General features: G+C 38.7%; 4 protein-coding genes across 6 annotated transcripts; 2 read left to right on the forward strand and 2 right to left on the reverse strand.

Annotated features, from left to right (window-relative positions):
* Positions 1–255: 255 nt before the first annotated feature.
* FUNDC2 (FUN14 domain containing 2) lies at positions 256–13,978 on the forward strand. The gene is made up of 5 exons (XM_054572239.1): positions 256–458; positions 6,316–6,454; positions 7,548–7,623; positions 9,401–9,532; positions 12,877–13,978. Exons 1-5 carry the CDS (start codon positions 326–328, stop codon positions 12,952–12,954), a joined length of 558 nt encoding a protein of 185 aa, XP_054428214.1. The 5' UTR covers positions 256–325; the 3' UTR covers positions 12,955–13,978.
* A 6,675-nt stretch (positions 13,979–20,653) lies between these two features.
* CMC4 (C-X9-C motif containing 4) lies at positions 20,654–40,160 on the reverse strand. Of its 3 annotated transcripts, none has more exons than XM_054572241.1 (3): positions 40,023–40,160; positions 32,580–32,647; positions 20,654–20,984 (listed from the first exon to the last, which is right to left on the reverse strand). In XM_054572241.1, the coding sequence occupies exons 2-3, from the start codon at positions 32,635–32,637 to the stop codon at positions 20,836–20,838; spliced, it is 207 nt and encodes a 68-aa protein (XP_054428216.1). In that variant the 5' UTR covers positions 32,638–32,647; positions 40,023–40,160; the 3' UTR covers positions 20,654–20,835. The 3 variants fall into 3 exon arrangements, with proteins under 3 accessions (XP_054428216.1, XP_054428217.1, XP_054428218.1); XM_054572242.1 differs by lacking the exon at positions 40,023–40,160 and adding an exon at positions 35,278–35,385; XM_054572243.1 differs by lacking the exon at positions 40,023–40,160 and adding an exon at positions 33,669–34,024.
* Positions 33,932–35,314, reverse strand: MTCP1 (mature T cell proliferation 1). The gene is made up of 5 exons (XM_054572240.1): positions 35,278–35,314; positions 34,537–34,688; positions 34,248–34,418; positions 34,115–34,166; positions 33,932–34,031 (listed from the first exon to the last, which is right to left on the reverse strand). The coding sequence occupies exons 2-4, from the start codon at positions 34,639–34,641 to the stop codon at positions 34,119–34,121; spliced, it is 324 nt and encodes a 107-aa protein (XP_054428215.1). The 5' UTR covers positions 34,642–34,688; positions 35,278–35,314; the 3' UTR covers positions 33,932–34,031; positions 34,115–34,118.
* Positions 40,161–40,684: 524 nt separating the features above from the next.
* On the forward strand, positions 40,685–110,641 carry BRCC3 (BRCA1/BRCA2-containing complex subunit 3). The gene is made up of 11 exons (XM_054572244.1): positions 40,685–40,892; positions 41,538–41,554; positions 42,371–42,425; positions 61,182–61,301; positions 64,869–64,956; positions 78,472–78,560; positions 80,175–80,230; positions 102,476–102,607; positions 103,169–103,212; positions 107,709–107,878; positions 109,011–110,641. Exons 1-10 carry the CDS (start codon positions 40,770–40,772, stop codon positions 107,858–107,860), a joined length of 876 nt encoding a protein of 291 aa, XP_054428219.1. The 5' UTR covers positions 40,685–40,769; the 3' UTR covers positions 107,861–107,878; positions 109,011–110,641.
* Positions 110,642–122,861: the final 12,220 nt, after the last annotated feature.

Raw genomic sequence — 122,861 nt, forward strand, 5'->3', positions numbered from 1 at the left:
TTGCTCAATGTTCACATGAACAAACATGACATGCCTGTTTCCTTTATTTTTAGTAAAGTAATAGGTAAAATAATCTTTACTAGCGGAGGGCTGAGTCAGGACTATGCCCATGAAACTTCTGACAGGTGCACATCAACCTCAGCATTGTACTAAAGCGAAACGCTGCTGGGAAACTCTTTCTGCGCACGCGCGTCCCGAGGCATCTGCTGGGCGTGGCGTCGGGGCCCGTGACTCAGCCTCTGGAGCCTTGTGACGCATATGTGAGCCAGGGGTAGGGAGTGACCGCGGCGAGCACAGCCCGCCCTCTTCCGCTGCGGCCAGGGGAATGGAAACATCTGTCCCACGTGCCGGAAGCCAGGTTGCGGCGAAAACGGCACGCCACTCCGTGTCCTACAGCGCTGAGCCTCCGCGGGTGTCATCGCGAGACGAGATCGCTGAAATGGCCGCGTCCAGTCAAGGTAGGGACGGGTGCGCGCGTCGTCGGCGCCGCGGGGGGCCGCTTTTCGGGTTTGCGGACGTGAAGGGCTTCACACGCTGGCATAATTTCCCAGGGAACCCAAGCAGCTCAGGGGCGGGGAGGGCATCCCGGGTTTGCCCCCGGCCCGCCCGATCCCAGGGTCCGGTCAAGGTCAGGCGCTAGGCTGGGGCCGAACTGCCCCGAGGTGTTGTCTCCTATTGGGTTCATTTAGACTTCTGGCGCCGTCCCCAAAAATCTAAGCCCTGAGACATTCCGTCACTGTTCTCGGAAGGCACTGGCACTTTGAGGTTAAGGCGGCTGCTTTATCCCTTTGGACGTTCATCGCAAACACTTGGCAAGTGTTTTTCTGTGTGCAAGGCGCCTCCCTTGGCGCTATTGATGGTTTTCAGAGAGGAGTATACTTGGGATGGTACTTTGAAATAGTCTTTTTAATTAGTCTGCGTAGCCAAAAGAAGATTCCCAATAAAATAATACGCAGTGGAGCACGTGTTTAAATTGTTCTTCTTACCCTACTTCTTTGAATGCTTCATGGTTATATTCACTTTAGTACTTGCTTACAAGATCTGATAACTAAACAGAGCCATCATTGAAAACGTAATTATATAAAATTAAAATTGCATAAATTATGTTTAAAACAGAGCCAGTGGCCCTGGCCGGTGTGGCTCAGTTGGTTGGAGCGCCGTCCGGGAAACCAAAAGCTGGGTTTGATTCCTGGTCAGGGTACATGCCTGGGTTACGGGTTTGGTCCTGGTTGGGGCGCGTTCGAGAGGCAACCCATCTTTGTTTCTCACATCTCTGTTTCTCTACCTCTCTCTCTCCCTTCTTTCCCTTCTCTCTCTAAAATCAATAAGCATGTTTGTCCCTGGCTGGTGCGGCTCAGTGGATTGAGTGCCGGCCTGCAAACCAAAGGGTCGCTAGTTTGATTCCCAGTCAGGGCACAGGCCTGGTTTGCGGGCCAGGTCCCCAGTAGGGGTCGCTCAAGAGGCAGCCACACGTTGATGTTTCTCTCCCTCTCTTTTTCCTTCTCTTCCCCTCTCTAAAAATAAATAAAATCTAAAAGATAAAAATAAATAAGAAAATAAAATCAATAAGCATGTTTAGATATATGAAGCAGACTGACATCTGTGCCGGGGCAGGGTGGGGGGTGAGGGACTGGATGGAAGATAGTGAAGGGATTATCCAAAGAGCATTTTTGTACAGCCCGTGGACACGGACAACAATATGGGGATTGACTTAGAGGCGGGAGAGAGTGGGGCTGGGTAGAGGTGGGGAAAGGGAGAAAAAGGGGGAACAACTGTAATAGCATAAACAGTAAAAATAAATAATCAGCATGTTCTTGGGTGAGGATTTTAAAAAAGCAATGAAAATACTCAAAACTCATCACTTTATTGTTTGCTGTGTTATACTGTTATCTATGCTTTTAAGGCTATTTACATTTATTTTGTCTGTGTGGTGGAAATAATAGCATAGAACGCTACTGAGCATCTTTTCCCAAACTCTGTGTTCAGTGATGTCACAATTCAGTGATGTTACACTCACACTGAGTGAACCCACCATGGAAATTAAAACTGGTTGTTAAACATTTACCAGCACACCACTGAATATATGTGGCTAAGGGATTGAAGTACACAATATAATTATTTTCCTGCAGAGCAGACTGCTTTTATTACTTAAAATGTGTAGGTTGACCAAGTATTTGCCCCTAGGAAATTGTTTGGAGGAATTTCAATCTTTATCATTGTGATGATCATAAAACACTGATCATTGATATCCCATGAGCAAGGCTAGTGACTTATTTTTGTCTATATAGTGCTCTGTAGTGTTTGTTGAATGACTGAATGAAATTGTGTCAACTAAGTGTCTGTAATTTGATCCCCCTTTGGAGCTCTTTTTGAGCTAAGGGGCTTGGTAAAATTACGATAAAGCAAAACTCAAAACTCATTCTTGTTTTCAGTGATATTTAACCCAGGGAGAGAGTTCCTTCAACATAGCAATAATGTTTTGTTATTGCATTAGAATTTTTTTTCCTATTTAATTACCTGTGAGGCCATAGAAGGCCCAGGGCCTCACATTCATATTTTGGTTCTGCTGAATTGAGATCTATAATCCATCTTGAATTAATTCTTGAATTATATTTTCTATATGATATGTAAGGTGCATATTTAGGTTTTTGTTTTTACAAATACTTAATAGTTCCAGCACAATTTGTTGAAAAGACTTTTTTTCCGCACTGAATTACCTTGGTGTCATGTTTTGAAAATCAAATGACTGTATGTATAGATCTGCTTCTGGACTCTATATTCTCTTCCATTTATATGTTTGTGTATCCTTAGGTGATGTCTCCATTGTGTCAAATATGGTAGCTTTGTAAGTCTGCAAAGTCCTTGACGTTTGTCCCTTTTTTTTCCCCCAAAAATCGCTTTGGCTACTTATGGCACATTGTCTTTTCCTAAATAACTGCAGCAACAGCTTCCATTCCACATCCTTTTTTATTTTCTTTCACTGTGAATTTGATATTTCTTACACTGAGTGATGTGGTCTGTAGTTCCTCTTGATCTGAATGGGAGTTTGTGACTGCTCCAACATGATCTGCCATGGAAGTAATATTGCTTGGCTTCAGAAGCTAGGTGTCAATTGGTAATATAGCTTCTGCCCAGCACTCGGACTCCCTCTCTCTCTCACTTCCTCCTTTGGGACAACAGGCATGCTTGAACCTAGACACTATGCTTTAAGAAAGCCTAAACTACTCTACATACAGAGGCAGACTGTGTATGACTGTAGTAGGTGATTCCAGACCCCTACCTGTAAGTCTTCCAGTTGAAGCCTCAGACATCATGAAACACATGTGCTGTGATACTGTATCCTGTCTGAATTCCTGATCCACCAAGTCTGAGAGCATAATAAATGATTGTTTTGCTCCATGAAGCTTTGGGGGTAATTTGTTGTATAGCCACAGTAACGGGAACAGTACTCTAGGCCCTTTGCATCTCCCTATAAATTTTAGAAGCAGTCAATTTCTAGATAAAAACCTGGTTTTTGATTGGGATTACATTGAGTCTATAGACCAATATGGGGAGAATGAACATCTTAAAAATATTGGGTCTTGCAAAACATAGATATATATCCATTAATTAAGGTCATTCTTCAATTTCTCTGTGTGGTGTTTTGTTATTTACAGTGTAGTGCATTTTTCATTAAATATTCCCTAATTATCTTCCCCCAGAGAAAGGGATTAGACATTTTTTTAATTTTTATTTTTTGTTCAAATACATTTGTCTCCACCTTCCTGCCATCACTTTCCTCTGGCCCCTCCTCCACCTCCCTCCCTCCATTCTTCCCCACCTTGGCTTCCTCCATGGGACCTTTATACATGTTCCTTGACTTGATCCTTCCCATCCCTTCCCCCACCCCCCCTTCCCTCTTGACTCTGTTGGTTTCTTTTTTCTTTTGATGTTGCTGGTTATATTTTCCTTGCTTGTTTGTTTTGTTGGTTAGGTTCCACTTATAGGTGAGATCATATGGTATTTTTCTTTCACTGCCTGGCTTATTCACTTAGCATAATGCTCTCCAGTTCCATCCATGCTGTTGTGAAGGGTAGTAGCTCTTTCTTTCTGCTGCGTAGTATTCCATTGTGTAAATGTACCATTGTTTTTTGATACATTTATCTACTGATGGGCATTTAGGTTGCTTTCGGCACTTGGCTATTGTAAATTGTGCTGCTATGAACATTGGGGTGCATAGCTTCTTTTGAATTGGCGTTTTGGGATTCTTAGGCTGTAATCCCAGCAGCGGAATCACTGGATCAAAAGGCAGTTCCATTTTTAGGTTTTGAGGAAATTCCACAGTTTTCCACAGTGGCTGCACCAGTCTGCATTCCCACCAGCAGTGTAGTAGGGTTCCCTTTTCTCTACAGCCTTGCCAGCCCCCGTAGTTTGTTGATCTGCTTATGATGGCCATTCTGACTCGTGTGAGGTGGTATCTCATGGTGGTTTTAATTTGCATTTCTCTGATGGCTACTGATGCTGAGCATCCTTTCATATGTCTCTGGGCCCTCTGTATCTCTTCCTTTGAGAAGTGTTTGTTCAGGTCCTTTGCCCATTTTTTAATTGGGTTGTTTGTCTGCTTGGAGTGGAGTCGTGTGAGTTCTTTATATATTTTGGAGATCAAACCTCTATCTGATATATCATTAGCAAGTATATTTTCCCATACGGTTGGTTCCCTTTTCATTTTGCTTATGTTTTCTTTAGCAATGCAGAAGCTTCTTCTTTTGATGAGGTCCCACTTGTTTATTCTTTCCTAGAGGATATATTGGTGAAAATATTGCTGTGTGGGATATCTGAGAGTTTCCTGCCTATGTTCTTCTCTAGGAATTTTATGGTGTCACAACTTACATTTAAGTCCTTTATCCATCTTGAGTTTATTTTTGTGAATGGTGTCAGTTGGTGATCCAATTTCAATTTTTTGCATGTGGCTGTCCAGGTCTCCCAACAACATTTGTTGAAGAGGCTATTATTGCTCCATTTTATGCTTCTGCCCCCTTTGTCAAATATTAATTGACCATAGAGACATGGGTTTATTTCTGGGCTTTCTATTCTGTTCCACTGTTCTATGTGTCTGTTCTTGTGCCAGCACTAGACTGTTTTGATTACAGTGGCCTTGTAATATAGTTTGATGTCTGGTATTGTGATTCCTCCTACTTTGTTTTTCTTTCTCAAAATTGCTTCAGCTATTTGGGGTCATTTATGGTTCCATATAAATTTTTGAAATGTCTGTTCTATATCTGCGAAATACATCATTGGTATTTTAATAGGGATTGCGTTGAATCTGTAAATTGCTTTGGGGAGTCTGGACATTTTGATGATGTTAATTCTTCCAATCCATGAACATGGTATATGATTCCATTTATTTGTGTCTTCCTTAATTTCTTTCTTCAGTGTTGTTATAGTTTTCTGTGTACAGGTCTTTTACCTCCTTGGTTAAATTGATTCCTAGGTACTTTATTTATTTATTTTTTTGTTGCTATAGAAAATCGTATTTTTTTCTGATTTCTTCTTCTGCTATTTCATTGTTGGTGTACAAAAATGCCTTCGATTTCTGAATATTAACTTTGTATTCTGCTGTTTTGCCAAATTCACTTATTATGTTGAGTAGTGTTTTGGTGGAGTCTATAGGATTTTCTATGTATGCTATCATGTCATCTGCAAAAAATGATAGTTTTAGGGATTAGACATTTTATTAAGTCTTCTTCCCTTCTTGGCAAAATAACTTCTGAGCTTCCATTTTTTAGTTGTACAGTGGGGTTAATAAATAACACCTTGTTCTGTGGATTTAATTAGATATACATGTTTATTGCTTAGCATATTTTCTGGTAACTAGTAAGAGCTCAATGCAACATTACCTCTTATATTTATTATCACTATAGATCCACATAATAACTGAGAATTTGTGAATTTGTGGGCTCCTGAATAGTATTGAGTTACTCCTGAAGAACAGGAGGAAATGAAGAAAATCCATTTCATTTAGGATGCATTATTAAAGATTACTAGCAGTTTTTCCTAGGTCCTTTTGGTTGTTTTTAAATTTGAGAGGAAAAACTAGAGTACTGGTTCTGTATTGTCTAGGTTTTTTTTCCTCTAAGAGATATTACCTGTTGATTTTATTCTGATTTTTAAAAATTGCCAGTCAGAATTTCAGAGTTAATTTACTATTTAAAATAGAATAATATGTGGAGGTTCTTACTACAACTACCTCTTTAAAAATCTCTTAATCTAGTAGGGCATGTTAGTGATTCATTGTAAAAGTAACTATTTTCTCATTCAACATCTTAATTCTTGTAGGAAATTTTGACTCACTGGACCTTGCAGAACTTGCTAAGAAGCAGCCATGGTGGCGCAAGCTGTTTGGCCAGGAATCTGGACCCTCAGCTGAAAAGTATAGTGTGGCAACCCAGCTGTTAATTGGAGGTGTCACTGGATGGTAAGTAATGTGAAAGATGTCAAGTGTCTTTTTTTTTAACATGGTTTAATGTTGCAGTTATAGGAACCATTTTCTTTAACCAATAAAAGGCACATTGACATTGAGTGAAATAGATCACTTGATGTGTAGCATTTATCCGAACAACATGTTTAAGTGCCATTTGATGGTTACACATAGTATTTACTACATACCAGGGGCTGTTTAAAAAACATATAATATATAATATATATTAATATTTATATATATTATATAGTATTATATACTGTGTATTTTCCTTCTCACAACACCTCTGAAATTGGTAGTTATTATCTATTTTCATTTTACTCCAGTATTATTGAGAAATAATTGGCACACATCACTGTATAACTTTAAGGTGTACAGTATGATGATTTGATTTACATATATTGTAAAATGGTTTCAATAGGTTTGGTTAACATCCATCCTTTCATATAGACACAATAAAAAGGAAAGAAAAAATTTCTTTTTGTGATGAGAACTCTTAGGATTTGCTCTTGTAATAACTTTCCTATATATACGACTTGAATATACTTTCAAATTGTATATTTGAAAACCCTATAGACTCCACCAAAACACTACTCGACCTAATACATGAATTTGTCAAAACAGCAGGATACAAAGTCAATATTCAGAAATCGAAGGCATTTTTGTACACCCACAATGAAATAGCAGAAGAAGAAAGTTATGATATAACTTTCCTATATATCATGTATATTATGTCCCTGTTATTTGTCTTATAACTGCAGGCTTGTACCTTTTGACTCCCTCCCTTCAGTTCTCCCTCCCCTTGCCCTCTAACCCTTTTCTAGGATTCCACATGTAAATGAGATCGTACAGCCTTTCTCTGTGTAACTTATTTCACTTAACATAATGCCCTCAAGCTCCATCCATGTTGTTGCAAATGATAAGGTTTTTTTCTATTTTTTATGGCTGGATAATAGTTGATATATATAAAATATTTATATATTTAATGCGTGCGTGTGTGTGTGTGTGTGTGTGTGTGTGTGTATCTCACAACTGTTTCCGTGTACCTGACAGCCTGTCAACTTGTCTGTTGTTGGTTTGATTTTTGTAGGTGCACGGGTTTCATATTCCAGAAAGTTGGAAAGTTGGCTGCAACAGCTGTGGGAGGAGGATTTTTTCTCCTTCAGGTCTGTATGTGAAATATTCTTAGATGTTTGGAAATTCCACTTGACCATTAGGGACGTGGTGTGAGCAGCTGTAATATAGTCCTGGTTCTATTACACTAGAATAGCCTTTGCACTTGTTTACATGTACTATTTGAAATGCTAGTGACTTTTGAGTCAAACTTCATCAATTACTAATTGCATTTTGTTTTGTTATTTATAAAATGGGGACATAAGTACATATTTCTTATCATAGCTCCCTTACAGGGCCTCTTTAATGTCTTTGCATAAACTTATTGTTTCTTTCCATATAGTTCTTATATATCTATGGTTTGATTTTATTCCTAGATACATGATAGCTTTAGTTGCTCTCATGGCTTCCCTTGCACATTTGTTCTCACTCGTAAGGCTATCTTCCAATTTATAACACTCTCAGTAAGAGTGGATAAAAGTGTCTGTTTTCGCACATCCTTATGAATGATGGATATTTCCAATCTTTTAATTGTCTCCAATCTGATAAAAAATTATAGTTGCTCATTAATTTTAATTTCCTTGATTGCTTGTGAAGTTGAACTTTTCCTTTTTTTGGCCACTTTCTTCTGTCAGTTGCCTTTACCCACTTTTCTAGTGGGTTTTTTTCTTACCGAGCTCTAGGAAAATTTCACTTTTTATGAATATTGTTTTGTTTATTATATATATTGCAAATAATTTCTCCAGCCTGGTTTGGGCAACTTAGTTGGTGGTACCACTAACTAAAATACAGACTAGAGGAAGAGCAACAGTGCAGGAGGAAACTATAGAGGGGAGAAGAGCTTGAGATATTTAGAGATAGTCAGATATTTAGATATTTAGATATTTAGAGGTAGATATGACTTAACATAAATTTGGTGGAGAGAAGTGATATTGATGGAGGATTGATTGCTAGGCTGTTATCAGTTTCTTGGTTTCATGGATAGTGCTAATCCACCAGAAAATTGTATATTTGAATATTTTATCCAGTTTTATCCATTCTCAATGAAATTGTTTTCACTGAATTTTAGTGTTTGTACCTGCTGTGTTTGCCAAGGGTCGTAGACATATTCTATAGTTATGTTTGGGTGTACTTCTCTCAGTACCCTTTATATGAAGTCACTTGTGAGAAATCTCCATGGGGCCATGTGCTAGATTTTTCTAAGGCAGCAATAATTACTACCTGACAGCCTTGCTTTATTAAAAAAAAACAAAACAAAACTCAGACTTACGTTGGCTGTAAAGTTTGTTTCTTAACCTTCCATCTGTTTTTTAAAGATTTTATTTATTGATTTTTAGAGAGAGGGGAAGGGAGGGAGAAAGAGAAACATGAATGTGTGGTTGCCTCTTGAGCACCCCATACTGGGGACCTGGCCCACAACCCAGACATATGCCCTGACTGGGAATCAAACCATCAGGCTTTCGGTTCGCAGGCCGGTGCTCAGTCCACTGAGCCACACTAGCCAGGGCAACCTTACATCTTTACTTCCAATTCTGATTTTACCATTTTATTTTTTAAAGCTAATTTAAAACTTTTTAGCGAGGCGTAAGAGTATAAATAAAGTAATTGTCAGCAGTCATTATAGGGCAATCTATTGATATCTGGTGCCAGATGTTGGGCCTTGCACAATGTGGAGTGAATGTCATTGTCGTACAGAGAACTGGATGGCAAATGTCTCCAAAAATGGAAAGTCAGAAAGGTTTTTGATAATGTACTTCAGTGATCTATCCTGACAAAAAGAAACAACAAGCCCGTGTTCCTTATTACTTGCTCTTGTTGTTGAAACTGTAGCTTGCAAACCATACTGGATACATCAAAGTTGACTGGCAACGAGTAGAGAAGGACATGAAAAAAGCCAAGGAACAGCTGAAGATCCGTAAGAGCAACCACTTACCTACGGAGGTGAAAAGCAAAGCTGAGGAGGTGAGACTGGTTTTGTTTCTGTGAAATGTGTGAAGGGTGCAGACAATTTTGTATGTGCAAAAATGGGGCTAGACACACCTATTTGCCAGCTTTGGATGGAACAGCTTCACCTCAGAGACTTTTTTTTTTTAAAGTTGGTTAATTGAAGTGTTTGGTGACATGTCAGTGAGTGAGAATGAGAAGCAATATGTGCATGTATGTGAGTCAGTCACCTTTAACTAGTTCTTGTAGGGATGGGGACAGTGCAACAAGTGGGAGGATAAGGATGCAGCTTGTATAGCCGATATGATCATTTTATATCCATGCACACACATCTCTGAAATGTCCATACTTGTCCTACATATAACTAGTGGAATGTCTAGCCCAGCGGTTGGCAACCTTTTTTTGTAAATGGCCAAATGGTAAATAATTTCAGCTCTGTAAGCATGTGCTCTCTGTTACAACTACTGAACTCCACTGTGTAGTAAAAAAAATGACCATAGGTGATATATAGACAACTGAGTGCAGTTGTGTTGTGATGGACTTTTATTTAAAAACATGCATCCAGCTGGATTTGGCCTATGGGGTATAGTTTGCTGACCCCTGATCTAATGCATAAAGGCAAGTTAGGTTATATAGGCTGGCACTGAAGGAACAGGGAAATTTTTTCCTTTTTAAAAGGATGCATTTTACTACTGCTTTATTACCTTTAAAAATATGTCAGATGTCCCAAAGACGTAAGTGCCCCGTCCTGACTGGTGTGGCTCAGTGGGTTGAGTGCCAGCCTGTGAACCAAAGGGTCGGGTCTCTGGTTCGATTCCCAGTCAGGGCACATGCTTGGGTTGCGGGCCAGGTCCCTGGCAGGGGGCTCGAGCGGCAACTGCACATTGATGTTTCTCTCTCTCTCTTCCCCTCCCTCCCCCTCTCTCTAAAAATAAATGAATAAATTCTTTAAAAAAAGACATAAATACCCTGAACTTGAGGGAAATAAACCAGGATCAAGGTTCCTGGCACATTTCATATCCTGGAGCAATGGAGTTCTGATTTCACAGAGAAAAGAGGAGGGATTTATGATTTAAGAGTAGATTGAAGTAGGCCTTGTTCTTGAGGCACTTACACTCTAGTAGCAGTGATAGGAGGAAGTCGTGCAATCAAATAGAATATGTGGTAGCAGAGGAACTTAGGTTAAACATGGTAGATTAAACACAAGCATTTATGTCTGCTTCCTTATGAAATTTATCTAAATGGCAGTAACAAAACAAAAATAATTAAACCCACAAGGACCAATAGAACAGGAGAAGAATACCAGTAGACAACAAATGTCAGCAAATATTTGGGAGTTGGAAAGCAGATAGATGAGTGGTAAATGACTTAGCAGACTAGAAAAATACTGAACAGAACTCTGCATTACCAAGTACATGATGACAGCTTTTGTATGGTGGCAAATAGTTGGCCAAAGCTGGTCCCAGAGTGGAAAGTGGCATTTGTGGGGGCCCAGGATAGTTCCTCCTCTTCCTTCCCTCCTTCCATTCCTCTTCTTCAAACTCAGGTTATGAAAGTTAGACATTTGTCATTGTGCCAAAACTTTATTATTCAAACAGTTATAAAAGTAATACATGATTGTTGAAAACTTCTTTAATGATGAGGTTTATGTTTGATTAGAACCAACTGTTGACTCACAGAGGAAACTTATTATAAACTAACCAAAAGGTTTGGAATTGGTTTATTCCACAAATTTCTGTATTTCTTCGCTTTTTAAAGCATATTTCTTTATTTTTTTAGAGAGAGGGGAAGGAAAGAGAGAGGGAGAGAAACATTGATCCATTGTCTTCCACATGCACCCTGATGGGCGACTGAACCCCCCAACCTAGGCTTGTGCCCTGACCAGGAACTGAACTGGCAACCTTGTGCTTTGTGGAACGTTGCCCAGCCAACTGAGCCATGCCTGCCAGGGCAAATTTCTGTAGTCCTGTCCATGGCCTGGCACTGTCACATGCCTCAGGGATAGTGGCTGGTTCCCCCCTCAGAGCCCATTATCTCACTTGGGAAGTAGGGAATGAAAACTACAAATTCAGTATTTAGCCACAACAGTGGCTTCACTGAGAACAGTTTTAGTGAGGTGGTGGAGTTGAAAGTGAAACTATAGCAACTTGAAGAATGAGTAGGAAGTAAGAAAGATAATGAATGAAAACAATTATTTTAGGAAGTTGTATGATTTTTTTTCCATTCCCCTTGATGGCAGATGGAAAAGACAGCGCCTCAAGTAGGGAAATGTGAGGTCCAGTTGAGTCGGGGAGTGAAAGTGACACAAGAGACTTAGGCCCAGTGGGAGTGAGGGGGCTAGAGGGTCTCCGAAGAGTGGAGTAGAGAGTGGAAAAGGTCAGGGGAAGGTCAGGATGTGAGTGGCTTTAAATAGTTTGGTGATGAAGTCATTGTACTTCGATTGAAGAAATGATTAGGCCAGAATACCAGGTGTGTTGTCCCTAGTAACACTTTCCGAGGTGGTGGTTGTACTTGGAAGAAAGTTCTCTCTGAAATGATTATAGAGTATAGACATAGAAGCAAAGGGGTGCTAAGCATATGCTCTGAGTTTCAGATAACTGGGAACTTTTACAGGAGTTTGGAGACTTGGGAATTTAACAAAATAAGGACCTCTCCTGTTAATCTTCTTCTTAATGTGAAGTGTGAGGAGAAGAATTCAGAACATCTACTTAAGATGAGGTCTCGGGGTGGGGGGCAGGATAGGTGGATAGATGGACAGATGGATGGATAGGATGGATATATGGAGAAATTTGGAGGAGAAATTTCAGAGTGAGCAGCCTCTACTGGAGAGTAGGTGTTGAAAATGGAAGGAATGAAATTGGAAATCATGAATTGCCTCTGTAACCAGTTTATCGAATGCAGCTTTACTCTTTCCCCGTAACTGCCCCCATGAACTTTGTTTCTTTCCCTGTGCCTGCATGAATGTTTGGGCCTATTTCTTAGCTGTATTACTAAAGAGAGAATCCATTTAATTGCCCTTGACGTCTCCTCCTCATCTCCCATATGGCCAGTTATCTGGTTACACAGAGTCCTGTCACTTGAATTTGATCACTGTGCACTAGCAGCTCTGCTACCACTCTGATCCAAAGACCTATCGTCTCACCTCCTGATCTGTCCTGCTTCCCATCGGGCTTCCCGTAGCAGCCAGGGGTCACTTTTACATGTTAGTCTGTTCATGGCTTCTATTGCTCTGTGGCTAAAGTACAAACCACTCAACAGATGAGGGGATTGACATTGTCAAGATTACATAGATAATAGAGATGATTTCTAATAATAATAATGTCCTTAGCAAAATAGCCCATTGTGCTATCTTCTGTTTATAGATGGTGTCGTTCGTGAAGAAGAACGTTCTAGTGACTGGTGGATTTTTTGGAGGCTTTCTCCTTGGCATGGCATCCTAAGGAGGACGGCTCATTGTTCCTGCTTTTTCTTACTAGCAGCCTCTTCACTCCATCATCGGACATCGAGTCTCCTCTTCCTCCTCCTCTTCTCCTGTGCCTTCCTCCCTGCTGCAGCATATCTGAATGGCTTCTATAGGCATCTGTTGGTACAAACTGATATGGCCCTACTGTGAGCCTCATGACAACAACGGAAGAGACAATAGACATTAACTCTCCTCCCAGAACACTCCCCATTTGACTAATCTGTAGGTCAGCAACAATGTTCCTTTCCCCCTACATAAGATACTTACTAGAACATACTGCAAGATGGCTCACCTTGGAGGATGAGTGGATCCTCAAAGGTTGTCCCAAACGATTTGGAAAAGGCATAACAAGCACATAAGTACCATGTTATGTGCTGCATGGAAAGGGACTGAATACATTTGCCTTTAAGCATGAAAGATTTTGGTATCTTGGTGTCTGCTTTCTTTTTTAGTTGGTTTTAGATTACAGAAAAAGAGGTATTTATACCTGATAAATTATCCTGACAAAATAGTGGCATAAGCACTATAATTGAAAAATTATGAATATAGAATGAACTTGTGCTAAAAGTATACTGTGTTTGGTGGGAAAATTTTCAGGGAAATCAACCAATAGATACATTGTTGGATAGTCAGACTTAATGAATCATTTAGGGGCATTAAGATATTATCCAAGAGGTGGGGGCTTCCACCATACAGGATAATGGAGCTCGTGGCTATTTCCAAGGGGTTTATTTATGGTAAAATAAGTGACTTTAGGTGGGAGGAGGGAAGAAACTCTTTGATTTTTATTTCATAAAAAAGGTTTTAAGCTTCGAAATGTGAAGTATTCTTGTCAAAACATTAGGGGTAGTCAAAGCTCCTCTGCCAATTCTATTTCTTTATCCAGTTAGTATAAAATATGTAACATTTGAACCAGAGTTTTAAAGAGATAGCATTTTAGGTATTCAGAATTGAGAATGGTGGCAATAGCACATATAAAATAAATTATTTATATCATGAAATGTAATCTGTCTCATGATGACTCTGACTCTTAGACTTATTCTTTAAAATAAAAGTTTATAGAAACATACGCTTACATTGTTAGCACATTTTGCTGTAATGGCCACATTTGCAACCTTATCTAGAATATCTGCTTTTAGAGGGCAACGCTTCTGTGTTCACCATTATACCCATGGAGCCTAGCACTTAATGGGTGCTCACTATTTGTTGAATATATGAATAATGATCTCATACAAAGGTATCTGGAAAAAGGACTGAAGTGAAAAATTGAGACTAAGTTCTGAGAATGCAGAAAGTTTGGAATTCTTAAACTTGTGGGTGATCCCTTGCAAGTTCAAGACCTTCCTTTTAAAATGTTTGCCTTTTAACTTGGGAATGATGTATTGAATGTGGAAATTGTAGCTACCAGTGGATTTGTGGAATTTTTTAGAATTCATCTATTTGCATTTTTCTCTTTACGGTAGTACTTTAAGGCGGAATAAGCTGTTTTGCTTACAATGTTTGTGAATTGTCCCTAATAATACTATCGGCCTCTTTGTTACATATTTTTATACAAGAACTTAATTTTTTCACTTTTTATTATGGAAACTTTCAAACATACAAAAATAGAGAAAATAGTACAGTGATCACCACTCACCTACAATGATAATCAAATTATACCTTGTTTAATCAACTATTTTGAAATAAGTGCCAAATGTGTCTTCTTATATTTAGTGTGTATCTCTAAAAGGTAAGAACTCTTTAAAAATCATAAATATAATACCTAATTACCGTATCCAAACTCAATAATTCTTTAATATCATCAAATATCTAGTCAGTGTTCAAGATTTTCTTTCTCTTAAGTTTTACATCTGATTTGTTTGAATCAAAACCCATATAAGGTCCATATTGTATGTGGTTATGTCACAAATTTCATTCTTACATGCTCTTTTTATTTTGACTTCCATTATATTTATTGAAGACACTGATTTGTTTGTTCTTAGTCCCCCACATTCTGCTTCTGATGCCTGGGTGCCTGGGTTATGTCATTCATGGCAATCAGGACTGAAGCCATTTGATGACTACTCACATGGCTCACCTAGACCAATGGAATGATGACTAAAACCTAACTACAGTGCCCTGTGCACCTTTGGGTTGCATGTGGGGGAGAGTGGCCACTGAATGCCTCTCCAGTAAGGTGTGGGTTGGCTTTTGTCCATCTATTTTTTTTTCTGTGATTATTGGTGATGACAACAAAGACTAGCAGGTTGGTCTAAGCTGCTTTGAGTGAGTTGTAAGAGTAGATAATAGCCTGAAATAAGATCAATAGGTCCTTCCTAAAGTTTAATTCCAGCTCTCTGCTTCTCGGACCCTGAGGGACATAGTTGAGGTTCATATTCCATGTTGGCCTCATCCTGCTGCAATGAGAATGGCCTTGAGTTCTGCCCACCATGGCTGTGCAGAGCTGGTGCTGAGGTTGAACAATGGCAGTGCTGTGGCACACTGGATTTCAGCTAAGCTGAACCTCCAGTGAAATAGGCTCAGGCATTTAGAGGAGCCTCTAAATTGAGGCACTATGGCCAGCAGCTTCGCTTCAGGTGGTGAAGTGGGGAATGAGATTTCTCTCAAAGGAAGAGCTGCCACTCCATGCAAAAACCAAGACACCAGGGCCAGGCTACTGTAGCTGTGAATTTATTGCTTTCATTTGATTAGCGAGGCACGTATTTTTCTCCAGTACCCAATTTTTCTCCAGAGTCCAATAACGTGCTAGGCCTACTTTTAAGTGGCGAGGGCGGGGGTGGGGCAAAGAAACAGCAGTTTTTCTTTGAGGGATTCAGCGTGCTCTATAAGGATCCGCGCCAGCGACTTGACTTTGAACATGTTCATGGTTCCCATGACCACTGCTGACAGGGATGTGGTAACGCCGGGCTCAGGGCTTCTCTAGCTTGACCCCAGTTGGGAGAATCTCCTCTGGCACAAAACACAGCCATCCATCCACACCTGGTGGCTGGAACCCCTTCAAGGCTTTTCTCCCCTTTGGCTCCTCACACCGCGGCATCCTCACCGCTCTGGGCCACCCTGAGCTACCCTTTGACCCAGCGTCCCTTCTGCAATGGAACCGAATGGGGTGGGGACTTGGGGCCGGTGCACTAGAGCTCTATAAAGCTTGACTCTCTTCTCGAAGTTCTTCCTGTTGTCAGAGAAGAGGGGAGAGTTAACCAGGCTTGTTTTCCTTTTACATGGCTGCATTCAGGCTCAACAAATACTCCAATGTTTTCAGTCTTCTTAAGGAGAAGCTCCTCATTGCTGACACAGTGAGCTCATGGGATTCCTGCCTAGGCATCCCTGTTGTAATGAGTGTCACTGTCATTGTCATAACATACTAATAACATTTTGCTGCTGCTGCCCTCTTTGCTTCAACCTCTCACCACTGCCTAGGACATTTAGCAACAGGACTTAGGCAGAGGGGCTTGACTTCCCCCCTGGCCTACAAAAGTTGGGTGAAAACCCTCCCTACTGGACTGGGCAGTTACCCATCTCATGAATGCTGGCAGAAGACAGAAGGTGATTAAAGTCCAAGGATATCATTATTATTATTAGGTTTCAAATGTTTTATTGCATAATAAAATTGGTTAACAGTATCCTCACATGGGGATTTGTTCCTGTCATGTAACAGACAGGAGAAAGGATTGGATTATTCATATTCATGCTCTCGTCCTCTCCCGCTCTCCCACCCCTACATTTATCCCCACTCTTTCTCCTTCCTTCCCTCCCTCTCCCCCTTATTTATTTATTTTTTTTGCAGGAATGAATCTTACATAATTGTCGGTAACAAACTCTTTAGGAGGATGTTTGTGGTTTTGAAATGCAATTACTTGTAGTTAACTATTGTAAGGATGTTTTCACCATCATTTTGTTTGGCATTTGCCAGAAAGATGGACATGACTAATGGCTGGGCTCTTACTTGAAATCTCTACTTTTGTATAGTTTGGGAAAATACGGTAAATCTCTGGTTGGAAAAAGTGGTATAGGGGTGGATTTGAAATTTCTGAATATCATTAATTTTCATGATGATCTCAGTTTCTTCTCTGAAGGAAACTCACTAAAGGCCAGTTTTAGACCTTGTAGAGAAAATTAGACTGCTGCCCTCTCTGCTTCCTCCACCAACTTACCAGTTTTGTTTCTTTGTCACAAAGTCCAGATTTGGGACCTTCTTAATCACTTATAAAATGTTAGGTCCCTTGGAGAATTGGGCAGAAAATATATCTTAATCTGGACCTGATTTCCCAGAAATCATATGGTGTGGCTTATATCTGTGGTGTTTGATTCTTAAGGAATCCTGAATTTTAAGATCACTATTTTTCTAAAGAAAACTGAGTGTTGCACTTTCCCCACTTTTTTATAAAACATAAGTCAGCTTATGACTCAAACTACCTTTCTGAATTTGAAATGGTAAGAAATGTCATTAAGATTATTGAGAGCAGTGGTTCTTGTCCTTGTTTGCATATGGGAATCAACCTGTGGAATTTTGCGAACTACTGACACCTGGCTGTCATCCTTGAGACTCTTGATTCATTGGTTTGGGGTACCATTGAAACCGCCTGAGCTTTTAACATGCCTCAGATGTTTCTAATGAGTAGCCAAGGTTGAGAACCATGAAATACAGAGTTGGGAGCTGGTGCTAATAAAATTATATAGTTCTGCTGTTAAAAGTGACTGCTTAACTGGCCCTTTAAAGCCTTTTAAATGCCATACAACTTCAGATGCTGAACATAAGTGTAATATTACAGTTTATTAAATGTTACAGGAACAGTGTGGAGTGGATGCTGGGAAGAGTGTTGTCACACTGTAGCATAATGGCAGAGCAGGGGCTTTTGTCATCAGTGGATGCCAAAGCTATTAGGCAAAAGGTTGTGGGATGTTCATAAGGCACCAACATATCATCTCGCATATTACCCATTACAAACAGAAAATTACCTTTCCAGCCAAGAGGTCCATCAGTCTCTACTTAACCAAGTAATTGGACTTATTGTCACTAACCTACTTACAAGCATTTTAGTCTCTAAAATGCAGATGAGATCATACTTCTTACCTTCCCAGTTCTTCCATGAAGACTAAGATTCAGTACTAATTATGGTCCCTAACACATAATAACAATCGGTAAACGTTAAGCTTCTCTGATGGCTACTTTTCTGTATGTCATAATAGCTAAGAAGAATAAGATTTAAATCAATGTTTGCCAATAGATATTGACTTAAACTGAGACAGGACTGAATTTAAGGATAGGAAGGAATCTGATTTGAAGTTTTAAAAGCCCTAAAGTAATATACCTTAGGAAAAAAATTTAAAAGTCTGAAACTTGAGTAGGTAACTCAATAAAAATAATTTTGTAATAAAACACAGGAAAGCAATCTATTTGATCATGTGATTCCTAATGTAAATCCTAGCACCATTATCAATTGATAATTTTATTTTTCTTTTTTTTTCTCTCCTGAGGACATACTTATTGCTTTTAGAGAGAGCAAGAGAAACACTGATGTGCCAGGGAAACATCAATGGTTGCCTTTTGCATGCACCCCTACCAGGCACTGAACCTGCAGCCTAGTCATGTGCCCTGACCAAAAATCAAACCCACAACCTTTCAGTTTACTGGATGACACACAAACCAACTGAGCCACACTGGCCAGGGCATCAATTGATAATTTTATTTTTTATTTTGAAATTTTGAAATTTTATTTATTTTTAGAGAGAGGAGGGAGAAAGAGAGGGAGGAAAACAGCAATGTGTGGTTACCTCCCACGCACCCCAAGCTGGGGACCTGGCCCACAACCCAGGCATGTGCCCCGACTGGGAATTGAATCGGCGACCCCTGGGTTCACAGGCCGGCACTCAATTCACTGGGCCACGCCAGCCAGCGCCAATGGATAATTTAAATGTAATTTAGATTCTTTTATGATGTAAACATAGTTTTAAAATATTTTATTAAATTGTTTCACTACTAATACAAGAGTTCATTTAAATGATTTCATGAGCTTGTAGCACTGTTAATCTGGTATGTGGACCAAACATCTTTAAGGCACCATTTCTCCAAGTCTCCCTGGAAAACATTCACCCTGAGAGATGCTGTCTGCAAAGTGAGTTTGCTGGGTACACTTTGGAAAGTACTGCATACAATAATCCTTTCCAAAGAATCATCACTCACATTAGCATATGAAAAGCTCTGAAATCTTACAGAAAAGAAACCTGTTTTCTTCTAGCATTCTCCAGACTTATCTAAACGCAGAAGACTTTTTTTCCTTGTCATGGTAATTTCTAGAAACACTTTAGGGAATGCTGTTTTAAAGAACAGTTGGTCTCAAATCATAATGGTATTTGAACATTAGGGACTATCTCAGTCCATTCATAGCAAGATAGGCTTTTTCTAGTGTGCTGGAAGAGGCAAGGAAGGATCTTCCGTGCCAGGGCTTGAATGTTTGTGTACTCCAAAATTCCTATGTTGAAATACTAACGCCCAATGTGATAGTATTTGGCTGTGGGGCCTTTGGCAGGTGATTAGTTAACAGGGGTGGAGCCCTCATGAAGGGTTAGTACTCATAAAATAGAGCCCACAGAGCTCCTTCACCCCTTCCACCATGTCAGGACACAGCGAGAAAGGCAGCCATTTACGAACCAGGAAGCAGGCTTTTACCAGACAACTGCATCCGTGGTGCCTCGGCCTTGGACTTTCAGCTGCCAGAACTGTGAGAAATAAACATCTTGTCTGTGGTATTTTGTTACAGAAGCTCGAATGGACTAAGACGAGAACCTATCAGAATTTATTTCTGCTCTTTCCTAGGAAGTTATTGTTTTCTTTTTTTGGTGGGGGGCAAAGAGGAAAGCAAATGGTCTGTTTGATACTGTCACTCCCTACCTCACCCTTCATCCACTACATGAAGTCACTGACAACTGCCAACAGGTTTCCTTTGACAGCCTTGTATTAACATCAGGATCTGCTGTAATAGGTTTTGATTTTAATATAAAGATAGATAAACCACCTAAGAATTCTAATACTATTGCTGCCTGCCTGACTTCCAGTAAAGTTCTCTTGACAAATTAGGGGTCATTAAACATTAGAAGAATCATTTCTATGCCTTTCCTATCACTGAATAAGTATAACATGATGGTGATGCAAAAGCAGGAAATCTTTTTGCTTGCATTTGGGAAGACACTTTGCTCTAAATTATTGGAAATACAACAGGTATTGAGTTGGTTAGAGAAACCTTTGAATTTAGCACCTAGTCTATAAAAGGTGTCATGATTATGACACTGGAGGGCTGAGTGCTTTCACCTAACACCTTACCTGATTAAATTACTGGCCACTGGTGATTGAGCTCAATCTCCTCCAGCCCCTCTCCCCTCCACAGAAGTTGAGGGTACGTGTTGGGGTGGGGACTAAAAGCTCCAACCTTCTAATCATGTGGTTGGTTCCCCTGGCAACCAGCCCCCATCCATTGATTACCTAGTGGCTTTCCTCATTAAAAGTCACCTCATCAACGTAACAAAAGACACCTTTATCACTTTTATCACTTAGGAAATTCCAAAGGTTTTAGGAGCTCTGCCTGGAACAGACAAAAACCAAATATATATTTCTTGTAAGTGACAATATCACAAGTACCAAACCAAAAAAACTTCACTTAACAGGCTTATTTCAGCAGCTCAGTTTTATTACATTCTACATATTTAATATATTTCTATCTGTTCTGCATAGATGGCATATTTATTAACTTTTATAGTTGACTTTTTCATTTGATATTTGCTGCTACCTGGCCTGAAGAATAGGAGGATAAATAAAACTCGCTTGGTGGAAACGTGGTGCAGCATTTAACTTCTCCGCAGAACTTTACTTTGATGTAGACTTCAGTGTCAGCTTTTCTACCTCTTCTTTTTCAAATCCTGAACAGACGAGAGATCTTCCCTTGGGACAGCGAGCACAACACTTACGAAGTTCCTGGATGACAGCCTGACACTTAGATTCCCTGTAGTTGTTGGCTGAAAAACAGACAGGCAGACCCTAGTCATGATCTCATAGGACTAAGGCACAGAGAGTTTTAGATCAATGCTTCCCACTCTTTTTCACTTTATTGTATCTATGGATCTGGAAGAAAGAGGATGTATCAAAGTCCACTGAATTCATTCTGATTTAGGAACCAGTCAACAGGTTAATTAGGAATAAAAATGTCATTTACAAAGTGGTCAAAAGGCATTTTTCTATCAATTTTATTTTCTTTAGGTTGAGTTAATAGCTTATGTACCTTTTTCTAGGGCAGTGTTTTTTTAACCTCCCCCTTTTTTGGGGGGGGTGAGTCACTAACTCCTTTATAATTTGGTCAATTAGAAAAATGCCCATACCATGCATGTTATTTTGCATAGTTTTAAGGTAGCTGGTAGACCTTCCCTACTAAGTCTATGCATCTGGGGTTCAAAAACTGCAGCCTCAGGGTCAACTCTTTTTTATAGCTGTGAGCTAATAATGTGTTTTGTTTTGTTTTTTACATTTAAAGGGTTGTAATCTCTTTCTCTGTCTGCCTCTCTTTCTGGTTCTCTCTAACAAAGACCTCCTGGCCTCCAAAGCCTAAAATATTTTCTGTTTAGCCCTTTACAGAAAACATCTGCAGACCCACTACTAAACATAGATCCTAAGTCAAGGAGGAATTGACCTGAGTCCCCTGATACTAAAATGGGGTGCATAGGGGCTAGCCTGTGTTAGGAAAGACAATTTTGATTACAAAGAGAATATAGCAGAGTGGCTGAGTGCAGGCTTGGGGCCAGACCAATGGGATTCAAATCCTCACTGTAACCCTTGCTAGTTGTATGACCCTGGGCAAGTTGTATAACTTCTGTGTTGATTTACCCATCTGTAAAATGGGGAGTCATAGTAACATATACCTCATGGATGAAATGATTAAATGACTTAATATGTTTAAAGCCCTTTTGGCTCCGCTTGTCATCCAGGGAATGCTTAATGCTGATTCTTAATCCTTCAAGCCCTCAATCCTCCCACAGTGTAACAAGGGGTATAACTACTCTAACTTGATTCTTGTTCTCTGTTAGCCAAGGGTTGCTAATTCAAATCAATTAGGAATTTACCTGGGAGAAGAAATTAATTGAAAAAGATTTTTTTGTTTTTCTTAAATATGGAGAAAAGGAAGAAAGGGATGAATAAAATGGCATTATTGTACATTAACACTTCAGAGTAAAAGATTTAAAAAATAAAAGATTTTAAATAAAATATTGCTTACTTCATAAAATGAAAATTTCAAGAATTGAAGTTAAAAGTCAAAGGAAATATACAAACAAGGGTTCCTTTGGTGCTGAGTCTTTGGGGGAACTCAACACTTTTCCTTCCACCTTTATATATTTTTATGGGTATCCATGTCTACTATTCTACTCTAATAATGGGAAAATTACTTAAAAAGTCAGTTTTCAAATTCAGATTGTCTGGAAGTTTTTTTGTATTTGTTCCCCCAATAATCATTCATTGATTTAAAAAAAAATGAAGTCCTCTAGCATTTAGTCAAACACATTGGCTGATTTAAAACCAAATAGACAAATCACATCAAATATACCTTAGCTGAAATTCACTTTTGCCTTTAAGACAGTTGCTGGCTTCTGGTCAAGATGCAGGCATAGGAAAACATGCCTTGCCTACTTGCACAACTACAGGAAAAACTACAACTACACTACAAAACAAATATTACCCAGAAATGTCAGAAAACTGAGCTGTATGGAAGTCCAACAACCAAAGATTTAAAGAAGTCACAATCATCCAGATGGGTTGAAGGGGCAGAGACATGGAGACACACAGAGAGAGACAGAGAGGCACGAGACATGGAACAGGTGGTCCCACGTCCATATGTGGTGAACACCTCAGGAGCAACAGATCCCAGCCCCAGACCGGACCACCCAGCCCAGGGTTCCAGTGCCAGGAAGTTAAATCTCCATAACTTCTGTGTGAAAAACCCACTGAGGGTTGGGACAGCAGAAGAAACTGCAAGACTCACAGGAGACTCCTCTTAAAGGGCTGACAACAGTCTTAGGACTTATGCAGCCTCACTCTCTCTGGGCTTCAGTTCTGGGGCAACAGCTGGAGAGGCACCAGTGGCATATGGGGTAAAAGTGAAGTGACTGGCATCAGGGCAAGGTCTGAGAGAAAGCATCATCTCAGGCAAAATTGCACAGGCTAGTCAGCAGCACTGTCCCCTCTCTGAGCCCTCCCACACACAGAGCCACAGAGCAGTGATACTGGTTACCCTGCCCTAGTGATTACCTGAGGCTCCACCCCATCCAGCTTAAAAGTGCACTTTTCTACAATAGGCCACACTACTAAGACATGGAGTCAAAGCACCTCTTCCTAATACACAGAAAAAACCCAGGGAGGCTGACACTTGAGGAGACAAAAATTATGGCCCAAATGAAAGAACAGAACAAAACTCCAGACAACTAAACAAAATGGAGATAAGCCGTTTATCAGATGCAGAGTTCAAAACACTGGTTATCAGGATGCTCCAGGAACTCATGGGATACTTCAACAGCATAAAAAAGACCCAGGAAGAAATGAAGGTTACATTAAGTGAAATAAAGAAAAGTCTACAGGGAACCAACAATGGAGGGGATGAAGCTGAGAATCAAATCAATGATTTGGACCATAAGGAAGACAAAAAAATATTCAATTCCAATAGCAAGAAGAAAAAATAATTAAAAAAAAAAAAACAAAAACAAGGATAGGCTAAGGAGCTTCTGGGTCACCTTCAAATGTACCAATATCCAAATCATAGGGGTGCCAGAAGGAGAGGAGGAAGAGCAAGAAATCAAAAAGTTACTTGAAAAAATTAAGAAAACTTCCCTAATTTGGTGAAGGAAATAGACACACAAGTCCAGGAAGCACAGAGAGTCCCAAACAAAATGGACCCAAAGAAGACCACACCAAGAAACATCATAAAGTCCCAAAATATAAATATAATGGGAGAATCTTAAAAGCAGGAAGAGAAAACATGATAGTTACCAGGAGGGACTCTATCCAGGCCCAGTGGTGCTTAAGCCTGAATGCTGAGTACAGACTGGCAGCCACAGATAGTAGATCGCTGGCTAAAGGGGGCACAAAGTGGTCTAGAGACACTTGAGGAGAAACTGCAGATGGAAGCTTTGGGAAGAGAACAGAGAGAGTAACTGGCAAGATCCTGGTGCTGACTCCTCCCCATAGAGCAGCAGCCATCTGGCTCAGGCAGACCACTTACCTGAGTGGCAGCAGTGTGAGAAGACACAATAGCCTGACCCCAGGAGGGACTCTGCCTCTCCCTGTGGTGCCTAAGCCTGACCACTGAGTGCAGAGTGATTAGATTAACAACTGAAGGAGACAGCCACAGGCAGGAGATTCCTGGAAGTCACCAACAGACTGCCTAAGGTCAGACGGGGTCAACACCTGACATCATCAGAGGCAGATGTAGAAAGTAAAAACAGTGGTCTCCTACCATAAAAGTTCACACCACAAAGTTAGGAAGTCAAGACAAATCAATATACGGAGAAGCCAAAAAGAAGAGTCTCACAAATAATGGGAAGACAAAGAAACATCCCCCAATCGAAGGAAAATGAGGAATCCCCACAAAGAGAGCATATTGAATAGCGGCAAGTAAACTATCAGATATTGAGTTCCAAACATTGGTTCTAAGGAAGCTCAATGAGCTCAGTGAGCTTAGACAGAATTACCAAAAACTACAAGGAAACTATGAGGAACTTACTGCAAACTATATCAGCATGAAAAAGGACATAAAAACTATCAACAAGAGGCAAGAGGAAATGAATACAATTTCTGAATTGAAGGACACATGCTAGATGAAGCAGGGGACTGAATCAGTGAGCTTGAGGACAAGGTAGAAAAACCTCCCAGAAAGAGCAAGAAAATGAAAAAACACTCAAAAAGAATGAAGAGGAGTTTAGAGAAATGCAGGACAACCTGAAACGTAATAATATCCGTAAAATAGGGATACCAGAAGAACAAGAAGAGGAGCAAGGGATAGAGAATGTGTTTGAAAATTATTGATGGAAAACTACCCTAATTTGAGGAGAGAAGAAGTCACAAAAATCCAGGAAGCACAGAGGGTCCCATTCAAGAGGAACCCAATGAGGCCCACTCCAAGACACATCATCATTAAAATGGCAAATATCAAAGACAAAAAGAACATCCTAAAGGCAGCAAGGGAGAAACGCAGTAACATACAAGGGAGCCCCGATACGGCTAGCAGCTGACTTCTCAACAGAAACCCTACAAGCCAGAAGGGAATGGCAAGAAATATTCCAAGTAGTGAAAAGCAAAGGCCTGCAACCAAGACTGCTCTACCCAGCAAGACTCTCAATTAAAATGGAAGGCAAAATAAGGAGTTTCCCAGACAAAGGAAGGCTGAAAGAATACACCTCCACCAAACCAGCATTGCAAGATATGCTAAAGGGACTGCTTTAAGATGAGGAAACAGAATGAGAAAGAGAGGAACACAGGTACAAAGGGAAAATATGAATAAGTACCTATCAATAATAGCTTTAAATGTAAATGGATTAAATGCTCCAATCTAAAGACATAGGATAGCTGAATATATAAGAAAACATAACCTGTACATATACTGTTTATAAGAGACCCACCTCAGAACAAAGCACCTGCACAGACTGAAAGTAAAGGGATAAAAAAAAATATTCCAGGATGGACAGGAAAAAAAGCTGGGGTAGCAATGCTTGTATTAGGCAAAATAGATTTCAAAATAAAGGCCATAAAAAGAGACCCAGAAGGGCACTTCAAAATACCCAAAGGAAGAATCCATCAAGAAGACATAAACATTGTAAACGTATATGCACCCAACATAGGATCACCCAAATATATGAAGAAAATCTTGGAGGACTTCAAGAAAGACATAGACAGCAATACACTGATAGGGGATTTTAACACCCCACCGTCAACAATGGATAGATCTTCCAAACAAAATATCAACAAGGATACTGTGGAACTGAATGGCGCATTACATCAAATGGACTTAAATGACATATAGAACCTTTCATGCCAAAGAAGCAAAATACACATTGTTTTCAAATGCACATCGAACATCTTCATTGGTAGACCACATGCTAGGACACAAAACAAGCCTCAATAAATTCAAGAAAATTGAAATCATAACAAGCATTTTCTTGGACCACAAGGGCTTGAAACTAGAAACCAACCTCAAGGGAAAAAACTCAAAAAACATTCAAACTCATGGAGATAGACTAGCATACTATTAAATAATGAATGGGTCAATAATGAGATCAAAGAAGGAATCAAAAAGTTTCTGGAAACAAATTAAAATGAACACACAACAGTCCAAAACCTATGGGACACAGCAAAGGCGGTCCTGAGAGGGAAGTTCATAGTGATATAGGCCTACCTAAAAAAGATAAAAAATATTTCAAATAAACAACCTAACCCTACATTTTCAAGAATGGAGAAACAACAGAAAACAAAACCAGAATGCGTAGAAGGAAGGAAAAAATCAAGATCAGAGCAGAACTGAATGACATAGAGACTAAAAGAACAATTCAAAGGATCAACCAATCCAGGAGCTGATTCTCTGAAAAGATAAACAAAATCAACAAGCTTTTAAGCAGACTCATTAAGAAAAAAAGGGAGAGAACCCCAATAAATAGTATCAGAAATGAAAGAGGAGAAATAAGAACTGATATCACAGCAACACAAAGGATTGTAAGAAATTACTATGAACAATTATATGCCATGAAATTTGAAAACCTCAATGAAATGGACAAATTTCTAGAAGAATATAACCTTCCAACACTGAATGAAGAAGCAGAAGAGCGTGAACAGACTGATAACAGCTAGTGAAATTGGAGCAGTAATCAAAAAACTCCTGGCACACAAAAGCCCTGGACTGGATGGCTTCACAGGAGAACCGTTTACAAAAGAGTTAAGGAAGAGCTACCCCTGTCTTTCTCAGAATAGTCCAAAAAATCCACGAAGACAGAAGACTCCCAAACTCTTTCTATGAGGCCAGCATCATCCTAATCCCAAAACCAGACAAAGACACAACAAAGAAGGAAAACTATAGGCCAATATCGCTGACAAACATAGACGCTAAAATCCTCAACAAAATACTGGCAAACCTCATCCAGCAATACATTTTAGACATCATCCACTATGATCAAGTCAGACTCATCACAGGGATGGAAGTATGGTTCAATATTCGCAAAGCAATAAACATAAAATATCCCATAAACACATGAAAACACAAAAATCATACGACTATATCAGTAAATGCTGAAAAAGCATTTCTTAAGATACAGCACCCCTTTATGATAAAAACATTCAGCAAAGTGGTAGTAAAGGGGGCATACCTCAACATAATAAAGGCCATATATGAAAAAGCTACAGCCAACATTATACTCAACAGTCAAAAACTAAAAGCTTTCCCACTAAAATTGGGAACAAGACAAGGTTGTCCGTTTTCACCACTTCTGTTCAACATCGTATTGGAAGTCTTAGCCACAGTGATCAGGCAAGAAAAAGAAATAAAAGGCATCCAAATTGGAAAAGAGGAAGTAAAACTGTCATTGTTTACAGATGACATGATAGGGTACATAGAAAACCCCATAGACTCCACCAAAAAACTACTCGACCTAATAAGTGAATTTGGCAAAACAGCGGGTACAAAGTCAATATTCAGAAATCACATGCATTTTTGTACACCAACAATGAAATATCAGAATCAGAAATCAGGAAAAAAAATCCATTTGCTATGGCAACAAGAAAAATAAAGTACCTAGGAATTAACTTAATCAAGGAAGTAAAAGACCTGTACTCAGAAAACTACACAGCACTGAAGACAGAAATTAAGGGAGACACATATAAATGGAAGAATATACCATGTTCATGGATTAGAAGAATCAACATCATCAAAATATCCATATTACCCAAAGCAATTTATAGATTCAATGCAATCCCTGTTAAAATACCAATGGTGTATTTCACAGATGTAGAAAAACATTTCAAAAATTTATATGGAACCATAAATGACCCCAATTAGCCTCAGGAATTTTGAGAAAGAAGAACAAAGTAGGAGGGATCACAATACCTGACCTCAAATATATATGAGACCACTGTAATCAAAACAATCTGGTACTGGCATAAGAACAGACACATAGATCACTGGAACAGAATACAGAGCCCAGAAATAAACCCATATGTCTATGGTCAATTAATATTCAACAAAGGGAATGGAGTAAAAATAGCCTCTTTAACAAATGGTGTTGGGAGAGCCTGACAGCTACATGCAAAAAACTGAAATTTGACCAATAACTTACACCATATACAAAAAGAAACTCAAGTTGGATAAAAGACTTAAATATAAGTCGCAACACCTTAAAGTTCTTGAGGAGAGCATAGGCAGGAAACTCTCAGATATCCCACGCAGCAATATTTTCACTGATATGACCCCTAGAGCAAGGGACATAAAAGAAAAAATAAACAAATGGGACTTCTTCAAAATAAGAAGCTTCTGCACGGCTAAGGAAAACATCAGGAAAATGAAAAGGGAATCAACCGTATGGGAAAATATATTGGACAATGATACCTCAGACAAGGCTTTGATCTCTAAAATATATAAAGAATTGACATGACTCCACTTCAGGAAGAAAACAAGCCAATTAAAAAATGGGCAAAGGACTTGGACAGACACTTCTCCAAGGAGGACATACACAGGGCCCAGAGACATACGATAGGATGCTCATCATTACTAGCCATCAGAGAAATGCAAATTAAAACCACCATGAGATACCACTTCATACCAGTCAGATTGTCCAGAATAAACAAATCAACAAGCAACAAGTGCCGGTGACATTGTGGAGAAAAGGGAACTCTAGTACACTGTTGGTGGGAATGAAGACTGGTGCAGCCATTGTGGAACACAGTTTGGAATTTTCTCAAAAAGCTAAAAATGGAACTGCCTTTTAACACAGCATTTCCACTGCTGGAATTATACCCTAAGAATCCTAAAACACCAATTGAAAGGTATATATGCACCCCAATGTCCATAGCAGCACAGTTTGCAACAGCCAAGTGGTGGAAACAACCTAATTCTCCATCAATAAATGAGTGGATCAAAAACAATTGTACATTTACACAATAGAATATTACTGAGCCGAAAGAAAGAGCCACTACTCTTTGTGACAGCATGGATGGAACTGGAGAGCATCACACTAAACTAAATAAGCCAGGGGGTGAAAAACAAATACCATATGATCTCACCTGTAAGTAGAACCTAATCAAAACAACCAACAAGCAAGAAAAATATAACAAACAACACTGAAAGAAAAAACAAACCACAGTAATGAGAGGGGAGGAGGAAAGGGTGTAATGGGGAAAAGAAGGGGAAGGGTCCAGTCAAGGAACATGTATAGAGGACCCATGGACAAAGACAAAGCGAGGAAGGATGAGGGTGGGAGGTGGGGGTGGATCAGGTAGGGGGATGTGGTGGTGGGAAAATGGGGACAAGTGTATTTGAATAATAAAATAAAAAATTAAAATTAAAATAAAAAAAAAGAAAAGCCGATAGTTACCTACAAAGGAGTTCCCATGATACTGTCAGCTGATTTCTCAAAAGAAACTTTGCAGGCTAGAAGGGACTGACAAGAAGTATGAAAAGCAAGGACCTACAACCTACATCACTCTATTCAGTAAGCCTATCATTTAGAATGTGAGGGCAGATAAAGTGCTTCCTGGACAAGATAAAACTAAAGGAATTCATCATCGCCAAGTCATTAGTATATGAAATGTTAAAGGGTTATATAATAAAAAGAAGATCAAAACTATGGACATTAAAATGGCAATAAATTCACAACTATCAACAACTGAATTAAAAAAACCAGCTAAGTGAACAAGCAGAATAGAAACAATCATAGACATGGAGATAATTTGGAGGGTTGTTAGTTGGGAATGGGAAGGGGAAAGACTGGGGGAAAGGTGTAGGGATTAAGAAGTACAACTTGGTTTGTACAAAATAGAGAGGGGAATGTTAACAATATAGGGAATGGAGTAGCCACAGAACTTATATGCATGACTCATGGCCATGAACTAAGGGGGAGACTGCTGGAGGGAATGGGGGTATTGGGTGGAGGGGGGCAAAGGGGTAAAATTGGGACAACTGTTATAGCACAATCAATAAAATATATTTTTAAAAAAGACTTAATTGCTGACTTAGGCAGCTTGAATTGCAATTGTATTTTCAACACCCTCCTTCTAATCTGACTGCTTTTAAAAAGTGAGATGTCAGTCACAGGTAAGTATAACCACCCTATTTTAAAACTAGTCTTTTTTTAAAAAAAAACTGAAGAAGATACAAATAAGTGGAAGCATAAACTGTGTTCATGGACAGGAAGAATTAACATCATCAAAATGTCCACACTACCTAAAGCAATCTATAGATTCAATGCAATTCCTATTAAAATACCAATGGCATATTTCACAGAACTAGAACAAATATTCTAGAAATTCATATGGAAGCACAAAAGACTGTGAATAGTCACAGCAATCTTGAGAAAAAAGAACAAAGTTGGAGGAATGCTACTTGATATCAAAGTAGACTACAAACGCCTAGTAATCAAAACAGCATGGCACTGGCATAAAAAGACATATAGATCAATGGATCAGAATAGAGAGCTCAGAAATAAACCCACACATTTATATTCAATTAATATTTGACAAAGAAAGCAATAATATACAATGGGGTAAAGATAGTCTATTCAATAAATGGTGTTGGGAAAATTAGACCGATATGTGCAAAAAATTGAAACCAGACCATCTTCTTATACCATACACAAGAATAAACTCAAAATGGATTAAAGACTTAAACGTTAGACTTGAAACCATAAAAATCCTTGAAGAAAACACAGGCAGTAAAATCTTGGACGTTTCTTGTAGCAATATTTTTTTTCTGATATAGTGCCATGGGCAAGGGAAACAAAAGTAAAATAAACAAATGGGACTATATGAAACTAAAAAGTTTTTGTACAGCAAAGGAAACCATCAACAAAATGAAAAGACAACCTACTGAATGGGAGAACATATTCACCAATGATACATCTGATAAGGGGTTAAAATCCAAATTTTATAAAGAGCTTACAAAAGTCAACACCAAAAAAAAAAAAACCAACAAAAAAAATAACCCTAGGTGGTGTGGTTCAGTGGATTGAGCACTGGCCTGTGAACCAAAGGGTCGCTGGTTCAATCCCCAGTGTAGGGCACATGCCTGGGTTGCAGGTCAGGTCCCCGGCAGGGGGCACATGAGGTGCAACCACACACTGATGTTTCTCTCCCTCTCTTTCTCCCTCCCTTCTCATCTCTAAAAATAAATAAATAAAATCTTTAAAAAAAGACAGTCCAATTAAATAATGGGCAGAGGGACTGAATAGACACTTCTCCAAAGTGGACATAGAGATGGACCATAGACATAGGAAAAGATGCTCAACATCACTATTCATCAGAGAAATGCAAATTAAAACCACACTGAAATATCACCTCACACCTGCCAGACTGGTTATCACCAATAAATCAACAAACAACGAGTGTTGGTGAGGATGTGCAGGAAAGAGAACCCTTGTGCACACTGTTGGTGGGAATGCAGACTGGTGCAGCCACTGTGGAAAGCAGTATGAAGTTACCTCAAAAAATTAAAAATGGAACTGCCTTATGACCCAGTTATTCCACTTCTGGGAATATATCTAAAGAAACCTGAAACACTAATTTGAAAGAATATATGCACCCCTATGTTCACTGCAGCGTTATTTACAATAGCAAGACTTGGAAGTAGCCCAAATGTCGATCAGTAGATGAGTGGATAAAAAAGCTGTGGTACATTTACACAATGGAATACTACTGAGCCACAAAAAAGAAGGAAATCTTACCCTTTGCAACAGCATGGATGGACCTGGAGAGCATTATGTTAAGTGAAATAAGCCAGTCAGAGAAAGACAAATATCATATGATTTCACTTATCTGTAGAATCTAATGAAGAAAATGAACTATCAAGCAAAACAAAGATAGATCCATAAACAGAGATCAGGCTGACAGCTATAAGGGGGGAGTGGAGAGATTGAGCAAAAAGGAAGAAAAGAAAAAAATCATGGACATATAACAGTGTGGGGATTCCTGGGGCAGGGGTGGGTGAGGCGTGGTAGAGGAGGGTATAGGACAGCTAACTGGTGATGGAAAAAGACCCAGCGTAGGATGGTAAACACACAATATAGTGTACAGATGGTCTGTTGTGGAATTGGGCCCCTGAAACCTGTATAATTTTGTTAACCAGTGTCACTCCAATAAATTCAATAAAAAGGAAAAAAACTAGTCTCTTTAAAAGTACTTTCCTCAGCTTAGTAATTCTCCACTTTTTATTTTCTGCATCTTTGATTATACATTGAGGAAGATCTTCAGGCTAAATTAATTACAGAAATATTATATTCTGAGAGGAGTTAATATATTTTGCTGATAAAAAGAATAATTGGTCATTTTAGTCAGTTCACAGATAAAGTGGAAAAATATTTGAAAAGCATTGAACATAGTACCTTGTAAACATTTCTGTATTTCACAGGCTTGTTTCTGGCACGGATCCTTCTGCAGCATTTCCAGAAAACTAAAATAAGAAAAATGATTTTTATTTTGCCTTTTATTCATAAAAACTTTAAAGCCTCTCTAGAAGGAATTTTCTTCAGAGACAAGCAGTATGCACTTCCAATTGCTGGAAGACAATTACACTAAAAAATACTCTTCCCATTCATATGATGAATCAACTGTATTTTTATAATATGCATTTCATTTGATTCGGAAGATATAAGTAGCTTTACATGTAAATAAAGACCTTTGAATTCAGTTAACTCATTTTGAATATTGTAAACCAATGTTGGGCTAGAGAAGCTACACTGCAGCCTGAAGGGCCTGCCCACTACCTGACTCTTGTCATTCACAAAACCACCCTTGGTAAATGATCAAGCTCCTTGAGCCTTTTTTCTTATCATTCGTGTGTAAACTGGGGATCATACCTACCTCAAAGCATTGATGGAAGAATTAAATGTGATAAAGTATACAAAGTGCATAGAATAGTGTATGGAAGGCAGTAAGGACTTGCTACATGGTAGCTATTGTTCCCAAGATTTTTAAAAAGTAAAACTAAGGTTTTTACATATAAACTGTTATAGCTATTTTAACTCAGGAAATTCTTTATCAGGCAGTAAATGCTTTCCTAGGAAGCAGCAATATTTGGCCCTGAGAAAGGTGCTAGTTAAGCAGCTAAAATGTCTTTTGGAGCTCTTACAGAAGACTATTTAAAATATCTGTAACCAGAGAATGAACTTAAGTGCCCACAATTTTGATCAGCAACTTCTAATAATTTGAAGACACAATTTCAGAAAGAAAAAAGGCCCAGGAGCCTTTGTAGCTGATTTCATTAATGCAAATGACCTCTTCCCCCTCCCCGGAGCCCCCTAAGTTTTCAGTAGATCCAAGTTAGGTCAGTACTGGGATGGGAAACACTGGAGCAAAACCTAGAATATTTACAGGGTGGGAGAAGGAAAGGCAGGTGAATTGCTACAGGGCAAATAAGCGACCAATAGATGTTGATGCTGCTAGGAGCTGCTCTCTTCTCTCTAAATCAGTACCAAGTCCTTGGTGATCAGAGCATCTGTTCTGTAGCAGGTGCTGACTTTTGTGGGATTCATCAGATCCCAGTTCCAGCTGATGATGTCCATTAAAGGTTCTATGGCAACTTCCAATGGAGTCAATTTCAAGTTACATATCCTGACTAAGTGCTTTTGTTGACTCGCTTTCTGCCTGCGTAACCCTCTCTCTGCAGTTCCACTTGCGGTGTTCTTCATGACCCTTCCTAAACTTCTGTGTTCTTGAGCAGTTTTTCAACCCACTCCCTCCCCCAGGCCCACAGGTGGGTGCACTGCAGTGGTGGATGAAGTGATTGCCATATACTGAACAGAACAGAGGAGCATATCTTCCTAGAATTCCAGCACCTGGAAAAAAAATAGATCATTAATATCACCACAACCAAACAGACTGAAAAAAGGAGAGACGCTGGAGAAACAAAAATACGTACCAGGTTAATCATCAGGCAAAAGCTTAAGCAACAGCTCCTCTACTCCCCTGACCTGTCAGAAAAAGAAAAGTTTATAGAGTACTCTGTTACAAGAGTCCCAATACAATGGAAAATGATTAAGCAACATGTGTACCATTAAATGATGCTGGATCTGCCACAAGCGAGAGTTGTTATCCATGTAGCGCTCCCCAGGGTAGAGTTGCCACATGAGAGGTAGCTGGGAGGTAAGAAGGTGACTTGGCCTAGCTGCGTCACCTAAGGGAACCTGAACTTGCTGGACCCGTGCCCTTAGGAAACTCGTCCCCTAATGGAAAAAAATGATCAAAAATAAAACCAAAGACTTTAGGATATTGAGACTAGTTAGAAACCAAGTTTCTTGAAAGCAAAATCAATAAATAAATAAGCAAAATGTAAACATTTACCTCTTCCACGACGGCCACCCACGTGCGCTGGTATTCGTCGCGGTAGATACCCTCTTGGTGAACCCAGAGGTGATCGGGTGGAGCCCCCACATCCTCTCCTGCCATTCTGGGCTTTGAGTTCCAATTCTAGCCCTGCTTTTCTCCACCTAAGCCTGCAGCACCCGCGCACAGGACACAGGTGTGACTTTTTGGGTTTGAATGAACTCACCAGTGAGCAAGGTGACCTGGTACTAGCAACCACCAACCAGTACCAAACCTTATACATGTCTACTTGAACAGCCTAAATAGAACCAAGGACACCTGAAGCTCCCCACAAGACACTCAAGTGACACTCAGGCAGAGCCTCGGGTTGACTACAAAGCAGTCAAGAATTCGGTTAGGTAAGTTCTGTGGAAATGTAGGACTATGAGGAGGGACCCCCCAAAAAAACCGGAATTATCTTCTGGAGGGTGGGCCCCTTGTAGTACAGGCTTCCCCCGGTAGGTGAGTGTTCTAGGAACACGTCTGTATCAGTGTACCAGCTGGCGTTGTTGTGAGAGGCTGTGTTCGGCTTCAGTGAATTTTTTTGAAGACTCTTTCAACGCATTTGCCCATTTCATGATGGATGATTTACAAGCGCACCCTCCCACACAGCACTGAGTGTTCAGCAGTTTTTGACCAAAAATGGTATGACCCCCATGCCCCACCCTCCCTATTCACCAGATCTTCCCCCCCGCCCCCTCCCTGCCCCGTCCCTGGCACCTTTTTTTTGTTTTCCTGGATGAAAAAGGTCCTCAATGGGAAACATTTTGCTGATGTGGAAGAGGTGAAACAAAAAACAGCAGAAGCACTAAAAGGCATCAGAATCAACGAGTTCAAAAATTGTTTTGAGCAGTGGAAAAAATGTCTTGATAGATGTATTGCGTCAAATGGAGAGTACTTTGAAGGTGACTGAAGTTTAAACATGTAAGAATAAATACACAATTTTTATAAATAAATTCCGTTTTTTTGGGGTCCCCCCCCTCGTAGCAATACAGGAAGCTGGCAGTGATCTCAAGTCTGCATTCACAAAGCAGTGTCTGACAAAATGTAGTCAGTAACAGAATATGCAGAGGAGTGTGCCTAAGGGCACACAGTTATTTGGCAGGAATGCAGTATAACAGATACATGTATGCCATATTCCCCATGTAAAAGCAGTTTTCATTTTAAAAGGTTAAGATTGTGAAGGCTGAATCATATGCATGGCTTTCTAAATTGAAATTAAAAGTTTGTTTTAAGAGCAAATAACCTATTTATCAGTTTCCTTAGAAAGGTTACTTATAGCAGATGGGCATTTCCAGAAGGGGGTTTTCATATTAGGGAAAATATTTAAGGTAGCTTAATAGAGTTTTTGAGCTGCAAGAGAGTTCAAGGATCATGGTGATTTGGAGCTGAGTGAGAGAAAATGATAGTTATCCACCTAGGTCCTTGTTTCATTTTAATAATGCTTCAGGATTTCACAGGAGCCCATTTTCCATACAAGTGTGAATTTAAATTCCGATTTTCCAAGTCAGAAGGCCAGAAAAGTCCCCCTGCCCCTTGAGAGGTATAGAGGAAACCCACCTTCTGGGCAAACTCTTTACATAAGGCAGACTAGTCTTTAAACCCATAATGACCCTCTGCCCAGCCCTGATCTCATTTCAGGGCCTTACAATAACTTAACCTGCATTTTGTATTTTGTACGGCATGGTTTTCACTGTGTTTCTACTTTTGGCAGAGCACAGATTCAGCACTACCTACCACCCCCACCAAAACGAAGGCCTCCTATTCCCATTAGGTGGTCATTAGGTGGGAAAGGAAGTGTAGCACAGCTTGGGAAGCTGTTAAACCCTCAAGTGAAACTGTCAAGAGCAAATGAGATGCCAGAGCACAGTATGATGCAGCCCAGGACAAAGTTAGCCAGAAAGAATTAACTGAGCTAAACCAAGCCCCTTTTTCAAAGACAACAATCTGATTTTTTTCTCTAAACACTGTTAGTTTATCTTCCTTTAAAAGGAAAGTAGAAAATATCTTTTATAGATTTAAGAAATGGCTTGACTTTAGTGAATAAATTAAGATCACAGTTGCTTTGCCCATTGTACTCTGACTCTGAGCCCATTGTAAGCTCCTGCCTTATAGGGTTTTCTCATTTCAAATTTCCCATATTATATGGCTCTCTCATTTCAAGTTCATCTAAAGTGAAACCCCTTCTCCTTAATTAAATTCTCATTTCTCTCAATGGCAACACCACCCCTCCTGATCCTGCGGAAATTTACCAGTTCCCTTCAAATTCTTCATCAGCTTCAGTTGCTACCTCCTATCTGTCACCAATTCCAGGAAGCACCATTACCACCGTATTTGAGATAAACTTTCTCCCAAATACCAGGTTCATTTTTAGCTCCATATCCTTGATCTTGTTTTCCACTTGCCTAAAATGTCTCCTCAGGCCTATCTACCTCAGTACTATTATGGCAGAGTGCAGATGCCTGCCTTCTCTATGAAAACTTCTTGCTTCTATAACTACTATAGCATTTATGTCTAAACTAAAGCTTATATTTTGGCATCTAATTATAAATTGTCTTGCATATTTTCTCTGCTCTTTTCAGAAGTACTGTCTCTCCCCAAATGCAGTATTATAACCTCTTCAATAGCAGTAATGATACAGTACTGGGCAACCCAAATCTCAAATACTAGTCAAATAATATTCCTGCAAGTGGGTGGATATGTATGGTGAGTAGAGAGGTGAAACAGATGAAGACCATATATACATGGGTAGAGACTGAATCTCTAGGTGTGAGTGATTATATATATATATATTTTTTCAAAGCCATTTTTTTTCCATTTAGCAGATCTTTGGGAAGGAGTGATACAAGCAAAACCCCAGTAAATGCTAATGGCAAAATAAAATATATTAAAACCTGGATGTCAAGTACAAAAGAAGTAAGTGTGACTACTTTTTTTTTTTTAAAGTAGAAACCAAGTGTTGTAGATTTCAGGACCATTTCAACTTCACAGATAGGTCCTAGCAACAATCAACATCATTAACATTTAAATTTGTTTTGAATGAAAAGCAACATTTTACTGGGTACCCTAACATTACAAGGAAATAATTCCAGTGGAATAGAGGCCAGGCAAATTAGAGATGATGGTCTGAGTTACTATGAATCACTACAAAAAGGCCTATGAATCATTACAAAATATTCTTCGAGGAAAGGCAGCATGGTGTTCTGCTGTGATCCAAAAGCCGATATTGCTGGGCATCAGCAGGATGAGCCTGGGAAGAAATCCCAGCACATGACCCTGTATGCTACCACTCAGAGATAACATGAAGTTCCCAGTAAAAGGCAACTGCAGTGGTAAAGGGACTGAGCAGCTGTCTTGTGAACGTAAACATCCTCAGCAGAGAATCGCAAAGGCTGAGTGAGAGGGATTAAGATGAAAGTCCACAAAATTACAGGTTGTATAAATATGATTCCGGAACACTTGCCCCTAACTTTTTCCTTGGTCAAATAAGTTTGGGAATCTTGTAGAGTCATAAAGCACATTAACATAGTAAAAGCTCTGGCAAGTTATGCAAAAAAGAAACTTTATTTTAACATTTCCCAAATTTATTTGACTAGAAAACATTTCCCTGCATGTGACAATTGCTCACAAAATTCAGGACCCCTTGAACTGGGATGAATCTCTTATAACCTCAAGATAAACTTAGGTACAAGGTACAACATAATATACGGAACCTAAACTTGCTCCACTCAACTCAAGGAATACTACCAGCTGCAAATTCAAATGGATTTTTAAAAGTGTTTATATAGCTTTATCATCCATGAAGGCACTGAAAGTGATTGTCCCCATAGGGGGTCACCTTGATGCCCTAGTCAGAGAGCACACTGGCCTAGAGAGACTATTTCTTGGTAAGGCATTTTGTAAATTACATTTTAAGTGGATGATATACAACATAGAAGGCTTCCTTAGGTCGTAATCTAAGTAAAACCATTATTTTTCCTCTATAGAATTAACTATTTTGTCTTTTTTTAAAAGGATAATTTAATTTCCAGGTTTTTTTTTTTAACAGTTTTTAAACATCAATCAGTTGAATACACTTATTTCACTTGAAGTCAATTACTGAACTTACCCAACTATAATGGATGAGGTTACCAAGAACGTAGGCCCTGGAGTCAGCCTGGCCTGTGTATTAATCCTGATTTTGCCACTTACTAACTTTGTGACCTGACAAGTTAACCTTTCTGCACTTCAGTTTTCTGAGGTATAAAATTAAAGAACATATTGATGATAATAGCACTTATTTAGCACTTCCTAAAGTTTTATATATAGATACTTTTAATCTTCATAATCACCTGATTAGATGGATTTCCCCACTTAAAGATGAGGGTAATAAGGCACAGAGAAGTTAGGTAACTTGCTTGAGGTCACACTGCTGTTTCAGAGCCTGATTTCAATTGGGGCACTTTACATATAAAAAGTATATAAACGCTTAGTAGATCATCTAACCCAGAATAAGCTTGCCATAAATGTTAATAATTTTTTCTACTCCAATTAAACATTTAGGATTGTACAATGCAGCCATTAGCATTATAAAAGTTAGAGAACGTCATTCTAAATTATGAGATTAACATCAACAACAAAGGTGGTTTTCTTTTTGACGGTGCCTAAAAACAAATTATAAACTCAAAATATCCCATGATTAAACATAATAACAGCCATTCTTGCCCCATCAGGGCAGAGCATATTAGCCACGAACAGTAATTGAAAATAATATATGGTGCACATTGAAACGAGAATATTTAGATGGGTCCAATGTAATTGCACACTTAAAATTTCTCCCAAGCTTCATCATTATCAAAATTTATCATGGAAAGATATGCCACGTGATCCTTAAGCATTAGGCAAAAATGGAGGTTACTAGCATGCGTACCAAATAGTTCTACTGTATGAGGGCCCTATCTGTGGGGGGACTTGTGTTGGAACTGACTTGGGAGAAAAGAGCAAAGCATCAACACCTCTTCAGGTAGCACCTTATGAATGTTCCCTTTCCAGTACTGCCATGTCTGCCTTGCTTCAAAACTACACAGGGAATAGGAAATGAGATCAAACAAACATAAACACTGATGGGCTGTGGAGGCGGCAAGGCATATATTTTTCTTTGATTTAGAATCGTTCCTAAAATCCACGTGTAACTCCTAACCTTGGGAGTTAAAAGAGCTGTACCCATAGCACGTTTGGCATACGTCAAAAGAAAATCACTTTTACCTATAATTTCACCATGTCTGAACATCAAGACAAGGAGAGCTGAGGAAACTTGTATGGTGGATAACTACAGTGATACATCGACCTTGAATCAAAACTGAAGTCCCCCATTCCCCTTCCCTGTAACAAATACTTAAAAGCTTTTGTAGAAAGTAGCAGCAGCTAAGCTTGACAGTGATACTTTTTCAGATACAGTATAGCACTTTCTGCAAGAGGTTACTCACATGAATATAATGTTTCTTGGGCTAATTAATCCGCCTCGAGATCAGCGAGGCTAAAACTTCCAGGTCCCCCACCTCGGGCCAGTCAAGCCGGTATCAGAACGTGAGCCCGAGGATTGCCGAGGGGCATCTGGGGCCGAGGTCACTCGAACCGAAGTTACGAGGCAAGGGCCGGCAACCGGAAGTGGTCCAGGGAGAGTGGTACAAAATTCAGGGGCCGTAACTTGGAAACAAAACAAAATAAAACCTTAACTATCTTAGGACTAAATTTCAAAAGAGCGTCCCACTAGATAAAGGGGCTGGCGCGCGCGACGATGCTGCCTCAGGGCTGTACCCAGAGCGTGTAGGCCGCGTGAGGCTCTCCTTAGCGGGCGGGCAAAATGGGCGCCGGCGCTGGGGAAACGCCTGCCCGGCCGCCCCGGAGCCGCTCACACTCCACGTCCGCCTGCGGCCCGAGAGCACCGCCTCCCAGCCACCCCCGCCGCCCCCGCCGCCCGGCCTAAAGCCCCGTCAGCAGCCGGCCACCACCCTCCGTTCCGACGGCCACGCCTTGCCCCAACCGGCGCGGGCGTTTCCCAGGTGCCGCCGGGCCGCCCCGCCCCCGCCCCCAAGCTCCGCCTCCACGCTCCAGCCTCGCTCCCGCCCCGCCCGCGCTCCCCAAGTCCCTCCTCCGCGGAACCCGCTTGTTGGAGCTCCGGGTTGGTCAGGCCTGAGTGGGCCCTAGGCGGACGTGTGCAGGGTCGGACCAAGATGGCGGTGCAGGTGGTGCAGGCGGTGCAGGCGGTTCATCTCGAATCGGATGCTTTCCTAGTTTGTCTCAACCACGCTCTGAGCACAGAGAAGGAGGAAGTGATGGGACTCTGTATAGGGGAGGTGAGTAGGTCAGTTAGCCTGGCCGGAACCCTGATGAGCAGTCCAGCGTGTCTTCGGAGCACCCAGAGCTGCGGAGGCCACAGTCGCTTCTGACTTAGATCCTTGGACAGATCCTTTGGATGGCCCTGTCGCAAGGGTTCGGTATCCTCTGGTTGCTTGACGCTTGCTTAGCCTCCCGTCACCTCCTAGCGTTCCGCATAAGTCTGGGGATGCGGGAGGGCTTTTTTTTTCTGGTAACCTCTGGCCTCTTTAAATCTGGAATTATCACCGCATTGACCAAAGCCGCAAGTCAGGCCAGAAAGACATTATAGTATAACAGGATATCAGTGTATTAGGAAGCTACTGATCACTATTAGGGCCCTTTACCTCGCCTCCAGTCTTCCTTCTAGGACACATTTTAATTGTATCAACCTAAGAGAGGAGAGGGTTTCAAAGACGCGTAAATTTCCGCAGCGTTAGGTGTTGGAGAAGGGCGAAAGAGGATGAGGAAATAGAATTTAGTAGTTTACAATCCGAATTAAAAATTCTCCAGTTCTTCATGCCCGTGTACAGGACCATATGACCTAATTTTCGTATAATCTGCATCCATGTACATCAAATAAGCGTAATGTGATCAATAATGTTTTCTCCTCTTTCCCACTCTAGTTGAATGATGACACAAGGTAAGACAATATTTGTTTACTCATGTCTTTTGGTCTATATGTCATTATTAACTCAGAATTATGACAAGATCAGCAATATTGTGTATGGATTGTATTTTTTTTCTATGGATTGTATTTTAAGTTACCATTGTCAGTGCGGAGCTCCCCCAATGATACACTTTGAGTAAAGTCCTAACCCTGAAGTTTGGTTTCCACCTTACTTCCTGGTAGGAGGATTTTTAGCTGAGATATGTATGACCTTATGTGAAAAATGTGGTTGAGGGAAACAAGATTGAGTGAACTTGTGAAAGCTCTTACAGGTAGAATTTTATTGACTGATATGGTGCTATTATTTTCCATTTCCTTGCTTGATATGTTTTATGTTCTCTCTTCCTAAAATGACAATGAGATACTGATAATTTTTTGTGGCAGTTAAGGTGCATAGTAAGAGACATTTTTCCCATTGATCCATTCCTCTGTCTAAATTGGCTCTTCCATCTCCATAGCTTTCTGCCTCCCATTGTAGGTGAGCCCTACCATCATCTCAGAGATCCCCAGTAACTTGGATGCTTGAGGTGGTAAAGACTTTGGGTTATTTTAATTTTAACTTCAAAGGATGGCAGGATGTGTACTCTCAAGCCCACCTCTTTAATAATGAGGAGTATAGGAGTTTAGCTTTGTCCATGAAAACTTCATGCACTCAGCTGCGTATGCGTGTGTCTCAGACTGCTACTAATAGATGTATGAACACAGCTTTAGCTTCAGTTTACTGTCCCTCCTCTTTCTTTGTCTCTGCTAAGGTTTTATTGTTCCTTTTTTCTAATTTATCTCCAAAAGGAGTGACTCTAAATTTACATATGCCGGAACTGAAATGCGCACAGTTGCTGAAAAGGTACGTGTGCTAGAATTTTGCATGATGGAAACTTGCAGTTGGGGAGGGATTTCTGTGCTCTGTTTGATGAATTCAGCCAGGGATTAATCCATTTTGTGTAGGGCCACATTGTAGCTGGGTGGGGTGTTCTCTCTAGTAAGGTCTAGTCACTAGGAATCGTACCAAATTTTCCATTCTTTGTAGCAAATTATTACTACTTGACCAAGATGAGTAATCACTGTCAGCTCTTCTCCTTGCTGACATCTACCTGTTTTCTGGCTGGTTCATGCCATTGTTATATTTTTTTATCCTGAGTCCCTTTGTCTACTGGGCAACCCCTCTCTCCTTGTAGGCAAACTATCCAAAGCTCATAGTTTTTAGTCTACCTTGACTTTCTCTTTTCTAGTATATTCTAGCCTTTATGGTCTAGTGTAATGCTTCTCAACCTAATTGTTGTATAGGAACAGTTAATTTTTTCTCCAGTATGGTGCAGACCAATGGTTTTGTAAAAGATGGTAAAAATAAGTTATGCCCTCTCCTCCTGCCAAGCAGATAATGGAAGTGATAAAAGCTATAGGGTAACAAACTCATCTACTTATTACCCCTATATACAAACTTTATCGTGTCAACTACTTTGTCTCCTTTCTTCCCATATGGAGGAAAGAAGTTCATTTCCTGTTCAGAGCTGCAGCTTCTTCAACTGCTTGTTTATAAAATAGCCTATCTTCTGATTTATTCTGAGTCTTCAACCTTTTCCTGTTATCTGGCTCTTTTTAAAAAAATTATTGATTTTAGGGAGAGGTGAAGGGGGGAGGAGGGGAGAGAGAGAAAAAAACAGAACCATTGATTTGCTGTCCCATTATTTATGTATTCATTGGTTGATTCTTGTATGTACCCTGACAGGGATCGAACCTGCAATCCTGGGGTATCAGGATGACACTCTAACCAACTGAGCTACCCAGCCAGGACCTGGCTCTTTCCCCATGTGATTCAAATGTGGTTAAATTACTTTTATTTTCAGAAAGGAAAGAAAAATAACTTCTCAATCTTGTATCTTCCTGTACTCACTACTCTTACATCCTACCTTTAATAGCTAGACCTCTTTTTTTAACTTTATTTATTAATTTTTATTTAGTAAGAGGGGAAGGGAGGGTGAAAGAGAGGGAGAGAAACATCAGTGTGAGAGAGAAACATCAATCAGTTGCCTTCTGTACTTGCCCCAACCAGAGACCGAACCTGCAACCTAGGCATGTGCCCTGACTGGGAATCAAACCAGTGACCTTTAGGTTTACAGGATGATACCCAACCAACTGAACCACACCAGCCAGGGCAATAGCCAAATCTCTTAAAAGAATAGGCTGCAATCATAACTTATTTACCTTCTCCATTCAGACCCACCAAAATCTGGTTTCTAATTCTACCTCTCCAGCCACGTCCTCATTGCTACATCAGTGAGTTATTTCTTGGTATTAATCTTAATCTTTTAACTTGGAACTCAGAACTCTCATGAGGTTTTGTTTGTTTGTTTTGTTTTTGCTGTGTCTCCCTATTCCTTCCCCTCACTCCCATCCTTTTTGAACCCTTCCTTCCCTGCCTGTGCATTAAATAGCCTCCAAGTTTCTGCCTTGGCCTCCTTCTCTTCCCAGATGTCTTCCTAGGCAACATTATCTCCCTTGTGGATCTAGCTGCAACAGACATTGATGTTAGAGAGATCTGTCTTCAGATCCTTTTTCTGATACTTCTACTGCGTGACTTTAGACATGTTACTTAACATCTGCGAGTTTTGCATTCTTTATCTGTAAAACAGGGATAATGACAGCCAGCAACCTCATAGAATTGTTGGGAGAGTTGGATTTGGGTAATGTATATAAAACGCTCATCTGTAAAATGGGTACAACAATAGTACCAAACTCACTGGGTCATTGGGAGAGTTACTTTAATACTTGAAAAGCACTTTTACAAGTGCCTGGCACATGGCAAGTAGCCAATAAATATTGGTCATTCTGACTGTTGTTGTTAATACCCAATAGAGGCTAGTTAGTATAAATTATCCCAAGCTCTAGAACATCACACTCAACTGCCTACTGGACTTCCAAGTTTAGCTAGACCTAGGCATCTTAAACTAGCATGTTCAAAACCCAGCCTTTCCTCTTCCTCAAACCCTTCAATATTACTCCTGCTACAGTAGTTCCAAAGCCTGGTTACAACTTGGAATCAACCAGTAATCTTTACAAAGTTCTGATGCTGATTCAGTTGGCTTGGAGTGAGACCTGGGTGACAGAATTTTGAAAAGCTACCCAGGTGATTAATGTGCAGCCGTTTGGAAACCACTGCCTACCATTCAGAACCATTAACCCAAATTGCTTTCATATTTCTTTCTAACACTTCATCCCAACTACTACTACCTTATTTGAGATACTCATCACTTCTTTCCTTGACAACTATGCTAGCCTCTCCACTGGTCTCCTTGGCTCGAATCTCTCTTGCCTGTAGTCCTTTCTTACATGAGTCTGATATTACCTTTGCTTAAAATCCAATGAGTTTCCCATTACCTTAAGACAAAGTCTCATTAATGAAGCATTCAGGGCCCATTGTGATCTCATTTCTGTTATCTCCTTACATTTCTTTACATGGATCCAAGTTCTAACTGTGGTAAACTATGTCAGTTTCCAGATTATGCTGTGCTGTTTCACTTCTTGTATCTGCTGGGTGTTATGCATGAACTGCTTCCCTCTTCTCTGCTTGGTTAATAATTTATTCCTGCCAGTTCAGCCCAGGTGCCACTTGTCTCCTTTAAGGAACCTGCCTGATCTCCAGGCTAAGGTTAGATAGCCTCTTCTGTGCTACACTAGATCCTTGAACATATCTATTACAGTGCTTATATACTGTCTCTCTTCCTGGATGTGACTATTGTATCCTGTTTATATACTTAGGCCATCATGTAGAGCCTGTCATATAGTATGTACTCAATAAGTACATGTTGTATGTATGAATTTCCTATAGTAGGAAATTAGTGTTACCTGACCATTACCCATGGAAAGCCATGCCAGGGAGTGCAAACTTTCTGGAGGGGACCAGATGGTAAATATTTTTAGTTTTGTGGGCCGTGCAGTCTCTGTTGCAGTTGCCCAGCTCTGCCATTGTAGCACAAAAGCAGCTGCAATACATAAATGAATGAACATTGCCAGGGAAGGTCATTCTGTGCCGACCCTTGATCTATATACAGGAGCAAGACAGAGGAGAAAAAAGAACTGGGCTTTAATATCTTAATTCCAAGACTGAAAAGGTGTAGGGGCCGATTTAGTCGAGGTGGAATATCTTACTTCTTATGTGACTATGACCAGAACAGTCTTCCTCTGGCCCTTCAGCCACCTGTGGCTTTCAGGGACATCTGTCAGTGCTTGGTGGCCTCTATTTACGCTTGTTATATTTTGTTTTTCATCTATTCCTGGGCTGACCTTGCCATCCTTTCCTGAACTTCTTTTGCTCACTCCTCTTAGGCACTGAAACCTTCTCTGAGTAAAGAGAGAATATTCACCCTTGACATCAACTCCTAGTAAAATGCATTTCCAGTCTTAATTACATAATTTTATTTTTCAAGAATCTATTCCCTTATCTTGAATTCTATGTCAATTTGTGCCATCCAGGTCGATATTAAACTTCATGACTTCAGTGACCTTATCTTTTTAGTGTTGGTATGGCATATCTTTTTCCCTTCTTTTATTTTTTGCCTTTCTGTGTACTAATATTTAAAGTGTGTCTCTTATTAGCAACATAGTTTTGATAATCTAGTCTGATAATCTTTTTAATTGGAGAATTTAGTCCAATTACATTTATTGTACTTATTGATATATGTGGGTTATTGCTGCCATCTTTTGCTTTCTGTTTGACCCACTTCTTTTTTAAAATTTATTTTTATTGTATTTTTCCATTATTGACCCACTTCTTTGTTTTATGTTTGTCTCTGCTCTTGTCTTTTGGAATTAGCAGCCATGTTTTATTATTCCACTTTAATCCTCCATTAATTAGTTATTAACATTCTTTTACTTTACTTTTGGTGGTTATCCTACATATTATAACATATATCTTTGATATGTTAGTCTCATATAATGACTATTTTTACCATCTTTCTGATAATACTAGAAGCTAAGAACACTTTCATTTACACCCTCACACCTTTGGGATTATTGTTGTCAAGCATTTTAATTCTATGGATATTTTATGCCCCACATGACGTTGTTATTACTGTTTTGTACAATCAATATTCATTTATATTTACACACATATTTTACCTTTTAAAGTGTTCTTCATTCCTTCCTTCATAGCTGGGATTTTCCTTTTGCCAGAAGAACTCCCTTTAGTATTTCTCTGCTGATAATGAATTCTCTCAATTTTTTCGCATCTGAAAATGTCTTTATGTTGCCTTCATTTCTGATGGTTGTATTCTTTGAATATAGAATTATCGGTTCACAGATCTTTTCTTTTTGTGCTCTAACATGTTACCCCCTTCTCTTTAGGCTTTGTTTCTGTTGAAAGTCAGCCTGTTTTTCTTTTTTAAAATCAAATTTATTGGGGTGATATTGGTTAATACAATTATATAGGTTTCGAGTGTATAATCCTATGCTACATCAGTTGTATATTGCATTGTGTGACCACCACCCAAAGTCAAATCTTCTTTCATCACCACATGTCTTCCTCCTATATCCTTTCCTCCCCCTCACCCACTTTCTCTATGGTAACCACCATACTGTAGTCTGTGTCTATGAGTTGTTTTTTTTTTTTTTTGTTCAAATACCCTTGTCTCCATTTTGCTGCCACCACTTTCCCCTGCCCCACCCACCACCAACTCCCACCCTCAATCCTTCCACACTTTGGCTTTGTCCATGGGTCCTTTATACATGTTTCTTGACTGGACCCTTCCCCTTCTTTTCCCTGTTATCCCCTCCCTCCTTCCCTCTGGTTACTGTTGGTTTGTTTTTTCTTTCCATGTTGCTGGTTATATTTTTCTTGCTTGTTGGTTTTGTTGATTAGGTTCTACTTATAAATGAGATCATATGGTATTTTTCTTTCACTGTCTGGCTTATTTCACTTAGCATAATGCTCTCCAGTTCCATCCATGCTGTCGCGAAGGCTAGGAGCTCTTTCTTTCTTTCTGCTGGGTAGTATTCCATTGTGTAAAGGTACCATACTTTTTTGATCCACTCATTTATCGATGGGCACTTAGGTTGCTTCCAGAACTTGACTATTGTAAATTGTGCTTCTATGAACATTGGGGTGCATAGGTTCTTTGGAATTTTTGTTTCGGGATTCTTAGGATATAACCCCCACAGTGGAATCACTGGGTCAAAAGGGAGTTCCATTTTTCACTTCTTGAGGAAATTCCACACGGTTTTTCACAGTGGCTGCACCAGTCTGCATTCCCACCAACAGGGTACTAGGGTTCCCTTTTCTCTATAACCTCACCAGCACTTGTGGTTTATTGATTTGTTTATGCTGACCATTCTGACCACTGTGAAGTAGTATCTCATGGTGGTTTTAATTTGCATTTCTCTGATGGCTACTGATGCTGAGCATCCTTTCCTATGTCTCTGGGCCCTGTGTAAGTCATCCTGGGTGAAGTGTCTATTCAGGTCCTTTGCCCATTTTTTAATTGGCTTGTTTGTTTTGCTGGAGTGGAGTCATGTCAGTTCTTTATATATTTTGGAGATCAAAGCCTTGTCTGAGGTATCATTGCCCAATATATTTTCCCATACGGTTGGTTCCCTTTTCATTTTCCTGATGTTTTCCTTAGCTGTGCAGAAGCTTCTTATTTTGAAGAAGTCCCATTTGTTTATTTTTTCTTTTATGTCCCTTGCTCTAGGGGAAATATCAGTGAAAATATTGCTGCTTGGAATATCTGAGACTTTCCTGCCTATGCTCTCTTCTAAGACTTTCATGGTGTTGTGACTTATATTTAAGTCTTTTATCCATCTTGAATTCATTTTGTATATGGTGTAAGTAGGTGGTTGAATTTCAGTTTTTTGCATGTAGCTCCCAACACCATTTGTTGAATAGGCTATTTTTAGTCCATTTTATGCTTCTGCCCACTTTGTTGAATATTAATTGACCACAGACACATGGGTTTATTTCTGGGCTCTTTATTCTGTTCCAGTGATCTATGTGTCTGTTCTTATGCCAGTACCAGATTGTTTTGATTACAGTGGCCTCATATATATTTGAGGTCAGGTATTGTGATCCCTCCTACTTTGTTCTTCTTTCTCAAAATTCCTGAAGCTATTCGGGGTTATTTATGGTTCCATATAAATTTTTTAAATGTTTGTTCTATGTCTGTGAAATACACCGTTGGAATATTAATAGGGATCACATTGTATGTATAAATTGCTTTGGGTAGTATGGACATTTTGATGATGTTAATTCTTCTAATCCATGAACATGGTATATGCTTCCATTTATTTGTGTCTTCCTTAATTTCTTCCTTCAATGTTGTGTAGTTTTCTTAGTACAGGTCTTTTACCTCCTTGGTTAAGCTTATTCCTAGGAGTTTATTTTTTTTTTTTTGTTGCTATCGCAAATGGGATTTTTGTTCCAGATTACTGATTCTGATATTTCATTGTTGGTGTACAAAAATGCCCTCGATGTCTGAATATTGACTTTGTATCCTGCTGTTTTGCCAAATTCACTTATTAGGTCAAGTAGTTTTTTGGTGGAGTCTATGGGGTTTTCTATGTACCCTGTCATGTCATCTGCAAACAATGACAGTTTTACTTCCTCCTTTCCAATTTGGATGCCTTTATTATGTTGAGGTATACCCCCTTTACTACCACTTTCTGAGCGTTTTTATCAGAAAGGGGTGCTGTATCTTATGAAATGGTTTTTCAGCATCTATTGATATGATCATGTGATTTTTGTCTTTCCTTTTCTGTATGTGATGTATTACGTTTATTGCTTTGCGAATATTGAACCATCCTTGCATCCCTGTGATGAATCCCATTTGATTATGGTCGATGACCTTTTTAATGTATTGCTGAATGTGGTTTGCCAATATTTTGTTGAGGATTTTAGCGTCTATCTTCATCGGCGACTTTGGCCTATAGTTCTCTTTCTTTGTTGTGTCTTTCTCTGGTTTTGGGATTAGGATGATGCTGGCCTCATAGAGTTTGGGCGTCTTCCATCTTCATGGATTTTTTGGAATATTATGAGGACAGGGGGAGCTCTTCCTTAACTGTTTTGTAAAATTCTCCTGTGAAACTGTCCACTCTAGGGCTTTTGTGTGCCAGGAGTTTTTGATTACTGCTCCAATTTCACTAGCTGTTCAGTCTGTTCACGCTCTGCTTCTTCCTCATTCAGTGTTGGAATGTTATATTTTTCTAGAAATTTGTCCATTTCATCGAGGTTTTCCAATTTCTTGGCATATAATTGTTCATAGTAATTTCTTACAATCCTTTGTATTGCAGTTGTTATTTCTCCTCTTTCATTTCTGATACTATTTATTGGGGTCCTCCTCATTTTTTCTTGATGAGCCTGCTTAAAGTGTTGTTGATTTTGTTTATCTTTCTAAAGAACAAGCTCCTAGATATTCATCCTCTGAATTGTTCTTTTAATCTCTGTGTCATTTAATTCTGCTCTGATCTTGATTATTTCCTTCCTTCTACTTGTTTGTTCTTGGCTTTGTTAGTTGTTGTTTGTACAGTTCTTGTAGATGTAGGATTAGGTTGTTTATTTGAAATATTTTTAATCTTTTTTAGGTAGGCCTATATCACTATGAACTTGCCTCTCAGGACCGCCTTTGCTGTGTCCCATAGGTTTAGGACTGTTGTGTGTTCATTTTCATTTGTTTCCAGAAACTTTCTGATTTCTTCTTTGATCTCACTATTGACCCATTCATTGTATTGACTCATGCATGTTCAGTTTCCGTGAGTTTGAATGTTTTTGAGTTTTTTCCTTGAGGTTGGTTTCTAGTTTCAAGTCCTTGTGGTCCAAGAAAATGCTTGTTATGAATTCAATTTTTGAGTTTGTTGAGGCTTGTTTTGTGTCCTATCATGTGGTCTATCTTTGACAATTTTCCATGTGCATTTGAAAACAATATGTATTTTGCTTCTTTGGGATGAAAGGTCCTACATATGTCTGTTAAGTCCTTTCGATCTAATGCATCTTCCTGTTCCACAATAAACTTGTTGATATTTTGTTTGGAAGATCTATCCATTGTTGACACTGGGGTGTTAAAATCTCCTACTATCAGTGTGTTGCTGTCTATATGTTTCTTGAAGTCCTCCAATATTTTCCTTATATATTTGGGTGCTCCTATTTGGGCCCATATAGGTTTATAATGTTTATGTTTTCTCTTGGATTCTTCTGTTGAGTATTATAAAGTGTCTTTCTGAGTCTCTTTTTATGGACTTTGTTTGGAAATCTATTTTGTCTGATATATGTATTGCCACCCCAACCTTTTTTTTTCCTGTCCATTTGTTTGGAATATTTTTTTCCATCCCTTTACTTTCACTTTGTGCAGGTCATTTGTTCTGAGGTGCATCTCTGTAGGGGGCATATGGGCAGGTCATGTTTTCTTATCCATTCAGCTACCCTACATCTTTTGATTGGAGCATTTAATCCATTAACATTTAAAGCTATTATTGATATGTACTTACTCATTTTTTCTCATTGTACCTGTGTTCCTCTCTTTTTCACTCCTTCATGTTATTTAAGCAATCCCTTTAGCATATCTTGCAGTGCTGGTTTGGTGTAGATGTATTCTTTTAGCCTTCTTTTGTCTGGGAAACTCCTTATTTTGCCTTCCATTTTAATTGAGAGCCTTGCTGGGTAGAGCAGTCTTGGTTGCAGGCCTTTGCTTTTTATTACTTGGCATATTTCTTGACTTTCCCTTCTGTCTTGTAGGGTTTCTGTTGAGAAGTCAGCTGCTAGCCATATCAGGCTCCCTTGTATGTTACTTCATGTTTCTCCCTTGCTGACTTTAAGATGCTCTCTTTGTCTTTGATATTTGCCATTTTAATGATGATGTGTCTTGGAGTGGGCCTCATTGGGTTCCTTTTGAATGGGACCCTCTGTGCTTCCTGGACTTGTGTGACTTTTTCTCTCCTCCAATTAGGGAAGTTTTCCATCATTACTTTTTCAAAAAGGTTATCTATCCCTTGCTCTTCTTCTTGTCTTTCTGGTATCCCTATTATACGGATATTATTATGTTTCAGGTTGTCCTGCATTTCCCTAAACACCTCTTCATGCATTTTGAGTCTTTTTTTTTTATTTTCTTGCTCTTTCTGGGAGCTTTTTTCTACCTCTACTCAAGCTCACTAATTTGATCCTCGCTTCATCTGGCCTGCTTTTGAAATCTTCTACTGTGTTCTTCAATTCAGAAATTGTATTCTTCATTTCTTCTTGCCTCTTGTTGACAGTTTCTGTGTCCTTTTTCATGCTGATATAGTTTGCAGTAAGTTCCTCAAAGTTTCACTTTAGTTTTTTGTAATTCTCTCTGAGGTCACTGAGCTTATTGAGCTTCCTTAGAACCGTTGTTTTGAACTCAATATCTGATAGTTTACCTTCCTCTATTTCATTTAGTTTTTTTCTGGAGATTCCTCCTTTCCCTTAGATTGGGGGGTGTTGCTTTGTCATCTCATTATTTGTGAGAGTCTTCTTTTTTGTTTCTGCTTTTTAAATTGATCAGTCTTGACTTCATGTCTTTGTGGTGTGAACTTCTAGGGTAGGAGACCAGTGACAGTCAGTCGTGCAATCTCCTCAATCTCCTGAAGTTGCTCCTCTTTGGATGCCTGTTATGCCTTTTCTGTTGGCTGTCTGGAAGTAACTGGGTTGTGATTGTTGTTTGGTCTTTCTTTGGTGGGTCCTGCTCTCCAGCTCGTTGACTGAGGGTCACTCTGACCACCATGTTTTGTGTGTTTTTGTGCAGGTGCTGCCAGAACAAAACCACAAAGTCCAGGAAACAAACCCACTTCTGCAAAAATAACTGCTCCCTGGAATCTCACTATCAACAGCAAACTAATCAGTATTAATAAATCTTAAAGAGATTAAGACTATCATAAGAAAGGAGAGAAATAAACTATTAGTGTAAAATCTAATGACTTAATATGCAGAAACTTGATGGACCTGAAATGATCATTAAAAAGCTATGTAGTAAAGAAAATATCTCAAATCATGGAGAAGATCACAGTGGATTTCTTCTCAGTAGCCTCTCGTATTTACTTCTGTTTTTTCTTTCTGGATCTGCCTCTGATGATGTTGTATGTTTACCCCATCTGACCTTAGGCGGTCTGTTTGAGAGTTCTAGAAATCTACTGTCTGTGGCTATCTCCTTCAATTGTTATTCTAGTCACTCTGCACTCAGCAGTGTGGGTCAGACTCCCTTCTGGGAGTGGGGCTATTATTTTCTCTCACACTGCTGCTGCTCAGGGGAGTGGTCTGCCTGGGCAAGATGTCTGCTGCTGTATCTGGGATTCCTCAGCACCAGAATTCTGCCAGCTACTCTCTGTTTTCTTCCCAAAGCCTCCTTCTCCCACCTTTCCTCAAGTGTCTCTAGACCACCCTGTGCCCCATTTAGCCAAGGATCTACCATCTGTGGGTGCCACTCTGTATTCAGCACGCAGGCTTAAGCACCACAGGGCCAGAGCAGAGCCCCTCCTGGGCATGAGGCTATTGTTTCTTTTCAAGTAGCTGCTTCTCAGGGGAGTGGTCTAACAGAGCACGATGACTGCTGCTGTATGGGGAATGAGTCAGCACCGAGATCACCCCAGCTATTCCCTCAGTTCTCTCTCGAAAACCTCCATCCCCAGTGTCTCCTCAGGCGTCTCCAGCCCACTCTGCCCCCGCCTTTGCCAGAGCCCAGGGTAAGTGGCTGCAAACAAATATTTGCGCATTGGCCCTTTAAACAGCTCTTTGCCTCTCCAGCTTTCTGTCTCTGGCAGAGAGCAACCCTGCCGGCAGAGAGCAACCCTGCTGCTTTTCACAGCTGGCTATTTTCTGTATACTTTTTGGACTCTGGTTCTGTAGGCTGCTGGTCCCTGCTTATGGTTTAGACCCCACTCTTCTCAGGGGGATCTAACTGGCCATTTAAATATCTCTCTGGTGTGGCAGCCTGTGGGCAACCCACCCGCCTTCTCGAGTCTGCACCACACTCCTTACCAGTCAGGTTGTGGTAAAGCTGATTCTTCTGTCTGCCTGAGGTTATAAGGCTTCTCTCTCGGTATTGTTCAGTTGTTGGTTCTGGGTGATTCCTCCACAATTTAGTTGTAATTCCAGATTGGTCCTTGGAGATGGTCAGTGTAACTTCCATTCATTCCTCCACCATCTTGCCCCTCCCTCTGTGTATATAAGTTTTTGTTTGATTTTCTTGTTTGTTCATTTGCTGCTTTCAGTGTTATATCCCACATACTTGTGAAATCATATGGTTATTGACTTTTTTGGTCTGACTTAATTTTGTTTGGCATGATTTTCTTTTTTTTAAAGAATTTATTTTTTTGTTTTTAGAGAGAAGGAAAGGGAGAGAAAAAGAGAGGGAGAGAAACATCGATGTGTGGTTGCTTCTCGCACGCTCCTACTGGGGACGTGGCCCGCAACCCAGGCATGTGTGCTTACTGGGAATTGAACTGGTGACTCTCCGGTTTGCAGGCTGGTACTCAATCCACTGAGTCACACCAGCCAGGGCTATTCTTTTTTTTTTTTTTTTTAAGATTTTATTTATTTTTATAGAGAGGGAAAGGGCAGGAGAAAGAAACATCAGTGTGTGGTTGCCTCTCGCACGCCCCTTACTGGGGACCTGGCCTGCAACCCAGGCATGTGTCCTTACTGGGAATCGCACCTGCAACCCTTTGGTTCGCAGGCCGGCACTTCATCCACTGAGCCACACCAGCCAGGGCTGTTTGGCATGATATTCTTAAGATCCATCCATGTTGTCACAAATTCCAGTCTTTAATATATTGCTCAGCAGTCTTTCATTGTATATATTAGCACATTTTCTTTATCCAATCATTTATTGAGGGACACTTCGGTTGTTTCCATGTCATGACCACTGTGAATAATGCTGTAATGAACATAGGGGTGCATATATCTGCAAATAAATGGTTTCAAAAATTTTGGGTAGATATCAAGAAGAGGGGTTGCCAGTTCATGTGGTAATTCTATTCTTAATTTTTTGAGGAACCACCAGACAGGTTTCCATAGTGGCTGTACATTTACATTCACACCGGCATTGAAAAAGGATTCCTTTTTCTCCACAACCTCTCCAACATTTGTTATTATTTGTCTTGTTTATAACAGCCATTCTAAAAGGTGTGGGGTGGTACAATGGAGAAGAGAAAGCCTCTTAAATAATTGATGCTGGGAAAATTGGAAAGCCACATGCAATACAATGAAACTAGACTACTGTTTGTCCCTATATACAAAAAATTAACTCAGAATGGATAAATTATAAGACCCGAAACAATAAATTACATAGAAGAAAGCATAGGTACTAAACTTATGGACATTGGTCTTAGAGAGGATTTTATAAATTTGATCCCAAAGGCAAGGGAAGTAAAAGCAAAAATAAATGAATAGGACTATATCAAACTAAAAAGCTTCTGCACAGCAAAAGAAACCACCAACAAAACATAAAAGACAACCAACCACATGGAAGAAGATATTTGCAAACAAGTGCTCTGACAAAACGTTAGTATCTAAAACACATAAAGTAGTCATACAACTTAAAACAATCTAATTAAAAAATTGGCAGAGGACCTGAACAGGTACTTCTCCCAAGATATACAAATGTACAACAAATACGTGAAAAGGTGCTCAACTACCTATTAGGGAAATGAAATGAAAACTACAATGAAGCACTGGCTGGGATAGCTCAGTGGATTGTGTCCTGGCCTGGTAAACTGAAGGATCGCCGGTTCGATACCCAGTCAGGGCACATGCCTGGGCTGTGGGCCAGGTAGCCAGTAGAGGTTGTGCAAGAGACAACCATACATTGATGTTTCTCTCTTTTCTCCCTCCCTTCTCCTCTCTAAAAAAAATAAATAAAATCTAAAAAAAAAGGAAATCTACAATGAAAATTCAGCTCTTTGTCTTATTGCTCCTTGGAAGGTCAAGTCTGTACTTTTGATTTTATTTTTGTTTAAAAATATTTATTGTATTATTAGCCATTACCATATAATCCCCTTACATCCCCTAACCCCTTCAATGTCCATTTGTTGTCCATCTCCATGAGTCCTTTTTGCTTTTTGCTTGGTCCATCCACCCTCTACCGTCCCCCAACTAGCTGTCATCAGCTCTCCATCTATGAATCTGTCTCTGTTTTCCTTGTTAGTTCAGTTTTTTAATTAGATTCCACATATGAATGAAATCATATGGCATTTGTCTTTCTCTGCCTGTCTTATTTCACTTAGCATAATGTTGGCCAGGTCCATCCATGCTGTTGCAAAGGCTAAAATTTTCTTTTTTTTTTTTCGGCTGAGAAGTATTCCATTTTCTCTCTCTCTTTTTAAAATTATTCTTCCCTGGCTGGTGTGGCTCAGTGGATTGATCACCGGCCTGCGAACTAAATGGTTAGCAGTTCGATTCCCAGTCAGGGCACATGCCTGGGTTGTGGGCCTGGTCCCCAGTTGGGGGCATGTGAGAGGCAACCACACATTGATATTTCTCTCCCTCTTCTTCCCTCCCTTCTCCTATGTCTAAAAATAAAAAAATAAAAAAAATTATTGTTATTCTATTAGAGCTGTCCCAACATTTCATCCTTTGCCTTATTCCGCCCAGCCCACCCCCGGCTCCCACAGTGAATTCCCACACTGTTGTTTATTTCCATGGGTCATTCTATATGTTCTCTGACTGATCCCTTCCCCATCTTTCACCCATTATCCCCTCCCCCAACCGCTTTGATCACTCTCAGTCTGTTCCATGTTTCCATGCCTCTGGTTCTGTATGGCTCATTAGTTTATTTTGTTCATTAGATCCCTCTTATAGATGAGATCATATGGTATTTGTCTTTAACCAACTGGCTTATTTCAGTTAGCATAACATTCTCCAATTCCAACCATGCTGTCGCACAAGGTAGGAATTCTTTCTTTCTGCTGGATAATATTCCATTGTGTAAATGTACCACAGTTTTTCTTTTTAATTCACTTATCTACTGATGGGCTCTTAGACTGTCTTCCCTGTCTTCGTGGTGTGACCTATGGTAGGAGACCTGTGGTATTCAGTGGTGCGGTCTCTTTGATCTCTTGAGTTGGATGCTCTTGGAATGCCCTTTATGCTGTTTATGGGGCTCTCATTGTAATTGGATTTTGGTTGTTGTTGGGTCATTCTTTGGTGGGTTCTTCCCTCTGGGTGGCTGACTGTGGGTCACTCTGTCCACCTTGTAGCTGTTGTATAAGTGCTGTGAGAACAAAACCACACAGCCCTGGGAACAAACCAACATTCACAAAGATATCCTGTACCCACAACCCCACTATCAACAAGAAATGAGGAAATATTAATAAATGTGGAAAGAGATTAAGACTATTGTAGGAAAGGGAAAATGAATATGAAGACTAATGAAAAAAATTATTTTGAGAGGGTAGAGGGAGGAGAAATAATAAGAGTAGGGAATAGAAACAAGGCGAAGATAGAAGAGTAGGGAATAGAAACAAGGCGAAAATAGAATGAAAATGAAATTTACATCGTAAATTAAAGAGGGGAGTTGAAGGCAAAATGGAGTAAGAAAAAGGATGAGTACAATACAAGGTTTTTTAAAAATTTTAATTAGTGAAAAAATAGTAACAAACTTGAAGAAAAACATCCACCACAGCAATATCAACAATAAATGAGCAAAGATTAATACTGTTGGAAAAGGAATAAGAAGAAAAAAAAAGAAAAAAAGGGAAGGAAAAGTGATTTTTGAGAGGATGGTTGGGGGTATAATAAGAGTGAGGAATGAAAACCAGGCTAAGAAAGGGAAAAAGTAAAATTGAAAATTGAAAAATAAAGGGCAGGAGGAAAGCAAAATTGAATAGGAGAAGGGAACAGTAAAATTTGAGATTTGAAATACAAAAATAGTGAGCATCTAGGAATAAAACTGAAGAAATGCAACAACCACCATGTTAACAACTGACGAGCATAGATTAATGAAGGTGGAGGGAAAACAAGAATATTATAAGAAAGGGGAAAACAATGTGAGATGACTAATGGCAAGAAAAATCATTTTGAGAGTCTGGAGGGAGGAGAAATAGAGTGTGGAATAGGAACAAGTCATACAAAGGGAAAAAATAAAGTTTAAAACAAAAATAAGCAGCAGCAAGAAGGCAAAATGGGGTAAGTGAAGGGAGGAGCAAAATATGAAATTTGAAATAAATATTTTTTAAAGATTATTTTTAGGAAGAGGGGAAGCGAGGGAAAAAAGAGGAGAGAAACACCAATGTGTGGTTGCCTCTCGTTCACCCCCTACTGGGGACTTGGCCCACAACCCAGGCATGTGCCCTGACTGGGAATCGAACTGGGGACACTTTGGTTTGCAGACCGGTGCTTGGTCTACTGAGCCACACTGACCAGGGCTCAAATAAACTAAAAATTTTTAAAAAGAGTAAAATAATAGGAACAAATATGAACAAAAAGGAAAAACAACAGAAAGCTATGCAGGAGGAAAAATAATGCAAATAATGAAGAAGACCCAGGTAGAGTTCATCTCAGCAGAGTCCAGTGTTTGCCACTGTCTTCTTTTTCTGGATCTGCCCCTGGTAATGTCAGATGGTGTTCTAGTGTAGCCCTGGGCAGCCTGATCATGAGTACAAGTGATCCACTTTCTGTGGCTGTCTCCTTCAGGCGTGGCTGGTTGCCGCTGTTCTGCCCTGCTGGCTTCCCATCAGCAAAGGCCCAAGAGTGGTTCATCTAATGTCCGAGAGCACTGCCGGTACCACCTCCCCCTACCTCCAGAGGGGGCCTCTGGTGCAATCGGGAGGGTAGAATCCCTGGGTCACCCCTCGGGGGTGCTGTTCAGTATTCATGGAAGGTGTTGGGAATGTTTCCCTGACCCCCTGCCACAAGCCTTGGTTAGTCCCAGATTATTTCCAGTAATGTATAGTTTCTGGTGAATTAGCTGTCCGTTTCCTGTGAGGGGCCAATATGTGTAAAAAGGGCCGCTCTGTATAAGAGCCGAGTCTGGGCGGGTTGTGCCTGTCTCTAATCGTTCTGCTCTGCTTGTTTCAGTGGATGAGGACCCGGGGAACCAGCATAGCTCGTAGTGTCTGACAGAAGTTCAGAAAGGGCCCTTCCAGAGCTGCTGCTGCTTTCCTCTGTGGGTATGGCTGAGCAGGGGGCTTCTGAGCCTGGCGTCACTGATCTGCAGAACCTGAAATCCTGCAGGTGGGGTTGGGCATGCCTGCCTGTGAGGGGACCTGCCTGGCTGAAATGAATCTCAGGGGTTCAGCTCCTGGCCATCCAGTTGCCAGCTTGCTGCTCTCGCAGGAGAGTCAGGCCTGAACTCTCCACTCTGCACAGCCCCTGCTTGCCAGCCATGCTGGGTCAGGTCCCACAGTCCCGTCAGTGTGACAGTTTTTGTTCTTCCTGTGCAGCTGGACTCAGTGGGACTGAACTGTGCTTTCACTTTTGTTTCTTTGTTGGCAGAGCCGCTGCCTGCATGCGTGTGAGCACAGGGTCCCTACCGAGTCTCATCTTAGCTCCGCTTTTAAGTCTCTATGTGGCCAACACACTGCAGCACAGCACTGGGTCAGTTCTCCACACGCTCCACCTCCCCAAAAGGGCAAAGTCTCTCTTGGTTAGGGCTGGCCACAGCCTGCCAAGTGCCTCCAACAGTTTTAGGAGATAGAGTTTCTCTTTGCAACTCTCCCAGTTGGAGCTACAGCTATGGACCTGCTGCTCGCTGTGTGTGTGTAGCCTAAGTCTCCCAGACTTTGTGTATCCTTCCAAGTCTCTTCTGGTCAGGGTTGGTAGTTTCCCTGTGTGGGACCAAGGGCCCTGCTCTGGGAGTCGGGGAGGGGATGGGGAGCCACTAAGCTGTGTTTTCTGTCTGTTCTCTCCTCTGCTGCAGGCACCTCGCACAGGGCATTTTCCCCCCAACTTATAAAATCCCTTACCAGGTGGTGCAAAGCATCCTCTGTACTCATTGGCTTCAAAAATTCCTATCAGCTGAGATTCTGTTGATTGTTCAGGTCACTTATTGGAAGATACGCCAAAAACCCATGCTGGGGGCACAAGCAAATGGGCTCAGCTTCCACCTACTCAGCCTCCATCTTCTGAATCCCCATTTTCTATATTGTGTACTCTGTGCCTGCCAGACACTGTAGAGTCACTGGGGTACAAACAATTAAAACACATTTCCTGCCCTTAGGACCTTACATTTTAATAGAGGAAGAAATTATGTCAACAAAGAGAATGCAAGGTGTAAAACCTCTAGCAAAGATATGTATTGGAATTATTTAATAATGTCATATGGTGAGGAGAATGATTCTTTGTAGTATGAGCATTTAAAGGCCTCATCAAAGGGAATTTAAATGCTATGAAAGAGTTCATCAGGTAGAAAAGGCATGAAAGGGGTCCATATTTCAGGCTCAATAGCCATATGAGTATAATGGCTGCTGTATTGCACTGTAGTAGGTCTATAGCTTACTCCAAAAGTCTCCTCTCAGATCTTACCCATGTCCCTGCAATGTCTGGCAATGCCACACCCATCTTTTCCCGTGTAACTTTTGAACCATCTCATTGTCCTGGTTTTGACTCCTCTGCCTTCCTGGCTCCTCTTGTACCCCATACAAAATGTGGGCATCCACTTGATTGAGGCCTGGACCTCTGCCCCCTCTCTCCACACACTTCCTTGTTTTTATTTACATCCTCTCATCCCAGATCAGCTCATCGGAAAACATGCTCATCTTCCTTCCTGATCCTTGCTAAACTTAGACCTGCCTTCTGTGTTTCACCATTTCAGCCTTGAAGAGTCATCCTTGACAATCTCCTGTCCTCTATCACCTGTAGTCCATAAGCTACCAAATCTTGCGGATTCTTCCTTTATAATGAATCTCAATTCTGTCTCTTTCATCTCTGCCATCCAATTAGTCCGGTACTTTATCCGGTACTATATTACTTCATATGCAGGCTATCTGAAATAATTTTACCCCATCCAGTTCATCCTGGAGATCATGGCTTGGCATTTGACGTCCTGCACATTTTTATCAATGCTTTAGCCTTCTTTCTTTGCCTTACTGTCTGCCATTCCATCTAAAGTTTTATATTAATATTTAAGTCAGTTGGCCAACTTGTCTCTCAAACATATTGCTAGTATCCATTTAGCATCTACAGAAATTCTATCTGCACACACTTACAACAGCAGTCAGGAAATAGATACATTCGTCTGCCTTTTCTATGAAGACTTTTTTTTCTAATTTAAGTGATTCCTTTCCCCTGAGCTTCTGTAGCATTAATTTACTACATTATTTTAGTGTCGTTTCATGTGTGATACTTGCTGCTCAACCAGACTGTTAGCATTTTGATTTGTATTCTTTTGTGTGACAGTGTCTTGCACATATTTATGAATCAAATGATTATTAGTTGATCATTTGAGAAGTCCTTCCTTGATCTAAATATTAGCTTTGGTATTTTTCTGTTTTGAAATGTATATGTTGAGTTTGAATGTCTTTTATTTGAAGCATTCCATTATCCATGAGAAAAATGTCGGTTTTCTGAAATGGAATCTTTAACCTGATAATGTAATACAATACAATTCTATAATTGCAGGGAGAGATATTACTGCAGAGACAGAAGTAAACATTTCTGTGGATTTTCCTTTAGGTCGACACCGTCAGAATTGTTCACATTCATTCTGTCATCATCTTGCGACGCTCTGATAAGAGGAAGGATCGAGTGGAAATTTCTCCAGAGCAGCTCTCTGCGGCCTCAACAGAGGCAGAGATATCCTTATTGGTTGATAAGAAGCTTATATGTGCTCTGGGGTTTCTAGGCCAGGTTCCTCTGTTTGTTACCTTAGCCTGCTTTAGCAGACTTCACAGGTTCTCTTCCTGGTGGCTCGGTCTCAGTTTACATATTTATCCCTTAGGTCCAATTGCTTGGTTACTCAGAATTTTTGCCCATTCCTTTTGATTCGATGAATTAGAAATTTCTAACATTCCAGCTCTTAAATATCAAAAGATCCCAAGGTCAAATCCTGTGACGATGAGCTCTGTGGGGAATCCCTTCCTCCTTCTTCCCACCACCTCTCAGTGCCCTCTACCCACCCCTGCCCCAAGTTGTCCTAGTACCATTTAATTTCTAGGCTTTTTACTATCTTGGTCTCTATCATTTGGAAAGATTACCTTTTGAGGCTGTGTCTAAAAAGGTGCAATGCTGAAAAGTGAATGCAACATTCCATGTTAAATACAACAAAAGAATGATCAAATGGGACATTTGCTTCCTATGATCTGGACTCCCTACGTCAGCTATAGCAAGTTAAATTTGCATCAGTAGTTTTAGTAATTTATCAGTCTTTTGTATTAAGTTAATCTTGTAGTCAATTTAAAAGTAACTTTTAAAAATAGGCAGTACATATGCATAGTATAAACTTTAAAAGGAACAAAAAGGTACACAAAATAAGTATTTATCTCCAACCTCTGTGCCCCAGTTTTCCCCATGGTCCTCCCTGGACATAACCAGGGTTATCAGGTTTTCATGTATCCTTATAGATAAACTCTGTGACTGTAGAAACATATGAGTATTTTATTTTTTTAGAAGTATTTAACATATTCTGCATTTCACAAATGTGTGCATGTGCCTGTAGGACCAGTTCCTAGAGGTGAAATTGCTGTTTCCCTGCACACTTATAAACTGTGCGTCCTCAAAGTTTTGTTTTTGTGCTACTAGGCCCTGGTAGATCAAAGTTTTTGATTGTTGCCAATCTGTAATTGTATCTTGTTTCTTGCAACTTTAAGTAGCATTTTAAAAATTGTGAGTAAATTTAATCAGCTTTTAATTTTTAAGGGCTATTTGTATTTTTCTCTGAAATATCTGCTTAATATCTTTACCCATTTTTCTGTTTATTTGGAAATCTTTTTCTTAATTTATGGGCACTCTGTATGTTAAGAAAATTAAACCTTTGTGATAAGGATAATGATTTTTCTCATCTTACTCGGGGTGTATGCGTTTTTTGTCCATATTGTTTTTGTATATTTATATAATCAGAGGTAGCAATTTGTTTTTGTAGCATGTACCTTTTTTAAAGCTCTTTATTTTGAAATAATTATAGATTCATTGGAAGTTACAGAGATAGTATAGAAAAGTCCCTGTACCCTTCCCCTGAGGGTTACATTTTATATAATATAGAAACCAGGAATTGACATTGATATAATGTGTTGTTCTAGGCCATTTTGTAACATGTATAGATATATGTAACCACCATAGCAGTCAAGATGTAGAACTATTCCATCACCATAAATACCTGCCTCATGCTCCTCCTGTATAGTCACACCTACCTCAACTCCTGGAAGTCACTAATCTGTTCTGTATCAGTATAATGTTGTAATTTCAAGAATGTTTGATAAATGGAATCATATAGTATATGACCTTTTAAGATTGGCTTTTTTCACTCTGCCTCTCCCCGAATTCTTACCCTTACCATACCAATCTGTTTTCCATCTCTTCATTAAGGACTGGATTTTCTTGTTTCTCTACATGTCTGGTAATTATAGGTCACATGCCACATATTATGGTTTTCTCTTGGGTGCTAGATATCTTTGTAGTTATTACTAGACATAATTTTTCAGCTTAGTTGTCAATGCTATTAAGTTATGCAGAATAGTTGGATCCTTTAGAGTCTGGCTCTCAAGATTTGCTGTGTGGGCCCTTTCAGAATGGGAGTCATTTTTGCCACACCCTACTGAGGCAAAACCCGTGGGCGCACCTTGCCTGATGCCTCCCAAATTGTGAGGTTTACCATCCTGGCCGGCGGGGACAGCCACTAGTCCCTGTCCTGCTTGAGCCCTGGGCGTGGTTACCTTTCATCCCTTCAGGTAGTTCTCACCCCCCACCCCCACCCCGCCTCTCCCCGGGCCTCATGCAGTTTCCTCACACGCTTGTGCTGCTCAGTGGCCTGTGGAATACTCCGAGGGGACCCTCTGGGATATGCAATGTTCCTGCCCTCTGCCTCTCTCTTCCCTGTGGTCCTCTACCTTGCAAACTCTACCTACTGGACTGTCTTAAACCCAGGGAACTGGTGAGCTCTACCTCGATTCCCCTCTCTGCTCTGTGGCCTGGAAGTTTTCTCAAGGGCTCATCTTGTTTGTTTCCCATTTACTGGCTTTCCTGTTTCATATAATACAATTTATTTGCTTATTTCAGGCAGGAGGATAAGTCCAGTCTATTTTATTCCATTTTAGCCAGAAGCAGAAAGCCCATTCATTGGTATTTAAACAAACAAAACAAACTTTGCCAAAATAAAATTCCCAGAAGATAATTGTATAAAAGATACTTACTATTGTGATTATATATTATAACTTCAAACTAAAACTAGGCCATTCCCAAAATGGGAGAGGGATGGCTGGACACATTGTTGCATGTTAATGTACTAAACTGACAATGAGTGTCTGTTAAGCACTTAACTGGGTGCCAGGCACCATGTAAACTAAACACCTTGCTTGGATTACTGCATTTACTCTTCACTGTTGTGTGAGCTGGATTTCCCCCTAGTCTGCAGCTGAAGAAGTGGGTTCAGAACACTTAAGTGATTTCTCTTGGCATTTGAAAATAAAAAAAAATTACTTAAAATACATTCTTTCTCAGGTTTAGTTGTATAGAAAGAATTATTGTGTTTTAATGTAACTTGCAGGGATGTGAGCCAGCATTTTACACTCGAGCAGCAGCAGTCTCAGTGCGCAGTAACGGAAAGGGACACCTCCTTATCTCTGAGTTGAGTATCTCAAGTTAGAGACTCAGAATTATGGGAAAATTTTATTTCTAGAACAAAGGAGGAAAATATTCCTTTGGGCGATATTTCCAGACAAATGGGGAGACCGAACTAGGTTTATTTGGTCTCTGAAACCACCATAGTTGCTCTTGTTGACATTGGGGGCCTGCCAGAGAGAAATCAAATTAATTTTTTAAATCTTGTAATTCTTTTTCAAAAATAAGAGTAGGATGGAACTAGAGAGAGGATAGAAGAATACTCAAGTTAATAATGTGACTTCCAAAGATTAAAAAAGTTTTTCAGGTAGCACACTGATAAGTGTTTGTGTGATCAAACATTAGCTAAATTGGATTAAGAGGATGTAACTATATATAATAATGGAAATCAAATGGGTTCCATTTTTCAAAAAGAAATACCTTTTTTTTCAATGGGAAATCTGGGAAATTGTGGGCATCAACCTTATTTCATTCTTTTGTTGACCTTATATTGTAAGTCATTTGTTTTAAACCTCAGGATACTTTCTGAGCCCTTATTAGCATCACAGATTTTGTTCCCACCAGTTGAAAATACCTTGACAGACACACAGGTTGGCTGAACTAACAGGTCGCCCCATGAGAGTTGTGGGCTGGTATCATTCCCATCCTCACATAACTGTTTGGCCTTCACATGTTGGTAAGTATCATGGGGTTGCAATGTTTATTGTTCTTAGAAATGAATACAGTTTTCCTTTTCCATGACATGGACTATGGTTGTTTTAAACCAAAATCTAATTCTTCTTAAACAGATGTCCTTAATTTTATTGTGCTATGTTTTAAAAGTGATGATTTATATCGTATTGATTGTTTTTAATAGAGATAAAATTTCAGCACTCTATTTTGACTATTTAGGAAATCAAGTCTAACTAAAGCCTTACAATTGGCTAATATAAAAAAGATGTAACTTTGCCCTGGCCAGTGTGGCTCAATCGGTTGATCCCTGACTGTCCTGCAAAGCCAAAGGTTAACAGTTCGATTCCCAGACACGGCACATGCCTGGGTTGTGGGCCAGGTCCTTGGCTTGGGTGTGTGCGCGAAAGGCAACCAATCAATGTTTCTCTTCTTCTCTTTCTCCCTCCCTTCCCCCTTCTCTAAAATAAATTAATAAAATCTTTTTAAAAAGGTAACTGAAAATTGGTGATTGCTGAATGTCACTGTCCAACACACCCCTGTGTGAAGGGTGAAATTTACAAAACTGATATTCACAATCTGTTTAACACACATTCCATCCTAGCTGCTGCAGCTCTCAGTCTATCTCCTTATCCCTCTAATCAGTATAATGTTACAAAATTACTTTCTCTCTTTTTATCTTTACCCCTTCCCTGAATCATGGTCATTTTTTGTTTCTACCTGACTCTCCTGAAGTAGAATAACTCTACTTGGGGAAAGGAAAATAACATTCTTGAGCATTTAACTATGTGCTACTGTTTTATGAATGTTTTCTTCTCTAATCCTCATGGTAACCTGTGAGTTAGAAATCTTTCCTCCTTGGACTGAGGATTAAATAGAGACTCATAGGGTTAACTAAGAGGCAGAGCTAAGGTTTGAACCCAGGTCTGTCTCCTAAGTCTGTGCTCTTTCCACTGTGATGTTCTGTTTCTAGTTATAGGGGCTTGAATTGATTGCAAATGCTATATTCATCTATGCTGTGATATGAATGCCAAAAAATCGATAGCAGTGCAGTCTCTGTCTTTAATTATAGATGAGTGGTTCTATATCTAGAGTGGTGATTCTCAATGTGGTGAGGGATACTTATCAGAATCACCTGGGAGAGCTTTTGTAAAATGTACTGTGCTAAATTAATTTTTTCCAACCTGGACATCCTGTAACAACCTCTGGGAGCAGGTCCTAGTTGGGTGTATCGTGAAAAAACTCCTCAAGGAATTCTGGTGCATAGTCTCAGTTAAATATTGATTTAGAATAAAGGAGGTAATGGACTTGCTCTGTTTCTTGCTGACAGAAACTTACACCTGACTGCTATAACATAACAGGGGCATGCCTAAGATATCCTATATTAACCAAAAATGTATTATCAAATAGTTTTTTCAATGGAAAAGTTTGAAACTAGAACTTGCAATAACAAGAGTAGAGGTATCTTTAACTTTTATTTTGACATAATTTGAGGGTTGAAGTTAATAAAATAGTACAAAAAATTCTTGAATACTCTCCCTAGATTTGCCAAATGTTAACATTTTACATTTGCTGTGTCATTCTCTCTTTCTACCATATCCATGTGTACATGTATGTGTGTGTATGTGCATCTGAGTACAATGTTTTCCTTGAAATATTTGAAAGTAAGTTGTAGACACTATTCTCCTTTACTCATATACTCATAAGTGTGAATTCCCTAAACACAAAGATATTCTCTTACATAACTATAGTATATTTATCAAAATTGAGAAATTAAGATTGATATAATACTATTATTTAAATTATTGACCTTATTTAAATTTCTGACCATCTTCACATTCTTTAGTTGGCTCACTAGTGTCCCAATAAAGGTTTCTTTTATAGCTATAAATTCATTTCTGTAAAACCTTAATATCATTGAATAAATTCAGTGTTTGATTGTACCTAACTTTTACTCAGTAATAAAAGCTGTTGTTTTCCTGCCACCATGAACACCAAAATCAGATTGGCCTCAGATTTCTCCTATGATAGTGTCATCAGCCAGAAAGAGTAAGTACCAACCACTAATAAAAGTGGAGTATATATTCCTGAGAAATTATTGGAGAGTACATTTCTGAACATTTATTGTCACTATGGTAATAAGTTAGAATTGAAAAGATGTAAAATTTTGTGGTTTTAGAAAAAATACCCCCCTAAGAACTTAGGGGAAAAAAAACCAGTATCAGTCTCTGAAGTTTAATACCCAAAAAGTGTTCATAATTCAAATAATGCTGAAATTTTCCTTTCATGGGATAGAAAAGCCAAGCCATTAAACAAGAACCTAAGGAATCATTTGCAGTGCAGCAGTGAGAGTAGTTAGGAAAACAAGGATACTGCAGAATGTAACTGAAAAAGAAATCAACTCTAAATTATGAAATGATTAAGGGGCCAAATGAAAATAATTCAACACAATGGATTTGGAGACCAGACATTGAGATCTTACCTGGAAACAATAATTCTTAATGGGATAAGCCAAAGGAACAAATAACAGAAACTGTAATAAAGGCTATACTCAAAGGCACTACTAAGAGTGTTAACTTTTTAAATTGCAAATAGAAAGTTCAGGGAGTTATCATACCATGAGGGTTGGGAACACCAGCTTTGGATTCTGTTAGGAAGTAGGTCTGTGTTAAATCTCATTTCAGTCACTTACTGTTTTTTTTTTTAATCCCAGTTCTTAATATTTTATTGTTTATGCTGTTACAGTTATCTCAATTTTCCCCTTTTGTACCCTTCCACCCATGTTCATGGGTCATGCATATATGTTCTTTTTTTTTTTTAAATTAATTTATTTACTTTTTAAATACATTTGTCTCTGCCTCCCCCCCACCTCTTTCTCTTGCCCCCTCCCTCCTTCCCTCCCTCAGCTCTTCCCCTTTGGTTGTGTCCATGAGTCCTTGCTATATGTTCCTTGACTTTCCCCTTCCCTTCCCTTTCCCTGCCCCCCCCCTTCCCTCTTGTCTCTGTTGATTTCTTTTCCTTTCAGTGTTGCTGGTCATATTTTCCTTGCATCTTTGCATTGTTGGTTAGGTTCCGCTTATAGGTGAGATCATATGGTATTTGTCTTTCGCCCCCTGGCTTATTTCACTTAGCATGATGCTCTCCAGTTCCATCCATGCTGTCGCAAAGTTTAGTACTTCATATATGTTCTTTGGGTACTCCCTTCACCTTCTTTCAACCAGTCTCCACTTCCCTCTCCCCTCTTACAGCTGTTAGTCTGTTCCATGTTTCAGTCACTTACTAGTTGAGAAGACCTTTTAATCTCTCTGTGGCATACGTTCCTTCCTGACAGAAATAGAAAACATATTAGCGGTCTCAGAGTTGTTAGGAGCAGTATATGAAATCTTATATGTGGCATTTTGTTCCATGCTTATCACAATACCAAAGATAGATACCAAAGCATTTATTTATAAAACTCTTAAAGACACAACACAGAGAGAGTATGATTAAATACCTGAGGTTGAAGGGCAGACAATATTTGAAGAATTAACAATAAGAATACATCATGTCTCTCAACTAGATCTCAAAATATTTGTGGTAATAAAACTATAGGTAGAACTAAAGAAAAAATAATCTCCCAACTAAGCTGGTGTTCACAATGAATAGATTGCTGTGGATTTCCAGAGCCTATGGGACTTTGTAGATAGAAAGATATAACTCACCTCCAACAGTTGTTCAAGAATTGAGTCAAAAGGGCCCAATATTAGCAAGCCTTGGGGAAAAAAATGAGTGATGCATAAAAACAGGTTGATTTAGGAGAATCAAGGTGGTAGAGGAGTGAGTGGAAGTCACACTGACCTCCTCCCAGGACCAACCTGGAATTACAACTAAATTGTGGAGAAATCACCTGGAACAAACAACTGAACAATAACAAGAGAGGAGCCTTATAACTTTGGACAGAAAGAAGAATCAGCTTTAGCACAACCTAACTGATAAGGAGTGCGGTAGAGACTCGAGAAGGTGGGCAGGGCGCCCACTGGTGGCAGCACCGGAAGGATATTGAAATGGACAGTGGGATCCCCCTGAGATGAGTGGGGTCTAAACCATAAATGGGGATCTCCAGCCTGCAGTACCAGAGCCCCAAAAGTACACAGATAACAGCCAGTTGCGAAAACCAGCACGGTTGCTCTCTGCGAGAGAGGCGGCTAGAGATGCAAAGAGCCTTTTAAAGGGTCAACATATAAATTTTTATTTTCAGCCACTTACCCTGGTCTCCAGCAGTGGTGGGGGCAGAGTGGGCCAGAGATGCCTGAGAAGAGACTGGGGAAGGAGGCTTTGAGGAGAGAACAGAGGGAATAGCCAGCATGATCCTGGTGCTGACTCGTCCCCCACATGGCACTAGCCATCTTGCTCGGGCAGACCACTCCCCTGAGCCGCAACAGCATGAGAGGACCCAATAACTCCACCCCCAGGAGGGACTCTGCCCTGCCCTGTAGTCTCCCTAAGCTGGCCTGCTGAGTGCAGAGTGACTAGATTAACAGCTGAAGGGGACAGCCACAGACAGTGGATTCATGGAAGTCTCGAACAGAATGCCTAAGGTCAGACAAGGTGAACATCTGACATCATCAGAGTCAGATCCAGAAAGAAAAAACAGCAGTCTTCTACCATAGAAGCTCACACAACAAAGTCAGGAAATCAAGACAGATCAATTTAAGAAGCAGAAGCAAAAAAGAAGAGTCTCACAAATAATGGGAAGACAAAGAAACACTCCCCAGGGATACCAGAAGGAGAAGAGGATGAGGAAGGGATAGATAACCTGTTTGAAAAAGTCATGATGGAAAACTTCCCTCATTGGAGGAGAGAAAAGGTCACACAAGTGACAAGAGTACAGGAAGCACAGAGGGTCCCATTCAAGAGGAACCCCATGAGGCCCACTCCAAGACACATCATCATTAAAATGGCAAATATCAAAGACAAGCAGAGAATCTTAAAGCAAGCAAGGGAGAAAGAGGTAGTAACATGTAAGGGAGCCCCAATACGACTAGCAGCTGACTTCTCAAGAGAAACACTACAAGCCAGAAGGGAATGTCAAGAAATATTCGAAGTCACAAAAAGCAAAGGCCTGCAGCCAAGACTTCTCTACCCAGCAAGGCTCTCAGTTAAAATGGAAGGCGAAATAAGAAATTTCCCAGACAAAAGAAGGCTAAAAGAATACACCTCCACCAAACCAGCATTGCAAGATATGCTAAAGGGACCACTTTAAGAAGATGAAGAAAGACAGTCTATGAATATCCAGTTCCTTTCCCAGTCACCAATACTGTATACTACCAACATTTTTAATACTTACTAGTCTGATTGTGACAATGATGTGTTGTTACTTTATTATTTGTTGAAACTAAACCTGTTTTGTATATTTCTTGCCTATTTCTATTATTTTTAAAAGCTTTATATGACTTTTTGGCATTCTTCATCCATGTTTTGATTAAAGGTTGGTAGAATTTTTTCCCTAAAAAAAAGCAACTATTAACCCTTTTTTTAGATGTGTTGCAAATACTTTCCTATTCTATTACTTTTCCTTTAACTTTTTAATATGTATATTACTATATAGTCTTAAATGTTTAATGTAGTCTTATTGTCAATATTTTACTTTACAGCCTCTGGGTTTGAATATTTTACTTCAGGGTAAGAAAAATATTATTGTGTATTTTCTCCTAAAACTCCTTAGATTTTACATATTGATTTTTAACTCACCTGAATATTTTTTGTATGATGTGTGAAATAGGACTCTGTATTTGTTTTATTTCAAGTAATAGTGGCCCATGCACCTTATTTTTTGAATAAGACTTATTTTCCCCATTGATTTAAATATCAATTTAATCATATATTACAGTTTTAGGCAGATAAATACATTTGTTTCTAGAATGCTCAATTTTATTTCATTGATCTATTTGATTATATCTGTGCTGGTGTCATGTTTTAATTGTTGAGTTTATCATGGATTTAAAATTTTTAATATTTTAAAGTGGATTTTGATATTTTAAATTAATAAAATATGCATTTAAAAATAAAAGAAAGAAGAAACTCCTTCCTTTTGCGACAACATGGATGGAACTGGAGAATATTAAGCCAAGTGAAATAAGCCAATCAGTGAAAGAAAAATATGATATGACCTCACCTGTAAATGGAATCTATTCAACAAAATAAACTAATGAACAAAGTAAACCACAGGCATGGAAACATGGAGGAGACTGACAGTGACCAGAGGGGATGGGGAAGGAGGACAACGGTGGAAAGAAGGAGAAGGGGCTGGACAAAGAACATGTATGAATGCCCCAGGGACATGGACGACAGAGTGGGAATTGACTCTGGGAGTGGGGGGATGAGTGGAAGAGGGCAAAGGCGGAAAAATTGAGACAACTGTAATAGAATAAACATAATTTAAAAATTAAGGAAAAAAATACAGTCTACCTCATATCAAAAGCTTATGTACTATTAATCCATTATTAATTATTAAATTCTCAGAAACCTTAAAAAAGGTTGACTTAAAGTATGTACAGTAAGTATATTTAATAGGAAAATAATCCCAAGCTATGTTAAAAAATGACAAGTGAGAAGGAGTAAATTTTTTTTCCATTAAAGAAAAGTGGGGAAGGAGAGCGATGTGACAGTGATGTGTATTTGTGTGTGTGTAACAAAAATTTGTAATGCTTTTTATGATAAGGTAATTAGTAGAATTAGGTTAAGTTCCAATGGGTTGAGTAAGACAGTGTTTTCAACATATTTTAAAAGGATTATTGAATAAATGATTATTCAACAAATTTATTGGATACCTTTATGGAATAATACAGTAATGGTTTCTGCTGTTTTGGAACTTATGATTTGGACTTTATGATTTTGTGGGGAAGAAAAACACAGTACTAAGGGGAAAACAAAGGGTAACAACAAAAAAGAAGAAATAGAACATTTGTACCAACAATTTAAACAGGGCAAACACCTATAAAAATAAAGCCTCAAGATTAAGAAATATACACAATAATATACCATTAATGATAAGCTATAAGCCTAAAAACTTGAACAAAACATAACAGGCTAGGATAAACTATAAGGAGAAAATAAAAGCAGCAGTTACATTATTAGCAAAAGAGTGAGAGAAGACAGACCACTCTGTAATGAAAAGCACAGTAAATAATGAGAGTAACAATGTTAAATTATGTTCCCTACCATAGAAATAAAATATGCAAAGGACAAAGTTTTCCATGTAAGGAATGGAAAGGAAACTATCCCTTCCTTTAAGAGTATAAAGTGAGTTTTGCCCTGGTTGGTACAGCTTGGTGGATTGAGCACTGGTTTATGAACCAAAGGATAGTCAGTTTGATTCCCAGTCAGGGCACGTGCCTGGGTTGCAGGCCAGGTCCCCAGTAGGGCGCGTGCAAGAGGCAACCACACATTGATGTTTCCTTCTCTTCCTTCCCCTCTCTCTGAAAATAAATAAAATCTTTAAATAAATAAATAGGGTTTTTTTTTTTGTTTTGTTTGGGGTTAGGATTTCCAAAGGCAAGGGTAATGTAGGTCAAGCAGACACACTAAGACTTTAAAACTTGTAACAGACTGACAGCTGTCAGAAAGGAAATGGGGTGGAGCAGACTGGATGCAAGAATATGAAGAAATTAGCCAAAGATCATATGCATAGCCCATGGACACAGACAACTGTGAGGGCCAAAGTGAAGGGAGTGTGGGGTTTGGGTGGAGGTGGGCGAAGGAGGGGAAAATGGGGGACATCTGCAGTAGTGTCAACAATAAAAAAATAAAAACATACAACAAAGGAAATCATACTTACAGAAAAATTGCAAGAATAGTATAAAGAACCAGATTCAACCATTGTTAACCTTTTGCAAATTTGCATTATTATTTTTTCTCTGTATACCCCCAACTCACACACTATTTGAAAATAACTTATTCCTCAAGAACAAGGATGTTCACATTCATAACCACAGTGCAGTTATTAAAATCAGGAAAATTGTTACACTTTCCTTTGTAATGTACCAAATTTATTCAAATTTTGCCATTTGTCCCAATTTTGTTCTTTATAACAATTTTTCCTTTCCAGTCCAGGGTCCAATTTGAGATCATGCATGTCATTTAGTTTCAGGATATTTTAGTCTCAAGTATGGATTTTCTCTCATTCTGAAAGCTCTAAACTCCCCACTTACTCCTTTCCTTTTAGCAGATAACACCCTTCCTACTTTAAAAGAACAAACAGAACAATTAAAAAGGAATTTTCTCCATTTTTCTTTACTCACTTATTACTGTACCCATATTCTCCTCCTCTCTCGTTACAATAAAGAATGTATCCTTTTCTCTAGGCTAATACCCATCTATCCACTCCTGCTCTCAATTTTTGCCTCTCATGTTCTCAAGAACCTTTACTGTTCATTGTACTTCTCTCTGTTACATTTGTATCCTTTTCTGCTGTGCTGGATTCTACCCATAATTTATTTGTTCCTTCAACAAATAAGTTAGTGTCTGCTATGTGTCTGGCCCTCGTCAAGGTGCTGCGGATAAAGCAGTGAAAGAGAGTAATAAGGTCTCTACCCTCATGGAGCTTTCAAACATGCTCATACCTCTCATGTCAAGGAAAACACAACTAAAAACTTTTCCCAGTCACACTTCCCCTTCAAGTACATACTGTCTTTCTCCTCACCTTCATAGGCAAACTCAAAGAGATACCTACACTCACACTTTCTCACCATTTGCCCGCACTCCTCACCCCACTCTAGACTGGCTTCTAGCCTATCGCTCTGTTGAAGTGGATCTTGCTAAAGTCACCTGTGACATCCATGTTGAAAATCTAGTGAACATTTCAAGTATCTTATGTAGCTTTTGACACTGTAATTATGCTCTACTTCTTGAAACACTTCTGGAGTGATCATGAAGAGTGTGTGGCTCTTAAGGGAAGAAACTAAAGTGAGGCTCAGAGTTGAAATGTCCAAAACCAGGCAGCTAAGTAAGCGGTAGAACCAGTATCTGAACTGAAGTTTGTAAGACTCAGCGGCCTAGGCATTTTACAGCATCTTACTTTGATCCGACATACAAGTGATGGTGCCTTTGTTGGATCATGGTAGTGTTTCAGGAGGGAATGCTATTTATGAAAACAGGAAATGGAGGAAGCATAGGTTTGGTGATAGTGAAAGAGTTGAGTTATATCATACCCACGCAATTAAATTACCTGAATTTTACATATATATATGGTTTGCAAAAGTGAAAGGGAGGCGATTCAAATAATGCAGGCTATTTCATAAAACTCATGAGACTTGACACTATTTTAAAATTACTCTTATATTCATCTGTTGTCACTGTAAATGCATATTAAGGAGAAATGTGCCTGTAGTTACATTCCTAATTTTGAGACCTGCTAAATTCTTTCATACAGAGTGAGGTGATAGTCACAGCTATAAATAGTGAGGTTGTGACTTAATTTATCACCAAAGTTAGTGGGTCAGATCAGCCTCCCATGACAGATACAGGCTGCAACTTTAATTAAGCAGTTTTCTACAACCAATCATTTTAACAAATTAACATTTTTCCAAAACAAGCATTCTGTTCTAGAGAAGTCAATACTCCTTAGAATCATTATAAACAAATTCTTGGGTATTATTATACATTTGTAATGCCTTTCTTAGCAAACAGACTTAGGTGGAAACTCTATTAGGACAAAGTATAGAATAAGTGAATGCTAAACTGAAATTTTACTGTAACATAATGGCTATCTCAGGGCTTGTATTTTTTATATTTATTGATTTCTTTAGAGAGAGGAAAGGAAAGAAAGCAAAATATTGATTTATTCTACTTACTTGTGCATCCATTGGTTGCTTCTTGTATGTGTCCTGATGGGGGATCAAACCCGGAACCTTGGCACGTTGGGACAACGCTCTAACCAACTGAGCTACCCAGTCAGGGCCTCAGGGCATGTATTTTTATAGCACTTGTGTATATTGTCTCCCATTCTTTTAAAATTCTTTATTGCCAACTGTGTGGATGTGGTTTCTGTTTTAGGGAAATTTTTAGTTGAGAGCAAATGAAAAAAATACTGTGTTTACATTATTCTACTCGTACCAGGAAATGGGAGGTGGTGTGAGTCTTTTATCCCTTTAGACTGCTTTATTGTCCTATACTTCTCAGTGATGTTCTCTGTGAACATCTCAGAATATGTCTCTAGTGTTTACAAACAAATACTTTTCATATAATGTTGCCTCTAAATGAAAGTGAACTATGGCATATAGTATTCAACTGATGAAATAGTGATCTGCTCTAATGATGAAAGAAAAACTGGACAATGCAGTTGCAGAATGTTCTCTTGGGTGGTGCTTATTTAGACTAAACTATAGCTTATGGATTTGGCATTTTAGGAGGTCAGTTAGAAGTAATTAAGGTAACTGAGGAAAATCATGTAAAGCGGGATAAGGGACACAGAAAGTGCCTGTGTGGTGGGGGTGAGGTTTACATTTTAAGTAGTATGATTAAGTCTCATGGAGAGGCTAACAGCTGAGCAAAAATATGAAGGAAGTGAAGGAGTTGTCCATGCAAATATCTGGGGGAAGTGTGTTCCAGTCAGAGGGGAATAGCCAGTGCAAAGGCCCTGAGGAGCAGTGCCTGAAGTGTATGAGGAAAAGCAAGGAGACCAGTGTGGCTGGAGCTGAATGACAATGAGGGAGAGTGATAGAAAATGAGGGCAGGTAGGTAATGGGTGCAGCAGGAAATGTGTGGGCAATTGTAGGACATGGTGTATTCTAACTTTTAAGTGAGGTTGAGTGAAGGAGGGCTCTGTTCTGCACAGTCTCTCCAGGTTGCCGCGGATGAGGAAATAAACTGTACCAGACACAATTTGCCTTTCAGGAGAGGGGGTGGCAATTCCCTCTAGCAGAGAAATGCTGCGAGCCCTTCCCTTAAAGTGGCTTTTATTGAGAATGATATGCACAGGGGTACACAGCATGCATACAAAGCCTATCAATCTACATCAAAAAGGCTATAGATAATAAATTGAAGAAATACAGAGGTTTGTCTTAAATCAAGGTCTGTCAGACAAGTTGGTGCCAGGTGCCCATTAAGGCAGTTTTCGGGGCTCAGAAATTATCTCCTTGTGGTGAAGTAGAACACCTGTTTTTTTCCATATCAGGGCAGTGTGAAGCAGAGCAAGCTTCAGTAATTAGGTTGTATTTTTTAGGCCAGATTTCCCAGGAGACCCTCGGTGTTCGTCTTGGTCCATGTGCCTCCCAGCATTCCTGGCATTCCAGTCGAGGCTTACAGGCAGGGGGCCTAGCTCGCACGGGGCTACAATTCCTGATGCCACACAAAGTGGTCCCCAACAGTTGGAAGCCATTGCAGTTTTCAGCAGAGGCATGGCATGATCTGGCTTAACTTTTGAAAGGATCACTGGATACTGGGTTAAGAACAGACTATAGGATGATAATAGGCTGTTGCAGTGATCCAAGATAGAAGCGATGGTGGCTTTGTTGAATCATGGTAGTAGTTGAGGTGGTGGTAAGAAGTGATCAAGTTCTGGTTATGTTTTGAAGGTAGAACTAACAGGATGATGAATTGGTTATAGGGTATGAGAGAGGAATCAAAAAGGTGCGCAAGTTTTTTTAGCTTCCACACTTAGAAGGTTGGAGTTGCTGCTGATTAATATGGGGAAGCTTTGGGAGGTATTAGATTTTGTGGGGGAAATCAAGTATTTGGCTTCTGGACATGTTGAGTTTCAAATGCCCATTAGGCAAGTGATACTCACCTAGGCTGGCATTGGTTTGTGAGCTATCCGATCAATGATATAAGGAGCTTAATACTGAACATAGGTCCTCTATGACACTAAGCACATAGTGTCATTTTTTTCCCTTAAGACTTTACCAATGAAGGAAGCAGTGCATTAATTTGCATTCCAGCTCAAGCTCTTGTCTCCTTGTGAACAGGTAACAAATAGTTCACGGACCTGCTATTCTGAGTATCACTGTATTCAGACAACCAAGTCAAATTGTCAGGTAGACAACTGATATACAATTCTGGAGTTTGGGATAGAAGATGGGACTAGAGTTTATTGGGTGAGTTGGGAGTAGCTAGTGTAAAGATGAGATATGAAACCATGGAACTGGATGACATCCACCAAGGAATGAGTATAGCTAGAGAAGAGAGAAGGACTGAAGACTTACTTCTTGGTATGCCAATATTTCGGGAGTGGGAAGAGGGGAAGGATCCAGCAAAAAAGACTGGGAAAGATTAGCAACGAAGTTAGGATAGATGGGAAAAGTGGGAGTGTGAGGCCAAGTGAAGACAGTTTCAAGGAGGAAGCAATCAGGTAAATTCAGGACCAAGAATAGATCATTGGTGATCTTGCCAAAAGCAATTTGGGTGGGATGGTATGGACAGTAATCCTTTTCAGACTCAGTAATTCTTCAATAATGGTTGTGGATGAAATGGAATGGAAAGAATGCTTATAAAGTACCTTTGATGTGCTAGGCATTGTGCTAAAAACTCTTGCAATTTTTAAAATACAAAACTCTGTGAGAGTAGGGGTGATGTATATCCCTATTTAACTAATGAGGAAATAGACTTAGAGGTATTAAGATTTTCACCAAGGTTTTATAGCAGTATGTAGATTGTTTATACAATGCTTTTCATTTTCAGCAACAGTTTCAGTATTTCCTTCATATTCATTGCTAGGTATTGTTTGGTCTCACTCTTTACTTAGGAAGACATCAGGGAGAAGTCCCAATCCAGATTAAAAGGTTTAAGTGCAAAAGAATGTTTAAGAACATATTGCCAAACAAAGTGAGCGTAAGTCACTGGACAAAACCATGCACTACAGTGTTTTGTTATAATACCTGGTCTTTAATATCCTTCATATTAACAATGATCTGAAGACTTCAGATCTTTATATTTTGCCTCTTTTCAGTCTTTGCTAATCTTTTAACTAATCCTTTCAAATGTTATTATTTGGTGCCTGTTTATCATTCCCTTTTCAAAAATTGCATAAGCATATTGTGAGATTTTTATTTCTGCTCCTTGGAATGTTGAATTTAATTCTATTGCAATCACTTTTATACATTGGTTTCCTCTATAAGAATTTCCTCTGTAATAGTTCTATACTTCATTCTTTAGTATAAAGTCTAATATATTTACTTCCCTAGACACTGTCCATCAAAAGGTTTATTCTAGGAAATCTTTTTGTCTCCTTACAATACCGTCCTTTCTCTTTGAGTCCCCTGGAAGAAATGATAGAGTTTTGGGGGCTAATTGAAGTTTTCCATTTTTCTCTTTCTATGGTACATTTCATAGAAGGGCTAGTGTTGGGCTAGGTGGTCTAGAGTTATTAATAAGTTTTGTTATTTAATTGCAGGCCTCCCATAGTATTCCTCTAACCTAGTGAAATATTTATATTTTGACAGTCATATTATGTCCTGAGAATATATCCCTTTCTGCCTATAGAATCTGAATCCTGGGAGGATTATATACCACACAGTTTATTGACAGCAGATTTTATTTTTATTTACAGATGTTCGCACACAAGCCATGTACCAGATGATGGATCAAGGCTTTGTAGGACTTATTTTTTCCTGTTTCATAGAAGATAAAAACACAAAGGTATTGTGTGTGCACACATATGCACATGTGTATCATGAGTGTGTGTTTATACACACACAGAATAGAGAAAAATCTTTTTGCAATTTTAATACAGTGGCCAGGAAAGGTTTCAGTGAGAAAAGTCATTGAGTCAGGACCTGAAGAAAGTGAGGGAGCAAGTCTTGTGGATGTCTTGGGGGAAGAGCATTCCAGGCAGAGGAAGTAGCCAGTGCAAAGACTCTGAGGTGAGTGTGCCATGTTCAGGGGACATCAAGGAAGCCAGTGCGGCTGCAGCAGAGTGAGGAAGACCGTGACCATGTGTCCCTCTGACCAGTTTGCCTCTGTTAGTCCCAGTTTTACCCAGTTATCCCAGTCTCCTGTTCAGTTAATTCAGTTCCTGGAAGTGTCCTGGTTTGTACGATCACTCATTCGGTCATGCTACATGGAGGTGTGAAAGATAACTGGGGCCAGATATTGTAAGGCCTTGACTTTGACTCTGAGTTGAGAAGCCACTAGAGCAGCGGTTTTCAACCTTTTTCATCTCATGGCACATATAAATTAATTACTAAAATTCTGCGGCACACCAGTTGAAAATTGCTGGGCTAGAAGGTGATTTTGTTTTAATGGGATCTTTCTGGTTACTGTGTTGATAATACACTGGACGCGAGGTGGGGTTGGGAGCATGGGGAGGGAGGTGGTATGAAGTCCATGGTATACCTGAAGGCAGTTAGGAAGATACTACAGTAGTCTAGAAAGAGATTTGATTGCAGTGGTAGGAGTGGAGGCAATGAGAAGTGGCTGGATTCTGCATATATTTTGATTGCTACTAATAGTAACAAGTGCTTCCACTTATCGCCTGTTGTATGGTGCATACTTATAAGGTGTTTTACATAAGTATGCTCTAACTCTGACAACAAGCCTATGAGGATTATTATTATCTTTATTTTATGGATGAGCAAACTGAAGCTCAGAGATGTTAACTCAATCAATGGCTGGTCTTGCCTTTCTCTATTTAGAGTGCTGCTTTTTGAATTTTATGTTCATGTCAAGAGATTTTGTATATGTCACTTGAAACAAAAAGAAAATTTCTTTTTAACATTGTAGGTATGAATTTTGCCAAGAATACCAAGTGTGTTCTATCATTTAGTACATAAGTTATATTCTCAGAATCCGTGTTAACAATTATTACTCTTCACAAAATCACTTTACCACAGACACTGAAGTTCAGTATTTTGAACTTCATACTTCGTATGAAGTACTTTTCGTTTTGTAATCATAAATTTATTTGTTGTTATTATAAATAGTTGTTGAATAAGTCTGTCAGCTTCCAACAAAGCAGTTTGAATACTCTGGATCTTAGTTCCCTGGTTCTCATGTTTGTGAATAGTTCTCTGCTGTCACGTGAGCAGATACTTGATTGTGGCCATTTCATGTTTAGTTATATAATACTTCTTACAGAAACTGATTTATGGCATATTCCATGTTTGTAATCTCTTAACCTTCCACTTTCAGAATGGCCTTTGAGTTTTAGGTTACAGTCTACTAAATTGCTGTACATTTTTCAAAATTAATCTTTCTCTGTGTGACCTTTCTTTTTTTCTTATTTACTTGTTTTTTTTTTTTTTTTTTTTGTAGACTGGCCGGGTACTCTACACTTGCTTTCAATCCATTCAGGCCCAAAAGAGCTCAGAGTAAGTATGACAGACATGTATGTATGTATTGGTGGGTTAATCTAGTCCTGGAACTGGATTGTTTTGTATCATTTTATTTCTCTCACTGGTAAGACACTAAGAATCCTATAGTATACTTATACCCATTAACATGGAAGTTTGAATCTTTATAACATCTTGGATATGGGGGACATAGAGAGCTGGGATCATATAAGCAGCCTTTTAATTGCAATTATATCATCACAACCCAGTCCCGCGTTTCCTTTCTTGCGGTTATTCTGAACTGAGTTGCAGTGCTACTTTTCCTTTTTTCTGTTGAATTATAAAACAAAGACTGAGTATGCAGAGCACTATAGATTTGTATAGACTATTGTTTTTGCTGTTCCATAAACTTGATTTTAGAATTACGGTATCACATTCAAATGTTCTCATAGGTTAGTTTCCTCATTCAAATTCAATTCAACCTAAATTAGACAATCTTGATTTAATATATACTATATGCTAAGCATTATGGTAGGCACTGAGGATGCAAAGATGAAAGCCAAATTCATTATCCATTTGGGGAACATAAGCAAAGACTGTCTTACATTTTTTTATAATTGTTAATTTATTATTATAGCATTGTAGCATTGTTTGAAATAGCAGTAAACTGAAGAAAACAGATGTCTGTCAGTATAGACTGATTAAATAAAGTATGTTGTATCCAAATAATGGATTAATATGTAGTCATTAAAAAAATATGAGGAAGCTTGATAGTAATACAGAAATATCTCCAAGATTCATTTGTTAAATAAAAAAGATGAGGTGCAAGAATATTATATATAGCATGCTACCATTCATGTAGGAATATGGAAGAAAATATATACATGAACATACCAGCACACTTGCTTATAGATACATAGAATGTAAGAAAGGAAACACCATAGAGAGAGGAAGTGGGATGAGGAAGTAGAGGGTATGGAGACTTCATTTTATCCTTTATATAGCTTTGGGATGTTGAACCATACAAAAGTGTTGATTCATTATGTAACAGTAATTCTAAAATGTTCATCAAAGTAATAGATGCACATGCGTAAAAATATCGAATGGTACAGGACTTAAAATAGCCCCAGCCAAAAGAAACCACTTCTTTCTCCTAATTCTGATTTTGGTTCTGATGTTTACTTTGATATCTCTAAATAATACACTTTTTAAAAGGTTTTATTTATTTATTTTTAGAGAGGGAAAGGGAGGGAGAGAAACATCAATGTGTGGTTGCCTCTTACGCTGCCCCCACCAGGGGGACCTGGCCTGCAACCCAGGCACATGCCCTAGATCAGGAATCAAACTGGCAACCCCCTGGTTCACAGGCTGGTGCTCAATCCACTTAGCCCTACCAGCCAGGGCTAAATAATATACTTTTGATACTCTTTCTTTTTTTTTAAAGATTTTATTTAGTTATTTTTATTTTTTCCTTTTTTTATTTATAAATCATGTTTGTTCTGTTACAGTTGTCTCAATTTTTACCCCTTGACCCTCCTCCACCCATCCCACCCTGACCCCCAATTCACACAGTCAATTCCCACTCTGTTGTCCATGTCCATGGGTCTTTCATACATGTTCTTTGTCTAGTCCCTTCTCCTTCTTTCCACCATTGTCCTCTTTCCCCCTCCCCTCTGGTCACTTTCAGTCTGCTCCATGTTTCCGTGCCTGTGGTTTATGTTGTTCGTTAGTTTATTTTGCTGAATAGAGTCCACTTATAGGTGAGATCATATCATATTTGTCTTTCATCAACTGGCTTATTTCACTTAGCTTAATATTCTCCAGTTCCATCCATGTTGTCACAAAAGGTAGGAGTTCCATCTTTCTCTCTCTTTCTTTCTTAAATGCAGATTGATTTTATTTATATTTTTAGATGTCAGTTTATTATAAAATATTTTAAAAATTTAAAACCACTATAAAGTCTCAGCAATTAAACCAACATGACATCAGCACAGAAATAATCAACTAGATCAATGAGCATTATAGAGACAAATGTATATATCTAACAATATGATTAAGTTCATATTTCAAATCAATGGGTAAAATAAGGGTTACTCAACAAATAAGGTGTATGGCCCACTATTACTTGAAATACAACAAATATAGAGCCCTATTTCACACATTATACAAGAAATACTCAGGTGAGTTAAAAATCAATATGTAGAATCTAAGGAGTTTTAGAAGAAAATAGAACTAATATTTTTCATCACCTGAAGTAAAATATTCAAACCCAGAAGTTATAAAGTAAATTTTAACTATATAGTAATATACATATAAAAAATGTTAAAGGACGAGGAATAGAATAGAAAAGTATTTGCAACACATCTAAAACATGGTTAATAGGGTGTTTTTTTTTTTTAGGGAAAAAAGTTCTACAAACCTTTAATCAATAAATGGATAAAGAATACCAAAAAGTCATTTAAAGCTTCTTTTTAAAAAAAAGTAATAGAAATAGGCAAGAAATATACCGGAACAGGTTTAGTTTCAAGAAATAGTAAAGGAACAATTAAAATAACATCATTGTCACAATCAGATTAATGAGCATTAAAAATATGGGTAATATCAAGTATTGTCAACTCTGAAAGGAACTGGGTGTTCATTGAAACTTTTTCTTCATCTTAAATCAGTCCCTTTAGCATATTTTGCAGTGCTGGTTTGGTGGAGGTATAGTCTTTTAGCCTTCTTTTGTCTGGGAAACTTCGTATTTCGCCTTCCATTTTAATTGAGAGCCTTGCTAAGTAGAGCAGTCTTGGCTGCAGGCCTTTGCTTTTCATGACTTGGAATATTTCTTGACACTCCCTTCTGGCTTGCAGGGTTTCTATTGAGGAGTCAGCTGCTAGTCGTATTGGGGCTCCCTTACATGTTACTACCTCTTTCTCCCTTGCTTGCTTTAAGATTCTCTGCTTGTCTTTGATATTTGCCATTTTAATGATGATGTGTCTTGGAGTGGGCCTCATTGGGTTCCTCTTGAATGGGACCCTCTGTGCTTCCTGGACTTGTGTGACTTTTTCTCTCCTCCAATGAGGGAAGTTTTCCATCATGACTTTTTCAAACAGGTTCTCTATCCCTTCCTCATCCTCTTCTCCTTCTGGTATCCCTATTATATGGATATTATTACAGTTCAGGTTGTCCTGCATTTCCCTTAATGCCTCTTCATGCTTTTTGAGTCTTTTTTCATTTTCTTGCTCTTTCTGGGAGCTTTTTTCTATCTTGTCCTCCAGCTCGCTGATTCGGTCCTCAGCTTCATCTAGCCTGCTTTTGATTCCTTCTACTGTGTTCTTCAATTCAGAAATTGTATTCTTCATTTCCTCTTGCCTCTTATTGATAGTTTCTATGTCCTTTTTCATGCTGATATAGTTTGCAGTAAGTTCCTTGTAATTTTCCTCTAGTTTTTGGTAATTCTCTCTGAGCTCACCGAGCTCATTGAGCTTCCTTAGAACTGTTGTTTGGAACTCAATACTTGATAGTTTACTTGCCTCTCTTTCATTTGGTTCTCCTTCTGGGGATTGCTCCTTTCCCTTCGAGTAGGGCGTATTTCTTTGTTTTCCCATTATTTTTGAGGCTCTTCTCTTTTCCTTCTGCTTCTTAAGTTGATCTGTCTTGATCTCCTGACTTTGTGGTGTGAACTTCTGTGGTAGGAGACTGCTGTTTTTACTTTCTGGATCTGCCTCTGATGATGTCAGATGTTGACCCTGGCTGACCTTCGGTAGTCTGTTACAGACTTCCATGAATCCACTGTCTGTGGCCATCTCCTTCGGCTGTTAATCTATTCACTCTGCACTCAGCAGGCCGCCTTAGACAGCTCTGGGCGGGGTGGAGTCTCTCCTGGGGGCGGGGTTATTTGGCCATGTCATGCCGCTGCCCTATGGGGGAGGAGTCCAAACAGGTATCCCGGTGGCTGCTCTCTTAGTTCTCTCCCCAAAGCCTCCTTCCCCAGTGTCTCTGCAGGCATGTCTAGCCACTCTGTCCCTACCTTTATCGGAGACCAGGGCAAATGGCTGCAAATAAAAATTTATGCATTGGCCCTTTAAACAGTTCTTTGCATCTCCAGCCGCCTGTCTCTGGCAGAGAGCAACCCTGCCACTTTTTGCAGCTGGCTGTTTTCTGTGTACTTTTTGGGCCCTGGTGCTGTGGGCTAGAGATCCCCGCTTTTGGTTTAGACCCCGCTCTTCTCAGGGGGATCCAACTGGCCGTTTCAATATCCTTCTGGTCCTGCCTCCCGTCGGCGCCCTGGCCCGCCTTCTCAGGTCTGTACCGCACTCCTTGCCAGTTAGATTGTGCTAAAGCCAAGTCTTCTGTCTCCAAGGTTACAAGGCTCCTCTCTCGCTATTAATTGTTCAGTTATTTGTTCCAGGTAATTTCTCCACAATTTAGTTGTAATTTCAGGTTGGTCCTGGAAGGAGGTCAGTGTGATTTCTACTCACTCCTCTGCCATCTTGATTCTTCTCAGATTTTATTTAGTTATTTTTAGAGAGAGGGGAAGGAAGAGAGGGTAACATCAATATGTGGTTGCATCTTGTGCGTCCCCTACTGGGGACCTGGCCTGCATCCCAGGCATGTGCTCTGGCTGGGAATCAAACAGGTGACCTTTTGGTTTGTAGGCCAGTGCTCAATCCACAGAGCCATACCAGCCAGGGCTGATACTCTTTCTTGGTTTACTAATTTTATATATTAACTATTCTTCTTATTATGTTATCTTGCTCTCACAAATGAAGGTTTAGTTCACTTACACTGCCCCATCCTCATTTTCTTTTGGGCACTTTTGGTACTACTTTTCATTTTTTGGTTGGTAACTTTTTTTAATCTTAAATGAAGTTTATCCTTTTATTTATTCTATCAACAACGGAAAATACACAAGATTTTTTGGCTCCCTCTGTTACTTGCAGTTTTACCACAAGCCTTTATATTTTCACAGGTGCAAATTATATTTGTTCTGTGTTGTAAAAATAATTGTGTTTTCTGTGCTTTGTCTCCTAGTTGATGCTAAGAGTAGAAAATATACTGTTATATTATGATTATGTAAATATTATTCCATGTACAACCAAGCAGTATAAAGTGATATACTATGATTCTATTTTCTTTCTTGTATAGCTTGCTTCTTCATATGGTTTTAGAATGGCTTTTCCCCCTTTATTCTTCTGCCTTTATCACCTCACTGAGCTCCCAATTCCTTACAAGTAATATCAATTTCTTTGGATTCCCTCCTTTTTCTAGGATTGTTCCCTGAAACCCTCCATATTCCTCCCCTAATCTGGTCTCAGCTGATGTCCTGGGACTTTCCTTCATTATCCTCTGGGGTTGGTTCTGCTGTTGTATGGGTTTCATGTGACCTTTCTTGGTTCAGTCTATCATTTTGCTGTTAAAGATCCTCTAGTAACTTCCTAAGAAATGTGTGCCTTTGAACTAAACCTTCTGAGTCTATGCTTGTCTGAAAAAAAATTTTATTCTTTAATTATAACCTTAATGGAGAAATAATTCTACATCAGCATTTTCCTTCTCAGAACTTTAAAGACATCGTTTCATTGTTTTAAACATCCAGTGTTGTTGATGAAGTCTTCAACCAGTTCAATTCTTGTTCTTTTGTAGGGGAATTTTTTTTTCTTTCTCTGATAGCTTTTAGGAACTTCTCTATTCTTGAGGTTGTGAAATTTTCTATGACATATCTAGACTGTGGTTATTCTATGATTCAAATTGGCACATACTTTCAATCACACAGCATTTGTCCTTCTGGGAAATTCTCTACTATTTTTTTTTATCTCCCCAGATAAAACAATCCATAAACTACTCACTACCTGGGAAGAAGAAATATTATTTATAAATCAATCCAATCCCACAATTTAAAGTTTCTCCAAGTTTAAATCACTCTTCAGGGGATAATTTGCCAATCCTTCAGTTACTTCCTTTTTTCCTGATGTTTGACTCTAAGATGGCATCTGCAGTGTTGGGGAGGTGATGTAAACAAACTTATGCTGAGGGGGGGTACCCCATCCCACAGAGTCCCGCCAGATGCTGCAGATGAGGAAATAAGTCATCCAGACACCCTCAGTCTGCCAGGAAAAAGGGGTGGCGATTCCCTGTAGTGGAGAAAGCCGCAAGCCCTTCCTTTGAAGTAGCTTTTATTGAGAATGGTATGCACAGGGGTATACAGCATGTGTGCAAAGCTTATCAATCAATGCTTAAAGACTATGTTTACAGAAAACAAAGATCATAGATAATAATTGAAGGAACACAGATATTTGCCTCAGATCAGGATCTGGTAGACAAGGTGGCACTCATTTGGCCCTGAAACCTGGGAAATCTCATCCTATGCTTGGACTCCAAACATCAGTACTCATTAACTCGAGGGCATTCTTAGCAAAGTAAGTTTCATAGAATTGAATGCACTCCTTTCCCAGGACTAACTGCCCCCAGGGAACTGTGTGATCCAGTTTAGGGCCGTACCTGCCTTTAGTATTGTTTCACTGACCCAGTCAGGTGGTCAAGCAGGTGGAGCAGAGCAGTCAAGAGATAAGGAGACTTCTTTCAAATAGAATAAGGACTCCAGCCATGACAGAACTGAGGGGTGAGGGTCTTTGCCCCTTCTCTCTGTCCTCCAAGTCCTTCCTTGATGGCTCCTATGCAACTATGCCTGTCTTAGGTTGCCCCTGCCATTGAGGGATCTTACCCATCATTGACTAACCAGCCATCCTCTGGGGCCATGCAGGGTGATGTGAGGGAGGCAGGGGCTGCACCCCTGCCAGGGGAACAGGTGTTGTCTCCTCCGTGGCTTATTTTCCCAAGGCGTCCTGGCTCAGCTCCAGCTTTGGGCCCCTCTTGCCTGTTGGTGACGCTGCAGTCCCTGAAACCAGGCAGGACGGTTCCCGACATTATGCTGTAGAGAAAGACTTCCTGGCTATGTGCTGGCTTTAGGAATCAGGATAGGAGTCCTTCTATTCATGGTCAGTGCTTACCTTCACCTAAGCCAATATACTTCTCTTCTCTCATGGACTTGAAGTCCCAACATAAAGTGATGAATTAACACCTTCCTCCCTTATGACTTTCTCCCTCCTTCTCCATGTAAGTTAGTAAGACAGAGGTGTCCTATCCTTTTCTCTATTCTTTGATAATTTCTACCCCTGTTTTTCCTATCTCTTTCTAGTACTATTAGTCAGATATTAAAGATCCTAGGGTAACCACAGTGACTCTTTTCAATCATATTTTCTGTCTCTTTTTTTGTTCTGATTTCTCAGGTATATTCTTGATTTTATCTTCCAACCCACTCACTGAAGTTTTTATTTTAGCAATTTTATATTTTTAAGTTCCAAGAGGTTCTTCCCTTGTTTACTGGTTATTTCCATTTTACAGCATCCTGTTCCTGATTTACTGATATAATATGGAAATATTAAATTTTATATTTTTTTTAGTTATCTGTTTCTTCGGTGGTCATGTTTTATGTTTATTTTTATCTTATCCTTTTTTAAGAAGAAGGCAACAAAAAGATGAGTGATAATTCATTTTTTGTGGTCTCGGCTTGTCAATAAGAGCTTCATATTAGGGTGAGTGGGTCAGGAGCCTGCCATTTTTCTCAGGGATCATTAAATGTTAGATTTCGGGTATGTGGCTTTAGGATACCGATCCTAATAATTGTTTACTCCTAGAGAGTTTATTTTGTTAGTTAGGAGAACTCTTGTCGCTGTTGCTGCTGTTGCTGCCAATGATAATAATGATTTTGGCGTAAGAATGGAAGCCTGGTTACTAAATATTCTGTGCATTCAGAGGCTCAATTATGAAAGAGTACAAAAGAGGAGTAACTAGAGTTCCATGTTTCTGGCAGAAGGCCCAAAGGGGTAGTCTCCAGGAAATCACATGAAGAAAGGAGTGTGATAAAGCAACTTCATAAAGTTTATAAATGTCTGGGCTCACTTTTCAGCCATGTATGTGTGGATCTGATCCTAATTAGCATAACTGAGAACTGAATTAACTAGCAGACCACCACATAGGTCCTATAGTGACCACTAGGTGGTGAACATGCAGGAAAGATCTGAAGAGCACTACAAAGGCTTTGAAAATTGGATGGACATTGGAAATGCAGCCCACTGTGGAAATTTCAACCTGAATTTAACTAGGCAGATTGTCTGCTAAAACAAAAATAACATTCTCCATAGAATACAAACAAGACCCAGTATCTCTTAACATAATATTCAAAATACACCAGAATTTTGCAGAAATTCTGCAGAAAATGCAGAATTGTTTGGCATTTGAAGAACCACAAAAATTTCAACTTGCATGGAAAAGGATAATCAACAGATGCTAACACTGAGATGACAGAAGGTTTTAAAGACTTTAAAGCAACTATTATAAAAATGTTCAAAGAAAACAATCACAAATACTCTTTCAACAAATGTTTATTAAATAGAAAGTCTCACTAAACAAATGCAAGACATAAAGAACCAAGTACAAACTTTAGAACCAAAAAATAAGACCACTGAAATATAAGACTCACTGAATGGATCTGAGAGCAGAACAGAGATGACAGAGGAAAGAAACAGTTAACTTTGATGATAAATCAGTAGAAATTATCCAGTATGAATGAGACAGAAAAAAATATTGAGTAAAAAATTGAATAGAGTGACATAAAAGAATGGCATAGTAGTAGGAAATTTCAGAAGTCCTCTTCCACAAAGCAGCAAATAATCTTGCAAAAATTGTCAGAATCAACTTTATTACAACTCTAGAAACTAATTAAAACTTTGTAGTATTAGGCAAGTACTTAATTAACAAAAAAACAAACAAACACCAGAATCTTGGCATTTAAGGAAATCTCTGTCAAGTCACTAGATGGCCACAAAGCTAACTAAGGACAGAGACTTCAGTGGCCACACATAGCAAAGAATATAGACTGTAAAAAATTAGCTCAGGAAAGTCACCAAACAGACAAACAAAATCAGATAAAACAAGCAACAACTACAAAATATGGGGAGTGGGTAGAACCTGATTTCCAGAGTTACCACATTATAATATTCCGTATGTCCAGTTTTCAACAAAAAAGAGCCATTCAAAGAAGCGAATAATGACCTTTAAACAAGAAATTCATTAAAAAAATTCCCGGTGGAAGCCTAGACATTGGACTTATTAGACAAAAACTTTCAATCAGCTATTTAAAAATATTCTCAAAAAGCTAAAGGAAACATTGTACAAAGAACTAAAGAAAACCATGAGAATGAGAGAGAATATTTAATGGAAAATATCAATAAAGAGAGAATTTATAAAAAGGAACCAAATAAAAATTCTGGAACTGAGAAATACAATAATTGAAGTGAAAAACTCACTGGAGAGGTTCAAGAGCAGATTTGAGAAGACGAATGAATCATCAAACTTAAAGACAGATCAATTGACATTACCCAGTCTGTGGAACAGAAAGAAAAAAGAATGAAAAATGAACAGAGTCTAAGAGACCTGTGGGGCTCCTGAAAGCAATATCAATATGCTCATAACAGGAGCCCCATGAGAAGATAGAAAGGGGCAGAAAATATATAAGAAGAAATAATGGTCAAAACTTCCCAAATTTGATGAAAAACTTGAATCTACATATCCAAGAATTTCAAAGAACTCTAAGCAGGATAAACTCAAGAAGGTCCATATTGAAACATGTTTTATTCAAAGTGCAGAAGTGAAATTCAAAGAGGATCTTGAAGCAACAAGAGAGAAGTGATTGATTACATACAAGGGATTTTCAATAAGATCGAGAGGCAATTTCTCATCAGAAACCAGGGAGGCAGGAAGGCAGTGGAAAGATATTTTAAATGCAGATTTTTTAAAAAAGATAACTACTAAGCAAGAATTCTATTTCTGGTAAAATAATCCTTTAAGAATGAAGGGGAAATGAAGACATTCCCAGGTTAAAAAAAAAATCTGAGAGCATTTTGTCACTACTAGATCTGCCCTAAAAGAAATGCTAAAGGGAGATCTTTAGGTTGAAATGAAAGGACACAAGACAGTAACTTGAATCCACACTAAGGAAAAAAAGAACACCAAAAAGGTAACTACACCATTAAATATAAAAATCAATATTAATGTATTTTCAATTTTCTAACTCCTCTTTTTTTCTCCTATATGATTTAAAAAACAACTACATAAAGCAATAATTCTATGTTGATAACATACTGTAAAAATATATAATACATAGTAATATAAAAGAATAGGAATGGAGCTATATAGGAGCAATGTGTATATGACTGGAACTAAGTTGGTATTGATTTGTACTAGATTGTTATAAATTAAAGTGTTAATTGTAATTTCCAGGGCTGCCATTAAGAAAATATAAAGATACATAGTAAAAAAAAAAATGAGAAGGGACTCACAGGGTGCAGTAGAAAATGTTGGTCTAATACAAAAAAAGGCAGTAGTGGAGGAATTTGAGGGACAAAAAAAAGTAGGGCATGTAGAAAATAAGTAGCAAAATAGCAGACAAAATTTTAAAGATTTTTATGTATTTATTTTTAGAGAGGGGGAAGGGAAGGAGAAAGAGGGAGACAAACATCAGTATGTGGTTGCTTCTCACATGCCCCCAACTGGGGAGCTGGTCTGCAACCCAGGCATGTGCCCTGACTGGGAATCGAACCAGTGACCCTTTGGTTCGCAGGCCCACCATGCTCAATCCACTGCGCTACACCAGCCAGGGCAGAGATCTTGTTTTTTAATCAGTAATTGAGTTAAATATAAATATAAGTAAATTCTCCAATTGGAAGGCAGATGTTGGCAAAATGGGTTTAAAAAAAAACTTTTATAAAAGACTCACTTTAGACACAAAGACAAAAGTGGGTTGAAAGTAAAAGAATGTAAAAAGATAGTCTATGCAAGTTGTGATCAGAGAGCACTGGAGTGGCTATAGTGTTATAAGACATAAAATAGACTTTAAGAACAGAAATTATAATAAGACAAAGGTGTACATTACATAATGATAAAAGTGTCAATCAAACAAGAAGATACCATAATTATAAGCATATATGCACCTTACAAAAGGCCCCAAAATATATCCTGCAAAAATTGACAGAATTGAAGGGAAAAGTAGATGGTTCAACAATGGTAGTGGGAGACTTCTACATACCACATTCAATAAAGGAGAAAATAGCTAGAAAAAAAATAAAAGGAAATAGAAGAATTAAAGTGGAAGTCAACTACATCTAATACTCTACTCACCAACAGCTGAATACATATTCTTCTCAAGTGCACATAAAACATTCTCCAGCATAAACCACATGTTAATTTGCAAAACAAGTCCTATAAATTTCAAAAGATTGAATCATACAAAGCATCTTCTACTGACATGGAATAACGTCTGAAATCAGTTACAGAGGAAATCTGGAAATTTTACAAATATGTGGAAATTTTAGAACACATTTAACCAATGAAACAAAGAAATCACAAGAGAAATTAGAAAGTACTTTGAGACTAATGAAAATGAACACACAACATAGGATTTAAGGGATGCAGCAAAAACAATTCTCAGAGGGAAAGTTATAGCTGTACATGCCTATATTAAAAACAAAATATCTCAAATCAATAACTTAATTTTACACTTTAAGGAGCTAGAAGGAGTGCAAACTACAAAGCACTCAGAAGGAAGGAAATGATAAATATTACAATGAAGACAAGATAAGGAATAGGAAAATAATAAATAGAATCAAATAAACCCAAAGTTAATTTTTTGAAAAGATAAATAAAATTGATATATCTTTATCCAGACAGAAAAAAATGAGAGAAGACCTATGTAACTAAAATCTGAAAGAAAAGTAGGGGCATTACTACCAATCTTACAGAAATAAAAAAGATTATAAGGTAAAACTGAACAATTATATGCCAGCAAATTAGATAACCTAAATGAAATGGACAAATTCCTAGAAACACAAATTGTCCAAACTGGCTAAAAAAGAAATAGAAAACCTGAAAAGACTTATAAAAATTAAATAGATTGAATCAGTAGTAAAACATCTTCTAACAAGGAAAAATCCAAGATCAAGTGACTTACATGTGTTAATTCTGCCACACATTTAAAGAAGAATTAACACTAATCCTTCTGAAATGCTGTCGAAAAATAGAAGAGTCAACAGTTCTAACTCATTTTTTGAGGCCCACATTACCCTGATACCAAAGCCAGACAAAAGTATCACAAAAAAGACAAGAAAGTTACAAGGTGATACTCCTTATAAATATAGATGCCAAAAGCCTCAACAAAATACTAGCAAAATGAATCCAACAGCATATTAAAAGGATTATATACCATGACAAAGTGGGATTTATCCCAGGCATACAAACAAGGGTTCAACATAAAAAAATTAATGGATGTAATATACCACATTAATAGATCGATGGTAAAAACACATAATCTCAATCGATGCACAAAAAGCATTTGACAAATTCTAGCATTCTTTCATGATAAAACACTAGGAATCTAGGGACTGTTCCTCAGGATATATGGGCATTTATGAAAACCCACAGCTAATCTTTTACTAAATGGTAAAAGATTAAAAGCTTTCTCCCTAAGATCAGGAACAAGACAATGATGCCCACTTTCACCACTGCTATTTAACATTGTACTGGTAGTTCTAGCCAAAACAATTATGTAGAAAAAGAAATAAAAGGCATCTAAGTTGGAAACTAAGAAGTAAAATTATCTGTATTTGTAGATGACATATGCTATGTATAGAAAATCCCAAAGAAGCCTCGAAAAGCTACTAGAGCTAATAAATGAATTTAGCAAAGTTGTAGTGTTCAAAATCAATATAAAAATCAGTTGTGTTTTTACAAACCGGCAATGAACAATCCAAAAGGGAAATTAGAAAATAATTATATTTATAATAGCACCCCAAATAGTAAAATACCTAGGAAAAATTTAACTAAGGAGGAGAAAGGCTTGTAAAGTTAAAACCAAAATATACTACTGAAAAAGATTAAAGAATACTTATGTCAAAAGATATTCCATGTCTACTGATTGAAAGACTCAATATTATTAAGACAACAATACTTCCCGAAGAGATCTACAGCTTCAATACAATCCCTATTAAAATTCCAATGGCCCTTTATACAGAAGTGAAAAAGATGATCCTAAAATTTATATGGAATTACAAGGTGCTCTGAATAGCCAAAATAATATTGGAAAAGAGGAACAAAGTTGGAGGAATCACATTTCCAAATTTCAAAACTTACTACAAAGCTTCTGTAAATAAAACTATGGATTAGCATAAGTATAGATATATAGACCATTATGGAATAGAATTGAAATTCTAGAAATAAACCTGTATATCTATGGCCAGTTGATTTTCAACAAGGGTGCCAGTGCCATTTAATAAGGAAAGAATGGTATGTTCAATAAGTGGTGCTGGGACAACTGGATATCCACATGCACTATATACAAAAATTAACTCAAAATAGATCAATGACCTGAGTAGAAGAGCTAAAACAATAAAACACATAGAAGAAAATATGGAGTTCAGTCTTTATGACACTGGATTTGGCATTGTAATCTTAGATATGACAACAAAAGCATGAATAACATAAAAACTAGATAAACTGAATTTTATAAAAATTAAAGACATTATCAAGAAAGTGAAAGGACAACCCATAAAATAGGAGAAAATATTTGCAAATCATATAGCTGATATGTGTCTAGTATAAAGAACTCTTAAAGCTAAACAACAAAACAAACAACTCAAAAATGGGCAAAGGACTTGAATAGACATTTCTTTAAAGATGTACAAATGGCCAATAAGCACATGGAAAAATGCTTAGCCTCTTTAGTCATTTGGAAAATGTAAATCAAAACTAAAACAAGATACCACCTCACATTTATTAAGTTGACCATAATTTTTAAAAAAATGAAGAATAACGTGTTGGCAAAGATGTGGGGAATATATGCTGGTGGGAATGAAAAATGGTGTAGCTGCTATGGAAAACAGTTTGGTGGTTCTTCAGAAAGCTAAAATTAGAGTTTTCATCTGAGCTAGCAATTCTCTTCCTGGGTATATACTCAAAAGAATTGAAGACAAGTACTTAGATACTGGTACATGAATGTTCCTGTACAAGCACTTTTCAGAATAGCCAAAAAATTTAACAACCCAAATGCCCATCAATTGACAAAATAGATTAAAAATGTAGTTTGTCTATACAATGGAATATTCAGTCATAAAAAGGAATGAAGAACTGATAAATGCAATAACATGGATGAAGCCTGAATACTTGATAAATGAAAGGAGCCTGGTGCAAAAGGCCACATTTGGTGGCTTAAACATCAGAAGTTTATCTTCTAACAGTTTTCGAAGCTAGAAGTTCAAGATCAAGGTGATGGCAGGTTTGGTTTCTTCAGAGGCCTCTCTTCTTGGCTTGAAGATAGCTGCCTTCTCACTGTGTGTTTAGGTGGCCTATCCTCTGTGTGCGCACATCCCTGGTATCACTTTTTGTGTCCAAATTTCTGTTTCTTATAAGGGCACTCATCATTGGATCAGGTTTCAACCTAATTTTACCTTTATCACCTCTTTAAAGGCCCAATCTCCAAGTAAGTCATATTCTGAGGTACTGTGATTAAGGCTTCATTACATGAATTTGGTGGGAGATACACAAATTTAAAATGGTTAAAGTGGTGAATTTTGTTTTCTGAATTTTACATCAATTAAAAAACAAACAGAGCAGAGATACCTGAAGTAGAATAGAAAGAGTGTAGTGCTGAAAAAGTCCAGTTCAGTAAAGCAAGAAATAAAAGGCATGTAGATTGAGAAGGAATAAATAAATTCATCCTTTTTTGCATGTTTGTCTACATAGAATATTCCAAGGAACCTTCAAAGAAATTCCTAGAACTAACAAGTGAGTTAAGCAATGTCACAGGATACAATGTCAACACACAAAAGCAATCATATTTCTATATGCCAACAATATAAAATTGGAAACAAAATTTTAACATGGTACCATTTACAGTACTTCCAAAAATGAAACAGGTGTAAATTCATTAAAACATTTATCAGATCTATATTCTGAAAACCACAAATTGCTGAATGAAGTCAAAGGAAACCTAGTTAAATGGAAAGACACACCATGCTTATTTATGGATTAGAAGACTCAATAAAGATTTGAGTTCTCCCCAAATTAATCTATAGATTTGGAGCAATAGCAATAAAAATTTCAGTAATATTTTTGTAGATATAGATAAATTATAAAATTTATATGGAAAGGCAAAAGATCTTGAATACCTTCAACAGTTTTAAAAGGAAGAATAAACTTAGAGGAATCACACTACCCAACTTTAAGACTTACTATGAAACTACAGGAATCAAGACAGTGTGGTATTGGTCAAGTGATAAATACCTAGGCCAGTGGAACAGAACAGAGTTCAGACATAGATCCACACAGCTCTTCCTGTTTCTCATCATGGTGCAGGATTAAGATGAGAAGGAGAGCACCATGTGGGAACTTCACACCTGCAAGTTCTGTCTCAACATCTGTGTGGGGGAAAGTGGGAACAGACTGACCTGGGCACCGAAGGTCCTAGAGCAGCTCACGGGCCAGATACTTGTGTTCTCCAAAGCCAGATACATCAACAGATCCTTTAGCATCAGGAGAAATGAAAATATCACCATCCACTGCACAGACCATGGGGCTGAGGCAGAAGAGATCCTGGAGAAAGGTCTAAAGGTGTGATAGTGTGAGTTATGAAAATATAACTTCTCAGATACTGGAAACTTTGGTTTTAGGACCCAGTAACACATCAATCTGGGGACCAGATATGAACCAGGCATTGGTATCTACAGCCTGGACTTCTGTGTGGCACTGGGTAGGCCAGGTTTCAGCATCACAGACAAGAAACAGGACAGGCTACACTGGGGCCAAACACAGAATCAACAAAGAGGAGGCCATGCACTGGTTTCAACAGAAGTATGGATCATCCTTCCTGGATAATAAATTCCTGCTTCTATCAAAAAGGTCAATACATTATTTTCAGTCAAGGAAAAAAAAAAGAAATAGACCCACACAAAGATGGCCAACTGATTTTTACAAAATTGAGAAAGCTATTCACTGGAGGAAATGTAGCATTTTCAATAAATGATGTTAGGACAGTTAGACTACCATAATACAAAATAGTAAACATCAATTTAAACCTCCTACCAAACCTCATAAAATGATCATAGGTCCAAATAGAAAACAAAAACTGAAAGTTTTAGAGGAAAAGATAGGAGAAAATCTATATGATGTTGGGATTGTTTGCCGACAAGTTCTTATACATGAAACCAGAAGCATTTTCCATAAAAGAAAAATTTGGTAAATGAGACTTCACCAAAATTTAAACATTTGCTGAGTGAAAGAAACTGTTAAAAGAATGGAAAGACTACAGAATGAGTAAAAATATTTGTAAATCATATCTGGCAATAGACTTGTATCTGAAACATATAAAGAACTCTCAAAACTCAACAATGAAAAAGCAAGCCATCCAATTAAAAATGGGCAAAAAGACACAAGCAGATGCTTTGCCAAGTATATTAGGATGGCAAATAAGCACATGAAAAGATGCTGAACATCACTAGCTATATGGAGAGATGAAAATACTTGAAATCATGATGAGATACCCCTACATATCTATCAGAGTCACTAAAATAACACATATATATAACATCAAGTTATACATCAAAACATCAAGTTGTATGCCTTAATTATAAATAATTTTTTCTTGTTAATTATACCTCAATAAAGCTGAAAAACAATGCAAGATGAAAGCACAAAGAATAAATTTAAAAATTTCAGAAGCAAAATTGAGAGAAAAAGCCCCTTTGTCTTTCAGTCTTCATTCTTTCAGGGTGGGAAAGGACAAGAGCTATTTCACTAGATGGAAAGCAAACACAGGGATTATAAAAGTTAGATGCTGCACTTGTTTTTATTTTTTGAAAATGTCTATAATTGCTTACGAATTCCCCTAGGTAACTCTCTGTTCTTCATGATGATGAGTTTTCTTTATGGATGACTGATGATTATTGTTAATTGAAGTATAAAGCACTGGTTTCTCTATGAACTTTGGAATGATTTAATGAAAACATTTTAAGTATTAAGAACGAATTTATTTCTGTAGGATGATGATTATAAGTCTGAAAAATCTATTTGGGAGTGCATTACTGTAGGGAAAACTTTTTTAGCTGGAAGTGTATTCTCCATATTAGTTCTACTAGAGTTTCAAAATGTCTTTCTCATTGTATTCTCAATAAATGGTGCTGATATTGTAAAGGAGAAATGTTGCCATAATGGAAGAAAAGAGAGAATAATTGAATTATTGGTCACTAGAGCCTAAAGTACTTTAAAAAGTCACTGATTGTCTTTTGGAAACTTGAGTCCGTGGACATAAAGTGGCTTTTTCAAGACCATTTGGCTGAGCAAGAGCAGGGCCAATACTCACTCTATGTCTCCTTTTAAGAATGCCAAATCTATTTAATTTAATGAAGGCACTGATAAGATCATCAGAGTCATTACTACAAATGCTGCTTCTGCATTTCATAGAAACAGATTTTGACTGGGTTAGAAGCAGATGATCCTCTCTTCCTTAGTTGTTTTAATTCCTGGGCCTTATCCTTGTTTTATATCCACTCTGCTTTTAAATTTTTGCTTCTACCTTTATTGGGTTAAAAATTATCTAGAACCTACATAGAAATCAGATTAGGGCCAAAATGTCATCTTAAATAATATAATAAAAATAATCATGAACAATGAAAATTATGACACCCAGTGAGTGTTCTGTTGTTTTTAAAATCTCCTTACTCTTTTTATCTTTTTAATTTTTATTTTTAAATCATGTTTATTCTATTACAGTTGTCTCAATTTTCCCCCCATTTGACCTCCTCCACCCATCCCACCCCATCCCGCTCTCCCACAGTCAATTCCCACTCTGTTGTCCATGTCCATGGGTCATTCATACATGTTTTTTGTTTAGTCCCTTCTTTCCGCCATTGTCCTCCCTCCACATCCCTTCTGGTCACTTTCAGTCTGCTCCATGTTTCCGTGCCTGTGGTTTGTTTTGTTCATTAGTTTATTTTGTTGAATAGATTCCACTTATAGGTGAGATCATATCTTATTTGTCGTTCACTGACTGGCTTATTTCACTTAGCATAACGTTCTCCAATCCCATCCATGTTATCACAAAAGGTAGGAGTTCCTTTCTTCTTTTTTTTAAATGCAGATTGATTTTATTTATTTTTTTAAATGTCAAAATCCATTATATTAAAATATTTAAATCCATTATAAACTCAGCAATTAAAACAATGTGACATCAGCACAGAAATAATCAAGTAGATGAATGAAATAAAATGACCATTCTAGAAACAAATATGTATATCTAACAATGTAATATATGATTAAATTGATATTTCAAATCCATGGGGAAAATAAGGCTTATTTAACAAACAAGGTACATTGATCACTATTACTTGAAATAAAACAAATATAGAGCCCTATTTCACATATTATACTCAAAGTATTCAGGTGAGTTAAAAATCAGTATGTAAAATCTGGAGTTTTAGGAGAAAATACACAATAATATTTTTCTTACCCTGAAGTAAAATATTCAAACCCAGAAGCCATAAAGTAAAATATTGACAATATGACTATATTAAACATTTAAGAATATACAGTAATATACATATAAAAATTAAAGGACAGGTAATAGAATAAAGTATTTGCAACACATCTGAAAAAGGATGAATAGTTTGGGGTTTTTTTTAGGGAAAAATTCTACAAATATTTAATCAAAAAAATGGATAAAGAATACCAAAAAGTCATTTAAAGCTTTTTAAAAATAATAGAAATAGGCAAGAAATGTACAAAAACCGGTTTAGTTTCAACAAATAATAAAGGAACAAAATAACACATCATTGTCACAATCAGATTAATACGTATTAAAAATATTGGTAATATCAAGTATTGGTGACTGTGGGAGGAACTGGGTATTTATAGACTCTTTCTTCATCTTCGTAAAGCAGTCCCTTTAGCATATTTTGCAGTGCTGGTTTGGGGGAGGTGTTTTGTTTTAGCCTCCTTTTATCTTGAAAACTCCTTATGTCACCGTCCATTTTAATTGAGAGCCTTTAATTTAGACCCCACTCATCTCTGGGGGATGCAACTGGCCATTTTAGTCTCCCTCGGGCGCTGCTGCCCGTGGGTCCCCAGCCCATCTTCTTGAGTCTCTACCACACTCCTTACCACCCAGGTTGTGCTGAAGCTGATTCTTCTGTCTGTCCGAGGTTATAAGGCTCCTCTCTCGCTATTGTACAGTGGTTTGCTCCAGGTGATTTCTCCACAATTTGGTTGTAATTCTAGATTGGTCCTGGGAGGAGGTCAGAGTGACTTCCATTTGCTCCTCTGCCATCTTGCCTCTCCTTACTCTAAACTAAATGTTATTACCCAGAAAGGGCACGCCCATTCTTCTGTGAAACAACTCGAATGGGAGACTCATCACTTCCATGCAACCAGACATTAGCTGTGTCAGAGCTGTGTTGCTACTTTTGTTATTTTCTGTTTTACTTTCATTTTGTTGGAATTTCAGCACAGGGTGATATCTGCCCTATGTGTATTCCAGTTTCCACCTTTTAGCAAGAACTTTAGATCTAACCAACATGGAATTATGAATATATTTTTCTGCATTCCACCTCAGGTTCCAGCTTCTTATGTGTCTATATTTTCAGCAAGTCCTGTGAGGGAAAATCAGCAGGAGGAGAGAACTGTGTTTTAGGCTTCTCCATATTTCAGTTTGTCACACTACCCCACGATTGTTACAAGCCCCATTACATTCCTCTTAACCCAGCAACATTCACCTATGTGTGACAAGCTTCACCTTTACCTACCTGTGTCCCCAGACAACACAGATGCCCTCAGGGAGGAGTGTAGCCACTGGTCTCTACTCATCTCATTGTTTTTCTCAGGAATGTTGTTCATTTATATTTATCTTTGTATCCACAGTTCTCTGGGATATTTTCTTAAATCTACATATTTTTGTTTTATCTGTTATTTTCTTGTTATTGTGGAGGGTGTAACTACGTCATAACTGGTAGCAGAATTACCAGCTCATATTAATCCATTTAGGAATTGAGATGACTCAAAGTTGGGCCCCCAGTCCCTATAAGGCCTGGTCTAATTTTGCTCTTAGTATATATACTGTTAAGGTCCCAATCCAAAACCTGCAAACAACTTACCAGGGCCTCTCCCATCTGACAAGCCCTGAATGCCTAGTTTGTCACCTAACACCCATAAGCCCTCCTCTGAAATCAGCAAATGCTTGTCCAGGGACACCGTCATTGAATGTCAGGCTCATCTCTTTGGATTTTCCTCCTTTCCCACATCTTGACCCCACAATTGCTTACTGCTTTGGTAGTTACCTAGTAACTTCCAAAAGATGCTGTTTTGCCCAGCTATTCTAGTTGCTCTCAATAGGATGATTGGTCTTAACTATCTAGTTCACTAGCAGTAACAGAATCCTTACTAGGCTTTGGATCTCTACCTACTGATGTCCTGACATTGTAGTTTTGAGTAAACTGACCGAAGTTCTAGCCATTTCCACTAGGAGTTTATGAAGATGTATATTTAGTCTCATTAGACCACTGGAACCATTTCTGCTCATTGGTCCTGACAAACTCAGTGGGAATCACTACTAAGCAGACTAACAGCAGTAGCAGATTGACTTTTTCAGGGTTTCTGGAAATATTAGTAATAATAGTCACAGTGTATTACTTTAAATAACCTTCCGTAAACCACAAGCAGCTATGGTGTACTCTTACATGAGTTTCTCCCTGACGACTTAGATGTAGGGAGGGGAAGGGTGTTTGTAATCCTCCATCTGTGTTCCATCTGGATTGCTGTATCACAGTGTGCCAATGAGGTCTTACAGTGCCAGAAGCCCTCAACCTGGATGCTGCACTGAACCCACTAGCAGGTTGGGTTTAGGTGTATTTGGGGTGAGAAGTAGGTGGAGGTGGGTTGGTTGGCCTCAGTAGCAAGCAAAGCTGATTCTCCCACATGGCATGAAAATGCAAGCAATTGTGAATTTCTTATCTACTTCCCCCCAGGGAAGAGAATGGGAAGTAAGGGCCACTGGTGAACACTGAGTTAGAACAAATAAACATTTAGATGAGTAACTCCACCTATATGATGAATCTAATGGAGCCATCAAAGAGTCTGCAGTCCCTCTTTCCCAGGCTTTATGATCAATGTTTGATCTCACTGGCGACTTCCTGACCAAAAACAATATTAATTGCTATTACCCTGGTCTGGGCAACAAGCATAAGGGCCTTGATGTCCCAAAAGCTTCTGTTAAGTTTATAGAAGTGGCCTCAGATTTTCTATGAGATTAGAGTATATTGGCTCTGCAAATGTACTTCTAATTTGCTCCCCAGTTGAACACAGTTTGAACTCTATCCACTTTGAAGTTGAGCTACTAAATGAATTACAGGAGTGTTTAACCTTTGAAGCATGCTGTATCCCGAAATTTCTGTTAAAACTACAGATAACTTCTGATTATGACAACTCAGCATTAAAAACTGAGCCACTTCTTGGTACATATCCAAAGAAAATTAAATATTGATCTCAAAATGGTATCTGCACTCCTATGCTCACTGCAGCATTATTCACTATAGCTAAGATACTAAAACAACCTGTCAGTGGACAAATGGATAAAGAAAAGGTGATATGTGTATATGTATGAGTATATACATATCATTTTATCAACAGAGATGAACCTGGAGAACATTATGCTAAGTGAAATGAGCCAGATACAAAAAGGCAAATACTATATGATCTCATTTATATGTGGAATCTAAAATAGTCAAACTCGCAGAAGCAGAGAGTAGAATGGTGGTTGCCAGGGGTGGGTTCTTGGAGGAAAAAATGAGGGAGTGCTAGTCAAAGGGCGCAAATTTTCAGAATGATTTCTGGAAACCTAATGTACAACATGGTGACTACAGTTAACAATACCATATTGTATACTTGAATTTTACTTTACGTTACTTGAATTTTAAATGAAATTTAAGATTTACTTAGAAAGTAAATCTTAAGTGTTCTCACGACAAAAATGATAATTATGTGAGTTGATGAATATGTTAATTAGCTTGAGTGAGGTAATCACTTCACAGTGTGTATCAAAATATGAATTTGTAAATCTTAAATATATGTAATTCCTATTTGCCAATTATACCTCAAGAAAGTTGGAAACAAAAAAAGAAAAAAAACTAACTTGAATTGACTGTCTTGCAGGTATGAGAGAATTGAAATCCCAATCCATATCGTACCTCATGTAACCATTGGGAAAGTGTGCCTTGAATCAGCAGTTGAGCTGCCCAAGATCCTGTGCCAAGAGGAGCAGGATGCATATAGAAGGATTCACAGGTAGAATCTTTCCTCGCCCCTCTTCTCCACTTCTAGATCCTAGTCCCAGTTGTCCTCTTCTGTCCTTTCATCTTAGCAGCTCCACTCTTGAGCATACTTTCCTTTTATCTCTGTGAGAATGCTTTATAGTGGTCTCCAATCACAGTGTTTCTCATTCTGTATGAAAGCAATCTTGTTAACATTTGTTTATCTCCTGCTGCAGTTTGGATCCTCCAAGGGCAAAGACACTTTTTTGGTTATAAAAAAGTAATAAATAACAATAATCTTAGTAGCCCAGATGCCAAGCACTAGGTCTTGCCCAATATATGTGTGCTGTGTGAAGGCTTCAATGAGACAGTAATTTCAAAATTATCTCTTTGAATTATATCAAAGTTCTGAATAGAGTCACATCTCAAAAATCATGAAAAATTTAACAATAACAAGAATTTAAATTATACACATTCATCTAATCCAGATGGCAGAGGTCTGGTGCAGTTTATCATTTTGTTATATAGTCCATGGCAATTTTATTTTCCCTCCACTACTGCTTTGTTACTAACCTAAACTATTTTCTCCCTTTAGTCTCACACATCTGGACTCGGTAACCAAGATCCATAATGGCTCAGGTAAGATTTTTTTCTCTTGAGTATAGGCAGTAATCTCTTAAATACTCAGCTGACAGGAGCAAATTTAGTTTTGGTGATTGAAGTGATGAGTATAAGTTATCCACAAATTTCACTTCCCAGAAGCTTTGCCATTCATTAATCCTGCTCCCGACTTTTCTATTGAATGCCATGGACCCTTGAATAATATAAATGCTACCTACAGTAAGACTAGAGGAAAGACAGGAACAAGTTTTACGATAGATCTCCTCTGTTGTGTGCTGGTACATGTTTAAATAACCAGTTCTCGGAGTGGGGAGGGCCCTGATTTGGCGTTTTTGCCAGTTTCCATGGGGTAATATCTCTCCATGGCTCATTTCAGACCACTTACATGGCCTCAATCGGATCACAGCCTTTCTGAAATTCCAACAATTGGCTTTCCTGACGTAGTCTAGCATATGAGGTGGTTCTAGCACAGCATTACCATCCTATTGTGGTGGGAGTTGAAAGAGATAGATAGAAAGATGAAAGGGAGGGCATGAGGGAGGAAATTGTTTCATGCCAATAAATATAAAAGGAATTCCTATACAGGCCCAAGGAACAGCAAGCTCAATACAATATATAAAATTGCTTTTCCCCAATATACACAGCTATACATCCCCACTTCCTCTCTAACCCTCTCAGGCCATTCTGTGCAATCTTCCCCAGTGGCTGACAAAGTCACCAGTGAGGAAGAGGGGGAGGCTTTCACGTGTTACAGGTAATTACTTTGCAGGGAAAAGAAGAGAAAGATGGCTCAGTATATCTGTCCCATAATTTCTGTGTGTGGAGGCAAAACCTGGCAAATAGTTAAAAGTTGGTAATATACCGAGGTCTGTCCAGAAAGTAACCAGCCATGTACTATGAAAAATAGAAACATTTATGGAAGAAGATACAGGATACAAGAAACATTGTACATAGGACAATGATGCCTCAGTCCCCTTCAAAGTAAGTACTTTGGGACCTCACACAGTTCTCCCAGCATATCTTCCACTGTTTAAAACACTCTGGAAAATCCTTGTTGGAATCGTCATCAGCCGTCCTGTTGTACTTTCTTGAATCTTATCAATGGTCTGAAATCCCTTCCCTTTCAAAGGTGATTTTAGTTTTGGGAAAATCCAGAAGTCCCAGGGTGCCAAATCTGGGCTATAGAGGGGCTGAGTCACCTGGGTGATTTGATGTTTTGAGTGGGCGTGTTGTTGTAATGAAGCTACCAATCATCAGTTCCCCATAGGTGCACCCATTTTTGTCGCATTACATCTCTCAACTGACAAAGAACATTGAGGTAGTATTTATTACTTGTTTGGCCTGGAGGGGCATACTTGTGATGGACCACACCTTCCCAATCAAAAAACACAGTTAACATGGTCTTGATCTTGCTGTGACTTTGCCACGCCTTCTTTGGACATGGAGAACCAGGCGATCTCCAGTGAGACAACTGGGCCTTTGTTTCTCGATCAAGGCCATAGACCCACGATTCATCTCTGGTTATGACCTTTTTGAGGAAATCCGGTTCATTGTTAGCGGTTTGAATCAAGTCATTAGCAACTGCAGGATGATGTTCCTTCTGCTCTTGTAGCAGAAGCCATAGAATGAAGTTTGCCACAACACGTCTCATGCCAAGATCCTGAGTAAAAATCTCAGGACACAGTAGTTTTTGGAATCCCCAGATCAGCTTCAAGTTCTCACACTCAGTTTCCGATCTTTGTTAATTGCAGCCTGTACACATTCAGCGTTCTCAGGTGTTCTGCTCGTTGCAGGCCTTCCAGAATGTGGATCACTTTTAACAGATTCTCGCCATCTTTGAAGTGTTTGTGCCACAGTTTTATTTGCACCGCACTCATTGCATCATCCCTGAAAGCCTTCTGAATCATCTGAATAGTTTCTGTAGAGGAGTGATCAAGCTTAACACAAAACTGATGCAGATTTGTTGCTCTAATCAGTCATTTTGAATGCAGTGGACACACAGTGTACACGCTAACTCAACAGCATCTACTGCCCCCACTGACTACTAGTACAGTGAAGTCATCATTGTTAATGCATGTGCATTCTAGTCCACTCTTCTTAGCTGCCAGGTTATATCAATGTCGCATGAACCATTCTCATTATATGGCTGGACTTTTTCCAGACAGACCTCGTATAAAACGTAGCCATTCTCTAAAGCCACAGTATTGTAATTTAAGTCAGGAGTAGACAAATCAGTAGAACCCAATAGAGCCCAGAAATAGGGCTGTGTGTGTGTGTGTGTGTGTGTGTGTGTGAATTTATATTTAAGAGAGATATTACTTAAAATCAATTTTAAAAGGATGAATTATTTACTAAATAGTATTGGGATAGTTCATTTGTTAGTTTATTCATTCAAGAAACATTTGAGTACCTACTCTGAGCTAGGTACTATTCTAGGACTGGGGCACAGTGCTGAACAAAAGAGACAGTCTTAATCTTCATGCATGGCCTTATTATATATTCTATTTCCATTAGGAGGAAATAGATTCCTAGCTAACTTCCTACACAAAAATAAATTCCAGCTATATTTAAACTTTTACTGTTAAATATGGTACAACCACTTTGGGAAAGAAGTTAGCAATTACCATTACCAAATGTCCCACCAACTCTTCTAGGCATATACTCCAAAGAGCTGAAAACACATGTTCAAACAGAAACATGTACAGGAACATTCATAGCAGCATTATTCACAATAGCCAAAGAGTGGAAACACCCAAGTGTCTGTCAGTGGGTGAATGGAAAAAGTGTAATCCATCCATAGAACGAGTATTGCTCAGCAACAGAAAGTATAAACTACTGTACTGATACATGAACAACCTTGATGTACCACAAGAGCAGTATACCAAGTGAAAGAAACACCACACAAAATGCTATATATTCTGTAGTTCCATTTGTACGAAGTTCAAGAATAGGCAAAATTATCATATGGTAACAGCAAGCACATTGGTAGCTGCTGGGGCCAGAGGTGAAGGGGCCTTGACTGCAGAGGGACCTCTGGGCTGATAGAAATGGTATATACCATGACTAGGAATGGTTACAAGGTGTGTGCATTTGACAAAACTTATTGAAGTGTACACTTAAAATAGGGCCCTTTTATTGTCTGTAAATTACACCTTTGTAAAAGCTCATTTTAAAAGGAAAAAAATACAGGAGGAAAATATAAGAGGGTATTTTTCAAACTCTAAGGAGGTAATGGCCTAACTATAATCTAAAACCCTGACCTCAAAAAGAAAACACTGACTAAATAAGAATTGAAGCCTTTTATAGACCCCTATAGAAAAATCAAATTGTTCATAATAATTTTTAAGAGAAGTATAGATTAAGATAAAATGATTAGTTTTTCACATTTTTCTTTTGGCAAAGATTAAACTGAGAGAGAATAATGAACACTCCCATGTCCTGTTCTGTTCCTAGAGGTATAATTTAGTATAATCTGGAAAATACTGGATAATCAGTTTTCAAATATGCATGGATTTGAATATAGCAACTCCACTTCCAGAAATGTACCCATCAAAAATTTGCAGGACAAGGGTGCAAAAATAAATTGAAAGGGGTATTAATGGCAGTCTTTATAACTGCAAAAAAACATGCCACTGGAATGTCCATCAATAGAGGATTTATTAAATTGGCACATCCATTCCGATGAATACTGTACAGATCTTGAGAGGGAAAGCTAGATCTTTATTGAAACAGAAAGATGTCTATAGCATACTGTTATGTGGGGAAAAGTAACATCCAAAATAAGTTTTTATTCTAAAGTATACATGCACACATGTATACACACATACACATATATCTTGGAAGATATATCCCACCATATTACAGTGGTCATTTTCAATAAACCATGTACTATGAGAGAGAAAAAGATACTTCTGTTAGGTGGAGTTTGTTTTAAAAAATTAAGAGTGCCATTGAAGCTAAACATTCATAGTAAAGGCATGAAAGATGATGGCTCTCTTACTCTTCATCTCTCTGGTTTTTCCTCATTTTAAAAAAGGAGGTTTAAAGTGAGTTAAATTTATTTATTTCTTCAATGTACATAACATTTTGGAGGCAGTTTTCCTCCTGGACTTGTGGAAAACTAAGTTAGAACTCTTCCTAGAGAGCTAGGGCAGAGTTCTAGCTCTTTAGGAAGTTATTGTCACTTACACTGTGGGAAGAGCTGAGGGTTTGGGAAAGAAACCTTTCTGTAGCTCTTAGCCTTTTTGCTTACAGGAGTGAAAAGCTGGTCATTTTTTGCTCTCTGCTCAGCTAGGCTTCCCTCTGGCCTATGGATCCAGGGATGTTCAGGAATGCCTCAGAATAGGCAAATTTGCTCAACTGTTCTTTCTTTCCTCTGGCTGGCTGTACAAAATTGTCTGCCAGTCTTACTTAGTGCACTTTTTCTACTTCCTCCCCCAACTCCTCCTTTCTGTGCTCACAATTGAGGGGCTGCTGTTGGTGGAGTGTTATCTCATGTGTTTTTCCTATTGAAGTGTTTACCAAGAATCTGTGCAGTCAGATGTCAGCAGTCAGCGGGCCTCTCCTACAGTGGTTGGAGGACAGACTGGAGCAAAACCAACAGCATTTGCAGGAGTTGCAACAAGAAAAGGAAGAGCTTATGCAAGAACTTTCTTCTCTAGAATAAAGTGGAAGACAAAATGGGGTAAAAATTCTTTTTTGATGGTCTGAAAATTCTCATACCTCATGTGTAGGCAGACAATGGAGTATCTTTTCTTATATCCCAATGGATGAGTTTTATGTATGGAATAAACACAAGACACCTTTCTAAAAGTTTCATTGGGGCTTAATGAACCTTCTATCTGTAACTGGCTGAGAAAGAACATTACAAGATGATTTAAGGAGAATAGTAAAGGTTATTTTTAAAGGCTATATAATGTGCATTGGCAAGGACAACCTGTAATAAAAGGTCTGGGGAATATATTTTAAAGGTTTATCTTCCCCTTGTTTAACTTGGAAATATTTATATTCATTTTTAGATACACTCACTCCCTAGAATAAGCTGAAGGAAGAAGAGTATTTAATGTTTCAGTTTTGTAGTTATGATATTTATGTTACCTAAGTAAATAAGTACACAAGGATTATGTCTTCCTTCTTGATCTCTGAAATATATATACTGAGCTATGTACAAAGTATATGTATCAAATATGTGAGTGCCTTTCTAACCAAATAGATGATTTCTAGCATATTTGATTCTTAAGTAAAATTCTATCAGGAAGGTCTTGTTTACTTAGGAACTTCCATTATAGTATAAATGTGTTTCTCTAGAAGTATTCAGGATTTAGGACATAAAAATCCATACTTTATAAAGTTCTGTTGCATTATTCTTACCATGTGTAACCACAGATGGTAAGTGTGTCTTCAGAAAAGAGCCAAGCGTACTGCATACTGGAAATTAAAGTGGGAATTGAAGGAGTTGTTTACTTGTTGTTTACTTTCTTTATAAGTAAAGAAAGTAAACAACAAGCGCCCAATCCCAACAACAATGACAAAGTGTTGGGTTTTGGCTTTGTTTCTTCTTAGATTATTGTTTTTCATGTTTTAAGGTAGAGTTAAAAAAATAAAATAAAATACAGTTCAGAACCACTTGCACCATAATCACTTGGAGGTCAAAGTCCATCTCTGGGTGGGACCCAGACACTTTCATGAACTCCCCAGTTGATTTTAAGTCATGCAGAAGTTTGCAAACCACTACACTAGGGCATATGCAGTATAAATGCTGTATTTTCTCTAATTTCTCACAGCCACAGTTCTCTCTTTTTTTTCTTTCCCTATAGGAAAAATGAAAGTATCCAGATATAAAATTAAATAAGTTAAGTCAATTTTGAGGAAAAAGTTGGAAGGACTCACATCACCTGACTTCAAGACTTACTATAAAGCAGGAACAATCAAGATGGTATACTATATAACCAACTGATTTTTGACAAAGGTGGAAAAGCAACTCAATGGAGAAAGGATAGTCATTTCAACAAATGATGCTGGAGAAACTGGACACCCCAAGGCAAAAAATGAACTTTGACATAAAATGCACAGCTTATATAAAAATTAGCTCAAAATGTATCATGGACTTAAATGTAAGATGTAAAACTATAAAAATTTTAGAAATGAAATCATAGAAAAGTTGGGCTAGGCAGCAAGTTCTCAGCCTTCACCCCTAAAGCACAATCCTAAAAGGAAAAGTGGATATATTAGACTTTATCAAAATGAAAAACTTTTGCTCTGCAAAAAATTTAAGAGGAGGAAATTATTGAGGGAATTATTTGCAAACCATATATCTGATCAATCTAGAATATATAACAGTAAAAACCAACAATCCAATTAGAAAGTGAGCAAAAAACATTTTACTAAAGAGGATATATGGGTAGCAAGTAAGCACATGAAGAGATCATGAACTTCATTAGTCATTAGGGAATGCAAATTTAAATCACAATGATTTATTACTTCATATTTATCAGAACAGTTAAAGAAAACTTGAAAATACCACATGCTTGCTGTTCAGCATGCATACTGGATCTCTCATTCATGGCTGGAAGGAAATAAAATGAAATTTTAATAAAATGAAATATACATATACCATATGACCCAGCCATCTAACTCCTAGACATTTATCACAGAGAAATGAAAACCTATGTTGGCAAGAAAACTTGTATACAAATGTTCTTATCACCTTCATTTGTAATAGCCCCAAACCGGAAGCAACCCACATGTCCTGCAGTTGAGTGGTTAAACCAATCATCCATAACATGGAATACTACTCTTCAATCAAAAGGAATAGACTATTAACACACACAACTTGGATGGACCTCAAGGGTATCATGGTGAACTTTAAAACAAAAACAGACTGAAAATGTCACATACTATATAATTGATTTATATAACTTTCTTGAAATGACAAAATTACAGAAATGAAGAACAGATTAATAGTTGCCAAGCATAGGGACTGGAGGGGTATGGAACATATGTGACTATTAATGGATAACACAAGGAGTTCCTTTGTGCTGATGGAGCAGTTCTATATCTTGACTGTAGTGTTGATTAAATGAATTTATATCTGTGCTAAAACTACATAGATGCACACATATCCACAAATTAATGCATGTAAAATTGAAGTAAGTTCTGCAATCTAGTAAGGTGTATTGGACCATTATATCATGAAACTGGGTAAGGTCTACAGTCTAGTAAGGAGTATTGTACCATTTTCAATATGTTGGTTTTGAAGTAGTACTATACTTACGTAAGATCTTATTACTGGGAGATACTGGGTACATGAGACTCACTATACTATTTGCAACTTCCTGTAAAACTATAATTATTGCAAAATAAAAAGTTATAAATATTAAGGTACTAAAATTATGGTACTTATTTTATGAAATAAGATTGATAAAAATAAAATCTAAGGGCAATAAAATGATTTGAATATTTTTACAGTCCACCTTGAGCACATGTCCCTTTCTCTTTCTGAGCCTCATTTTCTTTTTCTTTTTTTCTTAAAAATAAGGTTAGAATAGATGACCAATATATAACCAAGGTTCCTCTTATTTAAGTGTTCAGTCTTTAAGTGTTAAGAATTACAAGGACAGTGGTGTAAAAAGATACGTCATTACTTACCACCTGCACCAATCTGGCTTACACAATATATTGCATTCTGCTCAGAACCCTGTATTTCCTTCTGGTTAGCAGATTCTGTTTTCAATCATAGCCAAGACTGATGGGAACAATAAACACTGTTTTCTCATTTCCTATTTATTCAGTTCATTGCATTCTGACCTTTGCCTGTATCACTCCATTCAAACCACTGCTGCCAAAGTCACCAGTGACCTCTACATAGTGAAGTCAATAGATGCCTTTTTTGTCCTTAATGAATATCAGTCTTCACACAATTGGCCACTGTTCCTTGAAATCTATCTGTCTTGGCTTCTGCTATTCTAATCTTTTCTGGTATTTCACTTCTCTGGCTGTTCTCAAATTCATTCAAAGGCTTCTCTATCACTGTTTACCTGTATGCAATTGACAGACCAATCTGTGTCTCCATCTGAACCTTTATCTGAACTCTAGACCTACATTTCCTCCTGCCTACTATGTATGTCCACTCAGCTGTCTTAGTGGCACATGAACCAGGAATCAGTTACACTAAACAAGTAAGTGAATTGATTGTGGAAATAAATATTGATGAAAGGGTAAGATAGGTTTTTCAGTGTCAGAGAAATGATTTACAAATGTGAAATGGGGGAAGAGTAAAATGAACCTTATGGTGTTGGACTGAAATTGGAAGCATTAATATAAACTTTTTTTCAAATAAAAAAATGGACTCCATCCAAAAATGGCAGCAGAGTGGGGGAAAGTTACATTTAACTTCCTTCCAGGTCCAAACTGGAATTACAACTGAAATATAGAACAATCAACCTGAATAACCAACTGAAGACTAGCTGAACAAACATCTTATAATCAAGGATCTACAGAAGCCATATCAAGACTGGGCGGAGACATGTGCAGTGGCTGAGATTCTGGAGGGATATCCCAGCTGCAAAGGTCCCCCATGAGGAGCATGGGGTCTCAACCCCATGCCAGGGTCTCCAGCCCAGAGCACCAGAGCCAGGAAAAGGAGACCACATAATACGTGGCTGTGAAAATGAGCAGGGATTCTGTCCACCAGGAAGAGATGGGATTTTGCTAGAAACCCAGGTGCCCTCTTACAAAGCAAATGCACAAAATCTCATTCACAGCCAATCACCCTAGGCTCCGGCAGAGGGAGAGTAGAGTGGACTAGAGTCATATGAGGAAAGACTGGGATGTGTGGCTCTGGGGAGAGAAGTGAAGGGACAGCTGATAGGGTTACTGTGCTGAGTCCCTCTCCCACACTGAAGACACCATCTTTCTTGGATCAAGAACTCCCCTCCACATGGCATCAGCATGAGGGAATGCACTAGCCCCACACTCCTGACTCCCTGTTGCACCACCCTGCAGAGCACATCCCCTGTAGAGGAGTCAGTTGCCTGAGCCCATGGTGTAGAGGTCAAGGCAGACTCAGAAAGTGTCAGAGGCTGAGTGGTGTGGCACTGGGGCAGGGGCCATTCCCTTCCTTTTTGAAAGCGTGATATGTACCACCCTCCATAGGAGATCCACTAGCCCCACCTTCCTGACCCCTTCCCCCCTCTGCCAAGCTCGGGCATTCAAGGAGGTCCAGACACAATCCAGAAGAAACAGTGATGTGGCTCCAGGGCAAGGGCGATCTTTCCCTCACATGCTTGACTGGTGCCACTGTGCCTCCGTAGAATCCTGCCCTCATATGGCCAAATATTGGTCTGTTTGGGCCTGAACTTTGCTGGCCTCCTGCTGCTGAATCCCTGAGACCTTTCCACACCAAAAATGTCTGGGCACCTAGTGGGTGGCAGCTGGCCTTGGTGTATCCTGGGACTTTTGCTGAGTGGCCTCTGGCCCAGCACTGGCACCAAGTTTGAATCTGTATCAGTCTGGTGTACACCACTTGCCCCTACCTGGTGACACATGAAAACCTACCTCATGCAACTTGGGTACCATCAGAGGCCCTTTCAGTGACTGAGCCTAACAGGCAGCTGGCAGGTGGACACAGGTGGAGGTGGATCTTGGGGTACCTTTTGCTGACTTGCCCTCATGCTCAGTGCTGGTGGAAGCCAGCCTTGGTGCTCGGCTTGGCCCTTCCCACATACACCCAAGACCAGCAGAGGCAACCACAAACTGGATAGCTTTTTAGCTCTAAGCAGGTAGCCCGGGGGTAGTCACAGGCAGTGTCTGATGTTGACCTACACCGAAGTCCCTGGCAAGAGGCCCCAGAACCAGCACACCAGTTGGCAGGCTAATTGGAGCAGGACCCAATTAGCTCCAAAAGCAGCACATCCAAAGGGGGATCTCAGAAGGCACCAGAATATGCTGGGGCAAATTCTACTTCATGTAGTTAGCATCTGCACAGCAGCTTTTATACTGTGGTTGGGAGGGTCAATCCTCACAGCCAGCCAGCCTGAAGATTGACCCTGAGCACAGATGGATGAATAGCAATTAAGACTTAACTATAACAGGAGAGCTCACATAACCCATATGAGGAACATTCCTAGAGCACCTTGCTTGGGTGATCAGGAAGGCTGCACTGTTGAGCCCAACAGCTCATCAACTGCATAAGGCCATCCTTATAAGGTTGGGAGATATAACATATCTAAGTCATGCACAGAAACAAATACAGAGACTAAAAAGTGAGCAGACAAAGAAACATGCTGCAAATGAAAGAACAGGAGAAATGCCCAGGGAAAGAACTAAATTAAATGTAGAAAAGCAATCTACCAGATAAAGAGTTCAAAGGAGTGGTTATAAGAATGTTCAAGTAGTTTAGGGGAAGAATGTATGATCTTAGAACATAAGGAGATAGTAAGCATAAAAAAGGGCATAGAAACCATAAAAAACAGAAATGAAAAATACAATATCTATAATGAGGAATATACTAGAAGGAATCAATGATAGATTTGATGAAGCAGAGGATTGACTCAATGATTTGGAAGAGAACATAGAAAACAGCGCAGAAAACAGAAAAAGGATATTTTTTTAAAAAGGATAGTTTAAAGAATGTGTGGGGCAACACGAAGTGTCACAGCATCTGCATCATAGGGGTACCAGAAGAAGAAAGGAGAGATCAAGTGATTGAGAACCTATTTGAAGAAATAATTATTGAAAACTTCCCTGACCTGGTGAAGGGAACAGGCACACAAGTCTGGAAAGTGCAGAGTCCCAAATAAGATGAACCCAAACAGGCCCACAAGACACATCATAATTAAAATGCCAAAGGTTAAAGAAAAAGAATCTTAAAAGCAGGAAGAGAAAGACAGTTAGTTACCTACATGGGAGCTCCCATAAGATGGTCAGCTGTTAACAGAAACATTTCAGGCAAGAAGGGATTGATACAAAATATTCGAAGTGATTAAAAGCAAGGACCAACAACAGAGACTACATTACCCAGCTAGGCTATCATTAAAATTGAAGGAGAAATAAAGAGCTTCCCAGACAAGAAAGTGCTAAAGGAGTTCACTAACACCAAACCAGTATTATAAGAAATGTTAAACAGTCTTCTTTAAGAAGAAGAAAGAAAGAAAAAGAGGATGAGTGCTATGAAGAATAAAATGGCAATAAATATGTACCTATCAATAATAACTTCAAATGTAAATGGCTTGAATGCTCCAATCAAGAGACAAAGGGTAGCTAAATGGATAAGAAAAGAAGACCCATATATATTCTGTCTACGAGAGACCCACCTCAGAAGGAAAGAAAAACACAGACTAAAAATAAAGGGAAGGGAGATATTTTATGCAAATGGAAATGAAATAAAAGCTGGAGTAGCAATGCTTATATCAGAAAAGATAGACTTTAAAACAAAGGCCATAAAAAGAGACACAGGACACTACATAATGATGAAGGGATCAATCCAACAAGGGGATACAACCCATGTAAACATTTATACACCCAACATAGGAGCACCTAAATATATAAAGCAAATCTTGATGAACATAAAGTAAGAGATTAACAGTAATATAGTCATAGTAGGGGATTTTAACACCCCACTGACATCAATGGATAGATCTTCTAGACAAAAAATCAACAAGGGAATGGTGGCCTTAAATAACACACTAGATCAGATGGATGTGATTGATATCTTCGGAGTATTTCACTCCAAAGAAGAAGAATGTATGTTCTTTTCAAATACACATCAAACATTTTCTAGGATAGGCCACGTCTTAGGACAAAAAAATAAGTCTCAATAAACTTAAAAAGATTGAAATCAGCCCTGGCTGCTGTGGCTCCGTGGATTGAGCACCAGCCTGTGAACCAAAGGGTTGCTGGTTCGATTTCCAGTCAGTGCACATGCCTGAGTTGCAGGCCAGGTCCCCAGTCAGGGGCGTGTGAGAGGCAACCACACATTGATGTCTCTCCCCCTCTCTTTCTTCCTCCCTTCCCCTCTCTCTAAAAATAAATAAATAAAATCTTGAAAAATAGAAAATAAAAAGATTGAAATTATATCAAGCATTTTCTCCAACCACAATGTTATGAAACAAGAAATTAGCTCAAGAAAAACACTGAAAAACACACAAACCCATAGAGGCTAAATGACACATTTCTAAACAATGAACTGTTAATGAGATCAAGGAAGAAATCAAAAGATACCTTAAAACAAAAGAAAATGAAAACAAAACAACTCAGAATCTTTGGGACACTGTGAAAGCAGTCCTAAGAGGAAAATTCATAGCATTACAGACCTACCTCAAGAGACAAGAAAAATCTGAAATAAACATTCTAATATTACACTTAAGAGAACTAGAAAAAATAACAACAAACAAAGCCCAAGTCAGTTGAGAAAAGAAATAATGAAGATTAGTGCAGAAATAAAATAGAGGCTAACAAAATAATACACAAGATAAATGAAACCAAGAGCTGGTTCTTTGAAAAGATAAACAAGATGAATGAATCTTTAGCCAGACTCATTAAGAAAAAAAACGCAAGAAGGTCCAAATACATAAAATCTGAAATAAAAAAGGGCAAGTAAAAACTGACATCACCAAAATACAAAGGACTGTGAAAAAATATTATGAACACCATATGCCAATAAATTGGACTATCTGAAAGAAATGGATAAATTTATAGAAACATGCAATCTTCCAAACTGAATCAAGAAGAAAAAGAATATCTGACCAGACTGTTTACAACTAATGAAATTGATGCAGTAATGGAAGAAACTCCCAACAAACAAAAGTCCTGGACTGGATGGCTTCACAGGTATTTTTTTTTTTTACCAAACTTTCAAAGAAGAACTAACACCTATCCTTGTAAAACTATTCCCCAAAATTAAAGAGGTGGGAAGACCCCCAAGCTCATTATATGAGGCCAGAATTATCCTAATTCCAAAACCAGATAAAGACACCTCAAAGAAAGAAATTTATAGGCCAATAACCCTGATGAACATAGATACAAAAATCCTCAACAAAATATGATAAAGTTAATCCAGCAATACATGAAAGAGATCATACCCTATAATCAAGTGGGATTTATTCCAGGAATGCAAAGGTAAGGCAATATCCACAAATCAATTATACCACATAATCAAATGAAGAATAAAACCCTATGATCAGAGCATATCAATAGGTGCAGAAAAAGCAATTGAAGAGATCCAGCACCTATTATGATAAAAAAGCTCAGCAAGAGGAGAAGAGAGAAAATACATCTCACCATAATAAAGGCCATATATTAAAAACCCATAGCTAACATCATACTCAATGAGGAAAACTAAAAGCATTTACCTGAAGATCAGAAACAAGATAGGGATGTCCGCTTTCACCACTCTTACTCAGCATAGTACTGGAAGTCCTAACCACAGCATTCAGACAAGAAGAATTAAACTGGCATTATTTGCAGATGAGAGGATACTGTATATAGAGAGCCCTAAAAGTTCCAACACAAAAATACTAGAACTGATAAATTAATTCAGTAAAGTGGCAGGATACAAAATAAATATCTAGAAATTACTTGCATTTTTGCACACAAATAATGAACCATCAGAAAGGGAAACTAAGAAAACTATCTCATTTACAATCGCATTTTAAAAAGAGCTAGGAATAAATTTAACCAAGGAGGTAAAAGACCTCTACTTGGAAAATTATAAGACCCTGAAGAAAGAAATTGAAGAAGATACAATTATATGGAAGCATTTATCACCATACTCATGGATGGGAAGAAATAACATTGTTAAAATGTTGATACTCCCCAAAACCATCTATAAATTCAATGCAATTCCTAGCAAAGTACCAAGGACGTATTTCACAGCACTAGAACGAACATTTGAAAAATTTATATGGAACCATGAAAGACCCCAAATAGACACATCAATCTTCAGAAAGAAGAACAAAGTTGGAAGAATCACACTACCTGATATTAGACTATACTACCAGGCTGCAATAATCAAAAGAGCATGATACTGGCATAAAAACAGATGAAGAGACCAATGGAATAGAATAGAGAACACAGAAATAAACCCATTCCTATATGGTCATTTATATATGACAAAGGATGCAAGAATATACAGTGGGGTAAAGGCAGTCTATTCAATAAATTGTGTTGGATAAATTGGACAGATACATGGATGAAAATGAAATTAGTCCAAATTCTTATGTCATATACTAGAATAGACTCATATATTAACGACTGAAATATAATGTTCAAAACCATACATAAAACTCCTTGAAGACATAGGCAGTAAAATATCTGACTTTTCTCTTAGCAATATTCTTTATGATATATTTCCTTGGGCAAGAGATAGATACAAAAGAAAAAATAAACAAATGGGACTGCACCAAAGTAAAAAGTTTTTTGCATAGCAAAGGAAATTATCAGAAAAATGAAGAGACAACCTACTGAATGGGAGAACGTATTCACCAATGATACATTTGATAAGGGGTTAATATTCAAAATTTATAAAGAACTCATGCAATTCAACACCAAAAAACCAAGCAATCCAATTAAAAAATGGGCCAAGTATCTGAATAGACACTTCTTCAAAGAAGACATATAGAAGACCAATAGTCGTGAATAGATGCTCGATGCTCAATGCCACTAATCATCAGAGAAATGGAGGTTAAAACCACAATGAGATACCACCTCATGTTTGTCAGAATGGCTATCATTAATAAATTCACAAATGACAATTGTTGGCAAGAATGTGGAGCAAAAGGAACCCTCATGCACTATTAGTGGGAATGCAGATCAGTGCAACCATGGACTTTCCTCAAAAAGTTAAAAATAGAATTGCCTTATTACCCAGCAGTTGAACTTCGAAGTGTATATCCAAAGAACCCAAATGCTAATTTGGAGGAATATATGCACCCATATGTTCATTGCAGTATCATTTAAAATCGGCAAGATATGAAAGCAACCCAAGTGCCCATCAATAGGTGAGTGGATAAAAAGTCTGTGGTACATATATGCAATGGAATATTATTCAGCCTTAAAACAGAATGAAATCTTACCATTTGTGACTGCATGAATTTACCTACAGGTTATTAGGCTTAGTGAAATGAGCCAGCCAGAGAAAGACAAATGCCATATAATTTCACTTATATGTGAAATCTAAAGAACGAAATAAATGAACACACAAAACCCCAACAGACTCATAGATACAGAGAACAAACTGATGGTTACCAGGTGGGAGGGGCTCCAGGGTGGGTGAAAGTGGTAAAGGGATTAAGAAGTACAAATTGTTAGTCACAAAACAGTTACAGGAATGTAAATTACAGCATAGGGAATATTGTCAATCATATTACGGTAACTATATATGGTGCCAGTTGGGGTACTGGAAATATTGAGGTGAAAACTATGGAAAGTATGTGATTGTCTAACCACTAAGCTGTATACCTGAAATCAATACAAAATAATATTGAAAGTAAACTGTAATTGAAAAATTAAAAAATTAAATGAGTTATACATATATATTTTTCCTGAACACATACATTTGATGTTCAAACCAGGGTAGGCAAAACATGGGTTATATAAAAAGGTGAAGAATGGAACACTTCAATACAGTTATTTATAGATGAAAAATTTACACTTCCAGCATAAAATGTACAACATAAAGAATTTTGGTGGACCCAAGATGATGGAGGAGTGACTGGAAGTTACAGTAACCTCCTCCCAGGACCAATCTGGAATTACAACTAAGTTGTAGAGAAATCATTCGGAATAAACAACTGAACAATAGCAAGAGAGAAGCCTTATAACCACGGACAGAGAGAAGAGACAGGTTCAGCACAATGTGACTGGTAGGGAGTGCAGTGGAGACGTGAGAGGGCAGGCTGGGTTTCCACAGATGACAGCCAAAGTGCCTGAGAGATATTTAAGCAGCTGGGGGATGCCCCTGAGAAGTGTGGGGTCTAAACTCCAAACTGGGCTCCCCAGCTTACAGCACCAGAACCCAAAAAGTATACAGATAACATCTAGCTATGAAAAGCAGCAGGATTTCTCTCTGCCAGAGACGGACACCTGGAGAGTAAAAGAGCCATTAAAGGGTCAATGCATAAATTTTCATTTGCAGCCACTTATCCTGGGCTCCAGCAAGTGCAGTTGCATAGTAGACCAGAAGAGAGACTGGGTGGGGGGTGGCTTTGGGAAGAGAACTAAAAGAGTAGATGCCGGGATTGTGGTGCTGAGTCATCCCCCATACTGCAGCAGCCATCTTGTCCAGGCAGACCACCACCCTGAGTGGTATCAGCCTGAGGGAAAGCAATAGCCCTGACCCCAGGGGGGACTTTGCCCTTGCCCTGTGGTGATTAAGCCTGACTGCTGACTGCAGAGTGATTAGATTAACAATGTAAGGCTCCTTCCAGAGACAGTAGATCTCTGGTAGTCATGAACAAGCTGCATAAGGCCAGATTGGGTGACCATCTGACATCACCAGAGGCAGATCCAGAAAGAAAAAACAGTGCGCCTGCACAACAGCATACAAAACACAGTGGGTGGAGTGACCCTCAGTCAGCCAGCCGGAAGGAAGGACCCACGAAAGAACAACCCAAACAATCAAAACCCAATTACATCCAGAGAGCCAACATAAATGTCATAAAGGGCATCCCAGGGGCATTAAGTTCAGGAGGTCAAGGAGATAGCACCACTGAATCTCACAGGTCTCCTACCATAGAAGTTCACACCATGAAGACAGGGAGTCAAAGCAGATCAATTTAAGAAGCAGAAGCAAACAAGAGGAGTTGCTGCTAAAATGGGGAGACAAAGAAACAACCCCAAATCAAAAGGAAAGGAGGAATCACTAGAAAAAGTGATAAATAAAATAGAGGCAGGTAAACTGTCAGACATTGAATTCAAAACAATGGTTATAAGGAAGCTCAATGAGCACAGTGAGAATTACAAAAAACTACAGGGAAGCTACAAGGAACTTACCGCATACTACTCCGGCATGAAAATGGACATAGAAACTATCAATAAGAGCCAGAAAGAAATAAACAACACAATTTCTGAATTGAAAAACACAGACGAAGGAATTAAGAGCAGGCTATACGAAGCAGAGGATTGAATCAGCAAGCTGGAGGACAAGATAGAAAAAAATTCCCAGAAAGAGCAAGAAAAGGAAAAAAGAATAAAAAAGAATGAAGAGGTTTCAGGGAGCTGCAGGACAACCTGAAACATAATAATATCTGTTTAATACAGATACCAGAAGGAGCGGAAGAGGAGCAAGGGATAGAAATCCTGTCTGAAAAATTAATGATGGAAAAATTCCTTAATTTGAGGGGAGAACAAATCACACAGGCACAAGAAGCACAGAGGGTCCCATTCAAGATGAACCCAAAAAGGCCTACACCAAGTCGCATCATAATTAAAATGGCAAATATCAAAGACAAACAGAGAATCCTAAAGGCAGCAAGGGAGAAACAGCTAGTAACATACAAGGGAGCCCCAGTACAGCTAGCAGCTGATTTCTCAACAGAAACACTACAAACCAGAAGGGAATGGCAAGAAACATTCCAAGTAAAGCAAAGCAAAGGCCTGCAACCAAGACTACTCTATCTAGCAAGGCTCTAATTTAAAATGGAAGGTGAAATAAGGAGTTTCCCAGACAAAAGAAGGCTAAAAGAATACTCCTCGACCAAACCAGCATTGCAAAATATGCTAAAGGGACTGCTTTAAGAAGATGAAGGAAATGAATGAGAGAGAGTGGAACTGAGGTACAAAGGGGAAAGATGGCAATGAATAAGTACCTATCAATAATAACCTTAAATATAAATGGATTAAATGCTCCAATTGAAAGACATAGTGTAGATGAAGGAATAAGAAAATGTGACCTACACATATGCTGCCTACAAGAGATCCAGCTCAGAAAAAAAGACCTACGCAGACTGAAAGTAAAGGGATGGAAAAAAAATATTTCAAGATGGAGAGGAAAAAAAAAAAAGCCAGCATAGCAATATTTATGTCAGTCAAAATAGACATCAAAACAAAGGCCATAAAGAGACACAGAAAGACACTTCATAATACTCAAGAGAAGAATTCACCAAAAAGACATAAATATTGTAAACATACATGCACCCAACATAGCAGCAGCCAAATATATTAGGAAAACCTTGGAGGACTTCAAGAAAGATATAGACAGCAACATACTTATAGCAGGGGATTTTAACATCCCACCACCAACAATGGATCTAAACAAAATATCAACAAAGATGTGGGCACTGAATGATGCACTGGAACAAATGGATTTAACTGATATATACAGAACCTTTCACCCCAAAGAAGTAAAATACACATTCTTTTCAAATACCCAGGAAACACTTTCAATAATAGATCACATGATAGGACACAGAACAAGCTTCAACAAATTCAAGAAAATTGAAATCATATCAAGCATTTTTTCAGACTACAAGTGCTTGAAACTAGAAACAAACCTCAAGGAGGGAAAAAAAAAAAAACCAAACACTCAAATTCATGGAGACTGAATAGCATGCTATTAAACAACGAATGTGTTAATAGTGAGATAAATAAAGAAATCAGAAATTTTCTGGAAACAAATGAAAAAGAACACACAAAAGTCCAAAACCTATGGGACACAGTGAAGGCAGTCCTGAGAGGGAAGTTCTCAGCAATACAGGCCTATCTCAAAAAGGCCTATTATATGCCAAGAATTTGGAAACCTGTGTGAAGTGGACAAATTTCTAGAAACATATAATCTTCCAAAACTGAATCAAGAAGAAAGAGAAAGCCTATTCAGATTGATAACAGCTAGTAAAATTGAAGCAGTAATAAAAAAGAAAAAAACAAAACTCTGAGCATATAAAAGCCCTGGACAAGAGAATTTGCAGAAAAATATTACAAAGCATTTAAGGAAGAGGTAGCCCCTATCCTTTTCAAACTATTCCAAAAAATGCAAGAAGAGGGAAGACTCCCAAACTCTTTTTAGGAGGCCAGCATCATCCTAATCCCAAAACCAGATAAAGACACAAGAAAGAAAGAAAACTACAGGCCTATATCGCTGATGAACATAGACGCTAAAATCCTCAACAAAATATTGGCAAACCGCATCCAGCAATACATTAAAAATATCAAACACCATGAACAAGTGGGCTTCATCCTCGAGGTGCACGAAGAGCAGGCTATATGAAGCAGAGGATTAAATCAGCAAGCAAGAGGATCGTACAATATTTGCAAATCAATAAATGTAATATATCACATAAACAAAAGGAAAGACAAAAATGACATGATCATATCAATAGATTCTGAAAAAGCATTTTATAAAGTATAGCACCCATTTGTGATAAAAACATTCAGCAAAGCAAGCACACAGGGAGCATATCTCAACATAACGAACGCCATGTACGAGAACCTACAGCCAACATCATATTCAATGGGCAAAAACTAAAAGCTTTCCTGCTAAGATAAGGAATAACACAAAGGTGTCTTCTCTCACCACTTCTATTCAACATAGTATTGGAAGTCTTAGCCACAGAGATCAGACAAGAAAAAGAAATATAAGGAATCTGAATTGGAAAGGTGGAAGTAAAGCTGTCACTGTTTGCAGATGACATGACAGTGTACATAGAAAACCCTATAGACTCCACCAAAAAACT

This window comes from Pteronotus mesoamericanus, unplaced genomic scaffold (genome assembly GCF_021234165.1).
Source record: "Pteronotus mesoamericanus isolate MK-2021 breed Mesoamerican mustached bat unplaced genomic scaffold, CSHL_Meso_final contig_226, whole genome shotgun sequence".
Classification (NCBI taxonomy): Eukaryota; Metazoa; Chordata; class Mammalia; order Chiroptera; family Mormoopidae; genus Pteronotus; species Pteronotus mesoamericanus.

Excerpts from the sequence above, each read along its gene's own strand:
- FUNDC2 (XM_054572239.1), top strand. The coding sequence starts at position 326 with ATGGAAACATCTGTCCCACGTGCCGGAAGCCAGGTTGCGGCGAAAACG. Across the intron at positions 459-6,315 it reads AATGGCCGCGTCCAGTCAAG|GAAATTTTGACTCACTGGAC; the intron begins GTAGGGACGGGT and ends TAATTCTTGTAG. Across the intron at positions 6,455-7,547 it reads ATTGGAGGTGTCACTGGATG|GTGCACGGGTTTCATATTCC; the intron begins GTAAGTAATGTG and ends TGATTTTTGTAG.
- CMC4 (XM_054572241.1), bottom strand. The coding sequence starts at position 32,637 with ATGCTGCAGAAGGATCCGTGCCAGAAACAAGCCTGTGAAATACAGAAA. Across the intron at positions 20,985-32,579 it reads AATACAGAAATGTTTACAAG|CCAACAACTACAGGGAATCT; the intron begins GTACTATGTTCA and ends TCTGTTTTTCAG.
- MTCP1 (XM_054572240.1), bottom strand. The coding sequence starts at position 34,641 with ATGGCAGGAGAGGATGTGGGGGCTCCACCCGATCACCTCTGGGTTCAC. Across the intron at positions 34,419-34,536 it reads GGGTGGCCGTCGTGGAAGAG|GGGACGAGTTTCCTAAGGGC; the intron begins GTAAATGTTTAC and ends TTTTTCCATTAG. Across the intron at positions 34,167-34,247 it reads AGATCCAGCATCATTTAATG|GTCAGGGGAGTAGAGGAGCT; the intron begins GTACACATGTTG and ends TTTTTCTGACAG.
- BRCC3 (XM_054572244.1), top strand. The coding sequence starts at position 40,770 with ATGGCGGTGCAGGTGGTGCAGGCGGTGCAGGCGGTTCATCTCGAATCG. Across the intron at positions 64,957-78,471 it reads TGTTTGGCCTTCACATGTTG|ATGTTCGCACACAAGCCATG; the intron begins GTAAGTATCATG and ends TTTTATTTACAG. Across the intron at positions 78,561-80,174 it reads TAGAAGATAAAAACACAAAG|ACTGGCCGGGTACTCTACAC; the intron begins GTATTGTGTGTG and ends TTTTTTTTGTAG.